The sequence below is a fragment of the Oncorhynchus tshawytscha genome, linkage group LG05 (assembly GCF_018296145.1).
Source record: "Oncorhynchus tshawytscha isolate Ot180627B linkage group LG05, Otsh_v2.0, whole genome shotgun sequence".
In the NCBI taxonomy this organism is placed as follows: domain Eukaryota; kingdom Metazoa; phylum Chordata; class Actinopteri; order Salmoniformes; family Salmonidae; genus Oncorhynchus; species Oncorhynchus tshawytscha.
In genome coordinates, this window is record NC_056433.1 from 16837305 (window position 1) to 16967735 (window position 130431).

Sequence of the window (130431 nt, forward strand, 5' to 3'; positions counted from 1 at the left end):
ACAAAGATATCTACATATTTTCAGGATGTTGTGTATCCCTGAAAAATATCTGAATTCATGTAAACATTTATTTTAAAAACATCTTGTCCAAACAAAGGGGTCTCTTGACAGTTTACATAAGTTGAGCCACGGGACAGGGTAAGTTAAGCCACGGGACAGGGTAAGTTAAGCCACGGGACAGGGTAAGTTAAGCCACGGGACAGGGTAGGTTAAGCCATGGGACAGGGTAAATTAAGCCACGGGACAGGGTAAATTAAGCCACGGGACAGGGTAAGTTAAGCCACGGGACAGGGTAGGTTGAGCCACGGGACAGGGTAAGTTAAGCCTCGGGACAGGGTAAGTTAAGCCACGGGACAGGGTAAGTTAGGCCACGGGACAGGGTAAGTTAAGCCACGGGACAAGGTATGTTAAGCCACGGGACAGGGTGAGTTAAGCCACGGGACAGGGTAAGTTAAGCCACGGGACAGGGTAAGTTAAGCCACCTACACATTTCTGTACTGAATGAAATATTACCACTACCTTTTTAAAACCATGTGTATCTCTATTTCCCAAACACAATTCAACACAATCACTTTTTGTCTTTTAATAATTTTAAGCATCTTTTAACACAGGCTTAACACCTAACAAACACACACTTTGAAAATAGGCCCTTGTTACCTCAAATCCCAGCTATAATGCCTTGCATTATGCCTGGAAAGAAAACACTTAAAGTTACCCCAAGGCCATATGCTCAATTTACCCCAAGGCAAGCATTTTGACTATATTAACACACACAGCTACAAGGATGCACTTTCATGCCAGATTAAGGACCTGAAATTTACAGAGACCCCAACTGATGTATAGAACAATCTTAAAATGAATTGCCTTGGTTTAGATACATCATGAATCCTCTAACACAATAAATTAATTTGACTTGATGAAAATATTTTTTTTTTAGACCTTACTTGCTTACCACTTAATTCATTTTCAACAGGCTACTGTTTTGTATCACACATTACCAGGGTAACATTCACAACAACCCTTTATAATGCCAAGTTCTGTAGAGAACATTGATGCTTGAAGAATATAATTTATAAATGCCTCATGAGGTTAGTTCAACTGTCATAACTCATCAGAACCTAAAAATATATGCTTGTTTAACTCCAATGTTTGTAAACAAAGTAAATGTAAACAAACACTACATATTATGGTTAAAACTATAATGTTGATATCATGAATGCTCAATCCTTGTATCCATAGCTCTATCTACGAATTTGAAAGTGGTTACATTTCTCCAGCTCCATTCCTCAGCTTTTTACAGAAACAGGGGCAGGGAAAATGCGTTGTTATTGTTTAAACTGCTGATTGCTGCTTTCAATGAGAAATAGAAGGTGTTAATGTTCTCCACAGCAGTTGGCATTATAAAGTGTTGTTGTGAATGTTACCATGGTCATGTGTGATACAATACAGTGTCCTGTCGAATTATTCATTTAGCTCACAGGCTTTTCAAGACTTGGCTGTGTTGCAGCAATTACTTTTGCATAGCTCACGTGAAAAATAGCAATCTTAATTAGGCTGATTAGTTGCTCTCAAAAGGTGCTTTAAATGATTTGCGGCAGGGTGGCCTAGTGGTTAGCGCATTGGACTAGTAACCGGAAGGTTGCGAGTTCAAACCCCCGAGCTTACAAGGTACAAATCTGTTGTTCTGCCCCTGAACAGGCAGTTAACCCACTGTTCCCAGGCCGTCATTGAAAATAAGAATGTGTTCTTAACTGACTTGCCTGGTTAAATAAAGGTAAAATTAAATTTATGTGGTCCAATTTATACACTACTGTCAGTATTATTACACTACAGTAATGTATCAGTTTGTGATTAAAATGTGATGACAAATAGATGACAACGATGGCTTATTTATTCCCTATGATTCTTGACTCTGACTACATAAAAAAGTAATAGCAAATTAGGACTCTATGCCCCAATGCATCATAGGCCTACTCTGTCTGTCACTTCATCTGAAACTGCCAAATTGCGGGATTTGTGCCCATTTCTTGAAAGATCAACAACAGCATTACATCGGGTATGTGATGCTGAAGCTGACCTCAGTAATGGGTTGGCCCAGATTCTGTTTTAGGCTAGTAGGCAGGTCATGGACATGGGTTAGCATATGGCATGCGGAAGACATTTGTGGCTTTCCAGTGGAAACTAATGGGGCATCCGAGTCCAAGGCAGAGTTTGTGCATTACATTTGAGAGGGACTTGTAATTCTTCAGAAGAACGACTAAATGCTTCTTTAATTCCCATTCTAATTCTAATTTAATGACAGCCTTGTGGGTTTTATTATATTTCAGTCTTCTGTGATGTATATAAAGTGTAATATTGGGATGCAAACTCAAAATGGAATACATTTCAAGTCTATATCTGACATGGTACAAGTGCCTCCTTTTTGTAAGCCCATAACCATGTGTGTGAGGTGTATACTTTCAAAGTACAGTTGTTTAAGAGTACCAAGCAACACTCTGTGTGACCCTGATTTAGCCCACTGCAGTAAAAGGTTTTGAATGACAGCCTTGCAGCATCGTTGCTCGAAACAGAGAGGGCAAGACTCCAAAAGGAAAACAATATTATTTAGTGTGTGACAATCTCAAAGCCACTGACTGATTCTATGTAATACAACGTGATGGGAGTGTTTGAGATGTGTTCATTCCCAAGGGAGGTAGAGTATAGTAAAGCAACAGATGTTCAAATGGCATTATATCATAACTCTCAATGAGAGGAAATGGGTCTCTATTCCCTGCCTAAAGAATGATTAATACACACTACAACACAACTACACACAGAGGAAAGGAGTGTAATGTTCAATGAGTCTGAGTGATATCTTTATTGAGCCAATATGCAATTATTAATTCTCAAGAAACATGAAAAGCATTTTGAGGAAGTGGTTGCTGGTTGTTGTCTACATAGTGAGATTAAAGATTAATATTCATATTAATTGAGTCAAGGCTTATTGATTGGACCCTTTTTTTCAATTTTCGCCTGAAATGACATACCCAAATCTAACTGCCTGTAGCTCAGGACCTGAAGCAAGGATATGCATATTCTTGATACCATTTGAAAGGAAACGCCTTGAAGTTTGTGGAAATGTTAAATTAATGTATGACAATATAACACATTAGATCTGGTAAAAGATAATACAAAGAAAAAAACATGTGTCTTTGAAATACAAGAGAAAGGCCATAATGTACTATTCCAGGTTAGGCGCAATTTAGATTTAGCAGTGTATGTGCAAAGTTTTATACTGATTCAATGAACTATTACATTTCTGTTCAAAATGTTGTATCAAGACTGCCCAAATGTGCCTAATTGGTTTATTAATACATTTTCAAGTTCATAACTGTGCACTCTCCTCAAACAATGGCATGGTATTATTTCACTGTAATAGCTACTGTAAATTGGACAGTGCAGTTAGATTAACAATCATTTAAGCTTTCTGCCCATATCAGAAATGTCTATATCCTGGGAAATGTTCATGTTACTTACAACCTCATGCTTTAACACATTAGCCTGCGTTAGCTTAACTGTCCAATGGCGGGGGGGACTGATCCCATAGAGGTTATTAAGTAACAAGCAGTAGCACTGAACCAAGTTCTATCTAAAATACTTTAATGAAATATCAGCAACAAAGGAATGTCATCAGAGCCATGGATAAAATCAAAATGTGCTAGCTCTTGGCTCTCCTCTACCATAAATGATGTGACAGTGGTGTGCTGACCCTATTCCTCAGTGAAAATTGCCTTTCAGATGCCAGACTGAGTGGTTACATGAAGGGAGCTCTCGTCGGCTCTGAGGGGTAGGCACTAGGATGCATTGTACACACAGCTCTGTATTCTCTCAGAGAGTGCTGGAGAGGTGAAGCCAGTGATGAGGGGAAAGCGTCTTTGAAAGGCATAGTCCCCGTTGGTATTAGATAGAAAGTCCCGGCCCCGCCCGCCTTTGGTGAAAACAACATGTGGTCACCTAGGTTACCCCATTGGCTCACAGCAAAAACCTGACCTTTTTCAAACCTACATTTTCTTGTTGTCCATTTGTTTATTTGGATCCCCATTAGCTTTTGCAGAGGCAGTTACTACTCTTTTTGGGGTCCACAAAAAACACAAAGCATGACAAGTAACAAAACACTGGTACACTGATAGACAAGCACAGTCACAAAAAATGTTAATACAACGATATACAAACAATACAACTAAAACAAATGATGTGTGTGTGTGTGTGTGTGTGTGTGTGTGTGTGTGTGTGTGTGTGTGTGTGTGTGTGTGTGTGTGTGTGTGTGTGTGTGTGTGTGTGTGTGTTTGTTTGTGTGTGTCCTCATAGTCCCCGCTGTTCAATGAGATGCTGTTTAATATTTTTTGAAGGTAATTTTGCTGTTTGCTTGAGTAATTGGAGATGGAAGGGAGTTCCGTGTGATCATGGCTCTATATAATACTGTGCGTTGCCGTGAACTGTGAAGAAACCTCTGGTGACATGTCTCGTGGGGTATGTATGGGTGTCTGAGCTGAATGTTATTTTATTATGCAGACAATCTGTACATTTCATTACAGTAATACTTATCGTAAAAACTAGAAGAGAAGCAGTTAATCTCTTGTCAACCCTCAACCAGGAAAGACTGGCATTCATGTTGTTGATGTTAGTTCTGTATGTGCAGTTAAGGACAAGGCGTGCTGCTCTGTTTTGAGCTAGCTGCAGTTTTGCTAGGTATTTCTTTGCTGCATATGACCATACTACCGGACAGTAATCAAAATGGGACAAGACCAGAGCCTGAACAACATTTACAGTTGATTTGTGTCAATTTTTTTTGTCTGCTTGTTTTATTCAAATACAAAACAACATTCAGGAAAAGTAAAACATGTCTAAAGATTACTTTTCAACATTGCCTGCAACCGAGAGTTCTCATTACTTAGAAATAAGTAATATTGTACGGCTTCCCTCGTGCCCCTTTTGATGACGGTGCTAGCAGCCACGTGAGTGCTGGCTAGCTAGCTAGCGACCAGCTAGCCAAGACCAACAACACAAACAAACAATACAGCTACAAGTAGTCAGTGGAGTTACAAACAGACTACAGTATACTAAACAAGTTAAATATATTACCTGTGATTAAATGTTTTCCCACACACATAGCTACGTGTAGCCTACTTGGACATCAGGGTCCCCACATTTACCACGCAGAGTAACCTGGAGCCATAGGGCTCTTCTCGCAGGCTCTATTTCCCTACGTGGGAGCATTGCAAACTGTAGGTTGGGATTTCTGACCTGGTTACATGTAAATTGAACAATACAGCAGCTGTTCGGCATGTTTTGTTTATTTCTGTATAACTAAATATTGACAACAAAGTTGTCTCTTTTACAATGGGGGTCAATGGAAAAAAAGTTTGTTTTCCCCAATTTGTGGGCGTGGTCGAGGGGAGAATTCTTTGAAAAGAAACTGGTTTCAAGCCTCTGGACACCTCCAGTGTTGACTAAATTGTCTGAAACCATTGCTTCAGGCTGAGTAATACAGAGGTAGACATATCTTACTGGTAATTTAGATTCCATTTTTGAAATAGGTGTAGTCCATTAATTCTTAACAGCTTCTACCCCCAAGCCATAAGACTCCTGAACAGCTAATCAAATGGCTACCCTGGCTGCCCCCCCCTCTCTTTTACGCTGCTGCCAGTCTCTGTTTATTATCTATGCATAGTCACTTTAACTCTACCTACATGTACATATTACCTCAATTACCTGACTAACCTGTGCCCCCGCTGTTATTTTACTGCTGCTCTTTAATTACTAGTTATTTTAATTTTGTACTTATTTTTCTTAAAACTGCATTGTTGGTTAAGGGTTTGTAGTAAGTAAGGTCTACACCTGTTGTATTCGGCACGTGACAAATAAAATAACATGTTTAGCTCTTTATCATTATATTTTGGTAGCTTTAAAAATAAATACAACTATGGAGAAAAATGAATATTTCTCATTTACCAGGAATGTTTTTGTGTGACATTTAGATTGACCTCTAAAATTAGATAATCTTGAATGAGTTAAATTCCAACACTTTTTTTCTCAGCTATTCTTGCTGTGTTTCCCTGTACTCTCACCAAGTAGATGGTCTTAGTAATTTCATTCTGCTTTATTGACTAATGCAAATCATTACCAGCCTGGGCACCCTGGCATGGACCATCTGTCAGTAATTATATTGACTCAGGCGAGGTCTGTGCTAAGAGGTGCACTAGGGACAGTAGTGAACCATCTCAATGCTGACAGCTGACATTGAAATGTTCTATCTACCGAGTCTAGCTAAATGAATTTGCCTCCTCAAGCAGTGTCCTTCAGCAGTCTCTCAGGCCTGCCTGCAGATATAAAGGCTTATATTTCTGCCTCTCAGAGTGGACGAGAGACATTGTATGAGATAGATAAACCTTTTTACATCATTAGGGCTCATTTACACTTGCCACATGCTACGTTCACTCACCCTGATGAAGGTTGATTTAGACTGAAACCTTGGTCAAAATGATCTATTAAATTGTTGGGAGCATCAAGATCACCAGAATGCTGGAGTTGTTATTTTTTATTATATTCACTCACTGTTCTGTATATTTTCCTCTGTATTCTCTTCCAGAGTGTTTTAACAGTTTCCCCCTTATTGGTACAGTAATATATCTTTATATGTGTTTAATTGTAGACAAAACAACAAAATATATCAGTGACAATTATCAGTGTGTCCTCCACTTTAGGACTTTAGGACCCCTCAGTTTTATAAGTACTTGCTGTGTTGAGTGGCTTTCATCTCCCAAATAACATTGGATTATAAAGTCTCCACTATAAATCCAAATCCCTCACCTTTCAGAAGCTCAACTACTACCATGGGCTGCACTATTTTACCTTTATTGTCTATCTTTCTTCTATTGTATAACAAACTCCAATTGCCAAGGGCAGCTCTGTTGATTAAAAGGCAGGTGAAAAATACAAAGACTAATTTAAAGTTTGCTAGAGCAAAGAAACAATGTGCCCTCCAGTGTTAAGTGCCTATTATACAAAAGATATTACATAAAATTACATCTAGTGTACTTGTTTGAGTTCTAATGAAAGTATCCTACTGAAAACAAGTTTTCACCAAGGTCACTGTGACAGTCTGTGTAAATGTTCTATTATGAAATATTAATCTTTATGCACTTTCTAATGTACCATATATGTCTGTTTTGTGTGTTACAGTGTGACCACTGACCTATAGTGTGGATCCTATTCCTGGGACAGAGTGTGCCCATCAGTGGGGGAGAGCTGGCCCTGTCTGGGGAAGATGGAGATGGAGAGGGACCTTGGGGACAGCTCCACAGGGCCCAATATCACCAACAGCACAGGAGCTCCAGACAGCACTCTCCCTGTGGTGGTTTTCACAGACAGGATGGTGGTGCTGGTGGTTATCCTGGCGCTACTCACCCTCCTCACTGTGCTCGCCAACAGTGCTGTCATCACAGCCATCTGCACCACCAAGAAGCTCCATCTTCCCGCCAACTACCTCATCTGCTCCCTGGCGTTCACCGACTTCCTGGTAGCTATCCTGGTCATGCCAATCAGCATCCTATACATTGCCACAGAGTACTGGTCGTTGGGCCAGGTGGTGTGTGAGGCCTGGCTGAGTGTGGACATGACCTGCTGCACCTGCTCCATCCTGCACCTGTGTGTCATAGCGCTGGACCGCTACTGGGCTATCACCAAGGCCATTGAGTATGCCCGTAAGAGGTCGGCCCGCCGGGCAGCTGTCATGGTGGGCATCATCTGGGTCATCTCAGTCTTCATATCCATTCCACCCCTCTTCTGGAGACACAGGCCCGGTAGCCACGGCCCAAAACAGTGCATCATAGAGCATGACCACGTGGGCTACACTATTTACTCCACCTTCGGGGCCTTTTACATCCCCATGACCCTTATTCTCATCTTGTACTATAGGATTTACAATGCTGCTAAGACGCTCTATCAGAAACGGGGCTCATCGCGGCACTTCAGCAGCCGAAGCCAGACAAAGACTGATAGCCAGAACTCTCTGAACCACTGCCGTATGGCACACACCTTCTGCGTATCGGACCTATCCACCTCAGACCCCACTCTGGAGTTTGACAGGCTCAATGCCACCATCCGTATCCCCTCATTTGAGACAGATATGGACAGGGCAGATGAGAGGAGCCAGATCTGTACCTCCAGGGAGAGGAAGGCAGCACGTATCCTGGGCCTCATCCTCGGGGCTTTTATCCTCTGCTGGCTGCCTTTCTTTCTGAAGGAGCTCCTTGTGGGCCTACAGGTCATAACTGCCTCACCCCAGGTGTCAGAATTCCTAACCTGGCTGGGCTACATCAACTCACTTATTAATCCTCTACTTTACACCAGCTTCAATGAGGATTTTAAGTTTGCCTTTAAGAAACTGCTCAGACGAAAGGAGCATGCATAGATTTGCAGGCCCAGGTTGAACGTACAGAATAGTCCCATCGGGGAAAGTATGAAGGAAAGTTATATGCAGTGTGTCCATTGGCTATGTGATGTTGTGCTTTTCAAAATAAAAGTTATTTTTTATTTTTTTTAAAAGTAATGCTTCTTCATCTTTGCGTAAACACAAACTTTGACCATGAATAATCATGGCTTATAAATGCACATACATACATTTTTTATGACTTTGTGAATGAACTACATTTTTACCAATGTGGGGTTTAAGTAAATATTCAATGTTTTTGTCTCAATTGGTTTTACTACACCAGGCACTCCTGCAAAATAGAATTCTAAATCACATTCCATTTGCTCCATTACAGACATTATTATGAGGCGTCCTCCCCCTCACTGATTTCACTGTAGGTATCTATCCCTCCATACTAGGCTGAAATAAACGGTATGTGAGTGACCAAAGACCTGGATGAGAAACTGACTTCCGCACCCATACATTTTTTAAAGGCGCTGGTAAGACTGATAGATGATTACCTTACCTGATTGTGATGAATACAATCACTAAAATTACGTTTTGAACTGATGTTCATTATTTATTATTTAACCTAATGTTCATTATTTATTGGCCTCTTGATGTCTTTAAGTTTAGTTGATTTATAATAGTTAAGCGCCTGCACGCAAAAAAAACATACGCGCAGCCTGCTACCTACCACAGAGTTCAAAACTGCTACGCCCCTCGGTGGACTACAGTGGCATTTGATTCTGCGTGCGTTAATTATTCTGGTCACATGCTGTCTGCGTACGCGGCAGTGGTACGCGACCGAGTTGGGTGTGAAGATGGCGGACGAAGAGGCCGAACAAAACCTCAGCGCACAGACCGATACCAGTGCAACGATTGTGGCGCTCCGAGAGAAATTGCTAAAATTAGCAATTGCACTGAAGAACAGTACGGACTCTCCGACTCAGTCGTCAACTCAGTATTGTCAACACTTTTGCCAGGTTAGTTATTTCTTTCGCTGTGCGCGCTGGCGATTCCAAAATAACCCTCGAGCCTTGCATTAGCATAGCTAGCTTAAGCTAGTTTACAATCCTGAATAATGTTGCCATTGTCAATGTGGACATGGTTTAATGATTTATGTCAAATAAGCATACGTATACTTGTTGTAACACTAGCTGGTGCTATTGTGTTATGTGACTGACTTTCGCACGTTGGTAACGTTAGACAGATAAATGATTTGATGTTGACACTGTCTGTAGCTTAGCTACCCTTTTGATACTGTGTGCTGACATAGCTAGCTTATTGAATTATCATAGGCGCAATGAGGAGGTACATCATCAGCCTTGCTTTGTCATGTCTAGTTTACGCAGAGACGCTGACTTTACGGCCGTTGATAAAGTTAACGTTAAACTATCCATTACTGTCTCAGCTTTGTAGTTGGCTTGCAACTAATTTACTATGCTAACGATAATGAAGCAGCTAGCTAGCTAGTAGCTAACTAGTGAACAAATGGCTTTGTTCTGCTTCACTGCAATGGGACAGGCCTCGCACACACTACACCGCATCTTTTGCTGACAGGTCTCAAATAAATGTGGGGTGTTTGTGTCCATGCATGGTCTCGGATTGTCAAACTGAAACTCTACCCATTTAGCCATTGTTCCTAAATGTGGGTTATATAACACATTTTTGAGTTAACTAGGACAGTAGTTTTCAAACCTCTTCTCGTGGACCCCCAGACATTTCACAATTGTTTTGTAGCCCTCATACACCTATTCATGTAGCCCTCATACACCTATTCAAAGGGTTTAAAATTAGTTGACAAGTTTGAATCAGGTGTGTCATAGCTGTGGTGTAGGCTAGGTAAACTACATGGACTGTTGGAGGTCCCAGAGGAAAGGTTTGAAACACCTGAGTTAGGCTATTCTGTTACAGTGTGAACTCCTTTTGAAATCGTTGAACACATTTTCCCATCAAGTTTGATGCACTACTGAGGCTGTGCCACCTTTACTTTCTTGTGCCTTTCACGAATCTATTGGTTTACTGACCCATATTTAATCTGGCCAAGTTTTCAGTCGACTGGGTAGTGTCAGATGAAGAAGAACAATGAACTGTTAATTACTATAAACCTGGTTTTCATGTAGAAAAAATCAAATGTTTTGCTCATAGTCAAGGGCTTGTACCATTCATGACTGAGGCGACGATAGTAAAATTACTTTATAAGTCCTCCAGAGTCCTCAAGGACAAAACATGGACCCCTCTTGACGGCAGAGAGAAACATACGTTTACATTTCCTGCAATCCTACACATTTGATTATGGGTTGTGGAGAAAATGTAGCCTTTTTAATGCAGAATTTCTGCGGTTATACACATTTTGCCAAGGGGTGGAGAGAGTTTGGCAATTTTACAACACATTAAATGAAATTCTACCAATTTTGCCATGGAGCAAAACAAATCTGTTTTTCAGCTAATTTAATGGTATTCTATTAAATTTGCCATGTGGTAAATACTTTTGCATTTTTAAAGCTAATTCCCTGCAAATCTACCCATTTTGCCATGACTTATGTTTATGTTGCCTTATGTTAATGATATCTGAGTGACTAACAAAATCAATAGGGGCCCCCTGTAGTACAGGGCCCCTGGGTATTTGGCCATGATTACAACAACTTTAGATAGCTGGCTAGACAGACTTGCCAATCAAAAAAATGTTAGTTGACATGGCTAATTGAGTAACTGACATAAGACAAGAATTGCTCATGCACAACCAAATTTCTAACTTGCACCTTGTGTGTAGAGCCATTATAACTCTCAACAGTAAGTTGAGACCCTGACTGAGTTCCCACCCCCAAAAACGTGTCTATTTTTTGGGGGTTAGGGGCCCCTGGCGGCCTGGGCCCCTAACTGACTGCTTATGCATGGAGCCAGCCTTGGCTAAACCAACTTTAATTGCTGTAACAATAATGATTTGCATTGTAACACATGAACAGAGGTCTAAACGAACAGTAGCATGCCTCATTAGCATGCTGTTAATAATTCTGTTGAATCTAGTTGCATACAGAGTTTTTGGACTTTGATGTGCCAGCCATTGTTGCAGTAGAATATCAAGCATGTGTGAATATCTGTGGCTAGAGGCAACGACTGTCCTTGCGCTGTGTGGGAGGATGGAAGGACAGAGAGAACGGATGAGCGCCACTGCAGTAGGCATGGTTCTTCATCTTCACACTTAAATTGTCATTCATCTTCCAGCATGTACATTTGAATTCAGCAGTGTGTTTACAAAATTACATCTTTAAAAAAAATATCTGTTGGCTATTCATGACAATCCAGCATTCTTTTTCAAACAGCATACATTGTTTTGCATTTTCCTTTTCTGCCTGTCTGTGTGGAAGAACTGCTTGTTTTCTGACCTCCACACTCAGCTGCATGATGCTTGAAAGAGCACTATTCCCAGGTGCCCAGCTGGGTTCCTAGATATGCATGGCTCCCCAGCCTCCACTCAGCTCATCTAGCAGAGTGAGTGTATGGTGGTGTTATTAGACTACCATCCGCGTGGCCGAGTGTTGTAAATCGCCTCCTCCCACCCGACCCCGGCTCGGTCTCAGGATGCCATGTGTTGTCTGGAAATTGAAGACATGAGACAAGCCACTGCCCCTGGTCACAGCATGGATGATGGATGGTGATGAATATGGATGATCCTACTCTACTGTTGGTGTTAGTCTGGCTGGACTGGCAGTGTGCTTTCTACCAGATGTCTACCAGCCCAGGTCCCCCTCCTGCCTCCCTTCTCTCTAATTAGGACCAGATCAAAATGGAGGGGTGAATGGGATTCTATGTATTTAGTTAGCGCCTCTCATGAGGAAAGTCTCTTGTTGAGGCATTGTTACATAAATACAATCACAATACATTATTAGACTGTATTACAGTATATACTCTAGATGGGTTATTTAGCCTAGCTAAGAAAAACACTTGATGGTTTAATTTATTTGCAATTCTAAGGCTACTTTTTCTTTAGGTTCCAGTCTAAAGAAAGTTGTAATAAATAATAACTGGTTGTTTGGATTATGTTGGCCAGTGCATTTGTTAAAGGCCTACTGTGATATCTACCAAGGTGTAGAGGTTGTGGAGAGAGCCGGGAGAACAGCAGATCCTCCTACACATCCCAGTCGCAGCTTACAATGAAATCAAATACACATGACCTCTGACCTCAGCTGTGTGTGCGCCCCAAATGGCACCCTATTCCCTTTATATTGCACTGCTTCTGACCAAGGCCATGGGGCTCATGTCAAAAGTAGTGCGCTATATAGGGAATAGGGTGTCCTTTGGGATTACTTCCGTGTCTGACAGCTATGCTATGTCTTTCGCTCTGAGGGTTTGATGGATGTTGATGGGAGTATATCCCTGTGCTGACACACTGAAATATATAATTTTATCAGCATGTGTGGGGTTGGTGTATGTGTCAGTGTGTTGTGTTTACAACTTATCTGTGGATCTGATCTGCGATGTGGAACCTTGTTTTTGTTATCAAGTAATAAGGCTACTCTAAGTTGACAGGGTGAGGACTGAACCAGAATCTGGATTTACAAGAAACATTGAATATTGCGTATCTCCTTTATGTCCAGGAAGAAGCCATTCACCAGCTTTTTAAGCTTAATAATTTCAAAATGCATACGGTACTTATTAAAGAATGGAGTTTCGCTGAGTAACTATCGTCATTACTGCCGTTACATCCGGTATGTACTTCCAAAAAAAGTCTAAGTAAAAAGTTACATGCAACTGAAAAAATGCCTTGTCTGGAAAGAATCTTAAGTATTGTTTTAGACCAAGTGTGCATTCGCCAAATTCACCTCTCATGCACTTCCAATAAAATCTCTTATTACTGCCGGGCACAGGTCGGCTGATCCAGCAGCAGGAAAGGTCATTGATTTTGATTTGAATGTCATATCTGTTTCACCCGCACCACACGGAATACATTAATATTTAAAGTAAGTCGATTAAGTAAACAATATAGGATATGTTAGGGATGTGACAAATGGACAATTTTGCTTAATGTTTAAGCACTTTTTTTTGGGGGGGGGGGATTAGTTTTCCATTAAAACAATAAGATGAAATCATAAAATTCCCAGTCTATTCACATTGAAGAACAATGGTTGTGTATGTATGAATTCTAGTGCCGGTCAATGAAGTTATGTCTACCGCCAGAGGTTGGAATCAGTTCAGAGAACGGAACCAGAATTATTTGTACATTTTTTTTGAGGAACAGAATCAGAACTGGAAATGAAAGTAATCTATACTGTTTCAGGAACATAACCATTAACAGCATAGGAACCGGTTAATACTGTTATTTTACATTCCAGGCATTTTCTTTTCTTTCTCCTAGTCCCACAAAAAAAACAAAGTGCCTATAAAGCCCTCACTATGTCACAACTTTTTTCAGTGTCAGCCTGCCAGCTGAAAATCTGTGTGTGTGTGTAGGCTACCTCCCCCTACGAAGCATAGTCTACTATTGCCTACTGACGTTAGTGTTATTCAGAAATTAGGGAGTGAGATTATTATTATTTTTTTAGTGCAAAGAATGGATGAACTTTTTCATTGATAGTTAACTATAGTATCCTTATCACGTTTAAAATTGCAGGGCTCTACACTGACCTTTTTTACAAGGACTATGAAAAAATATTTCAGGTATTAAAGCTAGAATCCTTAATTGTTTTTGATGCACTGGTGTGCCTAAATAGACAATTCCAGTCTCACAGCAAAATATTTAGTTGTATGTGCAAATAAAAAGTTTGCACTGTAGAGCCATGCATTGGATTTATTAACTACAAAAAGGTAAAACGTGTTTTTATTTAAATTCTGGTGGACACACAAGCTAGGTAGCTCAAGTTCAATGTTAAGCCAATGCTCTGAAGCCCTACACTTGTCTGTCCAATGCATGTAAATAGCTTGCCTTCTCCATAGCAAGTAATTTAATGTTGAGCTAAATGTAAACAAAATAATGTACTTTTCAGAGGTTTAAAAAGAAACCGAAAGGAACGATATATATACCATTACATTTTTGGGGTTTGAATCCGTTCAGAAATTTTATTTTGCTCGTCAGAATAGTGGAACGGGGGGGTTCTGTTCAGAGATGAAATGATACCGCGTGAAATATACCCGTGAAAGCACCTTGGCTACGGCATGTTCCTTCTGACTCTTCGAATCGCCACTGAACAGGCATTTTATTTGTCTGTAAAGGAATGCTGCTTCTGAAGCTGCCTGCTGGCAGACCACTCTCTCATAAAAAATAAAGTTGTTTAAAGTTCATTAAGTACTGTGACTTACCAAGACATCTAGATGGAAAAAAAAAACCTCTCCCACTAGGAATTTACTCCAAAGATTCAGTATATTTGGAACGGAGGAGACTGATTAGTTGCCGTACTTCCGAGAACACAAACACCTTCCATCTTTCACAGGTGTGTGCTTTTCATGTTCAATCAACAGGTGTACACCAAGTTGTAGAAACATCTGAAGCATGATCAATGGAAACAGGATGCACTTGAGCTCTGTTTTTAGTCTCATAGCAAGTCTCATAGCAAGTCTCATAGCATAGTTTCTTTGGATTGTTGGGTTAAATAGGACTGTGACCTTTTTGCCACTAGTCATTTTGCTCACCCCATTTCTAAATTTCCCGCAATTAAATTTGGCAATTTCCTGGCCTGCAAAGTTTCGCAACCTCAATAAAGCAGGGCCGATCATCAATGTATAGGCTAGGATATTCTTCACTAGCATCATTAGCGAATAGAATATACCACAAACCCCATGACGTGCCTTATTGCTATTATAAACTGTTTACCAAGGTAATTAGAGCAGTATAAATAAATGTTTTGTCATAACCATGGTATAGGGTCTGATATATCACTGCTGCCAGCCAATTAGCATTCAGGGCTTGAACCAACCAGCTTATAATTCTGGATAGGCTTTAATTACCGTACTTTAATTTCATTACTAATGTTACAGGAGGTGTTGAAGAGGTAGATTTGGCACATGCGCACTTAGTCAAAAACAATGCGTACGTTCTTCCAAACATTTTTTTCAGTTGCAATAGACCTTTTCTGGAAGTACATACTGGTCGTAACGGTAGCAAACTCCATTCTCTGGTATTCACCGAAAGTATTTTAGAAATGATTAATCATGGGAAGTTAAATGTTTGCATCCTGATCATAAAGGAGAATAGCCATATTCAACATTTATTGTAATCCTAGATTCTGGTTCAGATGAGGACCTGCTGTTATGATTAGGAATACTGCTTATTGTTGTTATTGTTTGTGATCCACTTCAGAGCCAACGAGAGCCCAGTTGAATTAAAAAGCAACTGTCATAAACACCTGTAGAGAGAGGGAGACTATGGGGAAAGTCAGACAGATAGGTTTTTAGGCAGCCACTGTAGGCTGTGTAGAGTACACTGCATACATGTTTGAATCCTATTCGTTTTACAGGTGGCATCAAGCAGGGTGTTGTCTTGTCAGCGTGTTGAAGGTAAAGACTAGAAGCATGAGTTGGGATCAGTCAATCTGCGACAGTGTTGCCAACTTGCTGTTGGAGGAGAGAGTACTCTGTAAAGGGGAAATCTGTAGTTGCAACAATTGTATTTATTTTTTACTTTTAAATTAATGGTACGAACCTGTATTCTTAAAGAATATTATTTATAAATGCCTCATGAGCTTAGTTCAACTGTCCTATACCATAAGCTTTTTTTATACCAAAGTAAATGTATAGAAACACTATATAGCCTCAACATGGTTACAGTTATAGTTTTGATATCACAGATGGTCAGTCCTTGCATCCATATCTCTGTCAGGGAGACACTTTTCTCCTGCAGTTGACTGGCCCTGTCAACTTGAACCCTCCCAAAATGAAATACTTGTTTTTTTATGTTTTCATATGCCAACATGGGTCTAGGTCATTTGCAGTGTTTTTAAAGTAATTGTCTATCAGTCTCAGAAATACACAAATCTTTATTACATAAACTTGATTTAAGATTTTTTTTTTTGCATCTTAATGAAAAACAGACACATTACATTATGTATTAATTGATCATGTTAACCACATGTATACAATATATCTAAAACATAACAATGTTGTTGAGAACTGGTTACTGAATCAACTTAAGTTAGATTACATTCCACTACCAGCTGCCCCATTTAAACAACATAACACAACAATATACAATAAAATACGTTTGTCTTTCCCAGCCTTCACTTACTTTGCTTCACCCTCCCTCTTCAGTCACTGAATGGTCATCTTAACCTTTTTTTTTTTTTCTGAACACACACAAGAATGGTGTATAGGTACTTTGTAGAAAAGACCGGTATGCAATTCTTATATAAACATAAGAGCAGAGAGGGGAAAGCATGGGTGATGGGGCAAGCACATGCCACCCAAGGGTAGATTAAAAGATCACAAGTGAGAGTGCATTGAAATGTACAAATTTAGAGAGCCGAATGGTCAATATAAGAGAGGAGAGGTTGCCAGATTTGATGAAATTGGCAATTTATTAGTCTTGCCCATTTTGAGTTTCACCACTTGCTACCGGCCCTCTCTGCCATATAGTGCTCAGTCTCCGGGCCATGGACAGAGATCAGCAGCAGACTGTTCATCATGCTGGTAGACAGGCTGGACCTCAAGTCTGACTTGATGCACTTCATGGCTGAGAACCCTCGCTCACAGCTGTATGAGCTCATGGGAAAGACCAGCATTATCTTTACCATTACCCTGATGTGGGAGAACTGGTCTGGCCTCCCAACAGTAGCTTGCAGCAGGCGCTGCCACAGCACCTGTGGCTGAAGGTGTCTGAAGTGGCGGACATCTACCTTGAGCTCCAGCCGCTCACACGTTGCATGTGTGGAGGACTTGGAAGTCCTGACATTCCTCCAGGATGTGGCTAAAGTGGTCTGTGAACAACTTTAGCTCCTCCAGGCCAAAAATAGCGAGTACATTGAGGTAATCTGGCCAGCTGGAGTGGTCAAAGAGAGTGGAGACTTTCAAGATCCCCATTTACAGGTTTCCAAAATGCTTAGACACAAAATGACAGTCATCCACAAGCTTCTCTCACTTCCCAGAAGGCAGTGTCGTCATTTTCTTTTCTGCAGTGGCACATTTCTGAAGGCTGTCTTCTCTGGTCCAACATCTTCCAGGAACTGTTGGATTCTTGGTCCTGGGGATCTCAAGAGACACGTCAAGATGATGCCCAAGTTGGGGCTTGACATTTTGGGGCATTCATCATTGCCCGACAAGGTAACACATTCACCCTGTAGTAAAAAGCCTTATACAACGGGTGGGTCTAATCCTGGAGGCTGATTGGTTAAAAAGGCATTCCAGCCGGTGTCTATTCCACAAGTTGCCACCGGCTTAAGCTATGATGTTGAAATGCCTATTTACTGTTCCATCTCACTGTGCAATCCACTGTCTCACTCCCAGCAAGGCAATTTATAAACTTGATCTCCACTATAAAAATCGAGACATTAATCTCCCATTTTTCTTTTGAACTAGCATTCGGTTTTCAACAGCAGAGATTTGTATAAACCTTGCAGTCTCTTTCTCTGACATTTGCAACAATTTCAATATTGAAATAATCTCCTGTTTGTCGGGACGAGGCAGACAGCTTTCATCAGCAGGTCAAAATCATGAATCAACTGGCATCATTTTAATGGATATATACTGTACAAAAAAATGTCAGCAAAAAACAGGTAAAATGAGATGCAGCTAGTATGCAGTCTTTCTAGCTTCAGTTTGAAGTGTTAGCTGTGTTGGCTAGCTCCTCTGAACAACAGTGTCCTGATGAGCGCACATTTTCTATTCCAGGGTCGCATCCATAGATACAGAACAAAAAGACTAAACGACTGGGTTGCGTCTCTGGCAACCCAACCGATAGCACGCAAGACCAGTCGGCTTGGGGAGCAAGCTTAGATTTGTATGTGTACAATCGGTTCAGGCCAGGGAGATACAACCATATTCTCTAGATTACCATAGTTGATAGCCATAGCCTACAGACGTGCATTTTAATAGACCTATTTGCCCAACATTGGAATGATTTTATAATATTATACATTTCCATAACATAAATAATTATATATGCGATGCCTATCCAGCCATATCATTGTTTGAAACCTGGACATTTTACATTCACATATCTTACCTTGCTTTTAACCGCCTACAGACAAAATCCGACCATAGGAAAAATGCGAATTCTTTAAGATTTCATGATATGCCATTGAAACCAACATTTGTTATTCTACTGTCGAAAGGCAGTAAGGCACAATCCTTACTGCCATTGGCAGGTTAAACTATTTTGAAAAAATACAATTATTAGTGGGTCTTATGGTTGTGGAAGGCTTACAGTGCTTCAGAAAGTTTAGTGCATTCGGAAAGTATTCAAACCTCAATTTTTTCCTCATCAATCTACACACAATACCCCATAATGACAAATTTATTACAAATAAATTGTAAAAAATTACACAAGTATTCAGACCCTTTTCTATGAGACTCGAAATTGAGCTGAGGTGCATCGTGTTTCCATTGATCATCCTTGAGAGATTTCTACAACTTGATTGGAGTCCGACTGTGGTAAATTCAATTGATTGGACATGATTTGGGAAGGCACACATCTGTCTATATAAGGTCCCACAGTTGCCTGTGCATGTCAGAGCAAAAACCAGGCCATGAGGTCAAAGGCATTGTCTGTAGAGCTCCGAGACAGGATTGTGTTGAGACACAGATCTGGGGAAGGGTCCAAAACATTTCTGCAGCATTGAAAGTCCCAAAGAACACAGTGATCTCCATAATTCTTAAAGTGTAGAAGTTTAGAACTACCAAGACTCTTCCTAAAGCTGGCCAGCTTTAGGCATCGGGGGGATAAGGGCCTTGGTCAGGGAGGTGACCAAGAACCCAATGGTCACTCTGACGGAGCTCCAGAGTTTCTCTGGGGGAGATGGTTGTCCTTCTGGAAGGTTCTCCCATCTTTGCAGCCCTCCATCAATCATGCCTTTATGGTAGTGGCGAGACGGAAACCACTCATCAGTAAAAAGCACATGACATTCCGCTTGGAGTTTGCCAAAAGGCACCTTAAGAACTCAGACCATGAGAAGAAAGATTGCCTGGTCTGATGAAACACTCTAATTGAACTATTTGGCCTGAATGCCAAGCGTCGCGTCTGGAGGAAACCTGGCACCAATCCCTATGGTGAAGTATGGCGGTGGCAGCATCATATTGTGGGGATGATTTTCAGCGGCAGAGACTAGTCAGGATCGAGGCACCGATGAACGGAGCAAAGTACAGCGATCCTTGATGACAACCTGCTCCAGAGCGCTCAGGACCTCAGACTGGTGGGGTTTACCTTCCAATAGGACAACAAATGTCCTTGAGTTGCTCAGACTTGAACCTGATCGAACATCTCTGGAGAGACCTGAAAATAGCTGTGCAGCGACGCGAATACTTATTTTCCACCACAATTTGCAAATACATTCATTAAAAATCCTACAGTGTGATTTTTTAACTTCTCATTTTGTCTGTCATAGTTGAAGTGCACCTATGATGAAAATTACAGGCCTCTCTTATCTTTTTAAGTGGGAGAACTTGCACAATTGGTGGGTGACTTAATACTTTTTTGCCCCACTAAGTGTTCACACCTCTGAGTCATTGCATGTTTGCATCACTTTTGGCAGCAATTACAACTGAGTCTTTCTGGGTAAGTCTCTAAGAGCTGTGTACACCTGGATTGTACAATATTTGCACGTTATTAAAATTTTAAAAAACCTTCAAGCTCTGTCAAGTTGGTTATTGATCATTGCCAGGCAGCGATTTTCAGGTTTTTCCATAGATTTTCAAGCTGATTTAAGTCAACTGTAACCAGGCCACTCAGGAACATTCAATGTTGTCTTGGTAAGCAACTCCAGTGTTTATTTGGCCTTGTGTTTTAAGTTATTGACCTGCTGAAAGGTGAATTTGTCTCCCTGTTGGAAAGCAGACTGAACCAGGTTTTACTCTAGGATTTTGCCTGTGCTTAGCTCGATTCTGTTTATTTTTTATTAATAATAAATAAACTCCTTTTCCTTGCCAATGACTAACATAAATATAACATGAAGCAGCCACCACCATGCTTGAAATATGAAGTGGTACTTAGTGATATGTTGTTGGATTTGCACCAAACATAACGCTTTGTATTCAGGACATAAAGTATGTTTCTTTGTCATTTTTCTTTTTGCAGTTTTACTTTAGTGGCTTATTCCAAACAGGAAGCAAGTTTTGGAATATTTGTATTCTGTACAGGCTTCCTTCTTTTCACTCTATCAATTAAATCAAATCAAATTGTATTTGTCACATGCGCCGAATACAACACCTTACAGTGAAATGCTTACATGCAAGCCCTTAACCAACAATGCAGCAAAGAAAATCCCTTTAAAAAAAGTAATAACAATAACAAATAATTAAAGAGCAGCAGTAAATAACAATAGCGGGGCTTTATACAGGGGGTACCGCCACAATGATTTATTAAAGTATCTATAATTAGATAAGAGTAGCAGCAGTGTGGGTGTGGGGGGGCAATGCAAATAGTGTGGATAGTCATTTGATTAGCTGTTGAGAAGTAATATGGCTTGCGGGTAGAAGCTGTTTAGAAGCTTCTTGGACCGAGACTTGGCGCTCCGGTACCGCTTTCCGTGCAGTAGCAGAGAGAACAGTCTATGACTAGGGTGGCTGGAGTTTGACCATTTTTAGGGCCTTCCTCCGACATCACCTGGTATAGAGGTCCTGGATGGCAGGAAGCTTGGCCCCGGTGATGTAGGTTAGTATTGTGGAGTAACTACAATGTTGTTGATCCATCCTCAGTTTTCTCCTATCACAGCCATTAAACTCTTTAGCCGTTTTAATGCACCATCCAAAATGTAATTAAAACTTCACCATGCTCAAAGGGATATTCAACGTCTGCTTTTTAATTTTTTTTCACCCGTCAACCAATTGCGAGTCATTGGAAAACCTCCCTTGTCTTTGGTCTGTTTGAAATTCACTGCGCGACTGAGGGACCTTGCCGATAATTGAATGTGTGGGGTAAAGAGATGAGGTAGTTATTAAAAATGTTAAACACTATTATTGCACACAGTTAGTCCATGCAACTTATTATTTGACTTAAGCACATTTTCACTCCTGAACTTATTTAGGCTTGCCATAACAAAGGGGTTGAATAATTACTCAAAACATTTCAGCTTTTCACTTTTTTAATGAGTTTGTAAAAAATATCTAAACGTAATTCCACTTTCACATTATGGGGTATTTTGTGTAGGCCATTGACACTATCTCAATTTAATTTGAAATTCGGGCTGTACCAAAGTCGAGGTGTGTGAATACTTTCTGAATATTTAGCCTATTAATAATTTTACAAGCCCTTAATTCTTTACATTATTCCTGACTGTTTGAAATGCAGTGTTAACTTTTTACGTTTAAAAAAATCTAGATATATCGTGAATCACCCATAAATTTGAGAGATCTAGACATAATTTTTAGGCCATGTCGCCCAGCCCAATGTTCTAGCATCCAACTAGCCTCAGCCCTGTCTCCAGCTAGCATTTATTTCCCGAAGAGCAAAACAGGAAGCTGTTACTGGAGAGAAGTCCCCATAACCTCACCAACCTGCAAAGGCTTTTTCCACTAGTAGGCTCTTGTCACTGAGCCGTCTGAGACAAAGTGCAGCCAACCATCCATGCAGTGACTTTAACAGTAACGTAGACTGTTGTTTCTTTGCCAAGGTACACTGAGATTGAATAGTTCAACAATACTGAGGTAGCTAATAACACACACAGGCCATGAAAGGTTCTCTCTCCATCATGAGCAGAATAAAGTTGTGGTTTCTCACTTAAATCAGATTTATTCGTCATTGAACAATTCTCATGAACCTTTTTATAACCTAATTCTCTCTGAGGAGTTGCCTGACCGAGAGAAGCTGTCAGAACTACTTGTCTTTTGATGCTGTTCAGAACAGGGCTTCTCCTCCAGGCCCATCTGTCTGTCTGCGCTCTCCAGAGTCTCACTGCTCTCTGTGTGTGGGCATCTGCCCAGCCCCCTCTGCTTTGATGGAAAGGAGCAACACATCTCTTCTGTAGGACGTTGGAGAAATGTAGACTCATAAACCATATCCAACATGAATGAAGTGGTTGGTAGCTTTTTTAAATGTATTCTACTGGTCTAAAAAGGATGCATTACAACTGCTTGTCATTTCACATACAAACATTTAGGCTAATTATAGAAATTTCGCCCCCCTCCTGTTGCAAATTAATTTCAGCAGTAGTGGTGGTAGGCACTATATTGCATCTAAAGATATCAAACATCTGCCTTTATAGCTCTCTGTGGATGACTTCATTGGTGCATAAGAGAAAGGTGAGTGTAACCTCCTCTGTCTCTCTCTCTAGACTCTGGTGGAGTATGCTGGTCGATGGAGGATGGAGGAGGAGCCCTTGCCCCTGGTGGAGGTGTATACAGTGGCCCTGCTGAGCTATGCCCAGGTCTCCTCCTGCCTCTCCTCTCAGTGTGAAAACGTCCCCCTCGTAGTTGAACGTCTCTCACTGTGAGTACGCCTGTCTAATTTGTGGAGGGGTTTAACCTGCTTGTTGTTCTCCATGTGCCTGCAAGATTAGTACCCATGATATTTTTTAGAAGAACATAATTTGAAATGCACATCAGATTAATTACTGTACTATACATTATCTCAGATGTAGAATTGTATGATACACCCTACATGTAGAATGAAACATTGGATGATGTTACCTAACACCATCTCCAGCCATTTGTTTTACAGTGCTTTGTTAACATTATTGATCATTACCAATCAGACTTGCCTTTATTCTTCAGATTATGTTTAAATCACTGCACAAAATACAAAGGCTTTAGTCATCATGTTTGGGTAGCTCATTTGATTTCCTATTGGTTGTGCAGGAGCTGTATAGAGCTGCTGCTCTCCCTGCCAGAAAACTTCCCAGATGCCTTGTGGGAAGAGTTCAAGTCATCTGTTCAGGTAAAATGCTTAGTCATGTCACAAAGGACGAAATGTTTCCTTTTTATATGCAATGAGGTCTTGTAAACTACACTTGTAGGTTACTGTATTCCTGATTGAGTTGCTTTATCTGTTCAGGATAGTCTTTTAAGATAAGATTCCATTTGCTCTGTTTCTGAAATGTACTACATAATATTATATATGTTGCAAGGATGCACCATTAATTTGAATGCGTAATTGCTTCTAAAAGTACCTACGGCTTTGAGAATACTGTCACTGAGTGAATTGTGTGTGTTGCAGTCAGCACACTCCCAGCTGCAGGAGAATGGCATCACACAGCTGGCCCTCCTGTCTGCTGTGGCCCAGGAGACTGGTGTGTGGACAAACAGCACCCTGCGTAGTCTCCTCTCTAATGAGTCTCCACAAACGGAGGAGGGTGAGTTTTCTTTTACTACAATAAAGGAAGAGAACCCTGTGCACAACAGTGTGTCTAGATCCAGGAACAACTTTTGATACTAGTTGTTATTCAAGTGTTGTACATTTGAACCAGCATTTTATATCAGTACTCTATTTGTATTGTGTCTGTGAATCTCAATATCCTCTTCTTTAGTTCACAAGTTCCTTCGACTTGAGGGACCCATTCTGCTGGAGATGAGAGTAAAGCACCTTATTAAGGAGAACCACATGGAGAGGGCTGCACTGCTGGCAAGGGCTTGTGCAGAGTGTCCCGAGTTTGAAGGAAAAGGGCACATCTTTAAGCAGATGTACCTGGTCTGCCTGTGCTCTGCCTCAGCACAGGAACCACTAATGGAGGAGGTAGGTTGGGACAGTCTGCTAGAAACAGGTTGAGTCCCAAATGGCAGCCTATTCCCTATATAGTCCGCAACTTTTTAACAGGGCCCATAGATACTTTAATTATTTAACTGTCAGGCCTCCGTGGATTCATTGCACCAATCAGAATTTCTCTGTCCTCGCTATTGTTTTCTAGTGTATGAAATTGAGACTTTCATCAACAAAAGGCAGACCATTCAATGGAAAAGGTGTAATTGTGGCTTGAGGCAGACCTGTTGCATACCACATTGAAATATAATTTGAATGCAATGCAGCTCTTCCTTTTTATCGACAGCTCTCCGAGGTTGATTGCCGTGATGCACTAGAAATGATCTGTAACCTGGAGTCGGAAGGGGATGAGAGGGGAGCCTTCAGCTTATGCTCAGCCTTTCTAACACGTCAGCTTCTCCAAGGAGACACTTATTGTGCCTGGTAAGATCACGGCGCTACGTTTCTTGCATTGAAGCCCACCCCTCCTATCTGTTTGACTTATGAAATGTATATCTATTGTGTTATTACCTGTTTCAACTTACAGTAAAACAAAATAAAACTGTGCAATCTCTTGTTTAGTTCTTCAGATAATTCAGGTATTATAGAATATATTATGACTATTAAGCTATTTGGTTTATTTATTTTCTCTCCAGGGAGCTGACACTGTTTTGGAGCAAACTGCTGAAGCGGATGGAGTCATCTGAAGAGACGTTCCTGGACAGTTGTCGTCAGATGTCTTTGCTGTCCACAACGGTCTTCCACATCCTCTTCTTCATCAAAGTCATTCAATCAGAGGTAAGCTTCTGCCCTGATACATTCATTTTTTTCTGGGTGTATATAGACTGAACATGGCACACTATAATTTTTGCATTGTATAGTCAGCACTCCACTTTTTTTGTGCCATATGCTCTATTGTTTCATTGATAGTCAATTAATATTTAGTGCGTTTCCCTCTAAAACCCTGTTGTTTTTTTGTTTGTTTTTTACAGGTGGGTAAGGTTGGACTGCCAGTGTGTGTTGACATGTGCATACGGGCTCTACAGTTGGAATCAAGTGACGCAAACAACAAGGCCACCATTTGCAAAACCATCTCCTGTTTGCTGCCCACTGATCTAGAGGTAAAGCGGGCCTGCCAGCTGACAGAGTTCCTCCTGGAACCCACAGTGGACTCCTACTACGCCGTGGAGACTCTGTACAACGAGCCAGACCAGAAGCTGGAGGAGGAGAATCTTCCTGTGTCTAACTCGCTCCGCTGTGAGCTCCTGCTGGTGTTCAAGACCCAGTGGCCTTTTGACCCTGAGTTCTGGGACTGGAAGACACTGAAGCGTCACTGCCTGACCCTTATGGGTGAGGAGGCCTCCATTGTGTCCTCCATTGACTTGCTGAATGACAATGAGATCCCAGAGGCCCCTGAGGAGGAGGAGGACACAGCCCAGGGTGAGGAAGTGTTCAGAGACGTCACAGACTACTTCGTGGACACCACACATGAACTGAATGAAATAACGGATAAAAGACGGAAAATCCGAGAGACAAAGAAACTGAGAGAGAAAGGGTTCATCTCGGCCAGGTTTCGAAACTGGCAGGCATACATGCAGTACTGTGTTCTGTGTGACAAGGAGTTTCTGGGGCACAGGATTGTACGTCATGCACAGACTCACTACAAAGATGGACTTTATAGATGCCCGATATGCGCAGAGACCTTCACCTCAAAAGACATATTGGAACCACACGTGGCATCACACGTAAAGCTATCATGCAAGGAAAGACTAGCTGCAATTAAAACAAATAAAAAATTAGCTAATCCCAAAACGGCTGCTCCTGTTATTGCGGCTCTGAAAGCTAAGACTGAAAATCTACTTTGGAAAAAAGATGCAAACAGCGATTCCCAAGAACACAATGGGGAGTCGCTTCAGACAGAATCAGTTCAGACTAAAGTATCTGGACTTAAGACCGAAAGCAGCACTGAGGAAAACACATGCCCTGTTGTGAACTGCAAAAAGGGATTCAAGTATTTCCGAAATCTTCTTGTTCATGTGAAAGCACATAGAGATAACGATGAAGCAAAGCGCTTCCTTGAAATGCAGAACAAAAAAGTGATTTGTCAGTATTGTCGTCGCCAATTTGTTAATGTCACACACCTTAACGATCATTTGCAAGTGCACTGTGGTGTCCGACCGTACATTTGCATACAGTTGAACTGCAAGGCCAGCTTTCTCTCCAACACAGAGCTGCTTGTACACAGAAAAGAACATGTCGTATTTAAAGCCAGATGCATGTTTCCTAGATGTGGGAAGATTTTCAATGAAGCCTATAAGCTTTATGACCATGAGTCACAGCATTACAAAACGTTCACCTGCAAAGTCCCTAACTGTGGAAAAGTGTTCCATTCTCAGTCACAGTTGGATCTGCACCAGGAGGAACATGTCACAAAAGAGGAGGAATACCCAGCTACAGACACTGACCTTTCTCATTTTCTGGACCAGAGGATGCTTTCTGATCAGGCTTCCTTCTCAGAGGATGTTGATGAGGCTTCTCATCCATCAGCATCTGTTGAGGTGAAGCACTCGATTGACAACCTGCTGAATGCTTCTCAAGGTCCTGTTGAGAATGATCGACGATACATGATTCAAAGTGAGCCACCAGTAAAAGAACTGTACCCATATTCAGAAAGATCTGTTATTCGGTCTACTACAAATGCACAAACACATGAACCAAATCAGCTGAGACATAGACACCAAGACCCCTCAGAGACTGCTGCATATGACTATATGAGACCCAAACCACATAATCCTCCATTAGCTTCATACCAATATCCTGGGGATTTGCATCATGCCCAACAACCAAGTGTGTTTCAAGGTCAGGTCCAGAGTTTTCGCAAAGATGGAAATTATGAATCCAGGAACTACAATTCTGATTACCGAGTACCAGTGCAAGAACAACAACATCCACACATGTCTGTTAACATGTCAGCATCAAGCCAGACCTCCCATTACATGTCAACTCCAATGCCTCAAATTCTCCCATCGGTCTCTCACACACTTCTTCCACTAGTAACTCGTTTGCCAGCCACTGGTTGCAGAACAGAGAATACACAGGGCCCGTTAGCAAGCACTCCTGCCCCACAGCAACACCCATTACCAGCTACTCCTGCCACACAGCAACACCAATTACCAGCTACTCCTGCCACACAGCAACACCAATTACCAGCTACTCCTGCCCCACAGCAACACCCATTACCAGCTACTCCTGCCCCACAGCAACACCCATTACCAGCTACTCCTGCCCCACAGCAACACCCATTACCAGCTACTCCTGCCCCAACCCAAGGAGAGAGACACCACTGTGCTTTGGAGTCATGCGATCGCAACTACAGCTCCTACAGAAGTGTTACCAAGCATATGAAAGCAGCTCACCCAGAGTTTTATACAGAATGGAAACTTGTTAAGAGAAAAACAAGGGAACATGAAAAAGCAAGAAAAGTTGCCCCGTCGAGTCTGCCTCTGATCGGGAACCATAACTCTGTTACTCCAATACAACATCAACAGGTCATTCAGCCAACCCCGCCCCTGTACTCAAACTCAAACCACTCTTACGCTTCCCATTCAGCTGCTGTCCAAAGCCAAGCTTTCCCCAACCAAATGGACAATATCTTAGATCCCATTGTACTCTCCCAGCTAGGAAACAACCCCAATCAATATGCACCACCTAGTATGCCATGGCAACAAACGCCAGGAAACAACCAAATCCAGAATTATCACTCTCAAGTATATCCCTCCTCGAACCTGCAAGGGATGCCACAAATGGGTGGTGGAGGAATGGATGTTCATGTTATTCCATCCGGTCATATGATGCGACCTAATGTGGAAAGACCAGCAGAGTCACTGCTTCCAACAACTATGGATAATGTTCTTCAGCCTGTTTACCCCTCTTATGTGGACATTCTGAAGGACTCAAGTCTCTCAAATCAGCTGGTAAATGCTGCACTTCCCTACACACCGCAGACTCAAAGTAATTTGCGTTCTAATTTCAATCCCCCTGAAAGGAGTCGAAGAATGCAGAAAACCAACATGGAATCACATGTCCTTGCAGGAAACCAATTGCTAGCTAGAAACAACAGTGAATCTCAAGACTGCACCAAAAACGCTGCTGAAAAAATCCAGATGGGCAAAAAAGTCAAGCGCAACAAAAGAACAAAGTGGCCTGCCATTGTTAAAGATGGAAAGTTCATTTGCTCTAGGTGTGGTAGAGAATTTACAAATCCTAAATCACTTGGAGGCCATTTGTCCAAACGTTTACACTGCAAAGCCTATGACACGGAGCTCCTGACAGCAGACTTGCCTTCATCATTTCTTGATCTTCTCAATTCAGAGCAACTTCTCAATACTCAGCCCCCACCAGCTTCACAGTATAACCCTGCTGCACCGTATACAAATGATGGCCAACAACCCGATGAGATTCTTAAACAAATTATGGTTACTCCAAATATTCCCAATATGTTTGAGCCCTCAGCAATTCCCCAGCCAACGTTCCAAAATCCTTATGGCCCCTACGGACCTGCTGGACGCTTGCCAGAAAGCACAGTCATACAGCACACAGGAAATGTCCAAGTGAAGACAGAAAATGAATCGTATACAGATGGTTATCTTCAGCAGTCATGTGACCCTGGGTTTGGCAGTAGTGCATTCTATGAGCCACTTCTCACTCAGGTGCTTGCAGAAAACAACCCCACTGTCTCACTTCACAGACTTCCCACAGACCATATTGATAATTTACTCAGAGCAGAAACACTGATGAAGATGAAAGAAGTGAAGGGGAATTCTGATTCTGCCTCCAATTCGGGAGGGCTGTCTAATGATGGACTTCTGGCTGCAATGGCTAGTTTGGCGGAAAACCTTATGACAAACCCCATGTTGCAGATCACCTCACCAGACCCTCGGCCTCAACACAGTCCAGCAGCAACAAGTATCAAACCGGTGGAGACACGGAGGAAGAGTGCGGAACATAATGTCAAGAAAAGATTGCGTGAACAGATTTTAGCTGGAGACTTCCAAAGAAGAAGCAGTGTATCTGGGACAAGCAGCACTGACACACATGCCACTTTGAATCTGGTGTCATCCAATCCAACAACCAATGATGTACAACATTTTGGAGTGCGTCAAAGTCCTCAGCCTTCCAAGATGATTGATCACGGAATCCCCTCTGTATCATCTGCCCAAATGAACGGAGCAGCACCCATGAAGAGCTTTACTAATTTCAGGGAGGCTTCCTCTCGACACCACGAGGTACCTGCTCCTACCTGCATCGTTGCAAATGATGTTGATCTTGGTCCAAATCTAACACCTGCAAACCAACAGCATTGGATAATGGACATTCAGACTGCATTAGAGAGGCTAGACTTAGACAAACAACAGGTGTGTGATTCTACTCCAACATATTCCTCCACAAAACCTAGCTGCACTGATATTTGCAATATTACTGAATCATTCCAGCCTAATGTCTCAAAAGAGAAGGATACACAGATTCCTGATGGCTGTAGAAAGCTGTTTGCCTGTGAGAGTGACAACTGCACATACAGGGCCATGACAAAAGATGCCATTTTAAAACACCTCATCAAGACTCACAATTACACCAATGAGATGATCAATTCGATTAAGAAAAGCCATGGGAAATTTGCCCCATTCTCTTGTCAAATGTGTGATAAGACTTTTACCCGCAATTCAAACCTTAAGGCCCACTGTCAGACAGCTCACAGATTGACACAGCGGGAGATTGCAGAACTAATCATGAAGCGCAAGTCAAGCAACACGGTTGGATTTGCTAATAACGAAGACAAACCACGTGTGCCTTCAGAGCCTCCTTTGTCTGGTCAGATTGCCAAAGCGCCCCACTCAATAATGGAGAATATTAGACGTCAACATTCACTCCCGGATGTGAGCCAAAATCAAGATATGACTGTAAAAAACGTGTTTGCTTCAGGAGAAAGGATTAAACAAGACTACCACCCACATCCTTTCAAACAGCAGACTTCTCAAGGCATAGCTGACCAGAGATATCATGATAATAGCCTCTCCATGGGAATGCAGCCAATGCAAAGGATGCCCATGCATGATCAGACACCATTAATGCTAATGTCTGAATATCAAATTAACGCACACTACTCAACAATACCCCAACAGCCTTTAATGACCCCTCCTGATGCAGATCAATGGTCCAATGGACAACACATACCAGCTCCATCTCGGCCTATGCCTACTCATTACAGTCAACAATCTGGAGGCTACCTGGCAGAAAGAGCTGACTCAATGACGCCTGCTCCATCAGATCCCCTTCAGGTTTGTGCTCCCTTGCTAGAAAAGACATCCAAAATCAAGCTGCAGAGAGGACCAAAGCCTAAAGTAGAAAAGCCTAAAGTCGAAATTCCCAAGAAGACGAAAGAGAAGAAGTCTGAGGCAAATGATTCTTTCAGTCCATACAGGCCATATCGCTGTGTTCATCAAGGATGTGCAGCAGCCTTTACAATTCAGCATAATTTAATCCTCCATTACAGGGCTGTCCATCAGTCTGCTCTATCTATATGTGAAATGAAAGATGAAAATGATCAAAATGAGGAACAGGATGAGAAAAACGGAATCAAGCAGGAGGGGGTTATGGAGGAGGAACCAGAGGTTGAAGTAACCCAGGTAACAGAACTCAGATGTCAAGTGAGCGACTGCTCGAGAGTATTCCAAGACGTTCCGAACATGTTGCAGCATTACCTCCAGCTTCACAAGTTCAGCCTGGATAAAGCAGGATCTCTGATGTCAAACATCAACCTAGGCAGATTCCGATGTGATCAGCAAGGGTGCACAGCATCCTTCATTGCTTTCTGGAAGTACATCGGACATATTGAAAAAGAACATGACAAGGCAAAACTTGCCAAAATGGAACCTGTGGATGGGATGTTCCAATGTGATGTCGAAGGCTGTGACCGTGCTTACGCTACAAAGTCAAACCTGCTGAGGCACACCATGAAAAAGCATCATGACCTTTACAAACTCCAACTGATGAACCAACGGAAAAGTGAAGATTGTGAGAAATCTGACTCCAAGAATTCACATTACCAAATAACTAAATCAAGCGATGGGAAAGAAAACATAGAGGGCAACAAAAAGATTACACAGAAGGGAGGTGACAAAAAGAAAACTGACAAGACAGAAAAAAATAGTTGGACGAAATATGGAAAACCCTCCTTGAAAACTAAGGATGAAGCGTCTGCAATGTGCATTAAGAAATGCAAGTTGCAATACCCCTGCATGATAAAGGGCTGTGATTCAGTGATGAAGTCTGAACGGAGTATCATGAAGCACTACATGGGGCACGGACTGTCCGAGCGATACTTAGAAGAGCAGAGAAGCCACTTCATATTTTGCAAGAAATACCCAAGACGTAGAAACCTCCGCGCTGCCAGGAGCGATGACTCTAAGTCTGAGACCTCCTCAGAGATATCCGACAGCGAGGACACAGCAGACACGGGCCTAGAAGGAAGTGAGTTTGACGAGTATTCAAAACCTGTGTTACGGAGAAAGGGGAAGGGCGACCTGTGTGACACCAAACCTTCGTATGATGAAAGCTCAGAAACTGCATCTGATGGTTCTGTGGTGGTGAAACGCAAGAGAGGAAGTCCACGGAAAAGTGTTTTTGAAAAAATTGTAAAACGCAAGAGGCTGACAAGGAGTAATGCGGTTTACTGTGGAGAAAATGGATCTGACTACGACTCCTCTAGCACTGCCCTTACCCAGGATGAAATGAACGATCAAAGTGAAACGTTGACCTCCTTTAAGCCCATGGGATTCGAGATGTCTTTCTTAAAGTTCTTGGAGCAATCAAGCCCATCTAAAAACGCTCTGAAGAAGAGGATTCGACTGAGAAACGCTACAGTGTTGTGCACAAGGTCAGACACATACTTGCACTACCCAAAAGGCTTTGATACCCTTGAGTTCAGGAACCCTCAGAAGCTGACATCACTTAAAAATGTAAAAATTGTAGTGGACAAATCCTTTTTGGATGTAGCTGATACTCTGCTGAAGCAGCTCCAGGAAATGCGACCCACAGTAATATTAGAAAAATAGATTCCGATGTAGTATTTAAGTGACTGGCTAAATGTTTTTCTTGTCAGAACACCGTAACTCAGGATTAGAATGGTTTTCAACCTGCTGCAGAATGTTGCCCAAAACAATAATACTTATGATTTTGTTTTTTCACCGCAAAATATAAATCCACGGTTTTTCAGTTGACTATGTGGAAGTTGTTTTAAAATGATACATTATTTACTGTAACCTTGAGTCTGTAAATATATTTTGTCTCTTATATATTGATCTCATTTTATATTATATGTATTATTGGTAGGATAAATTTAAGCATGTTTGTATTTATCTTCCCAGCACATTGCCTTTGCAAACTAAATTTAAAATTGAAGGCGAAAAACATTACAATGTCATGTGATAAGTATCCCCATGAGACAATGAAATGGTCCTTTTAAACAAATGGAATGTGATGTGTATAGTTTGTGAATGTTGTTGTTTCAATATGCCTTGTAAATGTTCATTTGTACGTAGACAATGTTGTGTAAATATTGTTTTGTTTTTTTCAATGAACTACTGCGACCAGCAGTCTAACTTAATTGAGATAAACAATTTTGTTACAGATTGCATTTCTCATTGGTGTTTCTTTCACGTGTTCAGATTTGTCATTTTGTTTAAATTACAAGGCTAGTAGAGAACTTAATATTTTAAATTAAAGTAGGCAAGTAATTTAAGAACAAATTCTTTATTTACAATGACGGCATAGGAACAGTGGGTTAACTGCCTTGTTTAGGGGCAGAATAACAGATGTCAGCTCTGCAACCTTTCGGTTACTGGCCCAATGCTCTAACCACTAGGCTACCTGCTGCCCCAATTTATATTCCCCCCAGAGGAAAATGATTGAGAGAAATTGGTAGAATTGTCTAACTTTTTTTTTTTTTTAAGTACAAGAGATACATTACACACGGAAGAATGCTGGAGCTCCTACAATCAGAAAGGGGTCAGTTAAGTGCTTGTTGTAAAAAAGTAATGCCTTTTAACAGATTTGTGATACAACAAGATCACTAAACTCTCAATTGTTGAAATCAAGTTGTATGGATTTCTCTTCATTAATCTAGAAAGATCAGAGTTCTGCATGACCTGAAATTCAACATTTTATATTGATGTGATAAACATCTTAAGGCTAGCACACACACTCTCTCTCCCATGTAAAATGAAAGCAATGGAATGAATCTGCCAATTTATAGATTAGAATTACACTGACGGTCATATTTACATAAATGGGCTCCACTGGGGACCATGACATGAACACAAAATGAATGCTGTGATGTCAGTAGGGAAAAAGGCATGGTCTATATATGAATGCAGTCCAGCACTGAACGTAGAGATGTAAAGCTTGAATTGTTTTAAATTCTTTGTTAATCATAATACCAAAGTCTGAAATGACTGTCAAAGTAATGCAATGACTAGGGCTTTACAATAATGGTGAAATATTTGAGAAATGTGGGTTAAAATGTTCCTAGGAGTTGCAGAGGGTGCACAGAGGGACATGTCAAAAGTGTTTTTCATATTAAAAATCCAATTGATTGTAATTTCCATATTGTCTATATTAAAGAGCACTTCATTTGATATAACAGGCTTTTAAATGTCTGCACAATTTCTACTAAAAACATCAAAGGGATGCAAAAGGCAGTAACTTTATGAAATGATCCTACTGCAGTCGATTTGCATGTCAAACACCTGTCAGAGGCCACCTATTATGTAGCCTATCCCGATGGATTATTTGGAGAGTTGATTGCCGACGAGCAGCACTATACAAATAGCCTAAGTAAAGTTAAAAATAGCCTACATGTTTATTTTCTATAAGCATATATGGCCTACCATTTTCATTAGATTTCTGGGTAATGAATCATAATACCGAAGGTGATTATATAAATTATACTAGATTCAATTAGCAGACAGTTTTGAGACATAAAGGCCTTAAATACGATCATAATGCTAAAAGTAACAGTATCTGTTAAAAGGTTAAAGGTGCTTTGTGGGTGGGTGGCGGGAGGGAGGTGTGGAGGGGCGGATGAATGGGGGGATGGGGTTGTACTGTTTTTCTGTTCTCATATCTGAAAATCTATAAAGTGCACAACAAAAAAGTTCAAGGTGAATAACTTCAAGTTCTACATAGTTTCTGAAATCATTTAAGTTAAAAGAAGTCCTGAATTCTGATCACAATAAATTATTAGGTAATTTAATGCCATTTAAGAGGGAAAGGGTTGGTTTCCCTTTGTTGTTGGATCTTGTGAGCCCATTGTATCTTTGTTAGGTGTGGGATGAAGGGTTGAGGAACTGTTGCTGATTGGGACCGTGTGATTACAATGCCAGTGAGCTCTCTCTTCAATGGGGATATACCGCTTGCTAAAACACTTCCAGCACTGTTTAGATAGGATGTATACCATCTCCGAGACATTCAGTACAATACACAATATGGACGTACAGCCCATGATGTAGAGGAAGACCATCTTCTCAGTGGCTTTGGAGATGTAGCAGTCTACGGTGTTAGGGCAAGGGTCCAGGCTGCAGCGAAGCAGTCTGGGAACGTCAAAGCCACTGTAGAGGAAGTAGAAGGCCAGGAGGGAGCCTACCTCGAAGGTAGTCTTGAAGACGAGGCTGAGGATATAGGTGCAGAGCAGACCTCCATCAATCCTACCTTTGTCTTCATACAGCTTCTTGCCATGCCTGCTCTCCCTGTTCTCACGGTAGGCCACGTGTAGAGCCACCAACAGGGATGGAGTGGACACCATGATGAGCTGGAGGGCCCACAGGCGGATCTGGGAGATGGGGAAGAAGTGGTCGAAGCACACGTTCTCACAGCCAGGCTGCTGGGTGTTGCAGACAAAGTCATTGTGCTCGTCTTTCCAGACCTGCTCAGCAGCCGCCACGTACACCAGGATGCGGAAGATGAAGACGATGGAGAGCCAGATGCGGCCGATGACTGTGGAGTACTTGTTCACCCCACTCAGGACGTTCTCCAGAAACCCCCAGTTTGACATCTCTCTGATTACATGAGCCTGTGGAGAAGGGAGAAACTGTAGATATGGGGCTCTGTCCCAAATGGAACCAATATTATTCCATACATAGTGCACTACTTTTGACCAGGCTGTTCAAAAGAAATGCACTATGTTGTAGAGAATAGGGTGCCATTTGTGACACAAGGACACAACCCTGTAGATACAAGGCCAATACTCAATTCTGCCTGTTATGATGAAGAGGGCATCATCTGACAATATAAATATATTCCAATCATACATTGCCCATAGGAGGCTAGGCTACATTTCTATATTCACCATTCTCTCCACTATAAATAGTAACAGGTATTATTGTTTATACTTGTTACACTGTAGGCTACTTGTAAATATGACAGTGTAATAAGGACAATGTAGTGCAGTGTTATCAAATTAACATTTATTTTGATAGCAAATGAATGGAAAGGGCAAATATCATGTTGATAACAAATCTGTGTAGGTTATAATTACTGAGGAAGGAATATCTTCTTTATTACGCTTTTACAACGTCTGCTGGTTCTGTGTTTCCTGAGTAGCAGTACAGTAGCATCACATCATGTATAAATTAAGTCGTATTTTACAAAAACAGAAAGCTTCTATTTTTACAATTGCTCTCCAGTGAATAAACGCAATTGATTAACTAATTTATTTCAAGTAGCCTAGGCTATCAAAACTGTGATGGTGCGCATTTTCCAATAGAATAGGCTAAACCTATTTTAAAAACACTTATGTTCAGACAAATACAATATTGAAAGAAAATACAATAATTAACTCACCGATTATAAACAGGCTATTCCAGTTTTTTCTGCTTGTGTTATGTGTTTGGGGACTAATTTTCCGATGCTGGCTACTGCAGTCGATTTGCACGTCGAACACACCTGTCTGAGAGGCCACACCTATTTTGTACCCAGAGGGCTTGTTTGGATAGTCTATTGCAGGCGAGCAGCACTATACAAATACCACAAGTATAGTTAAATATACCCTGTAGGCTATGTGTATTTTTATATTAGCCTATGTCCTATAATTGTTTTTATTAGATTGTTGGGTAGGTTTAAGATGAAAGACTGTTTCTGAAAGGTTTAAAAAAAGAAAACAAAGAAAGTGAAAGCATCTTGTATTTCACACTATAGTATGTCTATTTTCAATATGCTTTAAAGCCTGTAGCTACCATTCATGAGTCGCTATGTGCATTGATTCATCTGTTGTCAACCCTACAGTTTGTTCTGGGACAGACAGCGTCACCATGGTCACATTAAACACTGAACCTGTCACCCGTTGTAGGATATATAAGTCCATGAGTTCATGTTGCGTTGCTGAAAGAATAAAAAGATGTAGAATTGTATCTAAGTTCAATGATTATTTGAATGTCCCTTGCAAATGTTGACTTCTTTGTAGCTATATTGGTCATGAATTACAACTTGTGCCATGCATTTTTTATAGGTATTTCAGGTGTCCTATGACTTGAGTGGTAGTAATGGATAGGCTCACCTTTCCCCATGTTCAAGGCTAGCAAGCTATTCCACTTTTTTTTCTGAATTCAGGGAAACCACGTTCATATAAAATCGTTTATGATGGGTGTCTTGTATACTGGAAGCAAAATGCCAGACCAAGGGTCTGACTAACAGTGACTGAAATGCTACTGACTTGCCTTGTTAATTAAATAAAGGTTTCAAAAATAAATAAATACAGAAACCATAGTGTAGCCTACTCCATCCACAAGGTGGCGCTCTACTATTATAAGGACGTTACTATTATAACATGCAAACAAAGTGTTTTTTCTTGGAGTTCGTTGACTGTTAGCCATGACTTCCAAAACAAGTGGACGCGTTGTTGTGGATGCGCTATTGGTCGTTCCAAATGTTTTCCATCATTAATAGCGTTTCCTCAAACGCGTTGCACTTCTTTATACAGTAAATGTAAACCTTATCCATCTCCTCAACTAATTGCACAATGGCATCTGGAAGCGGTAAGGAGGCTCCGAAAGAAGGGGACTTCAGGATGCCTGGCCTTAGAGGAGCAAATACCACCACGCTTTTCCGATCTGTCAACCCTGAGTTAGGCCTAACTCACTGGTCACAATTATATTACGGACAATGAGTCTGCTTGTTCATCGGTATCGTCTGTTATATTGTCGATGCAAATTGTGTTTCCTTTACAGAACAAGCCAGTGATGGCATTTGGACTTGTGACAATTTCCTTGTGTGTGGGCTACCTGGGATACCTTCATGCCACCAAAGAGAACGACCCGCAGCTGTATGAAGTTATTGACAGTGAAGGGGAGGAAAACGTCTAAATGGGACTGATCACATCAGATGTGCAATATATCCTGAACATTATTGTGGTAAAAATGGCTTTGCCTGAAAGCACTGGATCTATGTAATGACGATGGTTATTAAATATTGTTACAATTAGGCAATAGCTCTTGGATTCATTTATGAAACTATTGAAATAACAATTTACCATGGAGTAAGGGTAAGAATGTAAAACTCATAAAAGCATATTGAGCAATTAGCATCAAGCAAGGAGCTGAATACCCAAGTCATAGACGCGCTACTGAAAACTGACGATAGTATTGTAACGACCCTGGGTTTATGAGCGCGGATATCGACTCTGCCGCATGAGCATGCTTTTGAGGCACGGTCGATAGCGCACTGGACTTCGGGCTAGAAAGTCGAGGGTTCGAGACCTGCTCCCTGCTGTTTCATTACAGTATCTTCTGAAGGGGGGAGTTTTGTTAAGAGCCTCCGCAGACACTTCGCTTTAAACGTTAACACTCATCTCTTGGGGTGCGGTAATGGAAACAAGGAATGTATATTTCATATTAGCAGCATAAAAAAACATTTATAAACAAAAGTTTAAATGACTACACACCTTTGTAGGTTTAGGGTTCCCACACGACCACATTTCCATGTTACAGGGCTTTTTTAAAACGGAAAACAAGAGTAGAATACCTTGTTTAGAAGAACCTAGAATACCTAAATTATATTTATGCGTCTCTTAGCACTGTAAACGGCAGATGGACGCCACAAACGTGTTGTCACTGAAAAATACGGTCGGCTGCAACTGTTGTTATAACAGGTTAAAACAGTATGCCGCAAGTGTGTATTTTGCATTTGTGGAATTATTTTGATATGAAAGTAGAGTACCGCAATTGAGAATCGATTTATGTTAGATGGAGTTACTTTAGGCACCATTATTGGGCTTAGGAGCTGACCAGGGCGAAAACATCCCCAGTAATTGGAATGTCTCTCAATGAGCCACGTGCGTTCCAAATAGCATCACAATTGATTATTATTTTTCCTGGCACATGCATTTGGAGTCATAAATTCTTAGTTGTTTTCTTCAGCAAGGAAACCTTTTTAGTACTTCCAACAAATCTCTGTAACTAGATTTGATTCAAGCAAGATATTCCACCCCATGGGTTGAGTCAAAGCTACAATAATTACGTGCTTTGTGAGGTCCACTGTAAAAGCTAAAATGGACACACTCAAAGAGCAATGGAAACCCAACGTGGGAACCCTCAAAGCTTCACAGCATCCTGCCACTCTATCTAAAGGAGGTCATAGATGCACTGCAAGAAAGCGAGAGCCCACAAGCTGTGCTCTCACAGCTTTGTATGGAGACCCAATGAAAGAGCTGAAGCAGTTGAGTACTCACTCAAACATCATTGGTATGCCCACTCCTCCTTTACTACATCCACTCCATGTATCAATGGTAGCAGCCTGTAACAGATGTTTAAGTGACTGTGTCACATTGAATTGCAGATATAGGAGAAAACATACACCAGTATTACATGACAGAGTTTCAAAAAGAGAAAGAGGAGTGTATTAGAGCTGCTACTGAGAAGGCGTGGGGCAAGGTACAAAAATGTGCTGCTTTTTGTTGTTGAACATTGCGTTAGGTCTGGACTGCAATACATTGCAAGAAGTTTTGTTAATGATATGTCTTGCTTTCAGGCTGACATGGAAATTGAGAAAATAGTGTTACAGACACTTCAGTGGGCCAGAAAGGAGAGAGAGCTCTTGAGGAGGAAAGTGGAAAATGCAAACTCTTACTTGCAGGTATGAGGACACTTATCAAAGGAAAACAATTGTCATTTGTACATGTCTATAGACATGTACAAATTGATAGAGTAGCCTACTATATCAATTGTTTTATAAAAAGCTGTAGACCCACAATTGCCATGATGCTCAGAGCTTTTAATAGAGTGTAGGGTTGGCTATGTGTAAGCCTATGTAATCAATTGAATTGCCTCGTGACATCCTCAGGATACCTTGGTTGAGTATGATATCAAAACAAAGCGCAAGGTCAGGTCCGACATTGAGAAACTGCGCAAACGAAATGAAGAGAGGGCCTCTCAGGAGATCCGAAGGGCCATAGAGAAGATAGCCCAGCGGCATGCTAAGAGTGTTGTGAGAACCCGAAGAGAAGAGGAACAAACTACTGCACACGCTGCCACTATCTTGGAGATGTTGGTAGACATATGTGATCAGAGTGATAGCTACAGTATTTCAAAAGCAGCTCATGGGTGTAAATTGGTGTAATCAGTGAGATTTGTGTGCTTTTTATAGTCATTGTTTTCTAGCTTGGTTGCCTGTCTGTTTTTGCCATCTTGGAATTGTTGTGGCAAACATGCTTGGCTTGACAATGATGACAACGGAGGAGTAGGCAAAATCTCAAATGGATCTGTGACCGGCTAATGATTTTCCTAATGTGGTTCACAAACTCATTATGTGATATGTTTACAACAGGGACTTCATGCTGCAACCGGAGAATGCGAAGACTGTGGCCAGCAAGAAAAAAGATGAGGTACTGGTGGAAGTGAGGGCAGTGATGATATCCAGCATCACTGGCAACATCGAGAGAACCCGAAGGGAGGAGATGGATATTGCCCAACGCAACATAGACAAGGCGGAGGGGCGGTACAGGGCAGAACTAACTACATTGAAGGAGTCAACTCAAGCACTGGAGACTCTGCTGGACAAGACCATCAGGGACCTCCGTACAGCTGTAGCCGATAAGCAAGTATATATGGATGACCTGGAAGAAACAAGGGCAGCATTTCAACATTTCATCAATCAGCAGTTTAAAGAATTGAAGCCTGATCAAGCTGACTTTATCCTACCATCAAAGAAATGTACAGGTTGAATGACAAGTGAATGAATAGAAGCCCAGAAAAGCATGCTCTCTTTGGCTCATCACAATTGGTCAACTGTAATAAATCTGATTATCCACATGATATTTGTTTGTGTAATAATTGCAGTACTTTTGTCTGTTTGATATCTGATCCTGTGATTATGCCAGGCATCACAAGTACCTGTCATATAGGCAGGTCACATGTTGATTTCAACAACAAAACTTTGGTAGGTAAAAGTGAATTTCATAATCTGTAATGCCAGGAATGATTTACGTTCTCATTAGGTTGAACTGTGTTCATCTCTTTGAAATAATCTGTGCGTGCCATTTATTGTTCAATGGTTTATTTTATTAGCATTGCATGATCATGAATCTCAAAATAATAAAATATAAATACAGCATTGCATTGATTGCCATCAATTCACAGAATGTTAACAACTAGGCGTCTCCATGCAAGTCACGTTCTCGTTATCTTTCCCCGCCCTCCGATATTTGAAGTTATAAATGAGGGCACGCAGCTTCCACTCAATGGAATTGCTCAACCGCATGATACCCTGTTCGGAGTGAACTCAATATGGCGGAAACAAGTGGACTAGATCCCAGGTCTCTTGTCCAACCGACACTCAAATATAATGCTGTCTTTTAGATTGTTTAGTTAGGAAATATGTGAGGATCGATTCTAAATATTTTTTTTGCATTCCGGCAGGAAAAATAACAACGAAAGCTTCAACATTTGGAAAGGACTGTGAGAACCCCACAATGAGCCACCGCCAAGCAACAGGTAACAATCGAGTCAAGTGCACGCTGCAGCGTGAGAATTTGTTACATATTTACGTTATTATGATGTTGCAATCTAATATCACGTTATGGTAGCGGTTTGTGTTTGTGGTAAATGAAGTGTGTAAAATGTGCTTGCAAATAAGCTCTGTTCTGATGTATTGTAGTGAGGGTAGTTTTGCTACTTATTGGCTGCAGTTGGGTTGGGTGGGGAGGGGGATTGGAAGGCGCCGGACGCTCTGGTTTCTAAGGTTAGTGAAAAAAAGATGAAATTGTACCCAGGCATGTTTCTAATGTAAATATTCGTTTCGCACAAATACTTTCAGAATTCCAAGGGGCCTCCCCCTCCCTTCCGCTGCCTCCAGATCATGTGTTGAACTCGGGAGCAGTAGTTTTCCCTGGTAGGCTATAATAAACACTCGATTCATTATTTGTATGTTACAATTTGCAAAATGTAACAAAACAATAACAATTCATGAACTGTAACAATGTGTGCATGAAATGATTGTATTTCTGTCAACAGGTGCCTTTGATCAGCATGGATGTCCTCTAGTTCTGTTCCCTGTGGATTCTCATGGCAGTCTGTCAGATCTAAGCAAATCTGAAGTGGTTGACTTCATACACTACTTTCTCTGTTTGTACAAGTGTGTACCTACAATGTAATGTGTGTTTTTTTAATTTTTACGTATGTCTATTTAAGATTGTTCAACTGGAAGTCATGTTGAGCCTCACTGATGCCACTTTGTTTTTTAGTAAGAAACAGGAGAAGGAGAGCTTGGTTTCAGTTGTGGCTGATTTGAGACAAGCCACTCTTAATACAACAAGGTTCATCGCTGAAACACTTCTTCTCCTTGAGGTATCTATTCTATCATTTTGCATAAAAACATCCATATTTTGTATAATTTGAGGCAACATTTCATATTTTGTACAGACAAAGATTTAATGTTTTAGATGGCTTGTAGGCATTGCTTTACAGTAATGGTCATAGTTGGTTCTTAAAGTAGTGTTATTTAGTACACCTCAATCCACTTTTGCACAATTAAAAATAATAAGTTGATTATGTCTTGGAAGTGTTGACAGTGAGTCTCAGTTTTGTATTGCTGTGCCCAGTTCAACCACAATGATGTTGTAAAGCACTTCATAGCTCCACCTCGGATTGGCCTTTCTGGTACTCCTAGCTCATTAAGTGTTCTTGTGTGATGTTGCTCTTTAGGGCATAATGCAAAGTGCGTCACTTCCTGCTTGGATGATGGTTATGGGCTAAAATACTGAAGCGGTGGCGGGTAGGGAGATCACATGCTGGATCATATGCCTTCAGTTATTTATTAAGCTCTAGTGGAATTGTATGAGGAATTGCATTATCTGCGCTAAATTGGTTAAGGTGTTTGGAAATCTGCCATACTATTCAGTGGTCTGTGGCTCTGTCTGGTTACATATCATTTTGACAATCAAATGGTAGACTATGTCCACAACCATACTAATGTGTACATTTGATTTAGTCATTTTTGATAATGGTGCAGTGAGTCTTCATGTCAGTTTGTCCTCATTTGTCATGGCCACTGACAGAACCGTGGTGCTCACTAAAATTCCAAATTTGGGGAAGACATTTGTGTTCCCCACCCAAGTTGTACTACTAGGTGTGTGATTTTGACTTGTCATGAAGTAGTAATGATGAAAGTGTAACATTAATTTCTCGCCCCATCTAGCTTCATAGGAGGACAGTGCACACTGTATACATAATTCAACCGAAAAAGAAAGATGTTCTGAAACTATTGTTGAAACTGCTGGTACCATCAAAGTCTTATGTTGCTCTCTTTAAGGTAAGATGGGTTCACTGTCTTCACCTTTCATATTGTGTGTGTGGGCTGTGTCTAAATGTCCTTTTAATACCAACAGAGAGTTCTGCTGAAAGCGGTCTTTGACCTTTCCAACTACATTGATAGAAGCCAGTTGACTGCATCTTTAGGCGGCTACCTGGTTTACTGTCATCGGAGTTGGGTTACCTTTGTCAAGGTTTGTTTCTTACAATCAAATACACGGACTGTTGTCATTTCATCCTGTGTTATTTTGCTTATTGGTCAAGTGGAAAGCTATGCCAGCTGTAAATGCTTGTGTCCATTCATTGGCATGTCATCTCACCAGAATTCTCCTGAGTTTTCTTTCAAAGAATTCCATTGACTGCGTCACAACTCGCTCTGTAAAATAATCACAACTTTTCTCATGATAAATCTAAGATCTACTGCCAAAGCTCGCTGTGGCAAACAAGATGTTGTGTGTGTAATGTGATCTTCTTAAAAGAACAGTCTTGTTTGCCACTGCGAGCTTTGGCAGTAGATGATCTTAGGATCAGTCAACTCCACTAATAGGTTTAATACACGGCAGCATTGTCCTCCTTTCCCCGTCAGGGGTCAAAGGACGACCTCACTGCCTCCTATCCTCTGCTTTTGATTTGTTGCCTGTCTTAAGGATGAAATGAATAAGTGAGCGGGAGAACTCTGCTTTCAATCCAAGCTATTTTCTTATTTCTTCCACTAGTTAACATCTGTGGTAGATTCAGTTAATGAATCTATCTGGAGAGATGAGTGTGCAGTTAGTGACTCAACTGTCATCTGTGGGTAGAGATTTTTCATTTGCGAATCCATTCATGAGTTTCAGTGATGTGGCCCCTGACCCATTGTTACCTTGGTGAAGCTTGCGCAATTGCAGAGTGCAATCAGTGGACCTCATTACCAAGTGAAAGGCGGTCTCCTCTAACCATTTGATCATATTCACTCATGTTTGACTGGGTATTCACCCATGATGACTATTCATTAGTACTGCTGAGGGCAGTCTGTTTTGAGATGCTATAATGTTTTCTGTTACAATGTTGTGCTGTTACAGTAACTAAATGGACATTCTTTTTAGATTGAGTAGGTGAGCAAACTTTGTTGTAGATTTTGGTTCTTTGCCTATTGGTTGGTGGTTGTACAACTTTGACAAGCATGTGAATAATGCTTTTGATGTATAATGATTTACTTAATTGTATTTTTCTTTCTACTTCATCTCACCCTCATTATCCTTCTAACTAGCTTCTTGGAATGTTTATGTAGGAGATAGATGGCTTTGTTCAGGAGTTTCTCTCGGTGGTCCAGAGGCTCCCGTCCTCCATCTCCACTCTGCAGACCCTCTCCAGACAGCCTGTCCCCTCTGCCTTCACTGAGCTGAAGGCCTTCTGTTACACCAACGAGGCCAAGTTCCATATGCTTCGGCGGTAAGAGACTCCGTTTTCACCGTTGGGCTCTCATTCAGTTGGACATAGCAAATGCCTACTTTGGGTAGTACATGTGTACGCAGAGTTGCTCTACACATAAAGCTGCTGTACATATGCACACTTTCTAAGTGCATTTAATAGCTTAAGTTACCTGCCTAAAGTTGCAACGCCTTTTGAAGGATTTCCTTGACTATTTCCTTGAATCTATGGACTCTTGTGCCCCTGCAAAGGCTGAGTGACTGCATATGTACATATTATGTACAGAGGACATGTTGAATTTTACTATCCTTTGGTGTGTAGGGAGCTGGGGTTGGATGAGCTGCTAAGGCACTGTGAGTGTGTGGTGGAGAAGATGCGCTACCCTGAGAAGAACTCGTGCTATCAGGCCATGGTAGGGACAGCCCTCTTCACCAACACAGCCTTCGACATGCTGCAGAACTACAGCAGGTACTTTAGTGTGGTAGGCATGGACACTGCAGATGAAGTAAATGTAGGCAGGCTGGCATTGAGCGTTTTCCTTAGGAGTAAGGTGTGCATTTTATTTGTTTTTGAAGTATAGATTTGCATATTTGACACTGAATTACTTTCTATCTAGACAAATCTGTCAACGGATAGATATTATGCAAGTAATGTACACAGAACTGTTCTATTTCAAGGTTCATAGTATTCTGCTACATTGAGTCTTTCCCCAGGTTGAAGGTATCTTATTGTTGTCTTTGTTGACAGGATAACTGTGGCTGTGGAAAAAATTGAGTTGCTGTGGCAACAGGCCTTTTCCAAGGCCCACCTCCAGCTACAGGTCTTCCAGCTGCGTAATGAGGCACAGCAGGTTTGTTATAATGCATAACAATAATTACTCTAAAATGTTGTTAATTAGGGCACAAAAAAAAGCATTTTAAAATGCTTTGCAAATGAAAACAAAAATTGGTCTTTAGTCCAGTCCTTTCCTGTTTGTCAGTTCTTCATTTTTGTGCCTAATGAACATAACCCAGTTGTCTTGACTTTTTCCATTTTCAGAGGCTTATTTAATTATTTTGCTTTATTTACCTCCACTTGCAGTTAACAGAACAGATTAAAAGCCTTCAGAAAGAGAAGCTCCAGCCTTACAGAATAGAGATCTCTAAAGATGCCAGAAGGGCTGAGATGTTAATGTCAGAATTCGAGGCATCGATCTATACCCCTGCCATGGTAAATCTAGGCTACTCTGATATTTTCCTCCTAAGATTGGTGCATTGCCGTATTCGAGCTGCTGTATGGATCCTTAATGACACAGCTGTGATTTGTCCTCCTTGTCAGGCCCTGGTTCGCTGTTCTGAAGATGTGATCCACACATTAGCTGAGGTTCTGCCTCCTGGTGATGTCCAGACCAGGGAAGAGTGGGTGCAGGATCTGGACAGACTGAAGGAGAACTTCCACGCTGCTGTAGAGCTCCCTCATCAGACCCTCCGAGCAGTCTCTGACTTCTACCACTACTACAGAAAGGTAGTTGTCCACTTGCACTAATGTCTTATGATACCTGATTGTGCATGCCAACTTTTTATATTATACTGAAGTGGTGATGTAATTGAAATAGACTACAATTAGAAATGATTGAAATAACATTTTACATGTTTACAACATTTTACATTTTACATGTTTAGCTCCTGTGCATGTGGTTTGTTGTGGTTAGACATTGTCAATTTAATCTGATGTCATGAACTCAATTTCATTCATCTCAACAGGCCAATAGTTGGTACAACATAGTCCTGTGTGAGAACTTTCTCCAAGACCTTCTGTGGGGTGTGAACTATGACCCCCTCCCCAGGCGGCGCCACCCGCTGGAGATGCATGGCCCTGTCCCTGTGTGGAGGCAGGCAGTCGGTGACTTCCTGCGAAACAACCCCTCCCCGGACATGGAGGAGCTGGTCCAGCTTGCTCACCTGGCCAACGTCATCCCTGACGCCCACCTACAGCAGACTGGCAAACGGCTATCACAAAGGTGAGAAACTACTGTTGCATAATACTGTTTTATACCACAGTGCGATTTGAAGTGCTTTAGGAGGGTATTAACTACAGACTTCCGTAGGTACACTACTCAAAAAAATAAAGGGAACACTAAAATAAAACATCCTAGATCTGAATGAAATAAATATACTTTTTTCTTTACATAGTTGAATGTGCTGACAACAAAATCACTTATCAATGGAAATCAAATTTATCAATCCATGGAGGTCTGGAATTGGAGTCACACTCAAAATTAAAGTGGAAAACCACACTACAGGCTGATCCAACTTTGTAATGTCCTTAAAACAAGTCAAAATGAGGCTCAGTAGTGTGTGTGTGTGTGGCCTCCATGTGCCCGTATGACCTCCCTACTACGCTTGGGCATGCTTCTGATGTGGCGGATGGTCTCCTGAGGAATCTCCAAGACCTGGACCAAAGCATCCGCCAACTCCTGGACAGTCTGTGGTGGATGGAGCGAGACATGATGTCCCAGATGTGCTCAATTGGATTCAGGTCTGGGGAACGGGCGGGCCAGTCCATAGCATCAATGCCTTCCTCTTGCAGGAACTGCTGACACACTCCAGCCACATGAGGTCTAGCATTGTCTTGCATTAGGAGCAACCCAGGGCCAACCGCACCAGAATATGGTCTCACAAGGGGTCTGAGGATCTCATCTCGGTACCTAATGGCAGTCAGACTACCTCTGGCGAGCACATGGAGGGCTGTGCGGCCCCCCAAAGAAATGCCACCCCACACCATGACCCACCGCCAAACCGGTCATGCTGGAGGATGTTGCTGGCAGCAGAACGTTCTCCACGGCGTCTCCAGACGGTCACGTCTGTCACGTGCTCAGTGTGAACCTGCTTTCATCTGTGAAGAGCACAGGGCGCCAGTGGCGAATTTGCTTATCTTGGTGTTCTCTGGCAAAAGAAAAACGTCCTGCACGGTGTTGGGCTGTAAGCACAACCCCCACCTGTGGACGTCGGGCCCTCATACCACCCTCATGGAGTCTGTTTCTGACCGTTTGAGCAGACACATGCACATTTGTGGCCTGCTGGAGGTCATTTTGCAGGGCTCTGGCAGTGCTCCTCCTTGCACAAAGGCGGAGGTAGCGGTCCTGCTGCTGGGTTGTTGCCCTCCTACGGCCTCCTCCACATCTCCTGATGTACTGGCCTTTGTCCTGGTAGCGCCTCCATGCTCTGGACACTACGCTGACAGACACAGCAAACCTTCTTGCCACAGCTCACATTGATGTGCCATCCTGGATGAGCTGCACTACCTGAGCCACTTGTGTGGGTTGTAGACTCAGTCTCATGCTACCACTAGAGTGAAAGCACCGCCAGCATTCAAAAGTGACCAAAACATCAGCCAGGAAGCATAGGAACTGAGAAGTGGTCTGTGGTCCCCACCTGCAGAACCACTCCTTTATTGGGGGTGTCTTGCTAATTGCCTATAATTTCCACCTGTTGTCTATTCCATTTGCACAACAGCATGTGAAATTTATTGTCAATCAGTGTTGCTTCCTAAGGGGACAGTTTGATTTCACAGAAGTGTGATTGACTTGGAGTTACATTGTGTTTTAAGTGTTCCCTTTATTTTTTGAGCAGTGTATTTGATCTGGTGACTTATCACTGTTTTTGCTTTGACCCTGGCTCTTTCTTTCTTTCAGATGCATGAATCTGTGTAAACTTCTGACCTGTCCAGGTGTAGTACCTATCAACGACCTCCAGTCAGCGCTGCAGTGGCAGTATGAGTTTCTGAGAGCCAGCCACAGGGAAGGACCTAAGCCACACACTAACCTGGCTGTAGGCAGAGTACCTGAGGCCAGTCTCAACATTCCAGATGTGACGTTTAGTCACAATAGAACCTCTGGTTCCAGGTCTGACTGCCACACTAAGTACAACATGCACAGCCACGGCTCTCTCTCCAACCTCAAGCACCATCAGGCCCCTCTGGGTACGTCTCCCTCCAGTGCCGTCTCTGTGGCTGTGTCTGCTGTGGGGAAGCCTCCCTCCCTCAGCTCCTTTGACTCTGGCTTTGATGGAGCAGGAAGTGGCCACATGGAGACAGGAGCTGGGCGAGAGGGATGGGAGGGGCCGTCCAGGGTGCCAGGCACCAGGGACTCCATCAGGCCCATCACCAGGCAGCCCAAGATCCATGAGGAGAACATCTCCAGCGTGTCTGATGTTGAGGAGCGCAGGGAGGATTTTGACTTTGGCTCCATGGGCAGCACCTCAAGGGCCAGCATTCAGATCATCCCAAAGATGACTGTGGACTCGATGCATTTCGAGATCAAGCTGAAGCGTTCGGCTACCCTGCCCCATAATCCATGGCTCAGTCTGCCTGTGGAAGATCTTGATGACTCCTACACGGTCACCATCACTCAGAACCCATCACAGTCACCACAGTTGCGGGACGTTAAGAACCCAAACCCTTCAGAGTGCTACCACCACAGTGACCAATTATCCAACTGGTCCAGAGACCAGCCCACACAGACGGAGGTACAAACCAATCTTCAGAGCAGAGGGGCACAGCCCAGCGACAGTGTCCTACAGGCACAGGACAGCTTTGATGACTCGGAACTGAGTGCCATTCGGGATCCCCTTTCAAGCACCATCACAGATGCAAGAGATGGGCCCAACTTCACTGCAGAGAGCAGCCCCACTCTACTCTGGGATACGTATGACTTTCACAACCCCGAACAGGACAGCTGTGAAAGGTAATGAGACAAGAGCATAATGTCTCCTGACATGGTCCTCATAGGTGCCCATTGTGCCTAGTAAACTATGAAAGCCAAAGCACTCATCTTGTTGCTGTTTGATGTTTGCAGGATAACCAGCTCCATGACTGAAGTCTCGTTAAATGACTGGGACCTGAAGGAGCAGGAGGGTCTCAGGAAGGTAGAGGAGATCTTGGACCGGGCAGCTGGAATACTAGAGGCATGTTGGTACAAATGTTAAATGGATTGTCTTCATGCCGATGCAATAAATGGTTTGGCTCCTCAGATTTGCACATTACTGAGATTGTTAATAGTGACTTTAACCTAGGGTTGTGAAATTCCAGGAACGTTCAATAAATTCCCTGGTGTTCCAGAAATCCCAGATGGAGGATTCCCAGAATCAGGAGGGAATAAGCAGGAAATCACAATTCTCAACCAGGATTTCTTGAAATCCAGGGAATTTGAGTTCCTGGAATTTTGCAGCCCTCCCTAAACCATGGCGTAGGCCAATAGCTTGCATTTGTCAACACTTCTCTAACTTAGTTTTTTTTACAGGAGGAAGAGAATGTGATGGTACAGGAGCAGATATTGGCTGTCCTTCTGAAGACTGAGAGCACAAGCAAACCGTGGGAATCATGGGGCAGTGAGGCGCAGGTAAGTGTGGTAGGTCATGATATAAATGTGTACCTCTAGGTCAGATGTGGATCATGGAACCATTTAAGCTGGTGAACTATGAACAACAGACCACTGTCCATACATTACAAATTGGATTCTATAAATGATTTTTTATTTTTTCACAATAACTAAATGCACTTGTCAACAAATTATACCCCCCCCGGAGATTTGTAAGGAAGTATTGTTTTTACAAGATTGAAAATAGATTTAATTTAATAAAAGCTAAGTTTATTTTGTTTGGCGGACTTTAAATCATACTAGATAATCAGCTGATGGGAATCTCCACTTGTATGTGTCTGTTATTAATAATAACGTTTTTGTTTTCTAGATGTCCTCCAGTGACCTTAAGGCACATGGTGTCCTGGGCCTTGATGACAGTCTTGCCTCTGCAGACACTGACAACCAGAGTGATTGCAGGTCACCAGAGGCAACTAGTGGAACTGTGGCCTCAGAACACAGCATGGGCCACAATGGACGGCTGACGGAGACTGGGTTGACTGGTCTGATGTGCCCTCAAAGCAGCAGGGGAGAGTTGCTGAAGGAGCTGAGAGGACTGCATGTTCTGGATGAGCTCATCATGGAGGAGAACCTCAAGATCCACCAGCTTCGACAGGCTGAGAAGCAGTGCCTTGATGAAAAGCCCACTCAATCAGTGGTTTCCCGAAGTACGAGCAAGGAGAGGCAGGAGTTTCTATTAGAACTAGCGAGGGAGAAAAGAGAAGTGGAGGGGATGGAAAATAGCCTAGACAAAGAGATGACAAAAGAATGTCAACTCAAGAGGATGAGCAGAACTAGGAAAGTAGTGAAATGCTCAGTAATGGAAAGGACTTCTAAACTTAACTTGGAGGACCGTGCACTCTGTGATAATCTTATATCAGACAATAGGAGCCAACACCACAAAGTGAAGCACTTGCCATCCTTACCCCAACACTCCATAAACCTGGATCCTAATGAATCCCTCAGTATTACTGCAACCCCATGTCCAGATTATGCCAAAACCCCTGTATCACAAACATGTGTTCAAAGTGTAAATGGTCATTCCCCACATGGTGACGTTAATATATCCGGCTGTGGTGATGCCATGGTAGTTGACACCCCCAGCTACTGTGATCTTACTGATCACAATTCACAAGTTTTAACTCTACCACAAATCACTTCTGATCCCAATGAATGTATTGAAGAGGTTGGAATCCAAAGCCGTGAGGGTACAGAGAAAGATGTAAGATCTGGGGAAGCCTTTCAAAGTTGCACACCAGAGACTATTTCCTTTATATGTGAAATGTGCCCTGAACATGGAGCATTTGACCCAGGGGCTAATGCCAACACCCCTGTGCCTAAACCAAGAAAGGCATCTGTTCCTGTGAATGATAAAGGTCAAGAACTCAAAATTCCAACCAAACCCATATATAGAACTCTCTGCCCTGATAGTGATTCTGACCCTAACCCTAGGCTCACACCGCAAGTTGCGCTCAATACTCACCCGAAGCCTAAAGAGCGAAACCTCAAACCTACAAACAGTTCTCCTAATCCTGTTCTGAGTCAAGATGTGAATAAACACAGAAGTGACAACAATGACAAACCCTTCGCTGATCAACAGGCATCCTTATGTAATGACCCTTTGGACTTCCATGAACAGTCAACGCTAGGCGGCTGCTCTATGGGATCAACATTAACGCTTGTTGACTCTGACTGTGTTCAGATAGAAATCCACTGCTCCCAGAAATCTGAGGATGTGTTAACACATTTGGGGTCTAATTCTGAAGCACTATCTCGTATGTCTGCTGAGGTAACATCTGGATCATGTGGAGCTGATGAGTGGAGAGAAGTAGATGTCCCTGATGGGTTTCAGAGGTGTGGTACTGCCAGGAGATCACCTGCCAATCAACCCAACCACCACATCCCCACCAGAGACGTAAGGCTTTAGTTAGACGTCCACATTATTCACCATAGACCTGATTATTTTACTTTATCTTTCGGTAAAATTTGAATTGTTAGGCTTTATTTATTTTTTAGATGACCAATTTCAAGACCCCTATTGTGCTGGACACAGGGTCTGGTTTGATGAAAGCAGGGTTTGCCGATCAGGACCTCCCGAATACGATATTCCCAAATATCATTGGGCTGCCAAAATACGAGGTAAGGCAACAGCCAAGTATGTGGCATCTATACTCTTGGGCTGTGTTTTTCATCAAGTTAAGGTCGTATTGGCCACCATGGCTTTCCCTATGTGCAGACTTTCTTTCTAATTTGCCATCAGGAAATAATGAATGGCTACTTGGAACGGGAGACCTATATTGGACATGAGGCTCAACATATGAGAGGAGTCCTGGCACTGAAGTATCCCATGAAGAACGGAATTATACTTAACTGGGATGAAATGGAAAAGGTTGAAATATTGTTGACCTTTAATTTTATCTAATATTCTGTATGTGCGTTTGGGAGTACTGATGAAGCCATAGTATCAGACTGTGGTGGTTTTGACCTCACTGCTCAATTGACTGGTTTCAGATTTGGCACCACACATTCCAGCAGTTGCATGTGGCACCAGACGATCACCCTGTCCTACTGACCGAGGCAGCCATGAACCCACTGGCGATCCGTCAGCGCATGGTGGAACTCATGTTTGAGTGCTTCAATGTTCCTCTCACCTATGTGGCCATGCAGGCAGTGCTGGCACTTTATGCAGCAGGGAGAACCACAGGTAAAACGAGCACGATTATATACAAATATGTCTAGTCGGTCAACATATTTAAGGCAGTTGTATCCCAGAGTAGAGGACAGTATGCTTTCAAAGACCTGTTTAAAGCTAGAATATGAGACTGGTTACTAAACATCTACTATTTGGTTGAATCGTTTTGAATATGGCAGATAATTATTAGAGTATCTGTTTCTCCTACTAGGTGTAGTGTTTGACTCTGGGGATGGAGTGAGCCATAGTGTGCCAGTGTTTGAGGGATACTGTTTACCACACGCAGTGCAGCGCTGCACCTTGGCTGGCCATGATGTTACAATGCACCTTAAAAAGGTATTTGATATTAACGCATAATTATCTGTATGTATTTGGGACAGGGATTTGGTCTAAAACAATAGTTCAAAATGATGATCACTTGAAAACAATGTCCCTTGCCTGTATTGTGTGCCACTGTCCTGTGTACCAGCTTCTGCAGGAGCAGGGGTTTTGCATGCGCACTTCTGCCGAGATGGAGATTGTGAGGGAGATGAAGGAGAAATGCTGCCGGGTGTCCCAGGACTATGAAACTGAACTAACCTGTGGAGGGTCGGCCAGCAGTGCGATGAATTACACCATGCCTGATGGCCAGGTCGTTCACCTCAGCACAGAGCGGTTCAGGTAACCATCTAACATGGCCACTGTATCCTCACTCTGAAGACTAAACACTCACCCTAATGAGTTTGGATAAATAAGTGTTCTGCTTTGTCTGAGGTAATTGAGAATAAGAACTAAGTGTTTCCCTTTGCAAACGGTGCCATTTATTGTTCAGTTTTGGTTATGGTGCTACCAAGTAAGCTTTTGGATAGCCACCAAGGGTTGGCTAAGTTCTGTTAATCGGTGGCGTCTTCCATCCACAGGGCTCCAGAGATTCTGTTTAAGCCAGAGCTGATTGGACGAGACCATTACGGGATGCATGAGAGTATTTTCAAGTCTATCCTTAGTTCAGACATTGACCTCCGGCGGAGTTTTTTGGGGAACATTGTCCTATCAGGTACATAGTTTTTGTTTTATTAGTTGCTGAATACTTGTCCACTCATCTGCCAATGTCTGAATGTAGTTATTTCCCCTGTGAAGGTGGAAATACCCTGTTGGCTGGCCTGCCTGAGCGGCTTCAGAGTGAAATTAGAACCATGGTGCCTACAGACTTGGGGGAGTGTGTGCGGGTGACAAGCCCTAAGGACAGAGATTTCTCTGTATGGTGTGGAGGTGCAGTGCTGGCCAACTTGTCTTCCTTTGCCTCGGCCTGGATCAGCCAAGAGGAATACGAGGAATATGGCCCCCAGATTGTTTTCAGGAAGTGCTTCTGAGCTGGACTCGCCTGAAATGTATGGGTGCAAGTTCTTACACATGTGCAATAGAGTATAGTGCCTAGTGTCTACGTCTGCTTTTAAACCTTTTTTTTATCGTTTTCAGTTGTGGTGTGTTTGTACTACGTCTTTCATTACTGATGTTCTGCACTGACACTTCCAACGATTTGGTACTTTGAGTGTGATATAAAATGTTTCTACTGTTGTCGGATCAGACAATACTTGAATGTTCCGTTTTATGCTTACTGTGGCAGAAATCCTGTCAAAGGAAGATTAACTTACTTTCTAGCTATAGTGCTTGTCATGAATCCCCTGATCAGGATCTGGCCTTATGTAAAGAAAGGTGACTGATTCTCCTCTGAATGACTCCTAAAAAAAGAGTAACTGGGATGGGTGTGCCTCTTGAAATATTAGGGTGTTTTTCTACCCTTTTCTCCACCTTTTTGTTTTATTTTTAGGAATATGACAAAAGGCACTTGAACCAGGTATTTTGGTGATGGTAGGGAAACCTATCTGTTTTATTTAAGGGCCCATTTTGAGCAATCTTTTCAGTTTCTGAGGAGGTACTACAATGCCACTGCTCTAGCAAGGTCAATGACTAGAACTGCATGTAATGCCCCCAATTTGAGTATAGTCTCAGTTCATTTTCCTATTTTAAGATGAGTTTTCTAAAGTTAATCTTGAAATTGTCTGTAAATATTTCTGTTTTAAATTGGCTTTCTAAAGTTGTCTTGGAATAACTTAACCTAAAATGTCCACGTTACATTTTCTGTGTCCACTTGGTGCGATACTGTAGTTTTCCCTCAGACTTGTAGCTAAATCAATGCAGGTGAAGAGTTTAGTATGTTGATGCCACCATGCCTGAATGGTAGACTGACTGTTCATTTTACTTATCCATTTGCGTTTTCCTTCTGTCTTGAGTCTGCGCTTAATGTTGATTAGGGTATGTTTCATGTACCAAGTATAAGGCCTATATTGCGCAAGTCCTGAATTTAGTGTCATTGTTCAGCTGTATACAATCACTGATTATTGTGCATTGATCCTTAACATACATTTTTGTTTGATTTGGCCCCTGATTCAATGTACTAACAACCTCTATTCTTGACTGGTATGATTTGTTTGTTCACATTTATTTATTTTCATATTTGACTTTACATGTTTGTTCACAATATATTGACTTTTTTGACTTTTGAATATTGAGTGATCTTTCAACTTTTATGAATGGGTCATATCTGACTTATATGCATGGTTTTTCTAAGTATTTTTACAGCAAATACCAGAATTTGAGAATGTTGAATTTTGTTTCATTGAGGCTACCTTTTAGCCATGTTGGCTATGCCCTTACCATTTTATTGGTTTCTTTGACTTCCTATGGTTACTATGGTCAAGCAATTGGCCTTATTAGTTAACTTATTTTGATCAACCCCATTGTATTTACAGTAGACTTACTAGTATCTAGTGTGATTCACTCATTACATACCTACCCTTTTATTTTGGCGCGATTTTTGCTTCTCTTCAATGTGTTTTTAGAACTGCCATGTTTTTCTACTCTAAAGAAGTGGTTGCCATGTGAACTTAATCACAGGTCTTTTTAAATGGAGGTCTGAAGCGTTCCCTGTGGGAAATGGAAAGGCCTTATGAGGGCTGAAATTTGGAGAGGGATGAACAGTCGGCTCATTTGTTAGTTGGTGGTCAGAGATAGAATTGAAGTCCCAGCCTCTCGTTTTTGATGGTATATTCCATGCTCGAGTCTTGCTATGATTTACTTAAACCAAGTTGTATGTTAGGTCTTTTTTTAGAATAAATATTTTTATTTATCTGACTGTTGCATGTTTCCATTACATCCTCCATAAAAATGACCTGCAAAGTAATAACACTGAGTTAATGAAGATTCACCAGTCAGATGTGCATTACATACATACCACTGTTACATCCTGTGGCAGTGTTTCATTGGTGACCATGGCAACCGACGGGGAACTCGGACGCGGTGGGGAATTTGCATGATCTCCGTTGCTTGCAAGCTTGAAACATGTCTCGTGCTCAAGCAGAAAGTGTGATAAAAAACATAATTCGAGAAATCGCCCAAGAATGTGCCGGAAAAGGGCATACTGTGTCAGAAACATTAGTGGCTTTCATGGTAGGTAACTGGATTACTAATTAGGAACGTGGCAAGCGTTCGGTAACTAGCCGTGTGTGGTAATATGTCGGTGTTTTACGTTGTCTAATCAATGATTTTTCTGTTAGGTAAAAGCTGTTGTGTTGGACCCACGAAATCTATTTAACGTTGATCGGACTCTTACTAAGCAAGATGTTAGGAAACTTGTGGAAGTAAGTGCATTTAATTATAACTAAGACCCTGTGTCCGGTTTGGCTGGTAGCATGCCTGAGATCTTTGCGCAATGGGCTCGACGTCCGTGTTATTCCTTTGCAGTTGTGTGTGGACAAACTCATGGACCAGGGGAGCCCTTCCCTTGACACAATCAAGATGCAAGTCTACTTCGACATGAATTACACATCTCGACGTAAGTGGTTGCTTTAAAATGCTCAAAGAATGCATTAACTTATGATGTATAAGGCGTACTAACTAAACCCTAGCTGTTGGGACATGTTTAACGTCTAAGGGCATGGGATACTGGTATTGTACCCATTCATCAGTTTAGCCTCAAAGGTCTTGTTTTGTGTCCCAGGTGAGTTCATCGAGGAGCACCAGCGGGTACTACAGTCAAGGCTAGTCCCAGTGAGTCGAGAAATCACTGACAGCAGAGTGAAAACACGTGAGGATCTGGAGGGCCTTTACCGTAAGATCGTCAGCTATGTTCTGCTGCGCTCGGGCCTGGGTTCTTCCACAGACATCACCACAGTGCGAGAGGCTACAGGTAATCATAAGGACTATTGTCATTTGTACCACAATTTAAGGATCACTATTCACAAAGATGGGAAAGGAGATGGTCAATTGTAATTACTGTCCATCGAAGTGAGTTTTTACAATGTGGGAATCATCACATTTTCCAGCATTGATCAGTTTGTTCCTATTTTGCTCACAACTGACTGTGTGTGGTTTTGCAGCTGCCTTACAGAGCGTCTTTCCCCAGTCAGAGCTGGGGACCTTCCTGTCCCTCATCAAGAAGGACAAGGAGCAACAGCTCAATGACCTCAGCATGATTGTGACTGGCATCCGTCTCTTCAACAAAGACAGCAGGAAAGGAGGAGAGGGCATAGACGACTGTAAGTTCCAAAACATCACATATTTTTTGATAGACCTTGATAACTGAAACAATTTCTCAGAGCTCCAAATGTGTATTTCAATTTTGTCCTCGACTTCCATATAGTGCCAGCTATTCTGAATGAAGCCATTCCATCCACCAGTAAAGACATTGAATGGGAGCTGGAGCTTTCTCAGAGTTTGGCCTGGCAGTACACATCCTGGCTGGAGAGGCTCCTGGACCCTGAGGTTGAGACCAGAGAATGTATTGTTCCCCTGGACATGGTTAAACAGGCTCTCTATAATGTACGACAACATGAAGCCTTTCTCAAAGTTATTTTGGTGAGTTAGCTAGAAGGTGATGGGTGTCATGATTTCAAGTCAGTACATGAAATTGTCCCTATGAGCAGTTCTTCAAGAGTATTGAGTTGCATAATAATTTGACCCATTATTCTGATTAAATTCCTCACCAGGCAGATGTCATTCTATGTGCAAAGCAAGTTGAAACCCTACAGACTGAACTAGCTACACGTATGAAGCTTTTGAGGGTCACCGTACATTCAAAGACTGCAGTACCCACTGCACAGGTTTTTGTAAGTACAGTATCTTGCACATATATATTTGAGCTGTTTTGTTATGGGGCGGTTTCCCGGACACAGATTACACCTAGTCCTAGACTCAAAAGCTTACTCGATAGATAATCTCCATTAAAGTGCTTTTTAGTCCAGGACTAGGCTTAACCTGTGTCTGGAAAAAGGGCCTTTCATTGTCTAAGCCTCAACTCGTGTACTATGTATCCTCTTCCAGCCCCATTTCACAGCTCTGGCAAAGTTCTGGTCAGGTCTTCAAGATGAGATGGTGCTGTTGAGCATCCTGAGTAACATAATGGAGAACCTGCAGCCCTTCCTGGCTGCTCAGTCCCAGCTCTTCCCTGATGGTCAGTTGGAGGACATACTGGGGTTGGAGATCAAGAAGTACGAGCAGAGAATGAAGGAGTCTTCAGGTAAGTACTCTGGCTGCACCCCAAATGGTATACTATTTCCTATGGGGCCTGGTATAAAGTAGTGCACTACATAGGGAATAGGATGCTATTTGGGACGTAACCTGTGTTTATACCGCCACAGTCAATCACAGTAAAGCACTGCATTTCCTACATCTCTATCATTAGCTAATGATTTTACATGTTTAATTTGTAGTAGATGAATTGTTTTGTTTGTTATTCACTTTGTCAGAAAACCGTATTGACCCCTATGAGATCAAAACACAAGAGTGGCTCTTGCCTGAGACAACAGCCAACTTTGACAAATTACCACTGCAGTACAATGGAATTTGTGGTTATACACTTGTGAAGAAGGATGGGCTTTTACTGCCAGGTATGTGGAGTTTTGGATGTGGCAATTGTATACGTTGTTGTACAACTAATGTTCATTCCCCCCCTTATTGAAAATATTCACCAGAATTGATGTAATATGCCAACTTGTCTTCTTCTAACTGAACATCCCAATGCTGCATATAAAATAAGACTGTTGTTTCAGGCAACCCAAGCATAGGAGTCCTGAAACATAGGGAGAAATACTATGTTTTCAGCTCCAAGGAGGCAGCTTTAAGATTTGGATCCAAGCCAGATGAGTACATTGCCCATGTGGCAGAGAAAGCAAAGCAGTCCCCTGAGCTTATCCAGCTCCTCCAACTCCACCAACAGTTTGCCTGTGTCACTCCATATCCTGAGGTACAGTGCCTTCGGAAAGTATTCAGACCCCCTGACTTTTTTCTACATTTTGTTACTTTACAGCCTTAGTCTAAAATGGATTAAATAAAAATCCTTAGCAATCTACCTACACACACTACCCCATAATGACAAAGCAAAAACAGATTTTTAGAAAAGTTAGCAAATCTATAAAAAATAGAAAACATATATCATACATAATTATTCAGACACTTTGCTTTGAGACTCAAAATTGAGCTCAGGTGCGTGCTGTTTCCATTGATCATCCTTGAGATGTTTCTACAACTTCATTGGAGTCCACCTGTGGTAAATTCAATAATTTACATAATTTGAAAGGCACACATCTGTCTATGTAAGGCCCCACAGTTGACAGTGCATGTCAGAGCAAAAACTAAGCCATGGGGTTGAAGGAATTGTCCGTAGAGCTCCAAGACAGGATTGTGTTGAGGCACAGATTTGGGGAAGCATACAAAAACATTTCTGTAGCATTGAAGGTCCCCAAGAACATAGTTGCCTCCATCATTCTTAAATGGAAGAAGTTTGGAACCACCTAGACTCTTCCTAAAGCTGGCCGCCCAGCCAAACCGACCAATCGGGGGAGAAGGGCCTTGGTCAGGGAGGTGACCAAGAACCCGATGGTCACTCTGACAGAGCTCCAGAGTTCCTCTGTGGAGATGGGAGAACCTTCCAGAAGGGCAACCATCTATGCAGCACTTCACCAATCAGGCCTTTATGGTAGAGTGGCCAGACGGAAGCCACTCCTCAGTACATGACAGCTCGCTGAGAGTTTGCCAAAAGGAACGTAAAGACTCAGACCATGAGAAACAAGATTGGCCTGAATACCAAGCGTCACGTCTGGTGGAAAACTGGCACCATCCCTACAGTCAAGCATGGTGGTGGCAGTATCATGCTGTGGGGATGTTTTTCAGCGGCAGGGACTGGGAGGCTAGTCAGGATCGAGGCAAAGATGAACGGTGCAAAGTACAGAGAGATCCTTGAGGAAAACCTTCACCAGAGCATTTGGGACCTCAGACTGGCGAAGGTTCACCTTCCAACAGGACAATGACCCTAAGCACACAGCCAAGGCAACACAGGAGTGGTTTCGGGACAATTCTCAATGTCCTTGAGTGGCCCTGCCAGAGCCCGGACATCTCTGGAGAGACCTGAAAATAGCTGTGCAGTAACACTCCCTATCTAACCTCACAGAGCTTGAGAGGATCTGCAGAGAAGAATGGGAGAAACTCCCCAAATACAGGTGTTTAAAGCTTGTATTGTTATACTCAAGAAGACTTGAGGCTGTAATCACTGCCATAGGTGCATCAACAAAGTACTGTAAAGGGGCTGAATACTTATGTAAATGTTATATATATATATATACACACATTTTTAAATAAATGAACAAACATTTCTTAACCTGTTTTTGCTTTGTCATTATGGAGTATTGTGTGTAGATTGATGTGGGGAAAAAACGATTTAATCAATTTTAGAATAAGGATGTAACTTAACAAAATGTGGAAGAAGTCAAGGGGTCTGAATACTTTCCTAAGGTACTGTATGTTCACTAACAGTCATAATTCTTCCATAGCATCTTCAGAACTTGCAGTAATATTTTTTTACCCACTGTTCACTTAAATTTTGTCTCTGTAGATGCAGTCAGGGGAGAGATTGTTGGTAAAACCCATTACAAAGTGTGACAGCAGCACTCAGACAGAAACTCATTTGTTGGAGACCAACATTGTGAAGTCATATGAGTGGAATGAGTGGGAGCTGAGGAGAAAAGCAATCAAATTGGTATGTGATTTTAATTGACTTGAGTGTACTGTTTCATTTTATCAGTGGTAGGTTTACCATGGTCTTCTTGCATGGATCTTTTTTATTCAAAAAGGTTCACTTTTATGTCCTCCCTTTGGCAATGGGCATGTTTTTTCAGGCCAATCTTCGTAGTAAAGTGACCCACTCAATGCAGACTAATCTAAGTCACATGAGGAGGGATAACGTCACCCAAACCTACCACCTCGAAGATGTTGCATGCCAGAGCAAGATGGATGGCAATAGCAATGTCCCCAAGCCTCAGGTTTACCTGGCTGGTCTTCGAGGAGGGAAAACCAAGACTACACATATGATAAAAACAAACTTGACCAGATCAGTAAGTGAATAACTGTCTATCTTCAAGCAATAAAGATACATTTGATGGAAGCGCCAGTCTATTAGTTTTTTAAAATTGTTTGACATTGTCCTAGGGGTGTTACTGCCCACAGAAAATTGTTGTATGCCAGTAAAAGAAACAGGTCATAGTGTTTGAACTGAGGAAGGATAACATAGTGGGTTACACCTGGTCAAAACAGTGTCTGCCAAAACTGTCCACATAACTGACTGTAGGAGCAGGCATGTGCACAAGACACACAGCCTGTCATAGGCCAAGTTCGAGGGGCATGACCTCCGGTGGCACGGCAAACTCCGACTTGAAAACAAATGCACCCAAAACACCCCGCTCCTCATTACATCCTGGGAGAAGGTTGCAGGAGCTGTCATTAGCTAGCACATTCAGTGACGAAAACTAGTATGCAGCTCTGGATGTCTTCATTGCATCAGTATGCTTTGACCCATTCAGTATTATATATTACGGTTGAATGCTTTAGTATTGCATGTCATGTTTGATTACATTAGGCTGCCAATGGAATAGTGGACGTACAATATGAATTATAGGACGTACAGTATCTTACATAATGTTTGCACCAGTATGAATTGACCCGTTTAGTATTATATATTATGGTTCAATGCTTTAGTATGATATTACGTTAGGTTGCATTACATTAGCCTTATTTTATTGATAGCATATCAATGGAATAGCAGTCGTACGTCCTAAAATTCGTATTATAATGTTCATTATCCTACATCTTGATTTCAACCATACAAATGCTTAGAACAAACTGTGTATAGTAGTTAAACGACAATCCAGAGTCATTTCTGCCTGTTGGAGTGTTTGTCCGACCTCTAAGGTGTTTTAAATGCCAAAGAATGGGACTTGTTGCGGCTCTGCAAAGGGAAGAAAATATGTGCAAAGTGTGGAGGGGAACAAAATTATGGGGGATGGGATGGATGTATGCCGGGTGCAGTAAAAGGCTAGAGAGGCCCAAAGATATAAAATCACTCATGTATCTTATGCAGGGCAGATTGGTGGAACTAAATCAAATCAAATGCCATTTTTATTTAACCTGGCAAGTCAGTTAAGAACAAATTCTTAATTACAATGACTGCCTACCCCGGACGACGCTGGGCCAATTGTGCGCTGCCCTATGGTACTCCCAATCACGGTCGGTTATGATAGTCTGGAATCGAACCAGGGTCTGTAGTGACGCCTCCAGCACTGAGATGCAGTGCCTTAGACTGATGCACCACTCAGGAGCCCATAGAATTATGATTTTTGTTATCCTTCAGTGGAACGACAGTTTTATTGCTAACGGTCAGGAGTTTAACAAATATGTAATAGATTTAGAGATCAATTCTGATGTGATATGTGTTCAAGAAACATTGCTTAGGCCACATCTTGATTTTATTATTGTTCAATCAGATCTGATATATCAACTGGACAGGATGGCAGGTGTGCTACGTACTTAAGGGAAGGTCTTGTATATTGTAATATTACTGTCCCATATGAATGTGTGATGGTGGAAATCTACAGTGCAGGTAGTAATAAAGTTATTTGACAAGTGTTGTAAAAATGATCTGTAGCGATGTTGATGAAATTGGGCTCTAGAGAGATATGGTGCGGTGACTTTAATGCACATAATATTTTATGGGGACGCACACATAGTGGCTTGCGAAAGTCTTCACCCCTTTTGGCATTTTTCCTATCTTGTTGCCTTACAACCTGGAATTAAAATATATTTTTTGGGGGGGTTGTATCACTTTGAAGAAGCAAAAATGATTTTTTATTGTGAAACAAATAAGACATAACAGAACTTGAACATGAACCCCCCCCCACATCTAGCCACTGGGATTTTTTGCCCATTCTTCAAGGCAAAACTGCTCTAGCTCCTTCAAGTTGGATGGGTTCCGCTGGTGTACAAATTCTCAATTAGACTGAGTTTCTCAATTGGACAGTTTCCCAGTCCCTGCCGATGGAAAAACATCCCCACAGCATGATGCTGCCACCACAATGCTTCACTGGGGATGGTATTCTTGGGGTGATGAGGTGTTGGGTTTGCGCCAGACAGCATTTTCCTTGATGGCCAAAAAGCTACTCCAAATCCAGACCTCCATGGGTTGATAAATTTGATTTCCATTGATAATTTTTGTGATTTTGTTGTCAGCACATTCAACTGTGTAAAGAAAAAAGTATTTAATAAGAATATTTCATTCATTCAGATCTAGGATGTTATTTTAGTGTTCCCTTTATTTTTTTGAGCAGTGTATATATGTGTGACCGATCATGTGACACTTAGATTTCACACAGGTGGAATTTATTTAACTAATTCCGTGACTTCTGAAGGTAATTGGTTGCACCAGATCTTATTTAGGTGCTTCATTGCAAAGGGGGTGAATACATATGCACGCACCACTTTTCTTGGGGGTTTCAGTATTTTGACTTTTGTGCTTTTGACTTTTGTGCTTCGTTGAGGGGTCCATTACATGAAATACAAGTCAAAATCCATTTAAATGACAGGTTGTAACGTAACAAAATAGGAAAAATGTGAAGGGGGGATGAATACTTTTGCAAGGCACTGTAGATGCTAATGGTACTATTGTCGAAGATATGATGGAAACAAGAACATTAATATGTCTTAATGATGGGTGTGGTACAAGAGTTGTTGTTAGAGGGGTTACATACTGCCTGGACCTCACAAGGGCTTCTAACTCTTGCATCTGTGGGAATGGAATGGAATGGAATGGAATGAATGATTCTACTGTTGGAAGTGATCATTTTCTGATTTTGTGTACCATGAACTGTGATGTTAATTTGTTGATTTTCAAAGGAAGAGCACTTTTAGAACGCAGGATCATTAAGTCTGTCAAGATAAATGCATGGAGACAGTTCTGCTCTACAATCGGCAGGGGTACTGAACTGGGGGATTTATGGTCTATGTTGAAGAAGATGACTGGAAGAAGCAAGCCCAATAGTTTTGGTTGTGGGTCAAAAAATGTCCGTAACTGACAGAAAAAGCTGACTTGTTGGGGAAGACATTTGCTAGGGTACATAGTTGGGTTAATTTGGCTGAAGTATATAAGCAACGCAGGTGGGAGTTTTTAAATGCTCATGTTAATGTGTATAAGAAAAGGGATACTGTTGACTCTTCCTTGGATGCTGTTTTTACCATACATGAGATGCGTTCAGCCTTAATAGGCTGTGTATATACAGCCCCAGGTCATGATCAATTGTGCTGTGATGTTTAAGCATCTACCTGATGAGGTCAAATATGTTTTCCTGGGCTTATTTAATAAGATTTGGAGTGAGGCGCTTAGACCTTCTGGTTGGAAAAGTCAAATCAAATCAAATTTTATTTGTCACATACACATGGTTAGCAGATGTTAATGCGAGTGTAGCGAAATGCTTGTGCTTCTAGTTCCGACAATGCAGTAATAACCAACAAGTAATCTAGCTAACAATTCCAAAACTACTACCTTATAGACACAAGTGTAAGGGGATAAGAATATGTACATAAAGATATGAGTGAGTGATGGTACAGAGTGGCATAGGCAAGATACAGTAGATGGTATTGAGTGCAGTATATACATATGAGATGAGTATGTAAACAAAGTGGCATAGTTAAAGTGGCTAGTGATACATGTATTACATAAGGATGCAGTCGATGATATAGAGTACAGTATCTACGTATGCATATGAGATGAATAATGTAGGGTAAGTAACATATAAGGTAGCATTGTTTAAAGTGGCTAGTGATATATTTTACATCATTTCCCATCAATTCCCATTAAAGTGGCTGGAGTTGAGTCAGTGTGTTGGCAGCAGCCAATCAATGTTCGTGGTGGCTGTTTAACAGTCTGATGGCCTTGAGATATAAGCTGTTTTTCAGTCTCTCGGTCCCAGCTTTGATGCACCTGTACTGACCTCGCCTTCTGGATGATAGCGGGGTGAACAGGCAGTGGTGGTTGTTGTCCTTGATGATCTTTATGGCCTTCCTGTGACATCGGGTGGTGTAGGTGTCCTGGAGGGCAGGTAGTTTGCCCCCGGTGATGCGTTGTGCAGACCTCACTACCCTCTGGAGAGCCTTACGGTTGCGGGCGGAGCAGTTGCCGTACCAGGCGGTGATACAGCCCGCCAGGATGCTCTCGATTGTGCATCTGTAGAAGTTTGTGTGCTTTTGGTGACAAGCCGAATTTCTTCAGCCTCCTGAGGTTGAAGAGGCGCTGCTGCGCCTTCTTCACGATGCTGTCTGTGTGGGTGGACCAATTCAGTTTCTGTGATGTGTATGCCGAGGAACTTAACTTACTACCCTCTCCACTACAGTCCCATCAATGTGGATAGGGAGGTGTTCCCTCTGCTGTTTCCTGAAGTCCACAATCATCTCCTTAGTTTTGTTGACGTTGAGTGTGAGGTTATTTTCCTGACACCAAACTCCGAGGGCCCTCACCTCCTCCCTGTAGGCCGTCTCGCCGTTGTTGGTAATCAAGCCTACTACTGTTGTGTCGTCCGCAAACTTGATGATTGAGTTGGATGTGTGCGTGGCCACGCAGTCGTGGGTGAACAGGGAGTACAGGAGAGGGCTCAGAACGCACCCTTGTGGGGCCCCAGTGTTGAGGGTCAGCGGGGTGGAAATGTTGTTGCCTACCCTCACCACCTGGGGGCGGCCCGTCAGGAAGTCCAGTACCCAGTTGCACAGGGCGGGGTCGAGACCCAGGGTCTCGAGCTTGATGACGAGCTTGGAGGGCACTATGGTGTTAAATGCCGAGCTGTAGTCTGAACAGCATTCTCACATAGGTATTCCTCTTGTCCAGATGGGTAAGGGCAGTGTGCAGTGTGGTTGAGATTGCACTGTCTGTGGACCTATTTGGGCGGTAAGCAAATTGGAGTGGGTCTAGGGTGTCAGGTAGGGTGGAGGTGATATGGTCCTTGACTAGTCTCTCAAAGCACTTCATGATGACGGAAGTGAGTGCTACGGGGCGGTAGTCGTTTAGCTCAGTTACCTTAACTTTCTTGGGAACAGGAGCAATGGTGGCCCTCTTGAAGCATGTGGGAACAGCAGACTGGTATAGGGATTGATTGAATATGTCAAACACACCGGCCAGCTGGTCTGCGCATGCTCTGAGGGCGCGGCTGGGGATGCCGTCTGGGCCTGCAGCCTTGCGAGGGTTGATACGTTTAAATGTTTTCCTCACGTCGGCTGCAGTGAAGGAGAGTCCGCATGTTTTAGTTGCGGGCCTTGTCAGTGGCACTGTATTGTCCTCAAAGCGGGCAAAAAAGTTATTGGTGGGAGTTTTTAAAAGTGGAGTAATCACCTTTTGTAAAGCCTGGTAAGGACCCTTCATGCACTGATAGTTACAGACCAATAACACTGACCTCTAACTTGTGTGAACTGATGGAAAAGATGATTGATAGAGGTTTATTGAGTCGATGTCAAAGTGGATTCTGTAAAGGTAGATCTACTTTGGATGCATTAGTAAAGGTGAGAAATGAAGTTGAAAAAACTCTGGTCTGGTCATGAAAGAAGTAGTGGCTACTGTCATTTTTGACATTGAAAAGGCTTATGACGCTATGGAGAGAAGGCCTACTAATTTAAGATGAGACTTGGTATTGGTGGGAGATTATATAACTGGGTTTTGGCTGCCTTATTTAATTGCTCTTCAAGTTAAAATAGGATCAATTTTATCTGATGCCTATGGAGTTGACAACTGTATTCCTCAAGGCAGTGCTATCAGTCCTATTTTGTTCAACATTATGATAAATGATGTGTATTTGAATGTAGGTAGGGGTATTGGGGCTTCCCTATATGCTGATGGAGCTATATGGAAGAGGAGAAGGAATGTCTCTTGTGATCAAATCTATTCAACAAGCTGCAGTGGATGTTGAAAGAGTGTCGATTGACTGGGATTTTAAATTGTCAGTGGTGACGTCTTGAATGTTCTCGTAGAAGAAAGTTGCTGATAATATACAGGTGTTTCTGTATGGACAGCCTAGGGGGGAGGATTTCTAAGTACAACTATTTGGTTCAATGAGTGATATATATGGAAAGGTCATGTCATACATGTTGAAACAAAGTGTAAGAAGGTGGTGAATCTTATGCCCTCGGTCTCTGGTTACGAATGGGGTGCTGACAGACCATCGTTAATGGATATTTATAGGGCTCTGATCAGGACGACAATTGATTGCAGGTGTATAGTTTATGGAACAGCGGCGAAGACTTGGCTTCAGAAACTGGACAGAATCCAGTAAATAGCTTTAAGGATATGTATTGATGCGTTTAAAAAAACATCTGTATGTGCTTTACTAGTGGAGGCAGGTGAGATGCTTTTGGATATATGCCGTAAAAAATTGTCATTAGCTTTTCGGGTAAGGTTGTGAGGTTGAGCATCCCATTGCTACTGTTCTAGATGACTGTTTTGCTACATTTCACAGATGTATCCAAGGACCCAGTTAGTGGGCATACAGGAGCAGGTGTTTAAGTTCCTGAATTTGATGTGCAGTCACACAGGGCGGTGCACAATTGGACCAGCGTTGTCGGGGTTAGGCCGTCATTGTAAATAAATAAGATTTTGTTCTTAACTGACTTGCCTAGTTAAATAAAGATTAATAAAGTTGGCGGCATGCACATTTAACGTTGGTTTGCGGACTGCCATTATATAATTGACAAACATCAAGCGAATGCTTGACATTTATACATCCGGTGAAAAATCAGTCTCATTGTTCTATTTGTGATTCGCTTGGTGACAGGCGGCTCGGCTCCGGGACTGCAGCTGGATGCATCTTAGATGCAGACAGATAACAATGGTTTGAAGTCTGGTTCGTTCAACGTTAAATACCCATTCATTTTACAACGCACCATAACAATCAAGTTAGCTAACCATGGCTAACGGTAAGTGAAATTTGCAATTCTTAGCTACTTGCAATGCTAACGTTAAGATGGCTAGCTAGTCTCTAATGTTTCGAAACTAAATGCAGTAAGCTAGCGTTTAAATCAGAAATATTATTGGTTGTAAATTTATTTGCTAGCAAGTTAAACAAAGTGTGTTTTATGTTGCGAACGGAATAGAGTCGTCTCTGAATCATGGAAGCGCAAATGCTATGTAGCTAGCTAGTTAGCCAGGTGCAGATTTAGCAAGGTGGATCTTGCTAAACCAATCCCCCGTCTGCAAATATTGTTTTTGTAAACGAATTCAGAAAATACCGAATCACGTCAAGTGTCTGTCCACATTAGCCCTTTTCAAACTGCATTGTTAAGCTTTTATCCCTGGATTCACACTTGTGTATTCCAAAGCCCTGGGCAAACGGACAAACGTAACTTGCTGATGCGACCAACATTCAGCCACGCGACCATTTGTTACCTGCAAGGCATTTATTAGCATATTAGGTCCCCTTGCTGTTAGCATAGCATTTTGTTTCCAATAATGAATGTTTGAAAACATTGCTGCCTCCTTTCCTTGACCTCGGAAACAAGGTTTCACTTTTGAAATGTGATCTTGCCCCTGTACAGATAATGTTGTTCACGGACGAGACATCAACTTTTCTGATCCAGGCAAAAGCATGCAGCAATATTACCATCCATGATAATATCTAGATAAATGTTAACAGAATAAATTACTGAAAACCGACGGAAATTGAGACCTGTGTGAAGCTAGCCACAATAGTGGAATTTGCGTTAGAGAGAGAGTAGGAAAAACAGCAGGTCCGGGACAAGGTATGCTACTCGGTGACACTCACAGAACACAACTGTAGAGTTTGTAAACAAATATTCGCGTCTTAGCTAATTATTTGAAAAACGAACTGCTTCAAAGACAATGTAATCCATGATGGACTGGCATAGTTGTTAATTACCTATATTATCCTAATGGTGATGCACCTTTACACATTTAAATCAGCCCAACGCCCGCCTTGATATGTGCCAAAAATGCATCAAGTCAATCGCTTGGCCTGATATAAGTATAAATACAGTAAAGTACACACTAAAGAGTAAAAAAAAAACATGTAAGAAAAATTGTTTAAAAAAAATAAATAGGCACAACTGCAGACTTCAAAGAATAGGCCAGGGCATTCAGAGTTGATCAGATGGTGCCTGCTAATGTCATCGGCCTCCCCCTTTGCTTGAGGAACCCCCCTTAAGTAAATCAAGTGAAAAGGAGACTGGAGTAGGACTTTAATTTGTGCTCCTCCAGTTACACAGCATCCCTTCCTATCTCTAATTTGATAGGCCTATCTGTAAAATGGGAGGTGTGTCCTATCCCCTTAACCAGAGAAATGGGACAACATTTACACACACTTTGGTTGAACTCATACCTTGGTTGACTCAGCTTGGCGATGCTACTTTCAGCTTGATCTCAATTATTGGAGAGAGGCTTTATCAGGTATGAAGGGTGTCAATGGTGCTTTTGTTATTGGTCAATTTTGTTGTAACTAGTACTCGTTGTGTGTTGGCCTATGTTAATTTCATAGGCCTACATTAAATTTTATTGGTAACATACACATTTAGCAGATGTTATTGCGGGTGTAGCGAAATGCTTATGTTTGTAGTTCCAACAGTGACATGAGTTGGGGTCAATGTGAATTGAAGTCAGTCAATTCAGGAAGTGATTTGAATTTACAAAATGGAGAGAACTTGACATAAATAGCTTCTCCTTGTCCGCTTATTTAGAAGTTAATGGAAATGGATAAACCTACCTCTTGAATTATTGCATTGGAATATAATTTCTCAAATTGACCCCAACCCGGAGGCCTAAATTCAACACTTAAATGAGATGAGGATCACACTGCGCAACATGCATTATGGTTCCATAGGCTCTCCAATTCACCTTCATTTACAGTTTTACTCTGTTCAAGTAGACAGTTATCAATAGTTTGTTTCTTTGTTATTAGTCATTCAAAATGTACAGGCCTACGGTATTTGGCACCCTCTGCTGGTGATTTGCAGGATGTGCAATGATACACGTAAAAGGAGGGCTGTGATTGCCTACTATGATCCATTTTATAGAGAAATTGGCATAACTTTAAAACTAGCAGAGATCCAACTCTGGAAATTTGATATGCCTGTAGAGTATGTTCAACAATATATTGTAACATTCCCATTCAAAGTATTTATTTTTAGTCATGTAAGAAAATTGTTACTTAAATCAAAATACTACTCTTATTATAGGGCAAGCGGTAAATCTTGATTTGACATGTAGTCAGTGATATGTAGCCCAAAATCATGTTTAATGACATTTCATCTTTCAATCATGCAAGACTTCATGTATGCATATGGTTCCCGCCATAGAGCTAACAATAGGCCCCAATCACCACACAACCCCCACCCCAAGTGCCACAAGACGCACTTGCCGTGGCTGAGAGATCTTGGGTGAAGAGGCAAGAATTGGTTTAATTTGCATAACTGTAAATGCTTTAAAAAATTTGATTTCTAGAAATAAGGATGTTCTCTTTTGTATTGCACGTTCCTTGGTTTAATAGTTGAGTTTTATTCCCCCCTTATTATTTGTATTTCACAGCAACACCTACAGTCCACAATCTTAATTTAGTTTGAGGATATGCATTTCTAAAATGTTTATTGTTACAAAAACTTTCTTTCCTTAGTTTGTCCTGGTGGTTGGTATTTCTAATCTTCGTGCCTTAGTGGATAATCTTGTGCCCATGTCAAACCGAGCTGGTAGCACAGGTCATGCTGACCAGACTTGGCTTCATGTCCACTCTCCTGGAGCCAGAGCGCCACATCTGGAGGCAGATGTTTATGGGATTGTGTTACCACAAGGCCTTGTCCCTGCCATTGTCCATCCATCGATCAGGCAGGGAAAAGGTTTAAAGAACTCCTCCATGATGCTCTGTTCAAGTGGACTGAGTAAATCCTTAATTACCGTTACTAGTAGCATAAAGGAATGACGTAAGTGAAAATCACAATTTCCACAACCATGTTTTGCAAAGGACTAAAACCCTGGAATGTCACATGTAATTATTTGCAGGTCTTTGTACATTACTTCCCACGTCGCATTGACGTCGTAAAGGATCCAAAGTACCAGTAGCAGCTGGCATTGGAGTATGAAGACCAAGCATGGGAGCTAGGTGTGACTTGTGCCTTCCCACTGGTCCCACAATAAAGTACACCTGAGTGATGATTATGGGATTGCAATTTTGGCCACGCTGATCAGACACTTCGTTTGAGGGACTGTGGTGCATGGCTGCTGCTAGGCCTACTTCTGCTGGGATTTAAAGTGTAAGAAGATAACTTCTCATTTTAATCATCACTTTTTTCTTTAAAAAAATCTGCATTTATGCATAGTCCAGTCAAATGAAGTGTCTAATGCATTCATTTCAGGATGGGAGTAGAGGCAAGATTGGCCAGATCTCCAAGACAACTACTTCTAGTGCACCCCCAGCAGGACCCCCTCTTGCAGCACCACCTGCTCCTCCAATGGCTGGCCTTGTGATCCACAGTGTAAGACGTTAGAATTGAATGTGATTGTTCCTTATTTTCTCTGCACTTGTGCACTATCCAGACCAGAAATTATAGGTGTCTAATACCTCTATTATTACAGCATGGGGGCAGAGGCAAGGTTGGACACCCAGCGGCTGTCGTTCCATCAGTTCAGCCGTGTGAAGGCAAATAAGTACTTTCAGCCGACTCGCAGGGTATGTTATTTACTGTTATTGGTAGAAATGTCATCAATATATGTTTAAGTGTGCATGTGTTGAAAAGTATTTAGTAATCAATGCGAAACCTAAAATATCAATATGATTACAGGGTAAAGTGAACAGTGCGGTTATCTGCAGCCCCAGGATCACCCTTGATGGTCAGTGTGACAGGGAGGTGGACGTTCAGTCACCTTTTTACCACACCAATCTTTTTTTTTTTAACTAATCAACTGCTCAACATTACCAAGAGTATTAGAATCTGGTCAGAACAAAATGTCGAACAGCCTGCAGCTTGTAAAGAGCAGGTGGGGGCAGCCCTGATAGGTGAAGAGAAGCCCTGATGGGTGAACTGTTATTCTTCAATCTACTTTATTCTACATTTTCTTGTAAATATTTCATGGGTGTATGTTGATTTGTGTATTTTCCAGGAGCTTGCTCGGTTGTCTTATTAAAAAGAGAACAGGGACGAATTTGTCAGTTTCTCCTATATTGGCTCAAATTGGTTACTGTTTTTTTACTTCCCTCTGGAAAGTTGTTTCTTTAAATAAATACTGAATAAAACATTTCTGTTGCAATTTGTTATTATTGGGTATCTTAAATACTGTCACCGAGTAGGCTGATAACCGTGGACCTAAGATCCATAGGTAAGGCTGTACATTGCAAGATAAATGTTCAATACACTGTTGGTTGAGTAGTGAACTTAATGTGGCTAGTTTCACACCGTTTTCAAAGTCCCCCCCAATAAGTGCATTGACCATAATATTTGTGAAAACTCTTCACAGTTATGTCCCGTGGGTGTCACTTATATAGACCGATACCCCATTTCATGGGTGAACAATCTCTAGCTTAGGCTCTACTGTCCAATATGAGTTCAACAGTCGACACGTATTATAGGCTTAATGTGGTTAATTTCACACTGGTTTTAGAGTTGCACTGTAAGAGCTAAGATGCTAATATTTGTGTAAACTCAGTTGTGTTCTGTGGGTGTCACCGAGTAGGCTGATACCCCATTTCATGGGTGCACAATCTCTTGTATAAGCTGTATAGTATGCCCCCAATGCAGATGTGGGGATTTCAAGTTTTTTTCTGTTAATTAACAATTGTATTTCATTTTGGACTTGTTTAGCCATATCTAGTCCAAATATGCCTTGATTCTACTGTTTGGAAGGCTCCTGCATGGTGCAGCGGTCTAAGGCACTGCATCTCCGTGCAAGAGGCGTCAATACAGTCCCTGGTTTGTATCCAGGCTGTATCACATCCGGCTGTATTTGGAGTCCCATAGGGCGGCGCACAATTGGCCCAGCGGCGTCCAGGTTTGGCCGGGGTAGGCTTTCATTGTAAATAAGAATTTGTTCTTAACTGACTTCCCAAGTTAAATAAAGGTGTGCATCACTTTCAATTGGGGGACTTTCATTTTTAATGCGAAGCCCAAATTCCACTATTGTAACTTCCTTATTGTGGCTAGCTTCACACAGGTGATATTGAGCGTTTGCTGCCCTTCCAGCTGTAGAGTTGGGAGACTTTCGACACACCCACTTGCCTGCTACCCATACTTGGGTGTTTGTTGCTTCAGTTGGCTAGCTGCCTATGTGAGAAGATGTTAGCCAGCCTGCATAACACCTGTTTTTGTTGGCCATAGCAACCAATGTATTTGCAATGTGTTTTTTTTGTCAGGTTTGTGTCCTCAGATGGAAGGATGAAAGGGTATACATTTACTTATCAAAATAGCTACAGAGGCATCACAAGCATATGCAAATTAAGTGAAAGTGCAGCTTTAATGATTGGACAATGAAAATGAGTTATTCTGACCCCTTTTCACACTGGCTATTTTTGCATCATGTTTCTGGGGTCCCGAAAGTCCTGAAAAGTCAGTGCAAACCTTGCTCCTGAGCAGAGCCAACTAGCCCTGGACTAAGGTTGGTGCTAGCCCATTTTAGAATGTTCCAAGCGTGAACACACTTAGCCCCAGGTTAATCTCCTTTAGCCCAGGACTAAGCAGGCTCTTAGCCCTGGGCTAAGGTGCAGTGTGAACATGCCTAGTATGTGTGATTTCTGGTTCCTTGCCTCACTGACCTACTTGCTGTCAACTTTACACTTTCTGCTGTCAAGACTCTGTCCTCTCTCCACAGAGCCAGTGAGTGTGGTGTTCAAGGTGTACTGTCTGTCAGTGATGACAATGGTGGCAGCAACTTACACTGTGGTATTACGATACACAAGGACCATATCATCAACAGCTATGTACTTCTCTACAACAGCAGTATGCGTCACAGAGGTTATTAAATTGTTCTTGAGCCTTGGGATGTTGACCAAGTAAGTAGGCTTTATCTAGGGCCCAGCTTTGCCACCTATTCTATATCCTGTGTTTTCATGACAGACCAAATAATGTTCCTAATCCATGTGTAAACTAAACAAGTGATTGCTATCCAAGTGGTCTCAGCCTTGAATAAATATATAGAATACCCTTGAAGGGATTGACATAATAGTTTGCCATATTGCCCGGGCAAGTAAGTTGAGCCTGCCCTCTGGTAGCGCCGTTAGGCAGATTATATATACCTTTTTTTTTACACTGATTACCAACATGCAAAGTATTCCAGTAGTCCTATTTGTTCCTCCTCCTGTGTGTAGGTGAAAATAGCTAATTAATAGCTAATTAAACTGATCATAATCTTTGAGCAACCAAAGAATACTCCTGACTTGCCCGATAGGGGAGTGCCTTTCAGACCTTAAATGTCAATCTCTGCCTTGTATTGAGTATTTTGTTGAAATAATTAATGCCCTAGTTGCTCAACTTTTGTATGTTTGTTTTAATTTTCACCTTGCAGAGAAGCTGGCAGCTTTGGCAGGTTAAAAGCATCCATAGTTGAACATGTGTTTCAGTGTCCAAAAGAGCTGCTGAAACTGAGTGTTCCCTCTGTGGTCTATGCGATTCAGAATAACATGGCCTTCATAGCCCTGAGCAATCTTGATGCAGCTGTGTATCAGGTATTAACTTGAAATTAAATGATTTCTTAAGAAAACTGCACATTAATAATTGACTTGTATACTTCCTTCCTGGTTCATATGCTCACTGTTCCACTGCATCTCCCTACCAAGGTGACCTATCAGTTGAAGATCCCGTGCACAGCCCTATGCATGGTCCTAATGCTGAACCGCTCTCTCAGCAGGCTGCAGTGGTTGTCTGTCTGCATGCTGTGTGGGGGTGTTGCTTTGGTCCAGTGGAAACCTGCAGAGGCCACTAAAGTCCAGGTACCCTTGGTATTTGTCTAGCATTATTTTTTTAAATTTAACCTGCATTAATCTAAAAACACCCATTTGATGTCAGAAGACTTATTGTACAAGGGAGACCTTGCCAATGGGCATGTCAAGTGTATTGATGATGAGTTCATTGATGTTCTTATTAAGCAATAAGGCACGTGGGGGTGTGGTATATAGTGCTTTTGTAAAGTATTCAGACCCCTTCACTTTTCCCATATTTTGTTACGTTACAGCCTTATTCTAAAATTGATTTAAAAAAAAAAAAAAAAATCTCAGTCTACACAATACCCCATAATGACAAAGCAAAAACAGGTTTTTAGAAATGTTTGCAAGTTGATTAAAAAAAACACACAAAACAATTCAGACCCTTTACTCAGTACTTTGTTGAAGCGTCTTTGGCAGTGATTACACCCTCGAGTCTTCTTTGGTATGACGCTACAAGCTTGGCACATCTGTATTTGGGGAGTTTCTCCCATTCTTCTCTGCAGATCCTCTCGAGCTCTGTCAGGTTGGATGGGGAGCGTCGCTGCACAGCTATTTTCAGGTCTCTCCAGAGATGTTAGATTGGGTTCAAGCCCAGCTCTGACTGGGCCACTCAAGGACATTGAGACTTGTCCCGAATCCACTCCTGCGTCGTCTTGGCTGTGTGCTTAGGGTCGTTGTCCTGTTGAAAGGTGAACCTTCGCCAAAGTCTGAGGTCCTGAGCGCTCTGGAGCAGGTTTTCATCAAGGATCTACTTTGTTCCTTTCATCTTTCCCTCGATCCTGACTAGATTCCCAGTCCCTGCTACTGAAAAATATTCCCACAGCATGATGCTGCCACCATGCTTCACCGCAGGGATGGTGCCAGGTTTCCTCCAGATGTGACGCTTGGCATTCAGGCCTAAGAGTTGAATCTTGGTTTCATCAGACCAGACAATCTTGTTCCACATGGTTTGAGTTCTTTAGGTGCCTATTGGCAAACTCCAAGCGGGCTGTCATGTGCCTTTTACTGAGGAGTGGCTTCCGTCTGGCCACTCTACCATAAAGGCCTGATTTGGTGGAGTGCTGCAGAGATGGTTGTCCTTCTGGAAGGTTCTCCCATCTCCACAGAGGAAGTCTGGAGCTTTGTCAGAGTGACCATCAGGTTCTTGGTCACCTCCCTGACCAAGGCCCTTCTCCCCCGATTGCTCAGTTTGGCTGGGTGCCAGCTCTAGGAAGAGTCTTGGTGGTTCCAAACGGTTTCCATTTAAGAATGGAGGCCACTGTGTTTTAGGGGACCTTCAATGCTGCAGACATTTATTGGTACCCTTCCCCAGATCTGTGCCTCAACACAATCCTGTCTTGGAGCTCAATTCCTCCGACCTCATGGCTTGGTTTTTGCTCTGACATGCACTGTCAACTGTGGGATCTTGTACAGATAGACTTTCCAAATCATGTCCAATCAATTGAATTTACCACAGGTGGACTCCAAGTTGTAGAAACATCTCAAGGATGATCAATGGAAACAGTGTAGCAAAGGGTCTGAATACGTTTTTATTTGATCTGTTTTCGCTTTGTCATTATGGGATATTGTGTGTAGATTGATGTGGATAATTTGTTTTAAATATATATTTTAGAATAAGGCTGTAACCTAACAATGTGGAAAGAGTGAAGGGATCTGAATGCACTGTATGGCGGTTATACCACGGCTAAGGGATTTTCTTATGCATGAAGCAACGCGGAAGGCCTAGATAAGGTCCTTAGCCATAGTATATTGGCAATATACCACAAACCCCTGAGGTGTCTTATTGCTATTATAAACTGTTTACCAACGTAAATATAACAGTAAAAATATTTGTTTTGTCATACCTGTGGTATATGGTTTGATATAAGCCAATCAGCATTCAGGGTTCATAATGGCTTGTTTAGAATCCAAGGATTTGGTAAGGATGTTACACATGTTCTAATCTTATCAGGTTGAGCAGAACCCTTTTTGGGGGTTCATGGCCATTGCTATCGCTGTATTCTGCTCCGGATTTGCAGGTAATGTATCTTAATTATCTTCATACCTTTTAATATTCCATGATGATAATGGCAGGTTATATTTAATGGTGTCACTTTGTGTTTGAACAGGTGTGTACTTTGAGAAGGTCCTGAAGAGCTCAGACACATCCCTATGGGTGCGGAACATCCAGATGTACCTGTCTGGCATCGTGGTCACCCTCGCTGTTGTTTACATGACTGAGGGTACTCAGGTTATACAGAAAGGCTTCTTCTATGGTTACACGCCTTGGGTGTGCTTTGCAGTTTGTGAGTCCAATTTTAAGCTTGATACATAAACACAATAATTTTGTTTTTTTCAGCAGCAGTTGTCACAGTGCTATATAGATACCCACCCCAAAGAGCAAAGCAGATTTTTATGCAATTAAGGTTTTCTTGCTTTTCCACCATGCCTGGGGATGTTTTTTATTTTCCTAACCTGAATTTGTCTTGTGCATTGAAGTTACATTTGTTATTTTATCCTTCCAGTTCTGGCCAGTGTGGGTGGTTTGTACACATCAGTGGTGGTGAAGTACACAGACAATATCATGAAAGGCTTCTCTGCTGCAGCCGCCATCGTTCTCTCTACTGTGGCATCTGTCGCTCTGTTTGGGCTACAGATAAGTGAGTTGATCAATCAGATCTCTGTGGGCAGGGACTATCATGAGTTACTGTTCAGACACTGGGCTTTGACACTCGTGTTAATATATCGTATAAAAATAGAATCTGACCAACATATATTGGCTGTGAGTGAATTTATAGTCCATTGCAGGTTTTCAGTAACCATTTTCTTTTCTTTCAGCTGTTAACTTTGCCAGTGGAGCAATGCTAGTGTGTATCTCCATATACCTGTATGGACTCCCAAAACAAGACACCACCAAGCTTCCAAGAGCAGACAAGGATGCCAAGCAGAAACTGATCACTGTTTGAGGCCTGGAAGAACTTAAACGTTTATGGCCTTTCCTGACCACTGAGCTGGACCTGCCCGAGGCCCTCTGTTGCGTATAGAATAAGAGCGTCGGCAAGGAACTTTAATTTATCATTAATGCTGGAGCATAAATTAAGGGAAGGGATTTTAAAATACACTTCAATATTCTGTGGCGGTTGTGGCATAGAAATTACCTGTTTTTGTTGACTGTGTTACTGCTGTTAGTCACGGACAATAGTTATGAATCTTTGTCAGTCATTCCACTTGTCACAGTACTAAATGTATATACAGCTGACAATCATGTTATTGTTGTAGCTGTCATTGTATTATAGACAATCTTGAGTCCTCTGTTTTGAACATTCAAAATACATTTGTTGACCCTCAAAGTTAATGGCAATGAATCTGAACTGTTATGCACTGCCAGAGATGTCAACTACAATTAATGAAAAATACCACTGTCAAACCAGAACACCCTTTAATGTATAGCTTTTATTATTTAGCTTTTCCCAAGTCCATTAATCTACATAGCGAACAAAAGTCAAGCAAAACTACAGTCATTTACCAGTACAAGCTAACCACAACTGATAAAAGGCCAGGATGTCCTCTTCTGGAGTCTAGGCCAGACGCTTCCTTAGTTGATCCACTTTTGTAGTGACCACCACCCCTGCAAAGATGCATGTTGATTTGCTAAAAAATGTGGCATCTTTGGAACAAAAACTGGCAGAAGAGTCGTAGCCTGTGCGAGTCTGTTTGGCCTATAATGCCAACTTGTTATTCATTGTCTGGGCTTGACAAGGACAGTAATCTAGTTGGCAAGAGCAAACATCTGCGACAAGCCTAGCAGAGTTGGGAATGGCAGGTCACTAACAAAAAAGGCATCAGAAAAAAACCTGAATAAATATCAATACAGCAATGAAAACAGGCCACTGGTAGAGTAATAGGTAGCAGAGGTCCATATATGCGTTGCCAGGAGCAGGCCAAGGCTTCATCCAAAATTGCACCCTATTCCCTCTATATAGTGCACTAATTTTGACAAGCCATATGGGCAGTAATCAATAGTGCACTATACAGGAAATTGGGTGCCATCTGGGACACATACCAAATTCCAGACGAAGAGAACGTAGTTGCCACTGACAGAAGTTTGAGGCAGCCTGTGCCCACAGGGGAGATATGGCACTGCTACGAGTTCAACTAGACCCACTTAGTCCCTGGAGAATACAGTTGGCAGAGAATCAGCTGAGGAGTTTTCAGCGATAATAAAAATGGGGAAACTGGTATTCCATCAAACATCGGGTTTCACTCAGGAAACATCTGGAGAGGGAGAGAGAGCAACTATAAATACAGATTAATGGAAACAAAGGTTAACATTCAGCATGGTACAGAATTGACGGGAGAGGCATGTCGCTGATAAAGTTTGTTACTCACAGCTAGCAGGTTGCTCTCCAAATCGCCGCATTAGCTGATCGTGAGTGAACTTAACGAAAGCATCATATTGCTCTGCAGAAAGAGCGAAAGGTCAGACAAATGGATTGTACAATACCTTCTTCTGCAGAAAACAAGTCACAGAAACAGTTTCTCCGACATACCTGCTAGTTTTGTTGTCAATATCTCATCATACTCTTCCCTTATCTTCTCCTCTCGTTCTTTAAGCAGTCGTTCACATATCATCCCAACCTGTCTCAAGGTAAACAGAGGCTGCTCTTTTCTAGATGGGGAGATAGTACCTGTATGGAGAATGAGAGTATATTATCAGGGAGAACATTCTCAAAACCACTTACCCTAAAATAATTCTGACATTTAAATGAAGCCAAGGGGCATACAACTGCAAGCTAACAAAAGGGATAGAAATTGTTGTGGGACAACCAATGGTATCCAGTTGATGAAGACCCGTCTTTATTCTTACTGATGTCCTTCCTGAGTAAAAGCAGACTGGACATACCTGGCAGACTGGATCCACTAAGGATGGAGCTATGCGATTGTGACTCCAGGGGACAACAGACCTCTGTCTGCTGAATGCTGTTCTCCAGGTGCCTTCGCTTCTGCATCCGTTTGTACTCTTGTTTGATATTGTGCAGGATTTGCTCTGGATTGGAGAACAAGGGCAATAGTTGGTTAGGGCAAGTTAATCAATTATTCCAAATATCATTTGCACAACATACTCTAGTAATATACTTTGTTAGTGTAGTTATACTTAAAGTAATTAACCACAATATGACCTTAATTTAAGAGAAGCAGAAACTCTAGTAAGCCACTTCCCTAGCAAATGAGAACACAATCCCAAACACTCCCGAGGCAGTTCCTGTGCACAGCCATTTGAGAGAAGGGGTGTGCCAATCCTAGCCATGTTAGAGTATTATACTGCCAAAATATGGTGACATGGCATCATCCTGTTGCTGGTAAAGTGTTTCAGCTAAATGTAAAATGATGCTCATTTAAAATATCTAACGTTAGCTACAGTAGTTTGCTTAGTTTGTTGTTGGTTGAAGGTTTATGACCGACCTAGCTGCCATGCTAAGTGGCTAGCTAGCAAACAACATTTATGGACAGTTAGTATGTCTGTCGCTACCACAAGCTAGCCAACACATGCAGAGTGTTTACAAGCTTATCAGTATGTAAATTACTAGTTGTAACGTTAAGCCAATTGAGTTTTCCTAGCCAGCTAACGATTTGTCAGTTAACTTCACACGAAGGTACCCTAACAACACATTTCATGAATAAATTCCCATGCCTGCCTCAAATCTAGTAGCTATGAAATGTTGCTAACCGGTTGTGAGTCTGGACGACACTTCTCCAAATGGCGAGGGCTCCATACGCAGATATTTCTGGGGTGATGAGGTGTACGCGGCTGGAGACATTGGGGCGCATCTCCTCCTTTTGGGGGACGCCTGGTTAATCAATGGATCGAAATCCATAGTCCTTTTCAAAGTAGCCCCACAAGCCATTCCGTTCACAATATCTTCTCGCTATAAAAACGAGAAAGCTGTGGTTTTCGCTATCAGAGGGCACAACAACCAGAGTTCCTGTGACTGGGCCGTTCTTCTCCGACTAACGTTACCTCAAGGAAAATTCAGATTAGAAACAAATGGCGTAGTTGTTTCGCCTATGTGAGTCTTAATATCATCCAAATCGCAGACCCTGTAATGGCCGAGTGTTAGTTGAAATTAATTTAGTCAATACTTTTATGTTAATTATTATATACAACCAGATGATAGTAGATTCGGACACGTATTTCCTTCTGCCAATGTCGTTGCCAAATTCTTTCCTTGATGACAACCAACATGGCGTCAAATTCTGAGCCAATGGGCATGCGCAATTAATGATTGTTATGCTGGTATATGTAGTATATTTGCCATACAGTTTTCATTCGTTCATATCCAATAGTTGGGCTTTTGCACTACATTCCCCACAAACCATGATTACCAAAACCACCTACCAAATTTAAATTCTCCAGTACGTTCAAACGATTAAGAATTTGAATAAAGCTATTAGTTAATCACTAACCAAGAACAGAACGTTTGAAAAGGTGTCCCCCGTTCATTATAAAGGATGGTCTCATTTCTGAATGTGCAAATCGGATTCAACTTAATTGTATTGTTCTTGTACATAACAGTTATGTGGTAGACCTATTCTCGATTGTTCAGGGCACAGTTTCCCGATAGTGATGTAATTTAGGTTTACAAGTGTTTTAAAGATGTATCTTCCCTACAACGGCCGAAGATCACAAAACACCATGAGAACGGTCTCTAAATGCTTGTGCATGCTTCGGTTAGGCTGGGCCACCCAATTAGACTACAATCAAGTAGGGCCGCTAGAAACGAATCAGTTGGATGGGCCTTTGATTTCCATAGGTGGACACGTTTTTTCACGAGACCTCGGGTGTTAATATTAAAGACCACATGCAGCTCGTGAGTTTCAAGTTTGTGGAAGATAACAATTTATCCTACCATTTCTACGTGCCAATTATGATTGTTGTTATATGCGCATTTTCGTGGAACAGTTTAATTTCAATAATAACGTTTTTGTTTATCCTGATAAGTGATGGATCTTTCAATCACACATATCTCTACTCTGCCTGTCTGCACCCCTTTCTATCTGTCTTGACTTGTCCCTAGCGAACTTGCAAAATTGTATCAACTAGCCTATTCAGAGTTTCCAGCACCAGTGGCTCATGACAGACTGCTGTTTTTATGACGTTTCCACTGGATATATGGAATCATCAGATCATGATATTTCGAAGCTCCGCTACAGCTAGCTTCACAGTTGGGTGCACAGTTCGCATATGCTGGTGTAGGTTGTGCGTAGAATCGGCTTTATATGAGATTTTGTTTTGGCAAATTATACACTGTGCTCTAACATTGTCTACATTATTCAAATGCTACTGTGCTTCCGACTCATTTTCCAGCTGTTGTTTTCAAAGCTGTCTTTCCTCACTCTCCTCGGCTGCTAAGTGTGTGAGTGAGTTGGCTCGGCCCTCCCTCGCGCATCTTTGGTTCATTGATTGACATTGGGTTTCTAATTGACAGGAACAACAGGTGAGACTGTTAGTCTGAGCAGACAGTCAGAACGAATGTGTGTGCGCTTGAGCATTTAGGGCTATATTGTAATGACCTGACTAGATCATAAAGGAATAATTGTCCAGACAGAGGATAGAGTTTACGAATTTACGGTTTATTAACCCAACTTTACACAGGCTACTGTTTGGCCGTAGCCCACGCCAAATAAATGAAAGATACCCCACAAACCAACAGTGACTTTCTCTTGTGAAGCCCAGACATAAGAGAAAGAACAATAGTTAAACCTGGTCTTAAAACCAATGCTCCATCCCCCTTCCCAACCCCCCTCCACGCCACTCCGCCAACCACCAGGATGCCCGGTATGAGAACATTCCAGGCATTCCCGTGATTGGCAGATAGCAGGTTGATTGGCATGTCAGAGCCCGGGAACACTGGGTACTACTAGTAAGTACAACACAACCAATAGCCTAACAACACATGACACACAGCTGTCAGTGCGGGTCGCTACAATATAATTGTATTTCTTCTTTCGTTCTTTGAATTAGTTAATTATATTAATTTAAATCGTTTGATTATTCATATATTAATGTTTTAATATTTTTATAACTAGATTCGTCTCTTCACGTATGCGAGCCTCCTCCCAACGTTCACCTACAAGAGCCGGCTCTAGTTGGTTGCGAGATACAGGATAATTAGTATAACATACAGAAGAAGAAGAAGATAGAATATTTCCACAGCTCCACAAGCTTTTTTCGCGATTGGCAAAAGCATGATATTTGTAGTAAGTTTTAAGGTTTAGCATCAGGTTTAGGTTTCCTGAACAGCTTTTACGAAAGTTGAGTTGATGTGTAAATTAACGTTACCTTTGGCTCCATTAACAGACTGTTAACAGACTGTTAGCCTAACATTATGTTTACATCTGTGCTAGTAATACACGCATATACAGTGCAGTGTTGTAAGTTACAGTATACGAATGTTTAGCTAATGTGGGGTAACTACTAGGCTACAGCTGTCAGTGTTAAGAAAGTTAACATTCAGCAATTTAAAATCCATTAACTCAGTTAGAATTTCTTACTTGAACTCAAAACGAACAATTGTTTATTATCAATCTGTTAACGTTACTCAAAAGATTACCACAATTTGCAGACAGCCTGTTTGCTATCGTAAAAAAAGTGTAAGAAATTATAGCTAGATAAATTACTTACTGCAGACTAGGGCTAACGTTAGCCATGATCTGACTTGTAATTTAGGCTGGTAGTTGATTTTAAGGTAGTCATGATAATGGGGATTTGTAATTAATTAGGGCTGCAGCCCTGTACAGGGATCAACATCAGCGGAAATTTCAGAGTGACAACTAATAGTACTCGATACAACTCAAACTTTCATTAAAACACACATGCAGTGTACTCAATTAAAGCTACACTCGTTGTGAATCTAGCCAACATGTCAGATTTTTAAAATGCTTTTCGGCGAAAGCATGAGAAGCTATTATCTGATAGCATGCAACCCCCGAAATACCCAAAGGGGACGTAAAACAGAATAATTAGCGTAGCCGGCGCTACACAAAACGCAGAAATAAAATATAAAACATTCATTACCTTTGACGAGCTTCTTTGTTGGCACTCCTATATGTCCCATAAACATCACAATTGGGTCTTTTTTTCGATTAAATCCGTCCATGTATACCCAAAATGTCCATTTATGAAGCCCGTCTGATCAGGAAAAAACTGCTTTCAAAAACGCAACGTTATTTTTTTTAATTAAAAAAGTTGCCTATAAACTTTGACAAAACACTTCAAACTACTTTTGTAATCCAACATTAGGTATTAGTAAACGTTAATAATCGATCAAATTGATCACGGGGCGATCTGTATTCGATAGCAGCAAGTCTTGAAATCATGGTCCATATTCTCCCTTTCATAACTTCCTCTGGTGTACCCGAAGACAGGAAGTGCCTATTCCTCATCTAACCAAGGATAAACTTCAACACAATTGCCAGTACTGGCGACATCGTGTGGAAGCTGTAGGCATTGTAAACTGGACGCTATCTATTTTCCCTTGCCATAGACAATACAGAGACTGGCGGAGGGATATTTTTTTTGTGTTTTTTGTGAACAGTTTTCCTTGGGATTTTGCCTCCTACACACGTTCTGTTATAGTCACATACATGATTTAACCAGTTTTAGAGACTTCAGAGTGTTTTCTATCCACACATACTAATCATATGCATATACTATATTCCTGGCATGAGTAGCTGTAACGGCGTTCGTCTGTTGAAAGAGGAGCGGACCAAAATGCAGCGTGGTGGTTACTCATGTTCTTTAATGAAAATGAACAAACAAACAATACAAAACAACAAACGTAACGCGAAAACCTATACAGCCTCTCTAGTGACAACTAACACAGAGACAGGAACAATCACCCACAAACACACAGTGAAACCCAGACTACCTAAATATGGTTCCCAATCAGAGACAACGAGAATCACCTGACTGATTGAGAACCGCCTCAGGCAGCCATAGACTATGCTAGACACTCCACAAAACCCCAAGACAAAAACACACCACAAAAACCCATGTCACACCCTGGCCTGAACAAATAAATGAAGACAAACATAATATACTACGACCAAGGCGTGACAGTAGCAGGACGTTGAAATTTTGCGCGATTTTTAACAAAAAGCTGCAAAAATTTTCAGCCTCCTTAACAGGATTGAGATTGGACAAAAATGTGGGTAATTGGATGCTTAGATGTAACCATAGACTGTCTTTTTTTTGCAGTGTCAATTAAACATGAAAAGAAAGGGAGAGATATCAGACTTATTTTTAAAGAAGCACAAACAGGCAGATCAGGTGCAAACAGACCCCAGCCCTTGCATCACTATTGGACCCCAGAGCAGCTCCCTAGCTGGGTGTGGTCAGACTTCACAAGGACCAGTCTACCACCACCACCACCATCTACCAGACAGTCAGTCACATGCCCAGTTCAGAATTTAAGTTTAGCTTCAGTTTGTAATAGATCATTTTGTCAGATTAAGCCTCACTTTAAAATGATGGTTGATGATTCATGTGTGTTTTTGTTTTGATGGCTGTGCCATTTTTATTATACACTAATGGTTCTTGTGTTATTTTAATGTAATTGATGTATCAAGGGATGCCACAGAGACCTCTGGCTCTGAGCAAGACAGTGAGCCAGAGCTGCCAGGAGATGTCATCGAGCCCCTTGCAACTGCGTCAAGCACCAGATATGCTGTTCCAAAAGGACCCAATGGTAGGCCAGGCCTATACTTTAAACTACACATTTTAGTTAGCAGCTGTTAGTATCTAATCTTGTGGATCCCTTAATTATACATTTCCATAGAGATATGACACATTATTTAACATGTATTTCAGACATTTCAAGATCCAGAGAAGAGGGTCCTGTACAGTCGTGTTTGAAAACATTTCCCAGAACTCAGCATGGTACTACTAGGAAAAGGGCTTTCAACAGCTCCTGGTATAAGGACAATTCATGGCCTGAATATTTTGTAAATCAAGATTTAACTTATTGTTTCGCCTGTAGGCATTTGTCTCTGCCCAATACACCTGAATCTGCCTTCACATTACAGTCAGGTTTTTGTAACTGGAAAAAGGTCACGTTTAAAGATTCTGGGTTTAAGCTCCATTCGAAGGCAGAGAATCACTGCAAAATAAGTATACAACAGTGTGTAAAATACAGCCTAAAACAAGCTTAAGATTTTACAAATCATTGGTGATGAGCACTGTAGGACAGAAAAATAGTGACCAAAGTGATGGTGAGAGCTTCCAACGAGCTCTCTTTTATCAGGTGCTTGACAGTCTCACAGCTGAGCTGCAGAGACGTTTTTCAAAGAAGAATTGCGAGATAATGCAAGGGGTCCAGTCTCACAACCCAAAGAGTACAACATTCTTGAATGATGAGCCTCTGTTTGCCTTTGCTCAGACCTTTGAGTCAGATTTAGAGGACCTCAAACATGAGGTTCATCACACCAAGCGGCTTCTTGATAGGAGAGAGAAAAGTGGAAGGGACAGACTGTCTACTCTTCTTTACTTTGTTGTGTTTCTAGAACCTTATAAAGAGGTCTTCCATGGGCTATTTCGACTTTGTAAGATTTCTGTTGTTTACACCAGTCAGCAGTGCTTATTGCGAGAGAAGCTTCTTAGCATTAAAACGGATTAAAACCCACCTTAAGACAACAATGGTTGATGACAGGTTAAGTCACCTCGGAATTCTCAGTGTTGAGTCAAGGCGGGCATGCTCCCTCAACATGTTTGTGAAACATTTAGCCAGTTCTCACCAGAACTGCAGAATTATGCTGTTTTAAATCTACCTAGGATAATTTGGCACTTAGGCGGTCCCTCTGGTCATGATTAAAACCCGCACTGTGTACTATCTAGTACACTGACATTTTAAAATGATAAATTCCAAAGGTAGCATGTCACAGATTTCATTTGGTCTTGATTAGCCCAATTCCAAAACTTTTCTTTGCTATTAGTAAACATAATATATATGAGCATTAAATATGATACTGTAAGTTTGTAATATTGATGGACACCAAAATTATTTTAATTTTCAAGTCCATTTCTGATGGATACCTGTTATGTCAAATTGCAGTGTTAAAAAAATAAAGTAAATTAACTATGGAATTTATGTAACACACAAATGCTATCTTATCTCCTTGGGGCTTGAGCTTTATTTTCTGAAAATATTTTGATGTTGAACACGTAGACACAGATTATATATTCATGAAAACAGTGACTCAAGTCTCTGCAGTATGTGAGTACAGTACGTGTGCGTGTGCATGTGTGTGTGAGAGAGAAAGAAAGAAATTGAGCTGCAGTTCTGAGGTAGAGACACGGACTATTCATAGTATGTTAAAGAATTCTAGTGAAGTGACCCTTTTGGACCACACGATCTGCCACATTGAAGAACTCCGGGGTTAAGTGAATTATCACTTCTACCTCTAATCAGCAATCATAGGATTCATTCATGCTTGTTAGATGCCAGGTTAGGGTTACACACACATTTTCTGTCCTGGTCTCCCTGAACTAGCCTTGGCCACCCCATGTATAAAATTCTAGTTTCACCACTGCTCCCAAATAGGCATAGGCCAACACACTTGGGATTTGAAACAATCCACAGCTATGAAAAAAGAAGCTATGATCGCGGGTGAATTATTTTGAAGGAGGATTATTTTGAAGAAGGATTTTATTTAGACAGGAGTAATTATATAATTTTGGCAAAACATCAAATTACTTTAGGGGAGTCCAGCATTCTAACAGTGCACTGTGCATCCGCTAACTTTCCTTTCCAATTCGCAAGAGGCTGAAACCATAGATCTGTATATAATGACGAGATACTCATGTCTCCGCCCTAATAATGGGAGTCTTTGTCCAAAAAGCGGGAAGGCCGGCGACAATTTTAGGTCTGCATATTATGCCCATAGAGACGCATTGGGATTATTCTGGACAGTTTGGCGAGAGTGAGCCCCCTCGCTTGCTTCTTCCTCGTGTCACTTTCTGACCTTAGTTCTTTTATTATGTTTTTGTTTTAGTATGGTCAGGGCGTGAGTTGGGTGGGTTGTCTATGTTCTTTTTTCTATGTTTTGGGATTTCTGTGTTTGGCCTGGTATGGTTCTCAATCAGAGGCAGCTGTTTATCGTTGTCCCTGATTGAGAACCATATTTAGGTAGCCTGGTTTCACTTTTGAGTTGTGGGTGATTAGTTTCTGTTTAGTGTGTGCTGCACCTGACGGAGCTGTTTCGTTTGTGCTCTTTTGTTACGTTGTCTTTAGTGTTCAGTTTATTAAAAGGATGAACACTTACCACGCTGCGCATTGGTCTGACATTTCTTTCTCCTCGTCAGAGGAGGACGAAGACGAACGTTACACCTCGCTTCTGAAACTATTACATGTCACCTGAGAAAGCATCTATGTGAGCGAAACAGCTACAACAGCCTTCACTCTTCTGGGAAGACTTTCCACTAGATGTTGGAACATTGCTGCTGGGATGTGCTTCCATTCAGCCACAAGAGCATTAGTGAGGTTGGGCACTGATGTTGAGCAATTAGGCCTGGTTCGCAGTCGACATTCCAATTCATCCCAAAGGTGTTCGACAGGGTTGATGTCAGGACTCTGTAAAGGCCAGTCAAGTTCTTCCACACCTATCTCGACAAACCATTTCTGTATTGATCTCACTTTGTGCACAGGGGCATTGTCATGCTGAAACAAAAAAGGGCCTTCCACAAACTCTTGTCACAAAGTTGGAAGCACAGAATCATCTAGAATGTCATTGTATGCTGTAGCGTTAAGATTTATCTTCACTGGAACTAAGGGGCCTAACTCAAACAATGAAAAATAGCCCCATACCATTATTCCTCCTCCACCAAACTTTACAGTTGGCACTATGCATTGGGGCAGGTAGCGTTCTCCTGGCATCCACCAAACCCAGATTCGACCGTTGGACTGTCAGATGGTGAAGAGTGATTCATCACTCCAGAGAACCTTTACACCACTCCAGCTGACGCTTGGCATTGCGAATGGTGATCTTAGGCTTGTGTGCGGCTGTTCGGCCATGGTAACCTATTTCATAAAGCTCCCGACGAACAGTTCTTGTGCTGATGTTGCTTCTAGAGGCAGTTTGGAACTCGGTAGTGAGTGTTGCAACTGAGTACAGACAATTATTAAGCACTACATGCTTCAGCACTCGGCGGTCCCGTTCTGTGAGCTTGTGTGATCTACCACTTTGCGGTTGAGCCGCTGTTGCTCCTAGACGTTTCCACTTTACAGGCCTTACAGTTGACTGGGGCAGCTCTAGCAGGGCAGAAATGTAACAAACTGACTTGTTGGAAGGGTGGCATCCCATGACGGTGCCACGTTGAAAGTCACTGAGCTCTTCAGTACGGGCCATTCTACTATCAATGTTTCTCTATGGATATTGCATGGTTCTGCTCAATTTTATAGACCTGTCAGCAATGGATGTGGCTGAAATAGCCAAATCCATTAATTTGAAGGTGTGTCCACATACTTTAGTATATATTGTGTATGTACATGAAGGCAGGGTAAAGTAACTAGGCATCAGGATAGGTAATAATGTTTAAAATAAAGAACAGAGAGCAGCAGCTACTTATGAGTGTCAAAGTGTGTGAATGTGTGTGGGAGTGTCAATGTAGCATGTGTGAGTGAGTGTGTGTATACGGTTTGTATGTACACTACCGGTCCAAAGTTTTAGAACACCTACTCATTCAAGGGTTTTTCTTTATTTTTACTATTTTCTACATTGTAGAATAATTAGTGAAGACAACTATGAAATAACACATATGGAATCATGTAGTAGCAAAAAGTGTTAAACAAATCCAAATGTATTTTATATTCCCCTGGAATGCTGTTCCAACAGTCTTGAAGGAGTTCCCACATATGCTGAGCACTTGTTGACTGCTTTTCCTTCACTCTGCCGTCCGACTCATCCCAAACCATCTCAATTTGGTTGAGGTCGGGTGATTGCAGATGCAGCACTCCATCACTCTCCTTCTTGGTCAAATAGCCCTTACACAGCCTGGAGGTGTGTTTGGGTCATTGTCCTATTGAAAAACAAATGATATTTTATTTATTTTAATTTTATTTCACCTTTATTTAACCAGGTAGGCCAGTTGAGAACAAGTTCTCATTTGCAACTGCGACCTGGCCAAGATAAAGCATAGCAGTGTGAACAGACAACACAGAGTTACACATGGAGTGAACAATTAACAAGTGAATAACACAGTAGAAAAAAAGAGTCTATATACATTGTGTGCAAAAGGCATGAGGAGGTAGGCGAATGATTACAATTTTGCAGATTAACACTGGAGTGATAAATGATCAGATGGTCATGTACAGGTAGAGATATTGGTGTGCAAAAGAGCAGAAAAGTAAATAAATAAAAACAGTATGGGGATGAGGTAGGTGAAAATGGGTGGGCTATTTACCGATAGACTATGTACAGCTGCAGCGATCGGTTAGCTGCTCAGATAGCAGATGTTTGAAGTTGGTAAGGGTGATAAAAGTCTCCAACTTCAGCGATTTTTGCAATCCGTTCCAGTCACAGGCAGCAGAGAACTGGAACGAAAGGCGGCCAAATGAGGTGTTGGCTTTAGGGATGATCAGTGAGATACACCTGCTGGAGCGCGTGCTACGGATGGGTGTTGCCATCGTGACCAGTGAACTGAGATAAGGCGGAGCTTTACCTAGCATGGACTTGTAGATGACCTGGAGCCAGTGGGTCTGGCGACGAATATGTAGCACCAGCCGACTAGAGCATACAAGTCGCAGTGGTGGGTGGTATAAGGTGCTTTAGTGACAAAACGGATGGCACTGTGATAAACTGCATCCAGTTTGTTGAGTAGAGTGTTGGAAGCAATTTTGTAGATGACATCGCCGAAGTCGAGGATCGGTAGGATAGTCAGTTTTACTAGGGTGAGTTTGGCGGCGTGAGTGAAGGAGGCTTTGTTGCGGAATAGAAAGCCGACTCTTGATTTGATTTTCGATTGGCGATGTTTGATATGAGTCTGGAAGGAGAGTTTACAGTCTAGCCAGACACCTAGGTACTTATAGATGTCCACATATTCAAGGTCGGAACCATCCAGGGTGGTAATGTTGGTCAGGCGTGCGGGTGCAGGCAGCGAACGGTTGAAAAGCATGCATTTGGTTTTACTAGCGTTTAAGAGCAGTTGGAGGCCACGGAAGGAGTGTTGTATGGCATTGAAGCTCGTTTGGAGGTTAGATAGCACAGTGTCCAAGGACGGGCCGGAAGTATATAGAATGGTGTCGTCTGCGTAGAGGTGGATCAGGGAATCGCCCGCAGCAAGAGCAACATCATTGATATATACAGAGAAAAGAGTCGGCCCGAGGATTGAACCCTGTGGCACCCCCATAGAGACTGCCAGAGGACCGGACAGCATGCCCTCCGATTTGACACACTGAACTCTGTCTGCAAAGTAATTGGTGAACCAGGCAAGTCAGTCATCCGAAAAACCGAGGCTACTGAGTCTGCCGATCAGAATATGGTGATTGACAGAGTCGAAAGCCTTGGCAAGGTCGATGAAGACAGCTGCACAGTACTGTCTTATCGATGGCGGTTATGATATCGTTTAGTACCTTGAGCGTGGCTGAGGTGCACCCGTGACCGGCTGGAAACCAGATTGCACAGCGGAGAAGGTATGGTGGGATTCGAGATGGTCAGTGACCTGTTTGTTGACTTGGCTTTCGAAGACCTTAGATAGGCAGGGCAGGATGGATATAGGTCTGTAACAGTTTGGGTCCAGGGTGTCTCCCCCTTTGAAGAGGGGGATGACTGCGGCAGCTTTCCAATCCTTGGGGATCTCAGATGATATGAAAGAGAGGTTGAACAGGCTGGTAATAGGGGTTGCGACAATGGCGGCGGATAGTTTCAGAAATAGAGCGTCCAGATTGTCAAGCCCAGCTGATTTGTACGGGTCCAGGTTTTGCAGCTCTTTCAGAACATCTGCTATCTGGATTTGGGTAAAGGAGGACCTGGAGAGGCTTGGGCGAGTAGCTGCGGGGGGCTGAGCTGTTGGGCGAGGTTGGAGTAGCCAGGCGGAAGGCATGGCCAGCTGTTGAGAAATGCTTGTTGAAGTTTTCGATAATCATGGATTTATCGGTGGTGACCGTGTTACCTAGCCTCAGTGCAGTGGGCAGCTGGGAGGAGGTGCTCTTGTTCTCCATGGACTTCACAGTGTCCCAGAACTTTTTGGAGTTGGAGCTACAGGATGCAAACTTCTGCCTGAAGAAGCTGGCCTTAGCTTTCCTGACTGACTGCGTGTATTGGTTCCTGACTTCCCTGAACAGTTGCATATCGCGGGGACTATTCGATGCTATTGCAGTCCGCCACAGGATATTTTTGTGCTGGTCGAGGGCAGTCAGGTCTGGATTGAACCAAGGGCTATATCTGTTCTTAGTTCTGCATTTTTTGAACGGAGCATGCTTATCTAAAATGGTGAGGAAGTTACTTTTAAAGAATGACCAGGCATCCTCAACTGACGGGATAGTCCCACTAAGCCCAAACCAGATGGCGTTTCGCTGCTGAATGCTGTGGTAGCCATGCTGGTTAAGTGTGCCTTGAATTCTAAATAAATCACAGATAGTGTCACCAGCAAAGTACTCCCACACCGTAACACCTCCTCATGCTTTGGGGAAATACACATGTGGAGATCATCCGCTCATCCACACCGCGTCTCACAAAGACACGGCGGTTGTAACCAAAAATCTCCAATTTGGACTCCAGACCAAAGGACAGATTTCCACTGGTCTAATGTCCATTGCTCGTGTTTCTTGGCCCAAGCAAGTCTCTTCTTCTTATTTGGGTCCTTTAGTAGTGGCTTGTTTGCAGCAATTAAACCATGAAGGCTTGATTCATGCAGTCTCCTCTAAACAGTTGATGTTGAGATGTGTCTGTTACTTGAACTCTTTGAAGCATTTATTTGAGCTGCAAATTTTTAGGCTGGTAACTCTAATGAACCTATTCTCTGCATCAGAGGTAACTCTGGTTCTTCCATTCCTCATGAGAGCCAGTTTTATCATAGCGCTTGATGGTTTTTGTGACTGCATTTGAAGAAACTTTAAAAGTTCTTGAAATTTTTCGTATTGACTGACCTTAAACTAATGATGAACTGTCATTTCTCTTTGCTTATTTGAGCTGTTCTTGCCATAATATGGACTTGGTCTTTTACCAAATAGGGCTATCTTATGTATATCCACCCACCTTGTCACAAGACATCTGATTGGCTCAAATGCATTAAGAAGGAAAGATATTCCACAAATACATTTAAAAAAAACTCCCATTCATATATTCCGTTTAGTATAGCATAGAGCAGGGGTACTCAACTCTTTACTCTACAAGTTCCGGATCCTGATGGTTTTCTGTTCTACCTGATAATGAATTGCATACACCTTGTGTCCCAGGTCTAAATCAGTCTCGTATTAGAGGGAAACAATGAAAAAATGCAGCGGATCGGGTTTCGAGGTCCAGAGTTGAGTTTGAGGGGCATAAAGGCTCGATTGACCTCTTTACTGTATCTATCTTTGAATGACAACAAATACTAAATTGAAGAATCCCTACTGTTGACCAATGACAGAGGAAGGGGAATGGACTTCGGCTCCGAATTTCGGCTTGCCTCAAGAAAAAAATATGAGTGCACGAACATTCAAATTTCGTTTTTTCCGAAGACCAAGACATCACAAAATGTCATCATAATATATGCAGGAACTGTTCTGAACTGTTTCATACATGAAGCATGCGGACGCCTCTTAAGTGCTTCGTTGGAGCACGTGTCAATACTGATAGGATCAAAAGAAAGTGAGCGCTGCTCTCAGATCAGCTTTCTCAATTCAAATATTTTAATTATTTCACAATACTGAGGATGGATCAGCTCATATAGAGCGATATTACCACCTATGGCTGCAAATATTGAGGTGGTTTATTTTAATGTTTACACAAAAAAATGCACAAAATCACTGATTTGGAACATCATTGAGCAAGATACACAAAAGGAACATATTGAGACGAATCACAGAAAGTAGCCTACATGTAGCTAAATAGAACTCAATTGATTGAACATGAAATCTATTTCAATATGATTAAAAACACCTATAGCCTACTGTGTATTTTAATGCAGTCATATCGGTTTTCATTTGAAGCATATTTTTGTATGTTGCTTGTTAATAGGTCTGTCAATTGCAAAAACATTAACGACTTTGTATTTGCCTCAAGAACGAGACAGCCTATAGGGTGGAGGTCAGAGACCTGGCCGTGTGGTGCTAGGACAATAACCTCTCCCTCAACGTGATCAAGAGAAAGGAGATGATTGTGGACTACAGGAAAAAGAGGACCGAGCACACCCCATTCTCATCGATGGGGCTGCAGTGGAGCAGGTTGAGAGCTTCAAGTTCCTTGGTGTCCACATCACCAACAAACTAACATGGTCCAAGTACACCAAGACAGTCGTGAAGAGGGCACGACAAAACCTATTCCCCCTCAGGAGACTGAAAAGATTTGGCATGGGTCCTCAGATCCTCAAAAGGTTTAACAGCTGCAACATCGAGAGCATCCTGACTGGTTGCATCACTGCCTGGTACGGCAACTGCTTGGCCTCCGACTGCAAGGCACTACAGAGGGTAGTGCGAATGGCCCAGTATATCACTGGGTCCAAGCTTCCTGCCATCCAGGACCTCTATACCAGGCGGTGTCAGAGGAAGGCCTTAAAAATTGTCAAAGACTCCAGCCACCCTAGTCATAGACTGTTCTCTCTGCTACCGCACCGCAAGCGGTACCGAAGCGGTACCGAAGCGCCAAGTCTAGGTCCAAGAGACTTCTTAACCAACAATCCAGTTTAAAAAAAGTACAGATAAGAATAAGAAATAAAAGAGCAGCAGTAAAATAACAACAGAGAGACTATATACAGGGGGGTAACAATACAGAGTCATGTGCGGGGGCACCAGTTAGTTGAAGTAATATGTACATGTAGGTATAGTTATTAAAGTGACTATGCATAGATGATAACAACAGAGAATAGCTGCGGTGTAAAAGAGGGGGGGCAATGCAAATAGTCTGGGTAGCCATTTGATTAGATGTTCAGGAGTCTTATGGCTTGGTTGTAGAAGATGTTAACTAACTATAGTTTTGGCAAGTCGGTTAGGACATCTACTTTGTGCATGACACAAGTAATTTTTCCGACAGTTGTTTACAGACAGATTATTTCACTTATATTTTACTGTATCGCAATTCCAGTGGGTCAGAAGTGGTACCACGTTCATCTGTACAAACAATAGTACGTAAGTATAAACATCATGAGACCACGCAGCCGTCATACCTCTCAGGAAGGAGACGCGTTCTGAACGTACTTTGGTGCGAAAGTGCAAATCAATCCCAGAACAACAGCAAAGGACCTTGTGAAGATGCAGGTACAAAACAGGAAACAGGTACAAAAGTATCTATATCCACAGTAAAACGAGTCCTATATCGACGTAACCTGAAAGGCTGCTCAGCAAGGAAGAAGCCACTGCTCCAAAACCGCCATAAAAAAGCAAAACTACGGATTGCAACTGCACATGGGGACAAAGATCGTAATTTTTGGAGAAATGTCCACAGGTCCGATGAAACAGTGGCCATCACAAAGCCCTGACCTCAATCCCATAGAAAATTTGTGGCAGAATGGAAAAAGCGTAAGCGAAAAAGGAGGCCTACAAACCTGACTCAGTTACACCAGCTCTGTCAGGAGGAATGGGCCAAAATTCACCCAACTTATTGTGGGAAACTTGTGGAAGGCTCCCCGCACATTTGACCCAAGTTAAACAATTGAAAGGCAATGCTACCAAATGCTAATTGAGTGTATGTAAACTTCTGAACCACTGGGAATGTGATGAAAGAAATAAAAGCTGAAATAAATAATTCTCTCTACAATTATTCTGACATTTCACATTCTTAAAATAAAGTGGTGATCATAACTGACCTAAAACAGGGAATTTTTACGAGGATTAAATGTCAGGAATTGTGAAAAACTGAATTTAAATGTATTTGGCTGAGGTGTATGTAAACTTTCGACTTCAACTGTAGGTATTTATAGTTGTCCACATATTCTAAGTCAGACCCGTCCAGAGTAGTGATGCTAGGCGGGCGGGTGCGGGCACCGATCGGTTGAAGAATATGCATTTAGTTTTACTAGTGTATAAGACCAGTTGGAGGCCACGGAAGGAGTGTTGTGTGGCATTGAAGCTCGTTTGGAGGTTTGTTAACACAGTGTCCAAGGAAGGGCCAGATGTATTCAGAATGGTGTCATTTGTGTAGAGGTGGATCAAAGAATCACCCGCAGCAAGAGCAACATCATTGATATATACAGAGAACCCTGTGGCACCTCTATAGAGACTGCCAGAGGTCCGGACAACAGGCCCTCAGATTTGACACACTGAACTCTATCTGAGAATTAGTTAGTGAACCAGGCGAGGCAGTCATTAGAGAAACCAAGGCTGTTGACTCTGCCGATAAGAATACGGTGATTGACAGAGTCGAAAGCTTTGGCCAGGTCGATGAAGACTGTTTCACAGTACTGTTTTTTATCGATGGTGGTTATGATATCGTTTTGGACCTGTAAGGTATTGTATTCGGCGCATGTGACTATTAACATTTGATTTGATTTGTAGTCATCTTTTGTTCTGATGTTATCCGCGGTCACAGAGAGATGGATTAACCATGTGATTCTATGTGTAGCTGAGATCTGTGTATTAAAAAACCTCTACAGGATCGGTGTCCCCCCAGTGGGACGGTTGAGCTAACGTAGACTAATATAATTAGCATGAGGTTGTAAGTAACAAGAAGATTTCCCAGGACATAGACATTTCTGATATAGGCAGAAAGCTTAAATTCTTGTTAATCTAACTGCACTGTCCAATTTACAGTAGCTATTACAGTGAAAGAATTCCATGCTATTGTTTGAGGAGAGTGCACAGTTACAGAAAATGTATTAATAAACCAATCTGGCACATTTGGACAGTCTTGATACAACATTTTGAACAGAAATGCAATGCTTCATTGAATTAGTCTTAAACTTTGCACATACACTGCTTCCATCTAGTGGCCAAAATCTAAATTGCGCCTAGATTTCTACATCAGATATTGGTCTTTCTCTTGCATTTCAAAGATGATGGAACAAAAAATAAAAGGAATGTTTTCTTATTTGTATGATCTTTTACCAGATCTAATGTGTTATATTATCCTAGTCCTACATTAATTTCACATTTCCACGAACTTCAAAGTGTTTCCTTTTCAAATGGTATCAAGAATATGCACATCCTTGCTTCAGGTCCTGAGCTACAGGCAGTTAGATTTGGGTATGTCATTTCAGGCGAAAATTTAGGTTTTAAGTAATGCATTTGATTTGATTTGATTTGCAGGGGGGCAAAAAAACATTTAATGATGCACTTAACTGTTCTACTATTGGTCTGAGGCAGGCGTTGGATTACGAGCGTTTACAAGTGCAACCTTAATAAGGATGGCTTTTGGAAACCGCTCAGATAATTGATGTTGCTACCAAGGTTCTAACGAGGAACTCGGCCTTAAGATGCTTTTGGGAAAACTGGCCCTGTCCTGCAATGTGATTAATTTACCAGCAGGAAAAAGCATCATGAAGTTTCCAGGAGATATATTAGGCTATTACAGCTCATTCAACAGCTCATCCCACAGCTCATCCCCCGTTTCAAATGATTGGAGAATAGTTCAATATTCCTTCAATGTGTCTTTCTTATGTAGGACATTCCCATGTATGTCAGTAGTAGGCTACATACTTTCAGTTTAGTTTAGGACTGGCCCCATTGGGTTTGAGGTGCACTTCCTTCTCTACTTAGATGTCATTTGCTTGTCCATGGGTCCATGTTCAGATGTAACTGAACTGACATCCTATTAAATCAGAGTCATAACATTGCCTCTGTCATATGTCTCTGTTCAGCTGTAAGTCTGAACTGTTCTATAAACAGACAAGGTATAGCAGTGCTAATAGCACTGGTTCAAAGTCCCATGTAGAGGGCCCTATATGTATCAAGAGTCTCAGAGTAGGAGAGTTGATTAAGGATCGGTTTTGACCTTTTAGATCACAATGAATGAGATTACATGGACAGTGGGACCTAATTTTTAATCTGAGATGCATTATACATACAAACCCCCGGCCCTGTATTTGGCCATAGTATCATTATTCATTCACCCTGCAGGATTGTTCTGATAAACCATCTTCCAAAAAGGCCTATAATGTGGACAATGAAGAGTTGTTGGGAAATTCCCATGCTGTATGAATGTGAGGGCAGTGTTGTATTTAGTCCAGAAGAGGGCGAGAATCAGCTTCAGGAATCACTGCTTCCCTTCCATTCCTGGAAAAGAAAAGATGATGTGTCTTTCCTTCCAGCCATTTTGAGATGGAGTAATAACACATCTGACTTGATTGGTGTAGGTGTAGAAGCTATATGGGTGTATTGCTTACACTTCTTTGTGTTAGATCTAACACCATGTTATCAAAGATTACTTCAAAGGAAGGAGGGAGGAAGGAAGGAAGGAAGCATGTTGTTCAAACATGACCTAGGTGTCCGCTACTACAGTTTTAGTAGTAGTAGTAGTTCTATTGTGATTTTCTTGCCTTTTGTAAGCTGAACACACTGTACTTACAACTATTCACCAAATAAAAATGAACATGGTCAGCAGACATCATAACCAGCTGTGACTTTATTCAAAAGCTTGGAAACATTACATTGCAATACGGAAGAAAAAGAATCCTGCAGATTATTTTTTTCCACAGACAATCCTCAGATGCCACCACTGTACAGAAGCCACTTGACAGCTGACATTTGATCTTCAACACTCAACAATACAAGAGGCAGCAAAGCACACTGGTAAACAGCTGTCAGTAGTAGTTTAACACCAAGATAAATGTCTAAAGAACAATTGTGCTAACTGAGTCATAGTTCTAGATTAAAATTCCTATATAATCTAATTGAAAATGACATTTTCATCAACACTTGTAAAAGGCTCATTTCCATACAATGCATACACAGTATAACTTCCATTCTAACATATTGTCAGTTATAATGAAAGGCTTGCTTTTGATAAAAATGTACTCAGAAAACCAAAAAGTTAACAGGCTATCTTTATTTTTTAGTTAATCCAAAAGCTGAGCTCTAGGCCTGCTCTAGGGTAGCTGTTGTCTCCTCAAATATCAAAAGAATCCGCATCAATAGTGCTAAATTAGATTTATTGACGGTAACACTGAAACAATTTGATAAGATTGAAGGTTGACATTGTTTTTATCAAGTTGTAAGGTTATTCACAAATGTACTGAATTGAATGAAAACCACTTAAATCATCTGAATTTAATCTATGGCATGATTTTTATGGTAGTGTGGCCACCACTTTACAGAACTGCATTGTATGTAACACTGTACAATTGTTTGGTGTACATTCATTTTTATTGAAAAAATACTACTATAGCCAAGAGTAGAGAGGAAGAAGTGAAAGGCAGAATAAATGTCATTTTTTTTTGTTGGGAGGAGTTACGTATCAGTCTGTCAGTACCTACATTACAGAGAATTCCATTGTAGATTTTTGGCTTATTAAACACATCTTGCAGATGAGCTTATTATGGCTTCAAATGACAAATTGATGTCATTAAATTGAACAATGTGGTTTTCAGATTCATCCAGCTTCTGTATGAAAGATGACTCCCAACAATCAATGGAGCTGTCTACACAAAGTCAGGTCAGGCTTTATTTATCCTAAGCCTCGGTTATTTCTGTATTAAATAATAAACTCAGACAGGTACAAAAAGAAAATACATGAGTAACTCTGTTGCTTTATGAATCGTACATATCTTAAATAAATACATATTAAAGTTATACCCTTATGTAAATTAATGTAAACTATTCACAAAACATACTGTATATTTGTACATGATGCCTGGACAAAGTCAATGCCTCTTCTGGCTGCTCAAAGCCTCAAAGATTTGTCTTCTTTATGGTACGTACACATATTGACATCTTGATAACACATACTTCTAATCAAAAACTTCAGTAGCCCCTTATCCCATGAATTAAGATATCATTGTTTCAGAACCTGAATTCACAGTACAAAAATATACTAAGCCTTCACATGAATTCACCATCAGTACTATCTACAGTTTGATCATCATTAAGTATATGATCAGCAGTAGACTTACGACAGTCTTGGATAGGTCAAACACATTTTGAGTCCATCCACTCTCTTCATCACCTTTTCAAATCAATTTGGCACTTAGGCACTAGAACACTATACTAGCACACCTCATAAACATAAAACAATGAAGTAATGAACCGTTGAAGCGTTTATAGCGATTTGTGTAATTTATTACATCCTGTGGAAGGTCCACCACCTTGTGAGAAAGTTTCCTCTGAAACAGATGAGTTGCACAATATCGCTGTGGCATGATGGTGACCAGCTAAACAGCTTCTGCAGATGTCTCAGTGGAGACAGACATAGTCACTTTGGCTATTTTCACAGTGGTCTTCACACAGCTCTCTGCAGCCCTGTTGGCAGCGATGTGCCTGCTCTGGCAGTCAGACTCCAGGCTATTGTCCAGCTGCTGGGCACTGCCCCGGCATGCCTGGCATGAGCTGAGGAAGGCGTGTCGCAGGTCCTTGCTCCTCAGGGCGTAAATGATTGGGTTGACTGTTGAGTTGAGCAGACAGAGCATGCTGGCGAAAGCAAACACTGTCTTAATATCATCATCCATCTTCCAGAACAAGTCGTAGACCATGATGGCCAGCACAGGGCCCCAGCAGATGACCAGCACCACCAGGATGAGGACCAGGGTCTTGGCGAGCCGGATATCCATGCGCGTCTGCTCAGGGCGCATGGTTTGCACCTTCGTTCCGTCTGCTGAGTACACCACCAGGCTCTTCTGGGAGGTGCGGCTCAGCATGCGCACGGCGTGGTGGTGGGCCTTCCACAGGATGTACATGTAAGCGTAGATGATGAAGAGGACCAGCACGCTGGTCACCCCGATCCAGAAGATTAGATACTTCTCATCGATTAGTGGGAAAAGGTCTGAGCAGACCGAGTTGAGCTGCTTGCAGTTCCAGCCCAGCAGAGGGAGCACTGCGAAGACGATGGAGATAGTCCACATCACGCAGAAGGCGATGACAGCCTTGGTCCGCGTGACGATGCGCCTGTAGGCCAGGGGTCTGTGGATGGAGATGTAGCGGTCTATAGCAGTGAGAAACAGGCTTCCCACAGAGGCTGTGAACGAAGCGATGACCCCACCTAACTTGAAGAGGAACACATTGGGGCTGTCCTTTCTGTGGAACACATGGAAGTCCAGGAAGCTGTAGACGAAGATGACGCTGCCAAGCAGGTCGGCTACAGCCAGGCTTCCTATGAAGTGATAGGAGGGGCGGCAGCGCAGTGTGCGGGATTGGAGGATCACACACAGCACGATAAGGTTCTCAAGCACAGTGAAGGTTCCCAGAGTGAGGGACATCACCGTCACAGCCAACTGCTGGCTAGGGGTCAGGATCATGAAGCATTCCATGTCCACGAAGTTCTCCGCACACTGGATTCCGGTTCCCTCATCACCAAAGCCGCTACTGTTGCCAAACAGGTCTGTGGCGTTGGTGGGGAAGAATGGAATGCCTTTTAGGATGAGTTCTTCATCTCCAGGTTCCTTGTCTGGGAAAGAGTTACTGCGGAAAGCAGGTAAAGGCTTCTGGACGGACAATCCACCCTTAGTGAAGTCAGTGTTGATGGTGGCGTCATCATAGCTGGCATCATTGGAGCCAAGGTACAGCAGTCCAGAGGTTATAGTCCGGAAGGTGGTGTCTGCCACACCATCCAGCACAGACTTCATGACTGGGCCTGAGAGGTGAACACTGGGGTTTAAGATGATCTCTGGTTAACCTATGAAATGATAAGAGAAATGTTTGTGTTTATGTCTTAACATTGAACAGGAGAAATTGGAAAGCACAGCAAGAATTGTGCCCTTTTATGACAGTTAAACTGTTAAAGAGTTGTTGTTTCAAAATGGCATTTAATCCTAAATTATTTGCCAAAATTAAACTATAATTTAGATTGGGCTTTTTCTCACATTGCTTGAATGAGCAAAATCATCGGGGTGTTCTAATTACAAACTTCTAACTGGTAACTGCCAAAATAAAGGAAACATGAGTAAATGAGTGAAACAAAGTATACTGAAAGCAGGTTTCTGAGCTAATTAAGCAATTAACGTACCATCATGCTTAGGGTCATGTATAAAAATGCCCAGTTGCCCATGATTTTAGTTACCATGACTAGAAGTGTGCGTGTGCGTGTCTCTCTTACCAGATCTCAACCCAATGAACACTTGTGGGAGATTCTGGAGCAATGCTTGAGACAGCTTTTTCCACCACCATGAACAAAACATCAAAAAATGGAATTTCTCATGGAAAAATCGTTGAGACACTAGAATCTATGCCAAGGCGCATTGAAGCTCTTCTGGCGGCTCGTGGCAGCCCAACGCCCTATTAAGACGCTTTATGTTGGTGTTTCCTTTATTTTGGCAGTTACCTGTATATTTAATTCTATAAAATTTGAATTGTCTAATGATGATCAGCAGAGGTGTCATAATCATTAAAACACAGTGGCACATGGACCCTAAGATTTGTCCTGTTTAAAAAATAAATAAAATAGTTTTTTTTATTTACAATTATAATTCATTATTACATTTTAGCTAATTTAGCTATGCAGAAAAATTGACATATTTCTTACATAGAATTAAGCATATTGATTATAGCTCTATATGGCAGGAAAACGGCTTCAGGTGTTTGAAAAAAATCGAAATTCTCCAACTCCCGGACCACCTCCAGCCATCCTTACGTACTTGGTGCCTCCTCAGATTTTTGGGGTGCATGAGGGGCAACGCTTTTTATTCCATTTTTTTTAGGTTAACCATTAGGAATGGTCAAAGGGAGTTCACTGTTACTTAGCTGTTGCCCTGCATGTCACACAGAGAGAACAATTCCATTCCTATCAGATAACTCATGTGTAACAAGAGGCAGTCTATTTTCTTCACGTTTGGCCAAGCTAGGCTATGTCGGAGCTCCTGTTATACATTCCCTTTACAGTCATTCTCATGTTTAGCAGTAGCCACAGGATGGTGCACGGGTGCAATCAAACCGAAGCTGATGGGGTATTATACTGTTATCTAAAAGGGAATAAACATTTATTTACCTTAAGGTTAGGAGTTAGGTTAAAGGGTTAAGGATAGGGAAAGGTTTAGCTAATATGCTAAGTAGTTGCAAAGTAGCTAAAAAGTAGTAAGTAGTAGAAAAGTTGCTGAAATGTTAGTTGTCCATGATGATATTCAAACGCGCAACCTTCAGGTTACTAGAAGTTCGCGTTATAGGACACCCTTCCATCCTGACCAACCACACTCCTTTCGTTTTGGAATTAAGTAACCTTCTGTTTTATGTAAACATACCAAATGTAACATATCATACTAATTTGAGGTTTTCGGGTTTTACTTTCACTATGTTACGTCTAGTCTACGAGACCAGCATGTATTATTTGTTAATTAGGTTTCGCATTTATTTTTTACATTAATTAATGGGTTATTTTTCCTCAATTATAGATCTACAATTCGATGCCGTTGCTATAGCCCACAATAGCCTCTCGTTTTTGTACGGTGAAATGAATGAAAAACTCATTTTGAGTGCCGGCACCGTTTATATGTAGGTGCAGGAACTCTGAAATACTTTTGAGCTAATATTCTAAGATGTCCATGAACTCAAGCAGTAGAACATTTGAAGTGCCACAGTCCTCGGCTCCAGTGGGCTCCTGCCGAAGTCGGGCACTGATTAGAACACATAAAGAGTTTATAATAACCTAATAAAAAGTATTTACCTTCACATTGCTCGCACAGGTCCCTCCACCCAAAATGTATCCAACCATTAATCCAACCTTGACTCGTAATACCTGACAAAAGAACTATAAATGTAATCATTAAAACAAGGAACGTTAAAACATTTACAATTATATAGAAAATATATTTGTCTAACGATCTAGTTATTCATTGGTTAAAACGGTTTATTGATGGGCGCTCAGAATGGCATCTGCTCTCTCATGTGCGCCTCCCGCAGTGGACCTAAGTTGCGGCTGCTGCGATGTCTGAAGTCTCTCTCTGTGTGTGCATATTTATGAAGCATCACTTTCGAAAGCCACATCACGTGCTGCGAAACGCGCTCTCCATAGATTTATATAGCCAACCCCAAAGCAGCCTTCAACTGTAAGAACAAGGGAACATGCATACACAATAAACGAATTTTGCACTTGGACAAAACGATAGCTGCACATACAGGTACTTTAACAGGTTCAGTGCATTAGGGCTCAAATAGGTTCACATACGGATAAGCTTGTATAAGGCAAAATATAATATTTCAATGTCTTTGATGTGTTATAATGAAACATTACATTCTATAATATTCTTTAAATTTAACTTGCTTGAACTTATTGTTCATTAGGCTACTTATCTATATTTTTCCAATTAAAATATTGCTTTAAACAAGCTCATTTGAATCCCACCAGTGAGTGATCTGTTAGGTGTTTTCCTGTCAGTGGCACACACTGAATGTAAATGATGTGACATATGCAGAGTGGGGCAAGGAAGAGTAGCCTAGACATCTTCTGGATTCATTATTTTGATGAATCACCTCAGAAGTACCATGCATTGTGTAGTCCTCAACAGCACAGTATGTTATGTCAAATGATCCGTTTGTATCATTAGCCTGTGTTTTTCTTTAGACATCTGTTTCTTTCCAGACTGCTACATGTATGTTTTTCCCGTCACTGTAATGCTATTGATTAAGGATTATATAGGCCAGAGAAGATGAAAGGACAATGCCTTTGGGATAGCTCATTGTCAGTCTTATGATCAATTACTGTAGATATTGACCTCAAAGGGCAGATATCTAAGAGGGCCAACTGGGCACAAACTGGTTGAATCAACCTTGTTTAAACATAATTTGTCAACGTATTGTGATGTGAAATCTACATGGAAAATACATTGGATTAAAAAAAAGATCAATCACAGGATTATGTCATCATGTTAACCAAGTTTCAACATAGACAAACCTTGTCTGAAATATGTTGAGTTTTTACATTTAAAACAAGGTCAGATCTTCAACGTTAATCCAAAATCAGAAAAAAAACCTATAGGCTACGCAGCACCTCCTACTGGAAAATGTATCTATGTACAGCTACCCTTTGGCGTCCCATTCAGGGCTTTATCCAATCCCAGCCCTGCTTAGCTATGATATTTGTCCAAGTTAAAGAATAGGACTAAATCTCCCAAAAATGTAAATGCACTTTAAATAAAGTTCTGATTTGATTTTGTCCTACTTTTTAAAGTTGAGATGGAGATGTGAATTCAACATGTCAACTATTAATTTGAAGACAAACTGGAATTAAAACCAGACTAAATCAGTGGCACAGATGGAACTATCCAAGCAGAAGATACATCTCCTTCAAATGTTGATATTTGGTTGCATTGTCAACCAAACACAATTCAATATTACTTTTTAATACAGTAAATAGCCTACAGTTAAGGCTATCTTACAAACTAATGTAAAATTCAACCTTAAAATGAGTAACACATCCTTGGCCACATTCTGAGGTTAATGTTAACTATACATTTCTTCTTATGTGATCATATAACTAAAGTGCGCAAGTTCAAGATAGCAAGGTCGTCACAGTTCTGTGGAGATTGTCAATTTCCATTGGAATTTGTTTGTGCTTTTATATGGTTGAACGCATAGGGATTACAGATGGGAAATTAAACTAACTTTTGGCTGTCTAATTGAGTGGGTGAATATAGGTTGTAATCTCATTGATCAACCAAATATTACCCATTATCCAAGTTGAAATAACGTGGCGTGCCAGCGAGGGGGGAGGAGTGAGGTGCATGGGCATGTTGATAACCAGTATATGTACCTTATTTCTATTACCCAGAGCAGGTATTGTAAAACAGAACCAGACACTTTATTAGACTGAGGAGGATAGGACTGTATTGGTTATTTATTCCTTCAGGTAACACTCCCCGCCTCCACCCAATTGGAAATGACATTTTCAGTGAGAATGCTTTGAACTGCAACGAATTATAATGCCGACCCTCCGAATGACATTATGTATACCATTGCCAAAACTATAGAACAGGCATTTTGGAGCTGCAATCTGACTTTGTTGCCTTACAAAAAGCCCTGGTTGGTTTAAAACTTGTACTTAATGCTGGCAAGACTAAATGTATGTTGTTCTCTAACTCTCGTGAAACATTTTCTTTGTAAAAATGTGTTGTCCTCAGGGCACTGAAAATTATTACGTCAAGTTTGTGATTACTATCAAATATCTGAAATACATTTACACAAAGTATTGTGAAAAACATAGCATAATTACACAATCATTAATTTGTTAGGCTGGATATCAGAATTAATCTTTGGCACACCGTGTCCTTTGGGAAAGAGAATTTGAGATAATTTAAGGTTTTCTGTGAGGTTCAGTCTTATGATTGTAGCAGTCTGGACCCATGATGTCCTTCTGGGTCCACACTCTGCAACATCTCTGTTGTCCTGCAAAAGTGGAGGGATTTCCGTTGATAGGGGCCATTTTTACCAAGGCCAGTTTCATTGTTAATAAATGAGGCCATTTGGTAGCAGTCTGTCAATTTGAAAGCACGGGGAGAAGTGGGAGAAGGATCCTTCTCAGCTGGGAGTGTTCTCCCAAGAAGAGGTGTATCCTTCAGTGTTGATTGTAGGGGGGGTGAAGAATTCAAAAATTGTAGTTAATTTAGGTACCAATACCAATACCCCCCCCTACAATCAAAAAAAAAAGAGTAGCAGTGAAAAACCACAGCTGAGAGGTTAGCCTTTTTCTAGTTCCACTTTCTACAACACTGTCATGAAAGTGTCAATCATGTTTTGAATTCAGTGTCATCAAAGTTTGAGTTGACCCCTGGAGGCCAACACTTTCTATCTGTAACTGTAATAAAAACATCAACAGCAGTAAACGAACAAAATGAGAAATAATAAACCAAGTGCTCATCAGGGTCTATACTTTTTATTTCAGACTGTCACCAATGGCCTAGCCTATTAAAACATCCTTTAGAGGTGTGTTGACTGTGAAGAGTATTATCCACATCTCTCTCTCTCTCTCAATCTCTCTCTCTGCTGAAATAGCATCTAGATTGTCACGCCCTGACAAGGCTGGCTATGGATTCAGTGGGAACTTAGAAACAATGTCCAATTCTGTTTTTGTTCTATTTTTCATCTCTCTCCAACCTAACTTTCAATGTATACAGTGGGGAGAACAAGTATTTGATACACTGCCGATTTTGCAGGTTTTCCTATTTACAAAGCATGTAGAGGTCTGTATTTTTTTTAATCATAGGTACACTTCAACTGTGAGAGACGGAATCTAAAACAAAAATCCGGAAAATCACATTGTATTATTTTTAAGTAATTAATTTGCATTTTATTGCATGACATAAGTATTTGATCACCTACCAACCATTTAGAATTCCGGCTCTCACAGACCTGTTCGTTTTTTTAAAGAAGCCCTCCTGTTCTCCACTCATTACCTGTATTAACTGCACCTGTTGGAACTCGTTACCTGTATAAAAGACACCTGTCCACACACTCAATCAACCTCTCCACAATAGCCATGACCAGAGAGCACGCAAGCATAAATCCAGCGTCTCTTGTTCAATTGTAGAGTACCTTTACTGACACGATTTGAACTTACGGGACAAGAAACTGACGAACCGATCCACTCCGTCTTCAACTTCCTGCAAGAGAACCGCACTCACCCCCATATTTTAAAACAAATGTCAGATCTTTAACGTTATATGCACTATATATATATATATATATATACATACATACATACATACATACATACATACATACATACATACATACATACATACATACATACATACATACATACATACATACATACATACATACATACATACATACATACATACATACATACATACATAAGAAAGTAAGCTGGAAAGCACCTCGTACTTGAGAATTGATCTATCTACAGCTCTCCTTTGGTCTCCCATCAAGGGTTTTAACCAAGCCAAGCCCAGGTCTGCTTAGCTATGATATTTGTCACTGACTATTACCAATGTGTTATCGTGATACTGGTTGTTGAGAGAGTTCCACTTAAACGAGATAGATTCACTGTTGCAATCAAAGTCATTCCATATGGTAGGTTTAACAGAGCAAATTAAATGTACCATACTTTATCACTCATATATCATCAATGATGTTACTTAGGCCTACAGTATATAGCATTTGGAAAGTCATCAACAGCTATTGTGTAAATTCAACTCAAAATGTAAAAAAATATATACATACACCTAGATTTAGTCATATTCTTTAACTTGGATTTTTGATTGAGCTGGAGTTGTGAATTCAATATATCAATTATTCATTTGTAGACAAACTGGAATTAAGCCAGACTAAGTCAGTGGCACAGATGAAACTATCTAAGCAGAACATTCATTTGGTTGCGTTGACAACTAAACACAATTCATTATCACTTTTGAAATACAATAAAAACCTTAAAATGAGTAACACACCCATGGCCACATTTTTTTGGTTACTCTAACTATAAATGTCTTATTACGTAATCATATAAAGCGTGCATGTTCAAGATAGCATGCATAGGTTGTTGCTGGTCTGTGGAGAAAATTACAATTGCTGTAATCTGCGCAGAATCTCGAACAGCATTGATCACTTGCACCATGTATGTATTTTTAATGTAATCTCAACTCACTGCAATCCAGGTCATTTGGTTATGTTATCAGATAAAGCAAGGGATAACACACTGTTAAAATGAATGTTAAATAATGTTTACGACCGCAAATAACAATAACTGCAACGAACCTGTGTATGAATGTGGATATCGACATCAACATGCTTTTGTGCCACAGTCGATGACACGCAGGGTGGTTAATGGGCCAGAAGGTTGAGGGTTCGCCGACCACCACGGACGAGCTCGTTCTCCATGCCTGTTTCATTTACACTGCGATCAGAGCCAGCTGCAGACAATGATCAGCTAGGGGCAAATCAGATGTTCTACATTTTGATGGTATATTTATAATTATATAAAATACAGTATATGTAACAAATGTTCCACCAACAGATTTCTGTGCCAAATCACCACACAACCAAGAAACAAAGTATACCGACATCAGGCGCTTCAATATCATGGTTTGCGTTTTCAACACCACAATAAATAGACTATGTCAATCTCGAGAAACAGAAAATACCTCCCTCCCTACCTCGTAGGCCTAACCAGTATCGAAGCCTTGGCTTGACAACTTTTGTTGTGTTTTGTAACAGTCTCTTTCCATTCATCAAATGGCCGCTGCACGTGTTGATTGATTGATTTAATTTTTTCGTAAAAAAATAATAAATATGTATTTTTTACATAAATACATTTACAATTACAGAGTTACAGTCAAAAAAGGTTATACAGCTCACTCATTCAGATTCAAACAGATTAAAAACGTTGTGGCTGGTTATGTTTATGCCACATATAAAAGGCAATATATTTACACAGTTAAATGACAAATTTAGGCTATAATGAACCAATAGGTTCTAGGTTCATGAGGAATAGCCACTCAGATTGGAGAGGAGGCAGAACAGAGCGCTTATCCAGGATATTATGTGATATTAAAAAGCTGCTAAACCTTTAAATTGAATGACTTAGGAATGAGTGTGTATTTTGACTGTATATAGTTCAATCATTTTGGTGGCTACATTATGCCAATCAGATGGTGAACAGTGACACAAGCAAAATACATTGCCATCTGGGTCTCACATCGTGTCATACATTTTGTCCTGTTGGGTCTCAGATGAGCCCACAGTGTAACATAGAGCTTGGAATGAGATCCTCAAGGCCCTATCATCAGGGAATTAACGTTTTCATTTTCATTAGGATGCCTCTCAACTGCTCTTTTGAACTGGAAACTTCCTGTTGAGATGAAGGTGATTAGGGTGTCATGCAGACTGAGAATCAATCATGCTTATTTGGAGGGACTGGCTCTTGAATAAAACACATTTCCCATTGACATCTGTAGCCAGTGGTTCTCTGTCTCTGTCCCAAATGGCCCTCTGTTCCCTATATAGTGCACTACTTTTGACCAGGGCCCATAGGGCCCTCTATATAGGTTACCTCTACAGTATATAGGCACTAGGGTGCCTTTTGGGACGTAGTCATGGAAACCTGCTGCACTCCAACAACACTCCATCCCACCAAAACAGGCGGAAATTTCAGGCCGCCTTTTCAAACACAGGAAAATCACGCTGTTGGCTAAACTCTTTAACTTCCAAACGTTTTCTGCAGAAATCTGAATATGTGAAAATGCTGAGAAAACCATAAAAGGAAACCATTTGTTGATCTGGTGTATCCATAAATAGCAGCAATACAACCATGGTCTGTTTCTGATTATTCAGCCCCCCTTCCATGTTCAGTTCCTGACAAATTACTGTTTCTCCAATCCTGTGATTAATCAAACATCCCTTTCTCCTAGAACATTGGTTCCCAAACTTTTTATAGTCCCGTACCCCTTCAAACATTCAACCTCCAGCTGCGTAACCCCTCCAACACCAGGGTTAGCCACTCTCAAATGTTGTTTTTTGCCATCATTGTAAGCCTGCCACTATACATTTATTAAACATAAGAATGAGTGTGAGTTTTTGTCACAACCCGGCCCGTGGGAAGTGACAAAGATCTCTTATAGGACCAGGGTACAAATAATAATATAATAATAATTAATAATTTTGCTCTTATTTAACCATCTTACATATAAAACCTTATTTGTTGTGAAAATTGTGAATAACTCACCACAGGTTCATGAGAAGGGTGAGCTTGAAAGGATTCACATAACTCTGCAGTGTTGGGTTGTATTGGGGAGAGACTCAGTCTTAAGTCATTTTCCACACGGTTTTAGCTTTCATGCTAGTAAGGGCAGAGAATCCACTCTCACATAGGTACGTGGTTGCAAAGGGCATCCGTGTCTTAACAGTGAGATTTGCCAAGGCAGGATACTCTGAGAGCAGCAGTGGCTTCTGATTCAATTCAATTTTCACAGAACTACTTGTTGCAATTTTGATGAGGCTCTCTTGTTCAGATATCGGTAAGTGGACTAGAGGCTGGGCATAATGAATCCAGTTCTTTGTGTCATCCGTTTCTTGGAAAGTACCTGCGTAATTGCTCACCCAACTCACTTAGGTGCTTCGGTATATCACATTTGAGTTCACTTGCACACAAAAAATCATACAATGATGGAAAGACCTGTGTGTTGTCCTTGTTAATGCAGACAGAGAAAAGCTTCTTAATCATAGCCTCAATTTTGTCCCGCACATTGAATATAGTTTCAGAGAGTCCCTGTAATCCTAGATTCAGATTATTCAGGTGAGAAAAAACATCACCCAGATAGGCCAGTTGTGTGAGAAACTCATTATCATGCAAGCGGTCAGACAAATTAAAATGATGGTCAGAAAAGAAAACTTTAAGCTCGTCTCTCAATTTAAAAAAACGTTTTTTTTCCTTTATTAAAATTGTACCTTTATTTAACTAGGCAAGTCAGTTAAGAACAAATTCTTATTTTTGATGACGGCCTAGGAACAGTGGGTTAACTACCTGTTCAGGGGCAGAACGACAGATTTGTACCTTGTCAGCTCGGGGGTTTGAACTTGCAACCTTCCGGTTACTAGTCCAACGCTCTAACCACTAGGCTAATACTTTGCCCCATATCATTGCATAGTGCAGAAAATACAGGAGAGTTCAGGGGCCTTGCTTTAACAAAGTTAACCATTTTTACTGTAGTGTCCAAAACGACTTTCAAGCTGCCAGGCATTACCTTGGCAGCAAGAGCCTTTTGGTGGATGCTGCACTGTACACAAGTGGCATCAGGAGCCTAATGCTTCATCAAATGGCCGCTGCCCTAATGGGGCTTGCATGTCCTAGCCACTCGGTAGCTCACCATATAAGATGCTACTAGCTCCTTCTAATTAATGGTATCTGTAGCTTTTATACATGTCTTACTACTCGAAAGTCGTCTTAATTCTCGCTCAAAAAACTCCCGTGGCTTATTTTTCAAATTGGCATATTTTGTTTCTAAATGTTTGTGTAAGAGTGAAGGTTTCATTGAGTTGTGAGATAGTACTTTTGCACATATAACACAATGTGGCTGAGAAAAGGCACTACTCCCAATATACAGTAAGTGAACCCCAAATCAATGTAGTTCTCATCATATTTGTTCCTCTTCGATGGTCCAACGTCCCTGCCTGTTGGTCGGTGCTTTCTCGGGTGAGGGAGCAGTAGCTCTTCAGCTGCATCAGATTCACAACTGTCAGTATCCATGCTAGCTGGGCTAACAACAAATGTAGAATTACTGATGCTAGCACATCAGTACTACCAGTAGAGCTGGTATGTGTCTCCATGGATGCGGGCCTTACTCAATGGACTGTTGAAAATGTGAAGATTTAAAAAAAGTAAAATTGGCGTACCCCTGACGGCATTGCATGTTCCCCTGAAGGAATACCTGCGTTACATAACTTGAGTATTTTCAAACAATTGTATAATTATGCAAGTAACCTGCAATATCTCCCATGTCACCTGCCAGTGCATTTCAGATGTATATGTTTGTGTCCGGAAGAATTTCATGGTACAGTGCGATGACATATCATGTATCTTTTATTTGCATACTGCAGCCTGCCTGCTTTTCTGACTTAATGTTGCGTGGTAGTCATTTATCAATGTGGGCACTCTCCTTAACCCTCATTCCCTTTTTTGACAAGGTTGTGTTTTATGTTTCAAAATCTGGCAGCAAAGGACATCAATCGTTGAAAATGTATCATGTTTCAACTAGTGAAATATCCCACAGTCTACAACTCAAATGGATTCTGAGCAAAACATTCAGGGTGGTGAAAGTGAAGTACTGGGAGCTGATGCCTTGAAACCCGGAAAATCAGCAAATCAACATTAGTTTATCCTGCAGTATCCTCTGTAAATGTATATGAAATGCAATAAAGTCATGGTTTCTCAGATGAGTGAGCACATAATGTAAACGGATGATACCGCATTTCCAAACATCTCCACAAGCGTAATTTGTAAATTTTTATTAATGAATCTTCAGTCAGAGTGACAAATGTGGTCATTTCAAGATTCCACGTTGCATTGACAAGTGAATACCACAGATAGATACAGTATACAGTTGAAGTCAGAAGCTTACATACACCTTAGTTAAGTACATTTAAACTCAGTTATTCACAATTCCTGACATTTAATCCTAGTAAAAACGCCTTGTCTTAGGTCCGTTAGGATCACCACTGTCACATTCTGACCTTAGTTCTTTTGTTGTCTTTGTTTTAGTTGGTCAGGGCGTGAGTTGGGTGGGTAGTCTATGTTCCTTTTTCTATGTTGTGGTTTTGTGTTTGGCCTGGTATGGTTCTCAATCAGAGGCAGGTGTTGTTCGTTGTCTCTGATTGAGAATCATACTTAGGTAGCCTTTTCCCACCTGTGTGGTGTGGGTGATTATTTTCTGTTGAGTGTTTGTATCTGCACCAGACATAACTGTTTCGGTTTTGTTCGTTCACTTTGTTGTTTTTGTTCAGTGTTCTATGACTTTATAAAAAATATGGACACTTACCCCGCTGCGCATTGGTTCTCACCTTCCTTCACCGCCAACGGCCGTTACAGAATCACCCACCAAAAAAGGACAAAGCAGCATGGTATGGGGCAGCAGCAGAAATCTCTGGACTCATGGACATGGGAGGAGATTCTGGACGGAGAAGGACCCTGGACGGAGAAGGACCCTGGGCACAGGCTGGGGAATATCGCCGCCCCAAGGCAGAGCTGGGACGAGAGGCAGCCCCAAAAATGTATTGGGGGGAGGCACACGGCGAGTGTGGCTAAGTCAGGTAGAGACCCGAGCCAACTCCCCGTGCTTACCGTGGAGAGAGGTGAACCGGGCAGGCACCATCTTATGTCGTGAGGCGTTCGGTGTCCCCGGTGCGCAGGCATAGCCTGGTGCGTTACATCGCAGCGCCTCGTATCGGCCGGGCTAGAGTGGGCATCGAGCCAGATGCCATGAAGCTGGCTCAGCGCATCTGGTCTGCAGTGCGTCTCCTTGGGCCGGAGTGCATGGCACCAGCCCTACGCACTGTGTCCCCGGTTCACCAGCACAGCCCAGTGCGGTCTGTTCCTTCTCGCCGCACTGGCCTGTCGATGGGGAGTATCCAGCCAGGTAGGGTTGTGCAGGCTCGGTGCTCGAGACCTCCAGTGCGCCTCCACGGTCCGGTCTAACCGGTGCCTCCTCCACGCACCAGGCCTCCGGTGGCAGCCCCACGCATCAGGCTGTCTCTCCGTCTCCTTCCTCCAGAGTCTCCCGCCTGTCCAGCGCTGCCAGTCTCCTGTCTGTCCAGCGCTGCCGGAGTCTCCTGTCTGTCCAGCGCTGCCGGAGTCTCCCATCTGTCCAGAACTGCCGGAGTCTCCCGCCTGTCCAGCGCTGCCAGTCTCCCGTCTTTCCAGCGCTGCCAGTCTCCCGTTTTTCCAGCGCTGCCGGAGTCTCCCATCTGTCCAGAGCTGCCGGAGTCTCCCGTCTGTCCAGAGCTGCCGGAGTCTCCCGTCTGTCCTGAGCTGCCGGAGTCTCCCGTCTGTCCTGAGCTGCCGGAGTCTCCCGTCAGTCCTGAGCTGCCGGAGTCTCCCGTCTGTCCTGAGCTGGGTAGTCTATGTTCCTTTTTCTATGTTGTGGTTATGTGTTTGGCCTGGTATGGTTCTCAATCAGAGGCAGGTGTTCATTGTCTCTGATTGAGAATCATACTTAGGCAGCCTTTTCCCACCTGTGTGGTGTGGGTGATTGTTTTCTGTTGAGTGTTTGTATCTGCAGCAGACAGAACTGTTTCGTTCGTTCACTTTGTTGTTTTTGTTCAGTGTTCTATAACTTTATTAAAAATATGGACACTTACCACGCTGTGCATTGGTCCTCACCTTCCTTCACCGCCAACGGCCGTTACAACCACTTTATTTTAAGAATGTGAAATGTCAGAATAATAGTAGAGAGAATGATATATTTCCGCTTTTATTTCTTTCATCACATTCCCAGTGGGTTAGAAGTTTACATACACTCAATTAGTATTTGGTAGCATTGCCTTTACATTGTTTAACTTGGGTCAAATGTTTTGGGTAGCCTTCCACAAGCTTCCCACAATAAGTTGGGTGAATTTTGGCCCATTCCTCCTGACAGAGCTGGTGTAACTGAGTCAGGTTTGTAGGCCTCCTTGCTCGTACACGCTTTTTCAGTTCTGACCACAAATATTCTGTGGGATTGAGGTCAGGGCTTTGTGATGGCCACTCCAATACCTTGACTTTGTTGTCCTTAAGTCATTTTGCCACAACTTTGGAAGTATGCTTGGTGTCATTGTCCATTTGTAAGACCCATTTGCGACCAAGCTTTAACTTCCTGACTGATGTCTTGAGATGTTGCTTCAATATATCCACATAATTTCCGTTCCTCATGATGCCATCTATTTTGTGATGTGCACCAGACCCTCCTGCAGCAAAGCACCCCCACAACATGATGCTGCCAACCCCGTGCTTCACGGTTGAGATGGTGTTCTTTGGCTTGCAAGCTCCCCCCCTTTTCCTCCAAACATAACGATGGTCATTATGACCAAACAGTTATATTTTTGTTTCATCAGACCAGAGGACATTTCTACAAAAAGTATGATCTTCGTCCCCATGTGCAGTTGCAAATCTTAGTCTGGCTTTTATGGCAGTTTTGGAGCAGTGGCTTCTTCTTTGCTGAGCGGCCTCTCAGGTTATGTCGATATAGGACTCGTTTACTGTGGATATAGATACTTTTGTACCTGTTTCCTCCAGCATCTTCACAAGGTGCTTTGCTCTTGTTCTGGGATTTATTTGCACTTTTCTCACCAAAGTACGTTCATCTCTAGGAGACAGAACTCGTCTCCTTCCTGAGCGGTATGACGGCTGTGTGGTCCCATGGTGTTTATACTTGCATACTATTGTTTGTACAGATGAACGTGGTACCTTCAGGCGTTTGGAAATTGCTCCCAAGGATGAACCAGACTTGTGGAGGTCTACAATGATTTTTTTCTGAGCTCTTGGCTGATTTCTTTTAATTTTCCCATGATGTCAAGCAAAGATGCACTGAGTTTGAAGGTAGTCCTTGAAATACATCCACAGCTACACCTCCAATTGACTCAAATTGTGTCAATTAGCCTATCAGAAGCTTCTAAAGCCATGACATAATTTTCCGGAATTTTCCAAGCTGTTTAAAGGCACAGCCAACTTAGTGTATGTAAACTTCTGACCCACTGGAATTGTGATAAGTGAAATAATCAAATAATTGTTGGAAAAATGACTTGTCTCATGCACAAAGTAGACGTCCTAACCAACTTGCCAAAACTATAGTTTGTTAACAAGAAATTTGTGGAGTGGTTGAAAAACTAGTTTTAATGACTCTAAGCTAAGTGTATGTAAACTTCCGACTTCAACTGTATATTTTAAACCAAAATTCAACACCACAAAAAGACAAAATGAAGTTATGTCATTTGTTTACGCAAATGATCTGCTAATATAAAATTCAGCCATTAATGGTTAGATACAGGAAACCAACAAGTAAAAAGTGTCTTTACTTGTACACGTGGATCAACTGATTAGTTTAAAATGCAATGTTGACAGTATAGGTATGAAGAGTCATTGCATTCCTCAATCTATGTCCTTTCTTCTCATGCCAGACATGTCCCACCAGAAGAAGAGAGTATTGCCATATGACTAACAGCAGCAGTGGAGGTGTGGAGATGTCCCAGGCAGACAGAGGCCTAGTCCCAAATGGCACCCTCTTCACTATATAGTGCACAGTAATGGCACCCTATTTCCTATATAGTGCACTGCTGTGTACTATAAAGGGAATAGAATGGCATTTGGGACGGATCCAGAGAGTGAACCTGCCTGGGCGCAGTGCCTTAGATCTGAACTGAGGAGCTTATATGGACTCATGGCTATGTGAGCTCCCATCTGTCTCCTCAGCCACCACCAAGCAGGAGAGACACTAGTGACAGCCACCCAGCACACCTTTTCCTTCCTCGCTCCACATGTCCACAACATACACTACGAGTGGAGGCTGCTGAGGGGAGGACGGCTCATCTAATGGCTGGAATGGAGTTAATGGAATGGCATCTAACCATGGGTTTGATGTATTCGATACTATTCCACCTATTCTGCTCCAGAGATTACCATGAGCCCGTCCTTCCCAATTAATGTGCCACCAACCTCCTGTGTACACTATATATACAAAAATATGTGGACACCCCTTCAAATGAGTGAATTCAGCTATTTCAGCCACACCTGTCGCTACGAGGTGTATACAATCAAGCACACTGCCATGCAATCTCCATAGAGAAACATTGGCAGTAGAATGACTCATACTGACTCATACTTTCAACGTGGTACCGTCATAGGATGCCACCTTTCCAACAAGTCAATTAGTCAAATTTCTGCCCTGCTAGAGCTGCTCCAGTCAACTGCAAGTGCTGTTATTTTGAAGTGGAAACGTCTAGGAGCAACAACGGCTCGGCCACGAAGTGGTATATTAATGCTCATGATTTTGGAATGAGATGTTCGACAAGCAGGTGTCCACATGCTTTTGGTCATGTAGTGTATCTGTGTACACACCAATCACTTCACTCCACAGAGCTTACCCAACCAACTGCCTTGGAAATGTTGTTGGCATGACAACCACAGAGGATTAAAATGACTGGTTACATGACCCACACAAGGATGAAACACATTAAAGAGCTGTATCTTTTTCACAGTGAAGTACCGAAAACAAGAGAGCCGAAAACAAGACAACCTTATGTCAGAAATCTGAAATACTTCCAAAATGTTCAAGGGAGCCCATCCTCACTTTTAGGTGGAGAGGGTGATTGCGTTCCAAATGGCACCCTATTTCCTATGTAATAAACTACTTTTGACCACTTATTAACAGTGCCGTAGAGCAGAGGAAGACTGAAGCACCAAGGCTCCTTCACCAAAGAACATCAACATCCACTGCATGAACTAGACCCAGCTCTGGTGTCATGGCAACCCGATCAATACCGATGAGGTGTTGATGTTCTTCCATCACATACAGTGATTGAGAGATTCTGGGAAGACATGGGAGAGGAACAGTGGTCCCAGCTAGACAGGGACAGGAGCGTTCCTCTTCCAGATTTTACACTTATTATGTTGTCTCAGAAATCCCCGACCAAGGGTGTATGCTGGAACGTTGTTAATGTGAGAGGCAACCTGTCTGCCTACGGTGACTACTCGTCATGAGGAGCGTACAGCATAAAGGCTCAGACCCATGAGCTCTATGTGACAGGATTGTTGGTGCAGAAGTGATGAGACTCAGAAATCTATGATTGAAATAAAAAATGTCATATACGGTAAATGTCACACGGCATATAAAGCCCCCTGTAGCAATCTTGAGGAAATGTCTGAATGGCAGTTTACACTGTCATAAAAGCTTAGTAAAAGACATCTTTGATCAATATGAATAGTGGTATTTAGGATGCAGAAATGACAGCCTGTAAGGTTTGTGGTCCTTATATAAACTCTTCCAAAAGAGAAACAACTCGTCTGAGCGTATAATAAACATGAAGTAGAGGTCAGGGTTGGTTCTTCAAACAGGAAGTAGAGGTCAGGGTTGGTTCTTCTGCTCTACGTGGTTTGAATGCTTTCCTTGAAATTAGGTGTCTGGAAAGACAAATTGTGAATACTACTTTTACATTATTCTCAGACTGCATTCTCCCCCTTTGCTGATCTTCTTTTAGCTCAAATCCCTAGGTGATAGCATTGTGTTCGCTTAGTCCTCAGAAAACCAACCCCCAATTTCCTTTCATTTCCCCGATCATTTGTTTTTTAGGGAGGTGTTGCTGCTCTCCCATGACCAGGGGACATTTATTAGTGCATGGCATTAAATATTAAACCAGCACCACCACAGGGTGCTCTTTGATGTGGCTAGGGGCAATATAGCAGGGCATTTTAGGTCCAATTTCTTATTATAGCATAATGCCGTAACTCAGACCCACAGTGCTTGATACCGCCTCTGCTCAGAATTACACAAAAGCACAGTGCAATGGCTTTACAATGCCTCCTTCTCTCCAAATCCATTTATGTCCTGTGCACCCCAAGAACCTCCTCCCTTCCAATTCAAACACCCCCACACTCAAAGAGGACTGGAAATTCCCCATAGCCTTGAATCTCAATACTTGCTAATTACAAATATGTCAGAGTCAGAGGGCAATTTCCAACATCTCTCCCTGCCTCTGCAATTTCAAAACATATGTTTCTTCACTCTCTCCCTCAGCATTTTATATCTCAGAGACTTACAGTATACTGTACAGATCAATGAGGGCATTACCTGTTCAATATTTATTTCACATGACTATCATTCCCTTTATGCATTGATTCAAAGTTGGATATTGTTCTAATTCTGCCCATGGCCTTTGAAATTCGTGTCGAGATTGCAAAAGGCTTTGAAAACCATATCAGCTTTGAAAAAAGGAAAGAAAAACATTGTTGGACATATGTAACTTGGTATTGTCTCTCAAAGTGTGTGATCCTTTGGGATCAGATAAACCAACGTCTCGCCACATGAAATGGCTGCTAACAGAAGAGAGGTGGGGGTCCTAGGCTCAGACAAATGGATCTCTATATTAACACTTAGCCAATACTCCCATGGACAGACGATCGTACAGAAAAAACAGATATCTAGTGTCTGACTGTGGGAGGGCTGAGCTCAGTGTAAACATCCCCCAAACCTTCTAAGACAGTGAGTGCTCCTATCGTCACCCCATGGGTGTGTTATTGGTTTACAGAGTAACGAGCCTCAGACAACCAGGTTTCACTCACCGAAGGTGGAAAGCCTGTGACAGAGACTGCAGAGTAACCTGAAACCTGGAGAAAATAGATGTCTTATGTAACATTCCCCAGAATGTCAAGGTGGGAATATTTGTACTTCACTTGCTGTTTTGCATGGAGGACATGGGGATTGGCTCACAGTGTAAGTAAGGTTTGTGTACAGATTCGGCTGTCTCTGCTGTGGAGACAGAGAAAATTGACCCTATCACACCGTATCTGTCACAGTAACAGCATCAGTCTGAGACAGGCAGCTTTTCCTGAACATCATTAAGAAAAGACACAAAGCCAAATGTGAGTCATAGGTTTTGTGTGCTATCACATTCCAATAAATCTACAGTACCAGTCAAAAGTTTGGACACCTACTCATTCAAGGGTTTTTATTTATTTTTAGTATTTTCTACATTGCAGAATAATAGTGAAGACATCAACACTATGAAATAACACATATGGAATGATGTTGTAACTCTTTGCTGCAGGACCCTTCCAGATCTGCAGAAGTGATCTGCCAGTCAAAGTCAACACAGACTCTTCCAGATCTGCGGAACTGCCACCAGCCAGCTGCCCAGGATTTTCTTCAGATCTGCCAGTCACCAGACTCTTCCAGTGACTCTTCCAGGTCTTCATCTTTATCTGCTGTGCCAGTCGGCCAGGATCTCACGGCCAGGATCTGCCAGTGAGCCATTCCCAGGATCAGTTAGATCCGCCAGTCTGCTGAGTCTGCCAGGATTCTCTCAGTCTGCCAGGATCCGGCCAGGACCCACCAGTCCCAGGATCCGCCAGAAGTGCCAGTTGGTTCTGTGGACAAAAAGTGTTAAACAAATCAAAATAGATTTTAGATTTTGGATTGTTCAAAGTAGCCACCCTGCCTTGATGACAGCTTTGCACACTCTTGGCATTCTCTCAGCCAGCTTCACCTGGAATGCTTTTCCAACAGTCTTGAAGGAGTTCCCACATATGCTAAGCCACGTGTTGGCTGCTTTTCCTTCACTCTAGGTCCAACTCATCCCAAACCATCTCAATTGGGTTGAGGTTGGGTGATTGTGGAGGCCACATTGTGCAGCACTCCATCACTCTCCTTCTTGGTCAAATAGCCCTTACACAGCCTGGAGGTGTGTTGGGTCATTTTCTGGTTGAAATACAAATGATAGTCCCACTAAGCGAAAACCAGATGGGATGGCATATCGCTGCAGAATGCTGTGGTAGACATGCTGGTTAAGTCTGCCTTGAATTCTAAATAAATCACTGACAGTGTCACCAGCAAAGCACCCCCACACCTTCCCACCTCCTCCCCCATGCTTCATGGTGAGAACCACACATGCAGAGATCATCCGTTCACCTATTCTGAGTCTCACAAAGACACAGCGGTTAGAACCAAAAACCTCAAATTTGGACTCATCAGACCAGAGGACAGATTTCCACCTGTCTAATGTCCATTGCTTGTATTTCTTAGCCCAAGCAAGTCTCTTCTTCTTATTTGGGTCCTTTAGTAGTGGTTTGTTTGCAGCAATTCAACCATGAAGGCCTGATTCATGCAGTCTCATGCAGTTGATGTTGAGATGCGTCTCTTATTTGAACTCTGTAAAGCATTTATTTGGGCTGCAATTTCCGAGGCTGGTAACTGTAATTAACTTATCCTCTGTCTGCAGCAGAGGTAACTCTGGATCTTCCATTCCTGTGGCGGTCCTCATGAGAGCCAGTTTCATCATAGCACATGATGGTTTTTGCGACTGCACTTGAAGAAGCTTTCAAAGTTCTTGAAATTTTCGTATTGACTGACCTTCATGTCTTGATAATGTAATGATGGACTGTCGTTTCTCTTTGCTTATTTGAGCTGTTCTTGCCATAATATGGACTTGGTCTTTTACCAAATAGGGCAATCTTCTGTATACCACCCCTACCATGTCACAACACAACCATTTGGCTCAAACGCATTTAGGAAAGAAAAAACACAAATTAACTTTTAAGAAGGCACACCTGTTAATTTAAATGCATTCCAGGTGACTACCCCATGAAGCTGGTTGAGAGAATGCCAAGAGTGTGCAAAGCTGTCATCAAGGCAAGGGGTGGCTACTTTGAAGAATCTCAAATATAAAATACATTTTGATTTGTTTAACTCTCTTTTTGGTTACAACATGATTCCATATGTGTTATTTCATAGTTTTTATTTCTTCACTATTATTCTACAATGTAGAAAATAGTAAAATAAAGAAAAACTGTTGAATGACTAGGTGTGTCCAAACTTTTGACTGGTACTATATGAGTTATGCTTGTTTGCTGTAGCCCTCGGCTCAGAGGCCGGAGTGGAGGAGGAGGAGAAGAAGAGATGGGTATGAGTCTGGTCACTATGGCCTCCTGTCGGAGCCTGTGACTTGCATCCCAAATGGCACCCTAATCCCCATATACTGGCCATAGGGCTCTGGTCAAAAGTAGTGCACTATTAGAGGAAATAGGGTGCGATTTGGGATGCACATTTACAGTGCCTTGCAAAAGTATTGGCGTTTTCCTATTTTGTTGCATTACACCCTGTAATTTAAATAGATTTTTAGTTTGATTTCATGTAATGGACATACACAAAATAGTCCAAATTGGTGAAGTGAAATGAAAAAAATTACTTGTTTCAAAAAATAAAATAAAAAAACGGAAAAGTGGCGCGTGCATATGTATTCCCCCCTTTGCTATGAAGCCCCTAAATAACATCTGGTGCAACCAATTACCTCCAGAATTCACATAATTAGTTAAATAAAGTCCATCTGTGTGCAATCTAAATGTCAAATGATCTCAGTATATATACACCTGTTATGAAAGGCCCCAGTGTCTGCAACACCACTAAGCAAGGGGCACCACTAAGCAAGGGACACCACTAAGCAAGTGGCACCATGAAGACCAAGGAGCTCTCCAAACAGGTCAGGGACAAAGTTGTGGAGAAGTACAGATAAGGGCTGGGTTATAAAAAAATATCAGAAACTTTGAACATCCCATGGAGCACTATTAAATCCTTTATAAAAAAAATTGAAAGAATATGGCACCACAACAAACCTGCCAAGAGAGGGCTGCCCACCAAAACTCACGGACCAGGCAAGGAGGGCATTATTCAGAGAGGCAACAAAGAGATCAAAGACAACCCTGAAGGAGCTGCAAAGGTCCACAGCGGAGATTGGAGTATCTGTCCATAGGACCATTTTATGCCGTACACTACACAGAGCTGGGCTTTACGGAAGAGTGGCCAGAAAAAAAGCCATTGCTTAAAGAAAAAAATAAGCGAACACGTATGGTGTTCGCTGAAAGGCATGTGGGGGACTCCCCAAACATATGAAAGAAGGTACTCTGGTTAGATGAGACTAAAATGCAGCTTTTTGGCCATCAAGGAAAACGCTATGTATGGCGCAAACCAAACACATCTCATCACCCCGAGAACAGCATCCCAGTGAAGCATGGTGGTGGCAGCATCATGCTGTGGGGATGTTTTTCATTGGCAGGAACTGGGAAACTGGTCAGAATTGAAGGAATGATGGATGGCGTTAAATACAGAGAAATTCTTGAGGGAAACTTGTTTGTCTTCCAGAGATTTAAGCTGAGATGAAGGTTCACATTCCAGTAGGACAATGGCCCTAAGCATACTGCTAAAGTAACACTTGAGTGGTTTAAGGGGAAACATTTAAATGTCTTGGAATGGCCTAGTCAAAGCCCAGACCTCAATCCAATTGAGAATCTGTGTTATGACTTAAAAATAGCTGTACCTGCAGAACCCATCCAACCTGAAGGAACTGGAGCAGTTTTGCCTTGAAGAATGGGCAAAAATCACAGTGGCTAAATGTGCCAAGCTTATAGAGACATACCCCAAGAGACTTGCAGCTGTAATTGTTGCAAAAGGTGGCTCTACAACGTATTGACTTTGGGGGGTGAATAGTTATGCATGAACAAGTTGTTTTTGTGTTATTTATTGTTTGTTTCACAATAAAAAATATTTTGCTTCATCAAAGGGGTAGGCATGTCGTGTAAATCAAATGATACAACCCCCCCCCAAAAAAATCTATTTTAATTCCAGGTTGTAAGGCAACAACATAGGAAAAATACCAAGAGGGGTGAATACTTTCGCGAGCCAATGTATCTCTAAGAATGCTTAACAGTGATAAGATAACTATTACTCTGCTTTTGTAGCATCTCATTCATACCAGCTCTCTTCTTACAGAGCAGTAGACAAGCCCTCTAATTAATGATACTTGATATTAATAAATAGATTTTCTAAAACTCAAAGCTACAATACAGGACAGGAAAATAAAAAAGCTGATAAAAAAGTACATTATTGATAAACAGATGCAAGTAATAGGTTGATAATTCAAGACACAAATAAAAGTGGTAGAAGATTAGAAAGATAATTTGAATCCATCGGTATTAACTTCTGGATTGACACAGTGATGCCCTGTTATAAGTGTATGTTGTCTTCATGCAGGTGAATTTCTCCACCTGATTTCTGGGCCCTATATGCTATTGTGCCAGGCTATAAAGTTTTAAATAATTGAATCCTTTCAAATTGGCTGGTCTTTGACATTAGCACACAGATTAGGTATCTCTGCAGAGTCCCATTACAGATCTCATCACCTTTATTATTCCTGCTCTGGAAGCCGTTCCATCGCAACCCCACTGCAATGAGCTCCAATAATGTCAATTTGAAATGGTGCCTTCCGGGCGCTGTGTGCCTTGGCCCAGGTAGAGCTCAGAGAAGGATTTGGCATTTTGAGACTGAACGTGAATTGGGTTGGATTGGAAACACTCTCCTAGTTGATGATGAGATGACGGAGAGTCAGCTCCAAGCTGAGCTTAACTCTGAATATAAATGACCTCAAATGTGGTGTTGAATGGTAAGACCAATGCAAACAGAGTTGGGACTAATCCAATTCATGTTTTTATCGTGGACAACTTTGCCTACTCTCCATTTATATATATTTATAGTTTTAAAATATTTTTGGTATTCTTTTTTTTACCCTTTTTTTCTCCCCAATTGGTAGTTACAGTCTTGTCTCATCGCTGCAATTCCCGTACGAACTCGGGAGAGGTGAAGGGTCGAGAGCCGTGCATGCTTCGAAACATAACTCAGCCAAGCTGCACTGCTTCTTGACACAATGTCCACTTAACCCGGAAGCCAGCCGCACCAATGTGTTGGAGGAAACACTGTACACCTGGTGACCGTGTCAGTGTGCACTGCGCCCGGCACGCCACAGGAATTGCTAATGCGGATGGGACAAGGACAGTCATGCGACAGAGCCTGGACTCGAACCCAGAATCTCTATTGGCACAGCGATGTTGTGCCTTAGACCACTGCCCCACTCGGGAGGCTCCCTATTCTCCATTTGACGTCTCCTCTGCATTGCTGTCGTAGTGTTTAAAACATAGAGGAAACACACATAAGAGAGCAATAACTATCCCAAGGTCACCTCTGAGAGTGATTTTGCCAGGGCATTGATGCTCCAACTGTTTGATAGCCACCCATAAGGTCTGTATGACCACGTTGTCAACACTCTGAGTAAGGCTCATAAATTAGTTTGGGTTTCCCTCTCGACTGCATTAACAGCCGTTTAATGTGTACCATCACATTTGAACCATCACACCTAATTTTTCACAGAAAAAAGATAGACGTAAAAAACTCTGTGACTGTGACTACTGTAGCTTCTGGCGCTTTCGTCAAGAAACACTTCCAGAGAGAAAGGCTTAACGCTCAGTTTAGAATGAGTGAAATGGAGCTATGGAAAACACCTGCTGCTTCTCTCCACTCTATTTTTATGCAAATACATCAATCAGTCTTTCAGCAAACGCAATATCAAAGTACTTTTTGAAACAAAACAGTCTCAACACTTCTCCCACCAAATCCACTCACTATGCAAAAGAGAGCTGCAAGCAAGGCTTGTTTTCAATGCAGCACCCCAACCTTATCACAACACACCACACCCCTATCACAACACACCACACCCTTATCACAACACACCCCACCCCTATCACAACACACCCCACCCTTATCACAACACACCCCACCCTTATCACAACAACACACCCCACCCTATCACAACAACACACCCCACCCTATCACAACAACACACCCCACCCCTATCACAACAACACACCCCACCCTTATCACAACACACCCCACCCCCATCACAACACACCCCACCCTTATCACAACAACACACCCCACCCTATCACAACAACACACCCCACCCCTATCACAACAACACACCCCACCCTTATCACACCCCACCCCTATCACAACACACCCCACCCGTATCACAACACACCCACCCCACCCCACCCCTATCACAACACACCCCACCCGTATCACAACACACCCCAGTCCTATCACAACACACCCCACCCTTATCACAACAACACACCCCACCCTTATCACAACACACCCCACCCCACCCGTATCACAACACACCCCACCCCACTCCTATCACAACACACCCCACCCGTATCACAACACACCCCACCCGTATCACAACACACCCCACCCATATCACAACACACCCCACCCCACCCCTATCACAACACACCCCACCCGTATCACAACACTCCCCACTCCTATCACAACACACCCCACCCCACCCCAATCACAACACACCCCACCCCACCCCAATCACAACACACCCCACCCCACCCCTATCACAACACACCCCACTCCTATCACAACACACCCCACCCTTATCACAACAACACACCCCACCCTTATCACAACACACCCCACCCCACCCCTATCACAACACACCCCACCCTTATCACAACACACCCCACCCCTATCACAACACACCCCACCCCTATAACAACACAGCAACAGCAAAATAATAGCATTTCTGCTATTGAATATGGGGAGCTAATGCATAAAAGTTGAGTAATACGTATTGTACATCTTCCTAAAAATCTGCCCTGTGCCATTGCAACACATGGTAGGTAACTTATGCAAGTGTTTTTGAAACACTTGCACACATAAACAGTCTTCTATCAATAATTTCTTGCCATGCTTACTGGAGGCAAGTCAACAGGAGCCACTGAACAGATTACAGTGGTAGTCACACTAGAGATCCCAGTGGTAGTCACACTAGAGATCCCAGTGGTAGTCACACTAGAGATCCCAGTGGTAGTCACACTAGAGATTCCAGTGGTAGTCACACTAGAGATCCCAGTGGTAGTCACACTAGAGATCCCAGTGGTAGTCACACTAGAGATCACAGTGGTAGTCACACTAGAGATCACAGTGGTAGTCACACTAGAGATCCCAGTGGTAGTCACACTAGAGATCCCAGTGGTAGTCACACTAGAGATCCCAGTGGTAGTCACACTAGAGATCACAGTGGTAGTCACACTAGAGATCCCAGTGGTAGTCACACTAGAGATCCCAGTGGTAGTCACACTAGAGATCCCAGTGGTAGTCACACTAGAGATCCCAGTGGTAGTCACACTAGAGATCCCAGTGGTAGTCACACTAGAGATCCCAGTGGTAGTCACACTAGAGATCCCAGTGGTAGTCACACTAGAGATCCCAGTGGTAGTCACACTAGAGATCACAGTGGTAGTCACACTAGAGATCACAGTGGTAGTCACAGTAGAGATCACAGTGGTAGTCACACTAGAGATCACAGTGGTAGTCACAGTAGAGATCCCAGTGGTAGTCACACTAGAGATCCCAGTGGTAGTCACACTAGAGATCCCAGTGGTAGTCACACTAGAGATCACAGTGGTAGTCACAGTAGAGATCACAGTGGTAGTCACACTAGAGATCACAGTGGTAGTCACAGTAGAGATCACAGTGGTAGTCACACTAGAGAGATCACACTGGTCCATATCATCCACCATTACAAACCCATTAGGACAGTTGGAACTCCACATCTCAACCCACAACATGGATTGGCTATAACATTATGCTAATGAAACCTACAAAGGCCACATAGCTATAAAGCTATTTACATAAGCATCCAGACAGCAGCTCTGGGCAAATAGAAAATGAGCAAGCAGGGGAGAGAGGTGAGGCTAGTACTCAATTTTTCATCACATATTACATTCTGTAATATTTGCAGTCATATTGTCCTGTGTCTTCAGGTCCATGTCCATGTTTTTCTGAGACTCGTCTCCAGACTAAATGACACTGACAGCGGTGGCACCATGTGAGTTCTGGTAGTTGAACAGTTGGTCTAATCAAGGTCTAATCACGTTAACATGCAAAATAGGTTCATTAGGGTTTAATTGTGTCTGTAAGAACCATGGCTTTTTTTATGTTGTTGTTGATGAACATAACAAGAGGTATCAGAGTGATTCAATATACATATGTTTCTGTATGAAGCTAGTTGAGAACGTATAGGTGCCATAGGAGGCAGATGGGATACTATGGCTCATCATGTAAAGGAAAGATACAAAATACAAATTGTTCTGGAGGACTTTGGTAGCCTGGGCCTAGATGTTTGTGATCTTGCCTACTCCATTGTCTTTGTAAAATTGACAATTCCATGAGGAGTTGGCAAGATAGTAGAAAGACTGGAACCCAGGCTAGAACCTGGGCACTGGCAGTCCAGACAGACATGCATCAGAGAGTCAGGGAATGGCATGAGCATCTTGGAGCCTTCGAGGTGGACATGTCGTGACAGGAGCAGAAGGGCCCTGCCAAGCCCACGATGAGCTACTCCTCCTGCTTGGCAAGCTGTGCCAGCCGAGCGGCTGTCCTAGTCATTGTGACACTGCAGTCCTTCTGATGACAATGTCGTAGTATACCATACTCGGTCTGCTGTGTAGTGCTAGGGTACAAACCAAATCATGCACCCTGCGGGGTCCCCAGGACCCAGTTTGGTAAACCCTGCTGTACACCATGTTCAAAATCAGTCTGACTCATTTTTCACATGGCCAACTCTGAGATGGGTTTATGGGAAGAAAAATCCACTAATAATAGGTTTGAGTCTCCACGCCCCGAGAGTTTGGCATTGAAAGATCCATGCAATTAAATTTCTAATTTCAGGAGGGTAATCGGGTCAGACCAGCCTGACTTCAAGCTAGTGCAAACCGCCCAGTTAAATCAATTCTACAAAGACAGATGCATGATCGTGACGTTAGGGAGAAGAGGGGTTGAGGGGTGCATCTCACTCCCCTAATTATATTTACCATTTTAAACCCATGTCGTGGATGGAGTGTATGAAGTGATACATTATTAGGTTGTTGTCAGCATTAGCTACCTGCTTGCTCCTCTCCCGTTTGATCAAAGACATGATTTGGGCTACCTTTTGAGATTTAAATGATTCTTTTCATACATGCTGATTTGATTCTGACCAGTGTTTTTGAGTTGGAACACAAACACACACACACACACACACTCTCACGCACGCACGCACGCACGCACGCACGCACGCACGCACGCACGCACGCACGCACGCACGCACGCACGCACGCACGCACGCACGCACGCACGCACGCACGCACGCACGCACACACACACACACACACACACACACACACACACACACACACACACACACACACACACACACACACACACACACACACACACACACACACACACACACACACACCTCCCAGGAGTAGTGGGAGTAGTGTCATCTCAGGGGAATCAAACATCTGATCATAAAAACAGTACGGTCCCCTATTCTCTCCTAGTCTATACTCCAGGACACAAACACCTCCACATCTGAAATATTATGTATGTTTGTATGTATGTGTGTGGGCCTCCAGCTGCATGTGAATGAATGCATCTCCGAGGCAGCCAGATACAGGACAAAAGGTGAGCGTGGCTTTGATGGAGATGGAGCAGCTTTCATGTGCTGCCAGAGGGGAAAGTGCCTTGGAAGTACAACTCATCTACCCCCCGTCTGTTCCCCTGCTGCAAGAAGTGGTAAGACCCTAAGGCACACAGAGACAGACAGACATCCAAAAAACGGTGGATGAATAGACCGAAAATATATATACAAACACACGCAGTCAGGCAGACACCTGAAGGAATATTCCTTAAATGGTATTGCATTGTAACTTCAAAATCTCGTATCATCCACACATCAGGACAATAGTGATAATGAAAAAGCTTTGCTCATTGGTTGACAATACAGTGGTAAGAAAAAGTATGTGAAACCTTTGGAAATACCTGGATTTCTGCATAAATTGGTCATAACATTTGATCTGATCTGCATCTAGGTCACAACAATAGACAAACACAGTCTGCTTAAACTAATAACACACAAACAATTATACATTTTCATGTCTTTACTGAACACACTGTGTAAACATTCACAGTGCAGGGTGGGGAAAGTATGTGAACCCTTGGATTTAATAACTGGTTGACCCTCCTTTGGCAGCAATAACCTCAACCAAACATTTTCCGTAGTTGTGGATCAGACCTGCACAACGGTCAGGAGGAATTTTTGACCATTCCTCTTTACAAAACTGTTTCAGTTCAGCAATATTCTTGGGATGTCTGGTGTGAACTGCTCTATTGAGGTTATGCCACAGCATCTCAATCGGG

General features: G+C 42.0%; 8 protein-coding genes and 2 long non-coding RNA genes across 19 annotated transcripts; 7 read left to right on the forward strand and 3 right to left on the reverse strand.

The window, feature by feature from the left end:
- The first annotated feature begins 7229 nt into the window (after positions 1-7229).
- LOC112251698 (5-hydroxytryptamine receptor 1E-like) lies at positions 7230-8524 on the forward strand. The gene has a single exon (XM_024422654.1). The coding sequence runs from the start codon at positions 7307-7309 to the stop codon at positions 8450-8452; it is 1146 nt and encodes a 381-aa protein (XP_024278422.1). The 5' UTR covers positions 7230-7306; the 3' UTR covers positions 8453-8524.
- Positions 8525-9238: 714 nt separating this feature from the next.
- LOC112250027 (zinc finger protein 292) lies at positions 9239-32958 on the forward strand. The gene is made up of 8 exons (XM_024419843.2): positions 9239-9438; positions 22867-23021; positions 23390-23468; positions 23748-23883; positions 24058-24263; positions 24574-24710; positions 24923-25064; positions 25259-32958. The coding sequence occupies exons 1-8, from the start codon at positions 9277-9279 to the stop codon at positions 32375-32377; spliced, it is 8136 nt and encodes a 2711-aa protein (XP_024275611.2). The 5' UTR covers positions 9239-9276; the 3' UTR covers positions 32378-32958.
- Positions 32959-33128: 170 nt separating this feature from the next.
- Positions 33129-36288, reverse strand: gjb7 (gap junction protein beta 7). Its single transcript, XM_024419844.2, has 2 exons — positions 36162-36288; positions 33129-35391 (listed from the first exon to the last, which is right to left on the reverse strand). The coding sequence occupies exon 2, from the start codon at positions 35371-35373 to the stop codon at positions 34582-34584; it is 792 nt and encodes a 263-aa protein (XP_024275612.1). The 5' UTR covers positions 35374-35391; positions 36162-36288; the 3' UTR covers positions 33129-34581.
- Positions 36289-37165: 877 nt separating this feature from the next.
- Positions 37166-40920, forward strand: LOC121846490. The gene is made up of 2 exons (XR_006083358.1): positions 37166-39446; positions 40137-40920. It is a non-coding gene; the product is annotated as an uncharacterized LOC121846490 (long non-coding RNA).
- Positions 40921-41045: 125 nt separating this feature from the next.
- On the forward strand, positions 41046-55785 carry si:ch211-241j12.3 (actin-85C). 2 transcript variants are annotated; one of them, XM_024419845.1, is made up of 24 exons: positions 41046-41124; positions 41228-41302; positions 41625-41699; positions 41822-41942; positions 42052-42154; positions 43005-43118; positions 43195-43311; positions 44388-44548; positions 44849-44995; positions 45275-45377; positions 45608-45736; positions 45845-46030; positions 46270-46526; positions 48201-49250; positions 49362-49470; positions 49806-49904; positions 50254-51837; positions 51939-52061; positions 52183-52311; positions 52434-52626; positions 52826-52950; positions 53084-53274; positions 53514-53647; positions 53731-55785. In XM_024419845.1, exons 2-24 carry the CDS (start codon positions 41281-41283, stop codon positions 53961-53963), a joined length of 5505 nt encoding a protein of 1834 aa, XP_024275613.1. In that variant the 5' UTR covers positions 41046-41124; positions 41228-41280; the 3' UTR covers positions 53964-55785. The 2 variants fall into 2 exon arrangements, with proteins under 2 accessions (XP_024275613.1, XP_024275614.1); XM_024419846.2 differs by lacking the exons at positions 41046-41124; positions 41228-41302; positions 41625-41699; ... (11 more) ...; positions 49362-49470; positions 49806-49904 and having other exon boundaries at positions 51708-51837; positions 51976-52061.
- A 115-nt stretch (positions 55786-55900) lies between these two features.
- On the forward strand, positions 55901-61146 carry cfap206 (cilia and flagella associated protein 206). The gene is made up of 12 exons (XM_024422655.2): positions 55901-56100; positions 56208-56291; positions 56395-56485; positions 56651-56839; positions 57030-57188; positions 57293-57507; positions 57639-57758; positions 57973-58168; positions 58398-58538; positions 58701-58894; positions 60539-60682; positions 60822-61146. The coding sequence occupies exons 1-12, from the start codon at positions 55993-55995 to the stop codon at positions 61047-61049; spliced, it is 1869 nt and encodes a 622-aa protein (XP_024278423.1). The 5' UTR covers positions 55901-55992; the 3' UTR covers positions 61050-61146.
- Positions 61147-67552: 6406 nt separating this feature from the next.
- LOC112250030 (CMP-sialic acid transporter) lies at positions 67553-78200 on the forward strand. Of its 9 annotated transcripts, none has more exons than XM_042321582.1 (12): positions 67553-67923; positions 70629-71262; positions 71365-71484; positions 71585-71678; positions 71791-71839; positions 73811-73991; positions 74504-74663; positions 74775-74927; positions 76873-76939; positions 77030-77206; positions 77426-77560; positions 77739-78200. In XM_042321582.1, the coding sequence occupies exons 4-12, from the start codon at positions 71586-71588 to the stop codon at positions 77864-77866; spliced, it is 1143 nt and encodes a 380-aa protein (XP_042177516.1). In that variant the 5' UTR covers positions 67553-67923; positions 70629-71262; positions 71365-71484; position 71585; the 3' UTR covers positions 77867-78200. The 9 variants fall into 9 exon arrangements, with proteins under 9 accessions (XP_042177516.1, XP_042177517.1, XP_042177520.1 ...); XM_042321583.1 differs by having other exon boundaries at positions 71012-71262; XM_042321584.1 differs by lacking the exon at positions 67553-67923 and having other exon boundaries at positions 67936-70848; positions 71012-71262.
- A 133-nt stretch (positions 78201-78333) lies between these two features.
- LOC112250031 (akirin-2) lies at positions 78334-81146 on the reverse strand. Its single transcript, XM_024419852.2, has 5 exons — positions 80629-81146; positions 79804-79947; positions 79451-79588; positions 79290-79361; positions 78334-79175 (listed from the first exon to the last, which is right to left on the reverse strand). Exons 1-5 carry the CDS (start codon positions 80804-80806, stop codon positions 79165-79167), a joined length of 543 nt encoding a protein of 180 aa, XP_024275620.1. The 5' UTR covers positions 80807-81146; the 3' UTR covers positions 78334-79164.
- A 263-nt stretch (positions 81147-81409) lies between these two features.
- LOC112250032 lies at positions 81410-87873 on the forward strand. Its single transcript, XR_002953474.2, has 3 exons — positions 81410-81769; positions 85530-85648; positions 85771-87873. It is a non-coding gene; the product is annotated as an uncharacterized LOC112250032 (long non-coding RNA).
- Positions 87874-98630: 10757 nt separating this feature from the next.
- On the reverse strand, positions 98631-104086 carry LOC112250033 (cannabinoid receptor type 1A-like). Its single transcript, XM_024419853.2, has 2 exons — positions 103830-104086; positions 98631-101849 (listed from the first exon to the last, which is right to left on the reverse strand). Exon 2 carries the CDS (start codon positions 101797-101799, stop codon positions 100393-100395), a length of 1407 nt encoding a protein of 468 aa, XP_024275621.1. The 5' UTR covers positions 101800-101849; positions 103830-104086; the 3' UTR covers positions 98631-100392.
- Between the last annotated feature and the right edge of the window lie 26345 nt (positions 104087-130431).

Bases quoted from the DNA above. Each gene is read 5' to 3' on its own strand.
- gjb7 (XM_024419844.2), bottom strand. From the start codon at position 35,373: ATGTCAAACTGGGGGTTTCTGGAGAACGTCCTGAGTGGGGTGAACAAG.
- cfap206 (XM_024422655.2), top strand. From the start codon at position 55,993: ATGTCTCGTGCTCAAGCAGAAAGTGTGATAAAAAACATAATTCGAGAA. The intron at 56,101-56,207 runs GTAGGTAACTGG...TTTTTCTGTTAG, and splicing joins AAACATTAGTGGCTTTCATG to GTAAAAGCTGTTGTGTTGGA. The intron at 57,508-57,638 runs GTGAGTTAGCTA...ATTCCTCACCAG, and splicing joins CCTTTCTCAAAGTTATTTTG to GCAGATGTCATTCTATGTGC.
- LOC112250031 (XM_024419852.2), bottom strand. From the start codon at position 80,806: ATGGCTTGTGGGGCTACTTTGAAAAGGACTATGGATTTCGATCCATTG. The intron at 79,948-80,628 runs GTTAGCAACATT...TCTCCAATCCAG, and splicing joins GTCGTCCAGACTCACAACCG to AGCAAATCCTGCACAATATC. The intron at 79,589-79,803 runs GTATGTCCAGTC...TTCTCCATACAG, and splicing joins TAGTGGATCCAGTCTGCCAG to GTACTATCTCCCCATCTAGA.
- LOC112250027 (XM_024419843.2), top strand. From the start codon at position 9,277: ATGGCGGACGAAGAGGCCGAACAAAACCTCAGCGCACAGACCGATACC. The intron at 23,022-23,389 runs GTGAGTACGCCT...TTGGTTGTGCAG, and splicing joins GTAGTTGAACGTCTCTCACT to GAGCTGTATAGAGCTGCTGC. The intron at 23,469-23,747 runs GTAAAATGCTTA...TGTGTGTTGCAG, and splicing joins AGTTCAAGTCATCTGTTCAG to TCAGCACACTCCCAGCTGCA.
- si:ch211-241j12.3 (XM_024419845.1), top strand. From the start codon at position 41,281: ATGAGCCACCGCCAAGCAACAG. The intron at 46,527-48,200 runs GTGAGAAACTAC...TCTTTCTTTCAG, and splicing joins GGCAAACGGCTATCACAAAG to ATGCATGAATCTGTGTAAAC. The intron at 52,062-52,182 runs GTAAGGCAACAG...ATTTGCCATCAG, and splicing joins TTGGGCTGCCAAAATACGAG to GAAATAATGAATGGCTACTT.
- LOC112250033 (XM_024419853.2), bottom strand. From the start codon at position 101,799: ATGAAGTCTGTGCTGGATGGTGTGGCAGACACCACCTTCCGGACTATA.
- LOC112250030 (XM_042321582.1), top strand. From the start codon at position 71,586: ATGGGGGCAGAGGCAAGGTTGGACACCCAGCGGCTGTCGTTCCATCAG. The intron at 71,679-71,790 runs GTATGTTATTTA...ATATGATTACAG, and splicing joins ACTTTCAGCCGACTCGCAGG to GGTAAAGTGAACAGTGCGGT. The intron at 77,207-77,425 runs GTGAGTCCAATT...TTATCCTTCCAG, and splicing joins TTGGGTGTGCTTTGCAGTTT to TTCTGGCCAGTGTGGGTGGT.
- LOC112251698 (XM_024422654.1), top strand. From the start codon at position 7,307: ATGGAGATGGAGAGGGACCTTGGGGACAGCTCCACAGGGCCCAATATC.